General features: G+C 51.8%; 1 protein-coding gene across 1 annotated transcript; it reads left to right on the top strand.

Annotated features, from left to right (window-relative positions):
• The first annotated feature begins 28105 nt into the window (after positions 1–28105).
• On the top strand, positions 28106–106919 carry Tsnare1 (t-SNARE domain containing 1). The gene is given in 15 exon segments (XM_074069313.1): positions 28106–28567; positions 28694–28820; positions 35445–35468; positions 35471–35591; positions 35721–35722; positions 37153–37641; positions 52572–52649; positions 53250–53319; positions 70566–70656; positions 74158–74232; positions 74732–74788; positions 83174–83335; positions 96477–96549; positions 98477–98905; positions 105812–106919. Coding segments are annotated over 15 exon segments (2580 nt in total). The 5' UTR covers positions 28106–28372; the 3' UTR covers positions 106399–106919.
• Positions 106920–141494: the final 34575 nt, after the last annotated feature.

Here is a 141494-nt window from a genome sequence, read left to right as displayed (position 1 = left end):
CTGTGGCCCCAGTACAAGAAAATGCATGTAGTAGGTACTCAGTAAACATCTGTTTAGGCACAAGCTGTCGGGAAGAGCAGCATCTTTTCAACCTTTTACCTTTTGACTGCTCAGTGTCTGATGTGCTCCAGGGCACCCCACCCCTCCAAATGGCAAGAGGTGGTAAGGAACAGAGACAGTGACAGCGCTTATGTCACATGGGCAGGTGCTGACCTCAGAGCAGCCCAGAACAAACCCTTACCTCCATCTTGCACAAGGAAGACTGTAGCTTGCAGAGAGGGGACCTGCCCCAGCCTTACTTCGTGGAGACTTCTCTTTGGGACCCTGCTGCTTTCTGTGTACCTTACTGTTCTCAGGATGCAGGTGCAACCTGGACATTGAGCACAGGAGCATTTGACGGGACACAAGCAGGTCGTGCTGGTGGGTGGGATGTGGGAGTGCCACAGCAACCTCAAGGAACATTCCATGGCTCAGAGCTGGTGGTCCCCGTGCCAGGTCAGAGCTGGGCAATGGGAGTTGTTTTCTCTCTGACTGACAGGTGATGTGTTCTCCTGTGGACTCAAAGCAGCTGCATGGTGGAGTCAGGAGCTATTTGGGCTCAGTTTATATTTCCCACACTCTCCTCCCCTGAATTATAGGGTCTGGATAGGGAGTGCTTCAAGGTAAGTGAGTTTGAGTTGCCCCCCAGAACTGTCAAAGCTCTAGTCACCCCTGCTGCTTGCACCAACCCTTTCCATCACCCAGACAGCTCTGATTTGAACCATTTGTCTTTTAGGAAATGTACTTCCATTTGTGATTTTAGGCAGTGTCTGTAATCTTGTAATAGGCCTAGTACCTTTCAAGAACTGTTGCGTCTGAAGGAGGAATTACTCTTGGGCTGGTTCCATCCCATCTTACCAGCCAGAGCTGTCTATCCCAGTGGCCCTGCTGCTTTAGTATGCAGTCAGGTCCTGCTTTCTTGACTTCTGTGCCTCTGCCCACCTGTGCCTGCTTCTGGAAACCTCTGCCTGTGCAGGGGAACACAGATGTGTTGGTGTGTGGTTCCATGGAAGCCTGCAGGGCTCTGTCTCAGTTGGGGCAGGATGCCCCCCACTAAGCAGGTGGTGAGGTCAGGCAGCCTCCAGATGTGTGAGAAGCTGTGACGTGTAACTGCACAAGTTAGATTATGCTTGGTAACAGATAGCCCCCACTTTTCTATACCCTAAAACAAAGGTTAGTGTCTGTTGGTGATTCTCAATCTGTGAGCAACATGAATCACATGGCTCCACCCACCACACCATACTGACTTCATTTCCTGTGGATAAGTGACCCAGGAGTGGGATAGGTGGACCATCCCACAGTAGTGGGGTAGAAAACAGGTAGTGGAATAAAAATAAGTAGTCCTATTTTTGATTTTTTTGAGAACCTGCATACTGTTTTCCAAAATGGCTCTGCCAATTTGCACTACACCAGCAGTGTGTGAAAGCTTCCTCTCCACATCTTCACCAACACTCGCCTTTCTTTTACCTTTTTGATAATGGCCGATGAGTGTGAGAGCTGACATTCATTGTGGTTTTCCTTTGCATTTTTCTGGTGATTAGTGATTTTGAGCATTTTTCATATATTTGTTGGCCATATATACATCTATTGAGAAATGTCTGTTCAGAGCCTTTGCCCATTTTGTGATGTTTTCTTGCTGTAGAGTAGTTGGAATTCCTTATATGCTTTGGATTTTAACAGATCCATGCTTTGCAGATGGTGTCTCCCCGTCACTCTGTGGATTATTTCTTTTACTGTGCAGAAACTTCAGTTTGATGCAATCCCATTTGTCTGTGTTCACTTTTGTTGTCTGTGCTTAGGTCTCAAAGTCCAGACTTGTGCCTGCGAGCTTTCCCTTGTGTCTTGTGGTCATTTCATAGTTTCAGGTCTGATCTTTAAGTCCTTCGTTCATTTTGAGTTGAGGTTTGTCTGTAGTGTGAGATCAAGGTTCAGTTTCTTTTGTACATGCAGCTTTCCCAGCGCCACCCATTGAGAGATTGTCCTTTTCTGTCATGAGTTCTTGGCAGCTTTGTCTAAAATCATATGACCTGAAATGCGTGGGTTTATTTCTGGGCGCTTTATTTTGTTCCACTGGTCTCTGGGTCTGTTTTTATGGCAGTACCATGCTGTTTTGTTTATATAGTTTTATCTGTATGTTTTGAATCAAGTTTTCTTTAGTCTCAGGAATTTATTCTTTTGTTATTATTGTAAGGCAGTTTTCTTTTATTACATTTCTTGTACATTTATTTCATATTTCTGAGTACTGTTGACTTCTTTATGTTGATTTTGTCTCTTGCTACTGTACTGCAGCCTTCTGTTGTTTTGTAGTTGACATCTTGGGTTCTCCAGGTGTCCCACCATTATCTACTGCACATAGTGATGAATAACCCCTTCCCACCTCTTCACTCCAGTTTCCTCTCTCTTCATGAGTGGGGACCTTCACGGTGGTGGCATCTGTACTAGGGCTGTCTCTGGTGTTACCCTACCAAGCAGAAGGTGGCTTTGGATTGAAGTTGAAACGCTAAAGGAGAGTCTGTGCTGGCTATTTTACACAAGTTTCCTTTTCCTTTAAGAAAACAACTCAGAAATGATTGAATTTTGATAGTTGTTTTACTCATCTGTTGATGGTCATACTGTTTTTCTTGGCTATGTTAACTGCATGAATTGTGGAGTGGCAGACAGTGAAGCCTTCTTGAGTCCTGAGTGTCCTCGCGTGTGGCACTGCCCATGCTTTGTCTGTCCTTTGCAGCTGCTGTTGATGACTAGCTTATTCTGAAGTTTTCTTTTCTTGTGTGCACCTTTCTTATCCCTGCTTCATAAGAATAATGCAAGTTTTATTTCTCATGCCAGTCTCTGGGTAATTCAGCGGTATTGAATCACCTGCGAAACCACTGGGGCCTGATGCTGTTTTGTCTGTTGTGTTTGTTCTGAGGCGGAGCGTTATTATTTCCCCTGTGGAAATTGTTCCATTTAGATCTTTCTTTTCTGGGATCAGTTTTAAAGTTTGTGTTTTTGTAGAAAATTATCAGTTTCATGCACTTGACTAAATTCATTCATGAAGGCTTGTGTAAAGTGATCTCTTAGGATTCTTTAACTGTACTCATTTGCTTCCTTTTCTTGGCTGGCTTAGCTAATAGCTTCCGTTTTGTCACTTTAAGTTTTTGGGCATTTAAAAATGAATTGTCCTGCTTCTCTGCTTTTTAATGGACAGCCTCTTGCTAATAACTACTAATTCTTCTACTTTTCTCTAGTTTACCTTACATCCTTTTTGTGAATGTTTGCTCTGGTTGCTTGGTACATTTTCACATCTTTTCAGAAGCATTTAGTATTTAGGGCTGATATGTGAGGTCCAGCAGAACATGCTTTCCTTATCACTGTTGGAAGATTTTGATCTCTTCCTTTTCTTGGTTTAGTCACACCTTGGCTCCAAATGTTGGCCATTCTCTTTTGCATGTTTGGAACTCGGGAGGTTTCCTGGTGGCCCAGTGTGAACTCCATTTTCCTCACTGTTCTATGGCTTGAGAAGAAGATCGAGTTTCTGTTTTGGGTTTACAGAGGGTGCTATGCACAAAGCCATGCAGTTTCATACCTTAGCTGTAATTCTGGCTGCGTGTCTCCACTCAGCTTCTTACATGTGGCTCTGTTGAGGACCGGAGGAGGGATGGCCTCTGCCTCTGTCTTTCTCCTTGGGCTCCTGTGAATGTGCTGGGTTACCTGGCACACAGCTCTTTGTAACAATTGCATTTTTATCCTGAAGGACACCCTCAGCATTGCGCTATGAGGTCACAACTGTTGACTCCTGGATTTTTCTGTTTGGCTTACCTGTCTGTTCTTTCATTCCTAACCCTAAGTGTGTCTTGTAGCTGTCATACAAAGTTATGTTTTGCTTTGCCATTCAGTGTGTGAATCTCTTTTTCTCTTAAGTGAAACTAATTTGTGTTTATTGATAGTTCAGATATACTTGATCTTTGATCTATTCTGGGTGTGTGTCTGTGTATGTGTGTGCACTTTTTTTTTGTGCTCTTGTTCTGGGGTTCGAACTCAGGGCCTTGAGCTTGCTAGGTAGGCACTCTAGCACTTTAGCCATGTCCCCAGTCCTGTTTGTATGTTTTTATGACTTTTCTTCTGTGGTCTGTTTTTTTTGCATTTTTTCTTAGTTTATGTAATTCTTCTGATACTTAGGAGAGTATACCTTTGTCCACATGAAATTTCATAGTATTGTCTAACGTGCCCATAGTGCTATGTCTGTAGGAACTGCTCATTAGGAATCTTCTCTGATGGGCAGAATAGCGTCCTCCCTCCTCTCTGTTAGTCACTCTAATCTGAGATATCTGAGAGCATGTCATGTGACATGGCAGATGTGATGAAGTTTGTGGACTTAAGGTAGATGGACTGTCCTAGATCACTGGGTAAGCTCAGTACTGTTCCCTGGGCTCTGAGCTCAGAACTCTCTCTGGTGACAAGGGGGAGCCTTAGGAAGGCCAGCAGGGAGTTCCCAGGAGTGAGACACAGGACTGCAGAGGGCTTTGGGCTACTCCCTGAGACCCTCCAGGAGGAGCACACAGTGCTGTGGTCCAGGAGATCTGTGTGCTTCAGGCTACAAAGTCTGTGATTTGATATGGCAGCACTAGGAAACTAACACACCTTCTATGAGTAATTATAAAATTAGCCTGTTTTCAGTCTTTCCTCCCATCACCCAGTTTTAGTCAACAATAGTGCCTTTGTCAGTGCTTGCCTTTACACTGGAAAGTCTGCTCTGCTGTTACCGAAATGTCAGCTTTAAATAAGCCCTTCTCCAGTTCTCACTGCCGAGGCCATGAGCTGCTTACTCTTCCTTTCCGCCTTCACGCACGTCCCTCGCTGTCGTACGCTTTGAGTCACGACTGCCTGGTCAGGGCGCTGCATCGTCGGCACCTGCTCCGTCTCGCACCCCTGCCGGCGTACTATCTTCGGCAATGTCTAGTGCACCTTGACAGCCCTGGACAAGGTTTCTCACAATGGCTGATGGGAGGGAGTCATGGTCCCTACGTGCTGTGGGCTCCCAAAGGTGGTGGGGATGCAGGACAGCTGGACGTGGTGGAGTCATCTTTGTCTCGTAGATGTCATGCCAGCGTCTTATGACTTTGAATGTTGCTTTGGAGATTTGAGAAGTCTGCAGAAGTCTGCCTGGTTTTCTTCCATGTGTGAGTGATTTGATTTCTGTCTGCCCTCATATTGCTCACTTTACTAGTCACCATCACTTGTGATACTTTAAAAACAGGGTTGTTTTTGGTCGAGCTTTTAAATAAATATATGTGTATGTATATGTTCTGGATCGTGAGCTCTCAACAGATGCATAATTTGCAAATGTGTTCTTCTGTTTTGTGAGTTGCCTTTTCACTGTTCATCGTGTACTTCGATACACAAAAGCTCTCAGGTTGGTGAAGCCGTTTGTCTGTTTTTCTTTGGTTGTCTGTGCTTTTGGTCTCATAGCTGAGGAGTCATTTCCAAATTCAGTGTCATGAGGTTTCCTCCTGTGTTTCTTACTATTTTAGCTTTTACATTTAATTCTTTGTATGTTTTGTTTCTGTATCTGGCTTAAGGTCAAGGTGCAGTGACTGTCACTGTCATTCTTTTGCACGTGGTTGTCTTATTTTTCCAGCACCATGTGTTGAAAAGCTGTTTCTTTCCCTGTGAATGGAGTTGGCACCTGGTTGAAGATCACTTGGTCATGTACATGAGAGTTCTTTTCTGGGCTCTGTTGTAGTCTCTTGGTCTGCATGTCTGTCCTTAGGCCACTACCATACTGTTTTGATGACTGTAGCTTTGCAGCAAGTTTTGAAATCAGGAAGGCTGTGACCTACAGCTCTGTTCTTTTTCAAGATAGTTTTGGCTACCAGAGTTTATTGCTTATTTGGAAAGAACTGGTGTTTTAATGGGTCAACTGTTTGTGAGAATCCTCTGTCCCCTCTAGAGTGGTGGTGGTAGGGACATGGGCTGGGCAGCTCTGCTCTAGGTAGTAACCTTCACTTGATTTTGGGGCCTACAGATTGTTTTCTTGTTTTCTGTAAATATGAAATTGGTTGTTAAGCTTTTTCCGTCTTTGTTAGTCTGGGATGTGTCCTTGTTTTAGTGTGATTTCTAGAAGGACATGGGACAAGATAGGTTCATGTATATAGCCAATTTACACTTGTAGGCAATGTCTTCCTCCCTTTAATGATGTCTTAGAACAGTGAACATTAGAAAAGAGCAGTTTGTTCAAATGTCTGTCCTGGTGCCTGCATAGAGGAAGGTCTTAGCAGAGACTAACACCACCCTTGTTCCCTCTGCCACCATCCCTGGCAGGGCTGAATTAGAGGCTGGAGATGGAGGTGGAGCCAGTGAGGCTCTGAGGGAGACTTTGGGCCAGGCTTGCACACCACTCGGGGCTTGATGCTCTCAGCACCTTGGTCAGCACCTGCCTAGCTCCTGGAATCTCTGACTTTCCCAGCAGGAAGGTGCTTCCATCTTCAGCCTGTCTAGTTCACCTGACCCAGCCTACCTATAGGCCTCTGAGTGAGTGGTGGGAGGCATGGGGCTGCCCTGGTGTCCCAGCTGCTGGTTCAACGTCCTGGCTGCTGGCCTGGCCTGCCGGCTACTACCAGCTGGTGGGGCATATGTCAGGCAGGCTGTGGGGTGGGAAAAAGTTTTGGAGAAGAGTTGTTGATGAGGCCCCAGGAAAAGAGAATAGAGGAGGGAAGTGGAGGGAAAGGTTGAGAGGAACAGCTGTCTTTTCCAGTGATAAAGCAAGCTTGCCAGTGTCACCTTGTCTGGAGGTAGAGGCAGAACAGGCTTGTAGTTCCCATATCATGGAAGGGAACACTAAGGCTCCGGGATGCTGAGGGGTTGGTGCGGGCCCTTGCAAGTGGAAGGTGGATTTCTTGACCCTTCCACTGATAGGTGTGCTTCTTGGGGTTAGTCTTGCTGATGCTGAGCCTGATACACAGGACCATGCTGCCCAAGCGTTTGCCCTGTGGATGAACTGGCCATTCTGTCTTTGTATTGCCATCTCTTGCCTCCACCCCAACATGAGGGAGGAATGGAATCTCCTCCATTTATTTGGGAGCTTTTGAAACTCGTGAAATACGGGCATTCCTTCTACTCTCTTTGATTGAACTCTTAGTGGAGGAGCATGGCTTCAGGGCCCCAGGTGCTGGCTGGGGCCTTTCCTCCTACCTCTACTGCATTGGCTTTGCTATGGACCTCCCCTGGGCTGCCAGGCTGGTTGCCTGTCCTGGCATCTCCCAGTGTCTCCTGGTGTCTCCCTCTAGGAGCTGGCTGAGTCTGCTGAGAAGGTTCTGGCTTTGAGCCACTGTCACCATGGGCTGTAAGGCCTTGGTGGGGGCTTGCCCAGCTCTGTCCAGTCTGCCCTAGCATCCTGGCACCTGGCTGGGGACTTCTCAGACCCTTGTGTGGGTGACAGGCTGCCTCTCTTGGGAGTTCTCTTCTGGTCCTCTGGGAGCTGCTTTGGGCAGTGAGATGGTCCCACTGGGCCACCATCTTATCTGATTGAGCTTGTGCCTGTCCTTGCTGACCTCCTGGAGAGCTAGGCTATGAAGACCCAAGCATTTGCTCTAGCCTCACATGCTCCCAGCCTTATGGCCATGACTGTTCCTAGTGGTGGCTACTCTGAGTGGTGGCTGCTGTGAGAGGAAGCCAAGCCTGGTGGGTAGGGCCAGCACAACTTTGGTGGGAGGGGACCTGGTCCTCTGACCAGCTGTATGGCTGATCAAGATCTGGGGCAAGTTCTGTTCTCTCCGAGCCTTAGCTTCCTGGCGGGAAATGGTGAAGCTGCATCCCCGAGGGCCTGGGAGTTCCATGAAGTGCTGGCTATAGACTCAGAGTTGAGGCCTGCTGATACCCTTCTCTCATGGAAAACCTGGCTGTCTGGTAAAGGGGAATGAGTAGGAGGGAATGAAGCTGTGCTCCCCTCTTCCCCTGCTCCTCTTCCATCTTCACCCTACCCCCACAGCCAGGCCTCCTTGCCCGCCTGGAGATCTCAGCCTGAGGGCCCAGCATGACTTCTGGATGTGTGCAGCTGTGCAGGTGGGGGTTCCCCACCCTCTGCGCTCATGACTCAAGCACCATCCTCTTCTTCCTTTGCTGGTGCCGTCCTGATTAACAGTGCTGGCAGCTGGGCTGTGGGCAGAGCTGGGGCCAGATGACTGGCCTCTGTGGTTCTCCTCAGGAAGGAGAGGGGCTGGGATGAAGTCTGTCCTGGCAGGTGGAGGGGGAGGAGTATGTACTGCTGGCATTCTGACTGCCCTTTTGTGCTGGAAGTGATTGTGCTTCTCTGTTGCTGATTTTGGCGTCATTTTGTGAGGTGCCTGGGGGTGCCTGGCTGCATTCTGTTTGACATGGAGTTGAAGTTGCTATAACAACACTGATTCATGTAATTGCAGCTCCCCCCAGCCAGGTCCTTTTCCTCTGGCTTTCTGTTGTTTGCATTGACATACATGCTTGCTTGTACGTGCACAAACACACATACACGGAGGTCGCAGAGGGCTGGGAGCTGGGCAGGGGTTTGTAGGCATGGCTAGGCCTCCTCCACCATGATACTGTGTCTCTAAGCATGTAGCCTCAGTTTGTGTGATGTCAGGTACGAGTTAGAGGAGTGGGCAGCAGTCTGTTCCCTGCAGGGGAGACTCTGCTTGTGAGAGGGGGGTGCAGGCGTGAGCTGTGCTCTGTGACTCAGCATCTCCCATGTGCACATGAGCAGTGGGCACCAGGGCACCAACTGCTTCTGGGACCAGGCAGGCAGGTCTTGTCTGCTCACCACTGTGGCCAGGTGCTTATTCTGGCACCAGGAAGAGGGGGTGTGAGCCTGGGGCTGGCCAAGTCCCACTAGAGGAGACAGGAAACTGCTATCTGCCTCCTCCTTGTTCCATGTGCTGGGCTCTGTGGGGTGCTCTCCTTCCACCCATACCCCTAGCTTTCTTTTTCCTTTCCTTGAGGCAGGCCAAAGTCCCCCAGCTAGGGCCGAGTGGGCTCCAGGACCCCAACCTGCTTTGGCCACTAGCTCTGAGTCCTTCCAGCCCTTCCCTCTCTGCATCAACCACCAGCTTTAAATGCCTCCAAGGAACCAGGGAACTATTTTTTTTTTTTTCATGGCACTGGGGTTTGAACTTAGGACCTCACATTCTTACTGCTTGAGACACTCAGCCAGCTTGACTGCTTTTTAAAAGAAGAAGCTGCACTGGATGCTAGAAGGGGATGACCTGGTCTCTGGTGTCCTCAGCACTGATTGGAGGGGCTCGAGCGGTTCACTCTCCCCTGGGCACCCTGTGCTTAGCTGTGGAGGGATCTAGTCATTCGTCCTGGGAACATGTGTTGACTGGGCAGGTGCTGGTGAGTCAGAGGTGGCTGTGATATGGCTTTGGGCTGCTCACGCCCTTATTAGGCTGGGCTGATAGGTGCTTGCAGAGGCTGATGTTTCCCCAGCATCCAGTAGTTGGGGGCAGGAGGTATCTTCTAATGAGGATTTTGAAGATGTCTGGAGCCCAGCACCTGGACTGGGAAGGCACTTGAAACCCTTCTTGGATGAGGCCTTGTGGGTCTGCAGTTCTGGGGTGTGAGGTAGAGCCAGGTCCTACTGCAGATGATGCTGAGAGGCTGCAGGTTGACTGCACAAGTGTGTGCACACCCCTGTGCATGTGCAAGCGTGTGCAGTGTGCCTGCTGGGGCTGGTGAGGGAAGTGCACTGGAGGGGTGTGAGGCATTTTTCACCCTTTGTTTCTTAAAAAAGGACTTTATCTTACTTCCCAAAAAGTAGAACTCATTTCTTATAGAACACCCATATGCAGATGAAGGAAATAAATCCCCATTCCTTGGTGGTAATTGCTCAAATTCTTCTCTAGAACTTTCTAGTCTTTTTCCTGTTGCGGATTTTTCACAGAATTATAGCCCCACGGTGCAGTGTACTTGTTTGCACACTTCCTATTCCAATTGAGAGACTTCGGCTGGGTGGGTGGCAGGCTGAACGAGGGCCACAGTTTAGAGGGAGCTCCTGAAGTGGCTGCTACAAGATAGGGCTACCAGGCTGAATGGGTGGGGTGTGTGGATCAGAGTATTTCCTTGTGTTTGTATGAAGACACCGCCATAGGGAAGTGTCCACTTAAGGTCCTGTCCTCTGTGACTGTCAGTGCAGTTTCAGCCAGTGGGGGGTTTCGTGACCCTTGTCAGGCCCATGGTGCTACTGAGAGACCCAGCTGCTCCCTCCCTGCTTTGTGCCTGTGTACCTGGGACCCATAGCTTCTCTTGTTTCTCTGCCTTAGAACCAGGCCTGGCCTCACTGATAATGTGCTGTGGTTTTGGGCTCATCATTTCATCTCTGTGTGTGTTTTGTCAGCTTGCACGTTTTTGAGTGTGGGCATGAGTTAATGTATCTGAAATGCTCAGGACAGCACCTGGCACCAGGTGAGTGTGCAGCAAAGGTCTAATGGTTATGTGAATGCCCCCATCATTTTAATTTTGTTCTTTCTCCTTGTAGCCTGGAAGCTTCCAGGGCAGGGTGGGTAGGGGTAGGTCCTCAGGGCCATGGTTGGCGTAAATCACTGTAGGGGCTCCCTTTCCCTATAGGTCTGGTTGGGGTTGGAGGGTGACTTCAGGCACTAGTCTTCCCTTGGAGCTGGGGACATGGGACATATGGGAACGTGGTATTGGGAGGCATTGCCTCTGCATGGCTGAGGCCCCTCTTCTCTCTGGTGTGGCCTCCTGGCCTCCTGAGTGTCTGTTGGCAACCCCTGGGGGTAGGGAGAGAGGGTTTGGAAGTATCTCACACTGGTCTTGAGGGTGCAAGGATGAACGGGCCTTCCTGCCACCCGTCCCAGTATTCCTGCTGGAAGAGTGGTGGCTGTGTTTATTTTGGAAGCTGTGAAACCGTTTTCCCTTTCCTCAGACAGGCGCCTCTCTGAACTCCATGTAAACACTAGCTAATTAATCCACGTGCTACTTGTCACCCTGTTCAGTGCTTGAGCACACCACGTGTAGGATGCTGTGCTATGCATTGCCAAGGGGTATGGTATTTGAGGCTGAGGTTTGGGTCAAGAGGTTGGAGGGGGGGTGTTGGCTAGGGTGCAGGGACTTGCGGCACTGCAGCCCTGGTGATGCTTGTGCCAGGTATGGTGCTGGCTTTGAAGTGTGATGTTCCATCCTTGCTACAGTGGCCCTCTGAGGCAGGATGACTGAGCCTACTGCACAGAAGAAGAGACTGAGGCTCTTGGGGTGAAATTTCCTGCCCAAGGTGCCATTGTAGGGCAGCACAGTGTCCCCCTTCTCTGGGGGTTCCCTGCTGCAAAGGACACTGCTTGTGGTCACAAGGCTGATGGTGGAGGTAGATGTGTTCAGGGAGTTGTTGATGCCCTGCTAGCTTAAGGATGCCTCTGTGGCTGTCATGGCAACTGAAGCTTGATGGACAGATAGCCCTATCTACTCAATGCCGAGAGCAGCTCACACTTAGAGACTGGCCTGGAACTGACCCGATGGGAAGTGGCCTGGAGCTGTGGAGCTCCTTGTCACAGCACCAACTCTGGGAATTAGCTCACAAACTTCCTCTCGTCATTCCTAGAATTAGGTACTGGGGCTGGCTTCTTGTCGTAAACATAGGGAAGCAGGAGCTCAAGGTAATGGGGCTTGGGAGTCCACGAGCCAGGATTTCCTGGAGTGCAGGCTGGTCTCTGACCAGCCCAGTTTGTGACCATGTCAGGGGCCAGCCCTGGGTGCTCTGGGTTTGGCCAGCTGGCTGGGAGTGAGTGGGAGCTTTTCTGTAGGCGAAGCCCCGAGGGGCCTGTATAGGCTCTCTTAGCCTTGACCCTGAAGAGTGGAAGTGAACAAATGATCTGAAACAAATGTGGAGTGCCCATTTGCTGAGGTACGCAGGAAAGGAGGCTGGGGAGTGGGCACTGGACATGTTAGCCACTCCTGGATGTTCGCCTTCCAGATGTGGGCTGCCCCAGGTGTTTGTCACTGTGGGGTTGGGCACCTGATGGCATGTGTGCAGGGTTGGGTTGACTTGGGTCCGTCAGCCAATAAATGTGCACTGAGCACTTGCTATGTGCCATTATTCCATCCAGGGACACAGCAGTGACCTGGCTTGGCAGAGTCCGCCTTTGGTCTCCCCTGCTTTTACAAACTCGGTCTTGTGTTCTAGTTCGTTCCATTGCACAGCCCAGGGGTGCTAATAGGTTTGCTGCTATTCACCTTTATTTTTCCTGCTTGTAGCCAGTGATGCCTGTGCCGGGCAGAGGTTTGGCAGACCCAGTGGCAACGTTTCCAGTACCTCCTGAGTGCAGGGTCCAAGTCCTCCCCAACCTGCTACCTCGCCACAACCACACTGAGTGGTTGTCACAGCTTTGAGCTCCCATTTACACATGAGGCAGCCCCCCACTTGGTGTACACTTCAGGTTTTTAGTGCGCTAAGATGTGTAACAATCACCACTGTGTTGACTCCAGAGAAAAGCCCTGTGCTCATTAGCACTCTCTCCTTGTTCCCACCTCTCACCTGCCAGAAGCCCCAGTCTGCTCTCTGGCCTGTGGATTTGCTGAGTTTGAGCATTTCTTATAGATGGAATCTGACAACATGGGGCCATCTGCGACTGGCTTCTTACACTCAGCTCGGCATGTTAAGATTTGTCCTGTTGCAGTACCTGTCAGAGTGCCAGTGTTGGCTTTGGAACGACTGCCTTCCAGTCCTCTTGAGCAGTGCAGTTTTTTTTTTTTATTATTTCTTTTATTCATATGTGCATACAATGTTTGGGTCATTTCTCCTTTCTCCTTCCTTCCCCCCGCCCCCTCCCTTTCCCCTGCCCCCTTCCTTTCTCCCTCACCCCCTGCTACCAGGCAGAAACTATTTTGCCCTTATCTCTAATTTTGTTGAAAAGAGAGTATAAGCAGTAATAGGAAGGACCAAGGGTTTTTGCCAGTTGAGATAAGGATAGCTATACAGGGAGTTTACTCACATTAATTTCCTGTGCATGTGTGTTACCTTCTAAATTAATTCTTCTCGAACTAACCTTTTCTCTAGCTCCTGGTCCCCTTCTCCCGTTGGCCTCTGTTGCTCTAAAGTTTCAAGCAGTACAGTTTGGATGGTGATCTAGTCAGCACACAGTAAGGCGCAAAGGCCTCACACGCTCAGCATGGTGAGCTTTGACTACTCACTTTGTAAGTCCTCCACAAATGCCACCTGGAACATATCCCTTTGAACCAGCCAGCCCAGTCCTATTACACCCCTTCTGAATTCTGTCACCACATGGGAGTTTGGCCTATCTCGGAATTTCCTGTAAGTCATGTCACACAGAGGTCCATTCACAGACACAATTGCTTCATATAGTCCTGTAAGCAGAGTGCATAGAGCTCACATGGCCTGAGCCCTTTGGTTTGGCTTCTGCTGCTTGACTGTGAGTGTGTGGTTGTGGCATGAGCAGGGCCTTTTTTCAATCTTCCCTTCTATGGTAGTTTTAGATGGATGGTCACGACAAGGCTTCTTTGACTGTAGAGGTGGAGCTTTTGGGGATACCTGTTTCCAGCAGTCTTGTTAAGTGCCTGGGGTGGATGACTGGACCAATGTAAGATGCATCTTTTTCAGAAACTGCCAAGGGTTCCCTGGCTTCATCGTGTACCCCACAGGCTGGATACAAGTTCCCTGTGTTTGTGCTTCTCCTCGTGGTGGCACTGTGACAAGTTCTGTGGCCTATGTTTTCACTTTAGCATTGTCCTCTGTGTAAGCTACAAGATGTAAAGTGCTACATTTTATGTAGACGTGTGGCAGGGTGTAACTTCATTATTGATCCTTGTTTCTAGTCTCATTGTTTGTTTTGCAGGACTTTCAGCTTCTTGGGGTGTGGGGTGTGTGTGTGTCCTTCCGCCTACCATTCGCAGGTCTTATGCTGCTTTGTACCTCCATTGCACTGCCCTCCCCACCATGTCTGCAGCCACCCCAAGGGCAAGGTACTAGCGACTCTATTGGAACTGGCCTTCCTGTGACTTCTTATGGACTGTTTCTCCAGTGCCAAGGATGCTTGTCTGGTCTGCTCTCTTCCTTGCTTCAATATATACCAGGTTTGGGTATGCTTCAGAACAAGTTTTAGCAGTGTAGAATTAGGGAAATTAAGGATAGTTTGTCATATTGTTGTAAATATGTTTTCAGTTTATCCTTTGCCTTTTAGTTTTTCTTAGATTACATTTTGATTTGCAGAACCTTTTTAAAAAAATGTCACCGTGCGTGTGTGTGTGTGTGTGTGTGTGTGTGTGTGTGTGTGTTTTGGGGCAACACATGGAGACCTTCCAGGACATCTCATTGAAGCCCTTGTGCCTAAGGCCCCAGGCAACAGAGTCTCCCCTCTGTCCTGCCCCCACTGCCTCACTGGTTCCTGGCTCCTTCTGGCCCCTCTGTCCCCATCTCAAACTGTCTGGATTTGAGGGTCTCTCCAGGGTCCTGTAATTCTTGGATTTCCCACTTCTGAAGTTGTTTGCTTGGAAGCAAGGCCCTCGTGAATGAACCTTAGCATTTGTTTTTTTCCAAGTTTGATATTAACAGCTCTTGCAGATCTCCTTTGTTTCATTCAGTGGCACACACTGGAGACCCAGACACTTTCTTTTTATTTTTCATTTTATGGGTGTGTTCCCTGGCTCTGTTAGGTCCTTCCTCCTCAGGTCTTGCTCTCCTGCCTCCTTTCCCAGGTGGTAGTCCAGCTGCTGTCTTGGATCTCAGAGGCAGGGTCCCTGACTCTGCTCTGCTCTTGACACCATGTGATCAGGACAGCTCTCACCTCAGCCCAGGACTCCATCTTTCAGCTCCCAGCTCTGCAAGTGTCTGGGTGGTTCTGGAGTGAGTTTTGGTGCTAAGTCCTCTCCTTGGCCTGATGGCCTTCTTCTGCCTAGCTTGCAGGCATATTTTGGGGTGTTGGCAGAAGGGATCTGGCGGTATGGCCATCTCATTGCAGAGGCTAGTGCTCCTTTGCAGTTGGGACAGCATGTGGTAGTCTTGAGAAGCTCCAGATGGTGGGACACAGTTGGGAGGGCACTCGCACCTGCCTCCTGCTTTCAGGTCCGCTGCTATACCAACCTTGACTCATGCATGGCTTGGGAGTAGTGAGGGGCTGAGGGAGTTGGGAGGGCTGTGGTGGACAGCTGGCAGTGAGCCTCTCCTGGCATGCTACCTAGTAGTCTTTGCGGTCCATGTATGGACTTCTTGGGTCCGGAGGGGGTGTGGGGTATTGAGAGTCCAGGTTATCACATACATCACATACACTGTCCTATGTCCTGGGTGTTTTCCCAGCCTCCAATCTGGATGAGACCCAGTAGGTTAGGCTGTAATCTCACAGGGCTTTGAAGGCCAACTCAGCTGTTCTCTGAAGGTGGCTGGACCTGAGCCAGCTCCCGTGGCCTAGCCCAGGTCTGTGCACTCTGGTACCTTCAAAGACTAAATAGTCTTCTTCCCAATGGACCTGTGCCCAGTGTTGGGAGCCTTCCTGCTCCTCTGTCTTCCTAGGGACCCATGGGGACAGTGTGGGGAGACAGTGGAGGAGAGGATCCAGAAGGAAAGTGGGGCTCAGACAGGACAGGAGAGAGAGTGCACAGGAGCATGGCTGAAGGAGCATGGAGACTTGAGGGTGGGAGGCAGGCACAGCAGTGACCAGGGGGTCACAGGTGTCAGGGAGCCTCAGGGCCACTGGGTGCTCCCAGGCCTTTTGTGAGGAGCTCAGTTCTTCCTCCAGCTGTCCGGTGAGCAGACTACTGCTGGGAGGGCACTGAGGCATAGGAGCAGACTGTGGCAGGGGCCACTCAATGAGGTCAGTACTTGGTTTGCAAGAAGAACAGCCTCTTGGGGCCTGTCAGTTGAAAGGAGGCCTGGGTGGGTCAGACAACCCTCCTTTTCCTCTGCTTTCTGTCTGCCCCACTCTGAAGACCCAGTGCTCTATTTCCCCTTGCTCCCAAAACCAGCTGTTAGCATCTTTGTTTCTTATTGTACCTGAGGAAGCTGAGGGCTGTCATCCATGTGTGCCCCAGTGTCTCCCCATTCTCTCTTCCCACTTGTCCAGTGCTGTTTTTCCCGGCCTTTCAACAGTCATGGAGGTGCTCCCTTGCTTGGTGCTAGACCCTGAATCCTAGCTGCTGAGGCCATTTCCTGAGGCCCTGCTGGCCCTTGCGTGTCCTCTGGCTGGACCTCTTCTCTGAGCTTCAGGCCCTTCCTACTGCCCCTGCTGTTTCTAGTGCAGTGACTTCTCAGAGCTCATGTAGAAAGAGCCTTGCGCTGAATCCCTCCCCTCCCACAGCCTTGGTTGGTTGTCTTGATTGAATTTTGGTGGTGGCTCCATTCTTCAACTTGCTTAGGCCGTGGGGTCAGCACACTTTTCCTGGCATGGCCAGATTTTTAACTCTCTTAAGTTTCCAGGCCTCCCCTGACTGTGCCCATGTGGTCCAGAAGTGGCCTTTAGGTGACACATGGATGAGCAAGCATGGCCTGTTCCAGCTGAACTCCCCTGCAGAACAGTGTGCCACCCTCCGCTCAGACTGATCATCTTGTTTCCATGCCAGGAGTTTAAGCAGAAGAGCTAGGCTTTGAGAGCACTGTGTGGCACATTTACATAGACACACTCGCCTATAGCCACTGTGGTAACAGAACGGACACCTCTGGCTCCTCACCAGGCAAGCTCCTCTTGGTCAGTACCTGCTGGCAAGAGGACTGTGACACCAGCGTGTCATCACAGATAAGTTTTTGTGTGATCTTTTTGTGATGCTAGCCTTACTGACAGATAATAAAATCCTCTCTTCTAAGTGTCAGTGAATTGATAATTTAGGGTCAAGATATGGAATATTTTCCTTACCCCACAGTTTTCTCATGTCTGTTGTCATCTGTCCCTGCTTACACTCCTTGTCCCTGGTGGCCCCCAGTCTCATTTCTGGTCCTGTAGGTTCTCCCAGTTGGAAGAGTTTGTGTGGCACCAGCATTACTTCTTTCTGGAGTGTTTGGGGTAGGATTTACTCTGAAGCCTCTGCATTAATCCTGTGCCTGAGGGCTGTGTCCCACCTCTCCATTCTGCCATCTTGGTGAGGATTCAGCTTGCAGCACAGGCTCTCTTTTGTGTTGGAAGGTTCCCTGCTCTCTTCTTGAGTGCACCTTGCCTGTTTCTCTCGTTCTCACTATGGGGCACCTGATGTGTGAGAGCTCCTGGAGGTCTGCTTATCTGTTCACTTCTCTCTCCTCTGTTTCAGTGTTGGGGAATCAGTAGCTCATGCTTCTCAGGCTCTCTGGATTTCCTGGCCGTGTGAATTTGCTGATGACCCCCTCATCAGCACTCTTCATTTTTGCTGTGGTGTTTATTATTTCCAGAATTTCCACTTGACTCTGATAGTATCTGTGTCACTGCTGAAGTCCCCTCCCCCCATTGTTTACACATGTGGTCCATCTTTTCCATTGGTGCCTGTGACCTATCAGTCATAGTCAGTCTAAGTTCCCTGATAGTCCTTAGTTCTGACATGAAAGTCTGGTCTGCTGACCGTTCTATTTTCTCTTTCTCTTGTATGTCTCATACTTTTGGGTTAGTTTGACTTTGACTTCATGCGTGCCTGTTTTTCTGTCTTTTCTTCCTGTTTCCTGCAGGTCTTGTGAGCACTCTGTATGTTAGTGGCAGTGTTAGTCCTTTATCTGTGGCATATGTTGTGAATGTTGCCTTCCAGCATGTCATTGGCTTCTGACTTAGCCATGTGTTTTGTCACATGCTTGCGGTTTCCTTTTTCTGTCATCAAATTGTTGTCCCTCTTGTAGTGTCCAGTTTTTGTATCCTTCCTTAGAAACTTCCCCTCACAGGAATTCTCTTTCTGCCCATACTTTCATCATTTCATCTTTCTCATCAATAGCCACGATCCATTTGCAGTATATATTTTTATTATAGCGGCATGGACCAATTTTTATTTTTTTCTGCATGGCTGACTGTTGTTCAGCACCACATATGAAAAGCTCTTCTTTGATCTGTGGTGTCCCATTTATCACACACTAGCTACATTTCCATAGTAGCAGGGACCTATTTTTATTCTCATCCCCATCCCCTTGGTCTGTTTGTGTTTTCTTACATCATGCTTTAACTGTAGAGGCTTTCTAGCATTTTTAATGACAGTCCTATTGTGATGTCATCCATATCCCTAGAGTTTGTTTCTTTCAAGTGTGCAATTTGGTGGTTTCATTCTGTTCAGGTCGTACATCCATCACCACTGTCAGAAGTCCAGAGTGTTCCCATTCTCTTGTTACTAGTCCGTCCCTGCTCCCTGCTCCAGCTCCTAGCAACCACCTAGCTCCAAGCTGCTTCTTGGATTTGCGTCTTCTGGAGATTTCGTGTCAGTGGAAGCATATGATGTGCTCTTGCACCTGGCTGCTTTCACTGTACATAATGTCTTCAAGATCACCTGTGTGGCAGTGTGTCAGTGCCTTGTGCTTTAGGGTCTTCTCCAGTCTGCGGATTCGAGTCCTTTTTGTTTATTTGGTGTTTTCTGAATGTTCTCAGAGTTCTGTTTTCCCAAATGAACTTCCTTATCAATTTGTCTAGCTCCATAAAAATGTTTGTTGGTATTTTTGGTGGGGTGGGGAATCGATATTTTACAAAATAGAGTTGTTCCATCCAAGAACAAGGATGTCTTTTTACCTGATTAAGTGTTTTAAGCTACCTTCTAGATATTTTTCCACTTACACAGGGCACTTCCTCCCAGGTCCACTGTCATATTTGTTACTCTTGTAAATGGATTTTTCTCTACCATTCTGTCCTCTGGCTGTTTGTGTGTGAAGGCTGATGGTTTCTGCGTATTAATTTCACATCCTGATATGTTACTGAGGCTGTGTCTCTAGAGTTCTGCAGGTACTGTGGTGGGATTTGCAAAGAGACGCACTCGCATTTTGCTCTGCTTCTTTCATTTCTCTCTGATTTCCTTCAGGGCCACTGGCTAGTCCAACTGAAGGTTGCCGTGCCTACTAGATATGATGGCTCATTTGGGGACAGGTCCTTTGTTCCCTCAACTCAATGAGGTGCTCGTTTTAGGATGAAAGGTATTTACCACAGTAAAACAGCTTCGTTTAGTGTGTATATGAGGAATGAGTGTTGGGCTTTGAATATGCTGTTCATAACTTCTGTGAAAGACCTCATAAGCATTTTCCCCTAGGTCCGTCAGTAAGGTCAGTTACATTAATGGCTTTCCTAGTGCTGAACCAGCTTTGCATTCTTAGAAAAAAAAAATCACCAGATGGGGCTCTGAATCCTATTTCTTGGTATTGTACTTAGTATTTTGCACTGATATGTATAGCATTGGTGGGCAGTTTTCTTTTGTCCTATGTTAATCAGGTTTTAGTGTTCTACATTTGTCATAAAAAGAATCAGGAACTTTCTTTTTGCTCTCAGTAATCTGGGACCATTTATGGGACATCGAAAGTGCTGTTGAGTTCCTTGGCAAAGCTATGATCTTGGAGCTGCTTTGTTGGAGTGGAGTTTGATAACCTCTTCTGTCCCTTCTGGGGAAGTTCCTCTCCTGGAGCTTTCTGTCTCTGGTGGGTCACTTTGGATGAGCTTCACTTGCCTGAGACAACTCCCATGTCCTCCAGGTGTCGTGACTCACCTGCGTCCAGGCACCTGGGCCCTCCTGTTCTATAACGGCATGCCTTCCTCCCTTGGAACTTCTTGTGCCCGTACTTGTGCTTCTCCTAGTTTTCTTCATTAACTTGCCCGTTAGCTGTGCTTTTGTTAATGTTTTTTAGAAAACAGCGTTTTGATTTATTAATTAGGTGTAATGTTTTTCTATTTTCTACCTCATTGATTTTTGCCTTTATCTGTATTACTTTCTTCTTTGTGGCTATTTTTGAATTATTTTGTTGTTCTTTTTCTGACCTTTTCACTAAGAATTTAGTTCATTTGTTTTCACCTTTTTCATAAAGATGTTCAGAGTTACAAATTTCCTCTGATTCCTGCTTTAAATGTGTCTTACTGATTGCCATATGTAATGTTTTCATTGTTACTAGTTTTTTAACATTTACTTCTGCCTATATTTTTCCTTTTCCTTCCAGAGTTGTTAAATAGGTCATTTTTAATGGAAGGCCCATCTTGGGTTTTGGCTCTGTATTAGATGCATGTCTATGCTGGTGCCAGTGCCAGTGTTCTAGTGGCTGTGGCTTTACACTCTTGAGCACTTACTCTTTTCATAGAACAGACCTTGTAAACTGGGCAACACCTGTCATTTTGAGCAAAGTGAAACCTTGTGTTGGGTGTTGGCTGCAGGGATCCTGCCTTTTCTAGAGCAGCAGTCTGGCTTGGTCTCAGGTAGTATGATTCTGAGCTCTCTCATGGGCAGACACTGTGGGCCGAGTGCCTTGGAAGTGTTGACTTTTAGTAGTGCTGAGACCTGGGGACACACGGTGCTGCATTGTTTCATTGTTAGTGGTGTTGCCTCATGTCAGAAAGGTGGTCCAGGTTATCCCCCTCCCCTGTTTTGGAGGTGAGGTCTTTCCGTGTAGTTGGAACTCACGATCCTCCTTCCTCCGCCTCCTAAGTGAAGGGATTACAGGTGTGCTCCACCACACCCAGCTGCTTTGCTCAGTTTTGTAAGTATCTTGGGGAAGATACTTTCAGACCATGCGAGTTGTCAGACTTTCTCATGCTGGCTTTAATGGTCACGGGTCAGTTGTACCTGAGTCAGTTATCATTATGATGGTTGATAGCTCTGTCTCCCTCAACAATTGTTCGCTGACCCTTTACTTAAAGGAAGACATCTCCTTTCTTTCCTATTTATGTGGCATCATATTTTATACAAGTCTTTATTTTATTTAAGGAGTTATAATTCTTATTGCCTGTTATGGTTTGAATCTGGAATGTCACCCAAAGGCTCATGTGTAGAAGGCTTGGTCCCCAATGCAGTGGTGTCCAGAGGTGCGGCTTTTGGGGAGCAGTTGGATTATGAGGGCTCTGACCTCATCAATGGAATAATCCACTGGTGGATTCATAATTTGATGACATTGGGAGGTGGTGGAAACTAGGAGGTGGGACCTGGTAGGAGGAAGAGGTCAGTGAGGCATGCTCTGGAAGGGTATATTTTGTCCGTGGACCCTTCCTCCACCTCTTTCTCTCTGGTTCCTGGCCACTGTGAGGTGAGCAGCTTTGCTCCTTCACACTGTTTCTGCTATGATGCTCTGCCTCACCACAGGCCCAGAAAGAAGGAGCCTCTGAAACTCTGAGCCAAAGTAAATCCTTCCTCTTTGAGTTTATTTCTCTCAGGTGTTTTGTCACAGTGACAGAAAGCTGAGTAACACATCACCTATTTTCATAGCTCAAATTGTCCCAGACTTGGCTGTCTCAGCTTCAGGGTGGTGCTGGTGTCCTTCTGAGATATCCCTACTTTATCTCCACACCTCCTCATGCTTTTGTGTAACAGGATGCTCCTGACTTGTCTTTTACTTTATCTGCTGCAGCCCTGGAACTAGCCCGGTCTTCAAGGAGTCTTAGTTCTTTTAATTTGTTTGTAGTGAAAAATAGTATTTAGGAGCTAAGATCTGTGTTTACTGTGCTCATTGCCACGGGAGTGCCCTAGCATCTCTGCCCTGTCGTTGGGCAACTAGGAGGTAGCTGTTAATCATGTACCTACATAGCTACATAAATGAGTGTGCAGATTGCATGTGTGTGTGGATGCTCAGTCCAGGCACCATCCAGAGAAATCCAAACAGGCTGGATGCAGTGTGCTGCCAGGGGCTGCAGCATGGACCTGTGGAGGCTGAGTGAGGGAAGGGAGAATGGTGGGTTTCCTCCTCCAGCCCAGAGGCACCCAGAGCTGTGGCCTGACTGGGTTCTAACGCCATCTTCTGTCTGGAAGGGATGAACCCCATTCCCTGACTGTTCCCCATCATGTAGTTGTCTGTTTTCACTTGCAGGGGATATGGGGTCATGGGAAATAGTGGTGGTGACAGGTGGAGGGCTGCCAGTGGAGGCAACAGGGGCCCACACAGCCAAGCCCTTTAGCCTGTGGGCACCCCAGGTTCCATCAACAACATTGAATTTCTCTTTAACTTTGTGATTTCATTTTTCCCTAGAACGATGGAGTTCTCAGAATCTCTGTCAACTTTGTCCTCCCCCATCTGGCATGTCCAGTTGTGGCAGCTCATCTTTCCTCATCCGAGTGTCACGTGTCCCGCCGCTTCTCTGTCCCCTACTGTGTGTAAGGTCCCATGAAGGGCAGGCCAGGCTTGTCTGGCTCTGCTGTGTCTCCACCTTGGCCTAAGTTGGGGTGCTCTGAAGTAGGTGCCCACAGGTGAATGGATCAGCTCCTCACTCTAGTCCCAGGAGGGAGGAGCTGCCATACATTTGACAGATGAGAAAACCTAGACTAGAGATGTGATGTCCTCTGTGTTGGCCAACCACCATGAAGGACCTGCTCCCCATGCCAGGGGACCCCTCATGGTGGGACTTTTCTGGGGAGCCTCATTCTAGGGAGCACAGTCCCTTGTCTGCTGCTGAGAAGAGCGGCTCTGCCTGGGGCTCCCACCTGAGTGGCACCCAGCCATAACCTGCGAGGCCCGTAGGCCAGTGGATGGAAGTTGCAGCCAGAGGTCAGGGTCTTGCTGGGAGGCTGTCTTTGAAGTTTGGCTGAGAGGCTGGGGGCCCAGGTGCTGGAACCCCAGTTTAGTGCTGTGGCTGGGAGTGCTGGCATGCAGTCCTGTGGTGGTCTACTGACTGGTGTCCCCCGCCCCTGCTCCCCTTTGTTCTGGGAGCAAGGCTGAGCTGCCCGGGTGGCAGCAGGCCTGAGATAGGCGTTCCCTGGCACCCCCACTTCCTCTGGCACCCTGTGAACAGGATCTGAGCAGTGCAAGGACAGATGGCTCCCTTCAGGCTGATGGGGGGTTGTGGTCCCAAGGAAGAGCGGCGCCAGCCTGAGGGGCACGAAGCCGGAGGGCTAGTGGCTGGCCTTGGCGGTGGTCATGGAAGCCGCATGGTAGGAGGCCTCCTTGGGAGCAAGTAGACATTGTCTTAGTGGCCTGTCTTCAGCCTCACTGAAGTAGCCCTGGGGCTTGGGCATTCTTGGGCACAACAGCCTGGCAGCTTCCACCCACCCCTCCGGCCTGGCCCGGTTGCCAGCTTCCGCCTGCCTGGGCTGTGAATGGCTTCTGCAGCCTTTGTTCAGCCTTTCCCTCTCTCCTCGTCTGGCTCAATATCGCTCACTCTGCCCTTCATGCCCCACTGAGAGGCCCCCAGATCCCCCCTTGCATCTTTCCACCACCCCCCTGCCCTGTCCCTTCCTGGCTGTGCCTCTTGCTGCTCAGCTCCTGTCTGCTCTGCCTCTGGCTCTTGCTGGGTCCCCTACCCATGCTATTTGTTCTCTGTCCCAGCCTGCCTCCTCCTGGGAGCTGCCTGTGCATTGCAGTGTCCTGTACTCTTAGCACCTGAGCCCCACCAGTTGAATGACAGTACTTTGGGAAGAGAGATGGGTCAGAGGGCTGATCCAATGCCAGCTCCTACAACTAGCTCTCTCACCCCACCTCACTCCACTGTGCCCTGTCCCCTCATAACTGCTCCTTAAGTGCCTGCTGCCTTCCTGGTGCCTGCATCAATGGTGCTTCCTTGCACCCAGTTCAGTTCTGGGAGCCACTTGTGTCTCTGGTAAAGTCCCACTTGAACTTGCAAGTATGGACGGTGCTGACCTACCTGGCGGCTGCAGTGACCATGATGGACAGCAAGCTCTTGCTGAGACAGAAGCTGCATGCTGCAGTCAGAGAGTGACCACCTTCTGGCCTGTCCTAAGCTCTGCACTGCCTCGTCTGCTGACCATGAGCAAGCTGAGTCTTGGTTTCCTCTTGTTTAAATATGTCTTGCTATTGGAAGTGTGAGGATTAAAATCACTCACATGGACAAGACACTTGGTCAGGGCTGCTGAACAGATGCTGGTGAGGTGGGCAGCCTCTGTTTCATCCATTAGCTCTTACCTGTAAGATCAGGACCAGATTTGTTATCTCTTGAGCCTTTTGGGCAGTAACCTCACGGAGTCATGGGGGCCCTCAGTGATGCAAGCCATGCCCAGCTCCTGATGCTGCTTCTCTGTTTGTGGTGAGAGCTGATCATCCTGTTCTTCATCCTTCCCTTAGTAAAGGGCCTGGGATGACCCTGGGGGTGTCCATGATCTGGGAGAAGGAGGCAGGGTTCCTAGTCCCTTGGCCGACTGGGACAGGTCTGATGGCCACAACAGGGTGGTAGATGAGGCACTGGGCTAGGGCTGTCCCAGGGCAAGATGGTGCTGGGCTTCTCCCAGCATCGCTGACATGCATTTTATAGAGCACAGAGATGCCATGGCTTGCTGAGGAATGGGCGTGGGGTTCTGAGGTTAGGTGCTGTCTGGCTGGCCTGGTGGGAGGTTGATGAACAGAGGCAGTGAAGAGGAAGCTGAGGACAAAGCCTGGGCCCAGGCATGGGATTGGGATGCAGTCTGGGCACTGGCAGTGGAATCCTTAGAAAGCAAGGTAGCAGGTGCAGCAAGAGCTAAGGCTGGAGCAGGCCGATCTCCCCGAGGCTAGCAAGGGCACTGGCACTGCTGACTTCAGCAGTGAGGGGTACTGGGCTCTGGGCCAATCAAGCGTTGGCCCCGGGAAGGATTGCAGGCAGTGGAGGGGTCACGCTGGGTGCCAGCGACACGGGGTGCCTAGGCCCTTGCTGTCTTTCAGAGATGGAGCATGCACCCACGGGAGTCCAGGTTCCACCTGGGACCCAGAGTGGCTGGTCAGAGATAGAGGACATGTGATGGCATTTCCTGCTCCAAGACCAGCCTCCTCTGGCCACCATGACCCCTCTGCTCCTGTCAGCTGCCAGCCTTCATCTCAGTCCACTGAGCAAATACAGAGGTGCTACCTATTCCATCACACTGTAAAATGAAATTGCAAGTCAGATTACGTGGCTAGACTGGGAATCTTCACTTCCACCTCTCTCAGCCTGTAAATTTGCATCAGCCTCTGCCTGCCAGGACAGCAGGCAAGGGAGCCTGCTTTTGCTTTTCCAGGTCCTAAGGCTGGGCCTGCTCAGTCCCTTTCCAGCTAGCCCACCTGTGAGTGGCTTTGGTATAGCTAGGCCTGTCTCAGGTCTAATCTCTTCCACCTTCCTGTAGGGGTCACCCACTTCTCATGAACCCTTGTCAGCTTCCTGTCCCTCACTTCATGAAACTCAGCAGACCAGAGCCCTCTGCCCTTGGTAGCAATTAATAGTGACTGCTCCCTTCACCATGGGCTTCCTGGCCTCACCTTCCTCTCCATGTCCCCCTTGCTGGGCTCTTCCCTCTGCACTGTGGCTTCTCTCCTGGGTGAACTCTACTGTCCCTATGTAGCAGTATCCCATTTTGTATCCAGCCTGGCCATAGCTTTAGCTACCTTTCACTTATGGAACTCCTCAGGGTGCCTCTCTCTACACTCAGCTGTTTCTTCTTTGCCTTAGGGAAGTCGTAGCACTGCCCCTGCTTTCTGAGCCAGAGCGTGGGACTTGGCCTCCACTCTTTGCCTCCAGTTGGTCTCCCTGGGTTCCGCCAGCCTCTGTCTAGCTCTGTGACGCCACCTTTCCCTGGTTGGCTCCTGCAGCAGGCCCGAGTCTTGCCTCCCCATCAATCAGGACTCAGAGCAGCAGCAGAGGGGAGCCTCTCAACACAGGTCCTCATGCCAGTCACTGCTGGCCACCATCAGTACATCCCCGTTAGTCTTAGTGCCCAAATGCCCTCGTAGGGTAAGCGAGCTCTGTGTTTGGGTCCCTCTTTAATGTACCATGGGGAGTTGCTGGACCCACCCCATGTGGGGCTCCAGCCCCCACCAAATTCCCTGGAAGCCCATGGTGGAGTTCTTGCTCAGGATGGTCCAGACTGACTCTCCACTGAATATTCATGCCCCAAGGCTAGAGCAGGCTGTCTTGTGTGTATTGTCACAGTGCCTAATGCATACTGGGTACACAGGACAAGTCTGGGACTGGTATGTATGGCCACCCAGGGCAAAGCTAGGTGGCTCTCTATGTCCACTTCCCAAGGATTTGACACCACTGGGTTCTCACCTGGCATCTCTACTCAGGGCACCCCCCCTTCGTTTCCAGACAGATCTGTCTGCATGATGTCTCATTCATTGGAACCTTGCAAATTAAGTCTTCAAATCTTCAAAATGAACAGTTTTAATACTTTAAAGTTATACATACTTACAGTTTAGAGAGTAAATGAATTCTACAAGATTAAGAAAAACAGTAATTCTGGGTGCCCCTCCTCTGCCTCCTTAGAGTCAGCTACTTCTAATTTGTATGGTGTATTCTTTTGATATTTATCTTTTTCTAAATCACATGCGTATTGCTTGTTGGGTTTTTTCTTTTTCTTTTTGCCATTAGACATCATTTATTGACTTGCAAGGTGAGGACTGAAGTCTCATCATGAGTGTGTGCTCTTTCACAGGCATGCACACATCAACATAGGCACACGTGTCACACATGCATGTTTGCACAGGCAGAACATACACGGGTGCACGTGTAACATGCATGGCCTACATTGGCCTACATGCACACATTGTCCTCATCTGCCTAATTGCTTGTTTTCCCTGGAGTTCATAATGGCCTTCGTGTGCTTAGTGTTCTGAGTCCTCCTAGGGACTCAGCCTGAATCCCTCTTCTCTTCTCTTGGTCTAATGGTCCTTTATGTCAGTGATCCATCATTCTGTCTTCCCAAAGAAGTTTTTCCTGGTCACCAGGAGCCCACCTTGCCAGGACCCAACTTTAACCCTGGTTCCTCTTTCACCTTCCTTTGGGTTCAGGCAGTCTGAGCCGACTTCTTTCCTTAGGTTGCTGCTGAGTCTGATGACCATGTTATCGAGTTTCCATGTGCTAGAGAGCTTTGTTATCCAGGCTTATTCTTAAGGGGTCATATAGTAGGGCTGGGCACTGGAGCCAGGCTCCCTGGACCTGGACCCTTTCTCTGCCACTTACCAGCTGTGTTACCATAGGCAAGGCATCCCACCTCTCTATTTCTACCCCTGTCAGGCCAAGGTAACCCTGCTGTTCACTGGGCTGTGAGTCCAAGCCCATGAAGTGGTAGATTCAGACAAGCACCTGCGTGTGTGATAGGTCTGTGAGTGCTGGCTGTTACTTGGTGGGAGGTTTGCCAAGTGCATTAAAATACTTTTGTCCTCACTGAGAGGTTTTGTTTTGGAAAATGTAGTTATTTTCCATAAAAATATGTTTGTGATTCACAGTAATAGGTTTACCATTGTTACTTCAAAATGAATTAATAAACAGTTGAAAAAAGTCTGTTTTAGTTTCTAGTGGAGTAAATGTAGATACAATTTATATAAGCTAAAGCTCTGAGGGCCGCTGATTCTCAGCAGAATCCTGGGGTCCTGAGACCGAAATGCTTGGAGCCCCACTGCTGCCCTGCTCTGTTGGGCGATGGCACTGGCTGGGGTCTTGCTGGGGTGACGTTGGGTCCTGCCAGCTTCCCCCTGCCCCCACTACTTAGGCCTGCTTCTCCTCTCCGCAGCCCTGTCTGCTCCCCATTCCACCTTTTCTGCTGCAGATCTGTGGGTAGGGGGAGTGGAGTAGTTGCTTTAGGGTCTTTTTAAAGTTTAATTAAATAGTTTTTAGTTATCATATGATTGCTGTGTTGGGCACATTGTGACATTTAAAAAGTTCTTACAGTATATCAGAGTTGAATTCACCCCTGCATCATTCTCCTTTATTTCCCCCTTTCCCACTCCTGGAATAGTTTCAGCAGGGTGCTGTAGAGTCTTCCCTGAGCCTGGCCCAGATGGCAGGTGCTGTGAAGGATGACAGTGGTCTAGGAAGACCCACAGACTGCTGGGGGGGGACATGCAGGGAAGGGAGCCTGCAGGCAGGGCTCTGGAGGTGTCCAGGCTGGAGGCCACACTGCTGCCCAGTCCCTTGCTCTCTAGGTCCCTGAGATGTGCTTCCCAGGAAGAGCAGTTTAGGGTGGGCAGGATGCTGCCCATCCCCCTATGGCTTGTGGCATCCTAGGGAGTTTTGTAGTGAGCACTTACTGTCTGTCAGTACTATTCTGAGCACCTAATGTGTATATCCATTTATTTCTCATTACAAACCTAAGAGGTAGGCAAGTCCTTTTATTCCCCTTACTTTGTAGGTGAGAACACTGAGTCCAGGCATGTCCAGTAGCTCCTAGCAAGCTCCATAGGGAACACATGGCTGGGGAGATTCCCCCAGACAGCCTGGCCCCAGCTGTGCCACCGGTCAGGTGTGACTGAGGAAGACGTTGCTAGGGACAGAGATTTGGCAGTCAGTGTGAGTTCCCTGTGTAGCAGCTGGCCCATACTGTGTGGTAGATACTTGCGGATGGGGGTGGGAACATGAAGAGTCCCACAGTGGGACTCCAGTCTTTAGGAGGTGGCCAGAGAGCTCCCCTCCCTGGGTCCCTGCAGGGAGTGGGCAGGGTATGCCTTCCTCATGGCCATGTGCTCCTGTCTTTACACAGGGAAGGAAGAATGAAGGACCACCTAGAAGGAGATTGGGGGGCTGACTGTGTTGGGGCTGTTGAGAACACTGTGAGTGGCCTTGGAGATGGGTGCGGTAGAACCAGGTGCATGAGGCCTGGGTGGGCTTAGGCCCTGTGCACCCTGAGTCTGTGCTTTATCCTGTTCTTCCTTGTCTTGGTTTTGTGTTTCTTCCAGCTCATCGAGGGTGCTGCCTGCCTCGCCCACTGTAAGAAGATGTCTTATGGACCTGTTGCCAGCGGAGGTGGCCTAGGGAGCTGTGGCTCTTTTGGGACACCCTCCAGACAAGGCTCTCAGCCCCTAGGTAATGGCACAGCTGGCACCTGGTGGGGTCGGGGGATGCCAGTGGGCAGTCTTTGAGTATCATACTTCTCTGAGAAGCATTGCCTGTGATCAGTACCACAGTGACTACTGAGCCCAGGCTGGGTGTGATTCAGGCTCCAGGAGAGGAAGGATGGCGGCTGTCTGCAAGGAGGCAGGCAAGGTGTCAGTGTTGTCGTGGGGCCTGGCTGAGTGATGGGTGGTATCGGTTGGGCTTCTTGATGGTGCTATGGAGCAGGTGGTGCTTTGCATAGTGCACAGGTGGAAGTGGTTCCCTAGGGCTGTGCAGCCGTGCAGGGCAGAGTAGGATCGGCTTTTTGATGTTTCTGATGTGCTGAGCTCTGTTGCCTTTCCTGTGTAGGCTGGACCCCCTTTAGGCCTCACAGCTATCCCAACCTCCCTGCATAGTCAGCTTGAGCAGTGGGTCTGGCCTGGAAGGTAACCTGCTCTGGCAGGCCCCTGGCCACAGTCTCCTGGCCCGGCCTGTCAGGACAGGCTCTGTGAGCTGCTGTCGGAATGGGGAAGGGGTTGAATATAGGGTCCCTGGGCTCTCTGCTTGCCTTTCCTTGCCCTGTGTTAGCCTTGGACTCAGCCTAGCAGCTGCTGTAAACTAAAAACCCTTCCTGTGTGTTGGGCTTGGCGCCACTGAGCTCGGGGCTCTTCTGGATTGAGGGCTCCTTTGAGGCTGGGCCCACACCTTCCCTTCAGCTCTCTCAGGCTCTTGGCTGGTTTTCAGTTCCCCAGGCTGCCTGTTCAGAGGATGGGGCTGTAGGGCTGGATGAGAGTGGTACCTGGATTTACCATCTACCTCCTACCCTTTTGCCTCTCTAGCAAAGCGAGGCTGGTGCCTCCTTGTCTGTGCTGGGATGTGGACAGCAAGACAGACATGGGGCCAGATGTCATGAGAATTAGTCATCTTAAACTCCCTCCTCACAGTACACTGCCATGTAAGGCTTCCCTAGGCCCAGGCTCAATTCTCTGTCCAGGCACTGCCCACTTCTGGCCTTCCCATGAGCACGCTAGCTGCTTGGGCTGCTCTCACTTTGGTCTCCTTCCCTTTATCTTTGCCAGGCTGTGCTCTAGGTGTCAGTAGCATAGGGCAGAGGAAGCAGGTGAGCCTGTGCCTTTGGGGCTGTGTGCTTTCCAGAGGGTTTCTGAGATCGTCTCACAAACACTGTGAACTACAGAAGGCAACAAAGGCTGGGCCAGCCAACCAGGCAGGACCTTGGGGAGGGGATGCTCTGTGGAGTTGGGCAGGAGCCTGGGAGGGAGCATCCATGGAGAGATCTGGGAGGACAGGCAGCAGGGCCAGTGTCCTGCCACATGCCTCCTTCCACATGGCAAGCCACTTTGTCGACATTAGGTTACAGTGCATTCTCTGGGGTGTCTAGTAGTTCACATGTGCAGAGCTCATATGTCATTGGTTAAAGATTGGTGACAACAGGGGTCACCCTGCTGTCACCCACCCTTTCCTGGCCCTGTATAGTGTGTCTGTTGCTTCTTGCTTGTCACAGCTTTACTTCTGTGTGTATGTCCTTGAACGGTGCCTTGCTGAGTATGGCGTGGTTTTGGGCTTTACTGAGTGGATCAGCCTGTTGTGTTGTTGAGTGGATTTGCTTTGGTTTTGTTCCTGAGAGTCTGAGGTATGGCCCATGGCTGTCAGGCTTTCACTGGCCTTGCTGCTCTGTGTTTAGTGCTATGGATTCACCGTTGCCTGTCTGCTTTTCCACGTCCAAGGGACATTTAGATTGCTTCCCCTTCCTTGCCTTCACAGCTGTGCTGCTGAGTTCCAGGGATGGTGCCTGGAATCTCCTGGACATACAGGACAGTCACAGTCCTGGGATGGTGCACCTCCAAGCTCTTCCACCTGCTTGCCCCCACTTCCATGCTCTTCCTCCTTCACACTCCCCCTTCTCGCATTGCTTCTCCTCCCCCTCCTACTCCTTCTCCACACCCCATCCTCCTATTCCTCTGCTCCTCTGTACTCTCTCCTCCTCCTCTGTGTTCCTCCTCCCTCATTCCCTGCACTCTTCCTCCTCCACTTCTTCCATGCTCTTCCATGCTCCCCGTCCCCCCCCCCCACCGCCTGGGCTCTGCCTTCTCCACTCCATGTCCTTGTTGGTACCAAATGGTGTCAGGTTGGCAAAGCCAAGAACTGCCTCCCTCATGGGTGTGAAACGGTCTCTGATTTTTATCTGTATTTCTCTGGCAACTAATGGGGATGGTCATCTTTCATGTGTGTTGGGGATTTGGGTCTTCCCATCAGTTAACTCTTTTGGCTTATTGTCCCAGGAGGTTGCCTTGTGCTATGGATCTGTATTCTGGAAAGGAAAGCTGGCTGTGCCACATTTGTGGGCCCACAAATGTGCAGGAGTTCAAACACACCCACACCCTGGGTTTATCCAGGAGGTGCAGCATGGCTGGCACTTTTCTGTCATCACAGGATGGCAGTGATAGCATCCTTTGTTTTTCTCTCTGAGTATATCATAGATGTTCTTCATGTTTAGTCTGTAATCATCGGGAACTGATTTTTTGCTGGTGGTGGTATGAGGTGAGGGGGAAGGGAAATGCTAACGTCACCTTTCTTTATTAAATCGTGAGTTGTTGAGGACCAGTTACTCTGCCTAGAGACCTAGTATGGCTCTGTGAGAGAGCAAGCTTCCATGGGGTCCCCTGTGTCTGAATCCATCTTGATTTCTGTAGCTTTATGGTCATTCTCAGGATTTTCAGGGATGGTTACCCCTCTTATTTTTCTAAGAAATCTTGGGTATTTTCAGTTTTTTGTTATTGAATGTAAGTTCTGTCAGACCATTGGCGTTCTGATTGGAATTGTTTTGTGTCCTCCGGATTAACGTGGTGAGAACCGTCTTCTAGTCTGGACATGGATGTTGCTGGGTCTTTTAATAAAGTTTTATACTTTTCTCCATAAAGATCTTACTTACCTTTTCTTAAATTTGTTTCGACAGAATAAAAACATACTTTTGCTGCTATTGTCAGTGGTACCATTCTGAATATTATATTTTTCCAAATGTTTGTTGTTGGTGTACACACACAATTGTGTTTTTGAAAAGCAGAGTTTGGAGATTTTGTTTAATTTTTTAACTTTATAAATATGGAAACTTTCAAGCACACAAAAGACATGCAGTGAGGTAGTGACCCCTGGTGCATCCCCCATGTTGTCTGTCACCACTCTGTGCTCATTTCCGGTGGGTCTCATCTGTAGCCTCTTGCTCCCTTTCCGTGGCGTCATTGGATCCTGTCACCTGCTAATGTCTCCATGTGTCTCTGTAAGATGGACTCCTCCCATCATGACCAAAGTCCCAAGATGGAACTGCATTTCAGCCATCCAGATGCTGCTTGCCTGGTTCTCACAGAGCTCTCTCGGCTACTGTGGGAGGTGGGCCCGCCAGGGCAGGTCCACACACTTGTGTGCCTTCTAAGGCCTGCATTTCCAGAGTGCCCTCCATCTTGTTTTCTTTTGCCCTCAAAGTTTACTTATGGAAGGAGCCACGCCTTTCCTAGGGAGTGCAGTTGGTTTTGTTCTCTGATCTTATATCCAGCCATGTTGGTAAATTTCGTTTTATTAATTGCAATCATTTATCTGTGGGAAATTTTGAGCACCCCATACAGACGGCGTCATTTGTGAACAATGGCAGTTTTTTTTCTCTTCTAGTGATTTCACTCTTTATGTGTTTCTCTCCCTTCCTGAGCTAGATGGGACCTTTGTCAGGATGTTGGATGGAAATGGGGACTGCAGATGTCCTTGCCTTACGATGGGGCTGTGTCCCCAATAGTCTTCATCACCTCGTGGGCATCACAGCCTAGCCCAGACCCCTGACAGTGCATAGAACCCGTGCAGTTGGACAAGGGCTTCAACACAGAACTTCCCTTACAGTAAAGTGCTGACCATCCTGTGCATACGCAGGTGACTATTTTGTAGACAGGATGGGATGCAGAACTACAAGACACAGTGTCAAGGATCCTGGAGTTTTCCCTTGTGACCACGTGGCTGACTGGAAGCTGTCAGCATTGAAGTTAAGGATGCAGTGACATTGCCAGCCAGGGGAGAAAGCATGGTCCAAAGCCCCAAATCCAGTTTCCACTGACTGTGGATCACCTTCTTGCTACTATGGTAAAGATCATCAGCCAGACCTTTGTAAGTCAGGGACCATGTTTGTGCTGTCAGTCTGGAAGAATGCAGTTTTGTTTGCTGTGGAACTATCTTTGTTTACAAAAAGATTTCTGACTCCAGTTAATTTCCCCAGTTGTAGAAAGCTGTTTGTGGGTCAGTTTTGTGATGTGGCATTTTTCTGAAAATGTGTTGTTTTGACTACATGTTCCAGTTTATTGAAATAAAAGTATGCACATAGCCTCACCTCACCTCTCCTCCCTGGGCAACACCAAGTGGATGAGAGCACAGACTTGCAAGCAGCCTGCTCCAGCCCCAGCACACCTGCCATGCCACTGAGGCGTGACCTCCTTGGAAGGTACCACCAGAATACCACCCATGTCCCAGTCGTGAGGAGGTGGAGTGAGTTGCCCTACGGGAAGCTAAGCCTGCCACAGCAGCCAGGGGTCGGAATCATATCCCTTTCCTCCCAGTACTAGGTGTTAGACCTTTCTGTTTGCTTCTTTATAATCCATATTGACTGGAACTTGGCAATTTTACAAGTTTCTGTGAAGATGTAACTTCTGGCTCTCTTGATCTTTCTCACACACGCTAATTTTAAAATTGGTGTTCATTTCTGCTTACAGTCTTGTTATTTTTCTCCTGTCTTGATTTTTTTTTTTATGTTTTCTGACTCTCAGATTGGATGTTTACCTCATTCAAACCCAATACTTGGTTTTTATTCTTTTCTAATAAAGTATTTAAAATTATAAAATTTCAAAGTACCACTGCTTTAGTTGAGTATCACAGATTTTAAAACATGTAGTACTTTTAATTTTTGTTCATGTCTAAATATTTTCTAATTTTTCTTACGATTTCTTCTTTGGCCTAGGAATTATTTTATTAAGAAGTGGATTTCATCATTTCCAAACATACATTGTCTTTTAAAAATGATTTCTAGAGTAATTGCATTTCTGTCAGAAAAGAATTGGTGTTGTCCAGAGGTAGGACAGTCTGGAGCTGGGGCTTGGCTGGGGCACTGGGTGGGGTCCTGTTAACCTTCTTTTTGCTCCATTCGTGCTGGGGTAGTCTGTGAAGGTGTTGTGGGTGCTGGCCTTGCAGGCCAGGGGGCCAGTGGGGAGGGGCAGATGTGTTCATTAAAGTCACACTGTCGAAGGGTCTTGAGCTCCCTATTTTCAGGAGCAAAAACCTATGTGTAATATTTTACATAAAATACCCCCACCCAGGTCTTTATTTCATTTGTAGCTGTCAACATTTTTTTCTGTAATTTATGTTATGGTTGTTAAAAACTCCAATAAATGTTCCTTACCCTAAGTTTAAGGCTTCTGTGATTCAGGCGGGCAGAGTAGATGAGGCCCCCGAGGTGTCTGAGGAAACCGTGTAGTGTAATGTGCAGGCTGTGGCAGGGCCTGGACTTGGGGTGGGCAGACACCCATGTGGTGAGGTGTCATTAGACAGTGCTGCCAGATAGGCCTTTGCTCTCACAGGATCTGGGCAGAGCACTATGGTACCCTGTCCCTGACCTGGGCAGCCCTTCCCTCTCTGTCATACTGACGGCAGTGTCCCCTTGGATGCAGAGTCTGGGTTGACCAGGACATCACTTCACTCTTCTTCTCTTGGGGGGAAGAGTTTATGCAAAGACCTTTTCCAAGCGCTCCAGAGTGACCGAACCCTCCTAGGTATTTCAGGAAGCTGTTGATGGAAGAACAGTTCAGAAAGAACTCCCAGGCCAGCCACACCATCTGTACCTGCTGGGCATGGCTTCTTAGAAAAAAAAAAAGAACCCATATGGAGTGTCCTGACAGAGAAGGCCTCAGACAGACACACAGGCTCTCCATTTGGCGTCTTGGCCTGACACACATTGCCATCATTGGCTCTGGGGGACCAAAAGGCACATCTTGTGCAGAGATGACAGCAAGGGTACATCCACAAGTTTCAGGGAAAGTGTTCTGGAATGTTTTGAATAAATGAAAATTATCAGAGAAAATTAAGACACATTCTGTATGGTGCCCAAACCTGTGCCTAGGCCTGCTAGGCACTGAGGTGGAGGCAGCCATGGGCTCTTTCTCAGGCCTTAGCCCGTGCGGGGATGGAACATGTTTTTATAAAACACAACGAATGACCCCATGTGGGGGTGTCATGGCAATGTGGCCGGCACATGTGGCGGAAAGCTTTTGCTTTTGGGCTCTGTTTGTTGCCGTGTGGGAATGACTGTCCAAGGCCTTGTGGGCTGCAGCAGAGGGCCCAAGTTTGCGGTCATCTTTCAGAAGAACTGCTTCAGAGAAAATTTCAGAACACCTAGAGTTCTGAACTTGATTTTGGCATTCAGTGAAAGGAGGCGTTTGTGAGGAGGTGGGCTTGTATGGTGCTTCTTGGGCTCAGGGTACCCTTGCATGGGGTCTGGTACCTTTAGCAGTGCACCGAGCCACCTGTGCAGACAGGCCGGGAGTAATTGTGACTGTCCTTTGCTGTCCATAGAGTGTGCTAGATGTTGGACCAAGTTTGACTCCCCCATTTCCCCTGCCCTGTCGCCAGAGAGCAGCTCACAGAAGGCCTGCGTGGGAAAGACAGGGAAGGTGATCTGGGGCCAGTGGGTGTGCCCAGAGGCTTGAGGGCCAGGAAGAGGTACCTCTACTCAGACATTAGGTCTGGGGAGTCCTGGGAAGGCCACCAGAGATGCTGAGTGTGGAGGAGGTTGGGTCCAGCTGGCTGGGCGAGGGTGCCAGGCAGCATTAGTTGTGGGAAAGGAGGCAGGGGTAGGGCCCTTCCCCCACCTCCTAGTAGCAGATGGCATTGCTGCAGTAGACTGGAAGGCTCGGTGATGGCCAGCGCTGTCAGACCTTGGAGGCTCCAGAAGAGTCCCTACTCAGCAGGACCATGTAAGGGGTGTTCATGTCTGGAGGTCTGGACTGGCTGGTGTGGTCCTTTTGCCCCAGAGCCTGGACTGTCCCTGCAGATGGCGAAGGGAATACCCTGTGTGTAATGATGGGGAGGCACAGGTGTGGTGGTGGTGACCTGGGTGGGCTTCCCTCCTGCCATTGAAGCTGTTCTGGTGCTTCCGGGGAGGTGCCCAGAGGGAGGAAGATGGAGCTGCTATTCTTTTTTTTTTTTTTTTTTTCATTTTTCTTTTATTATTCATATGTGCATACAAGGCTTGGTTCATTTCTCCCCCCTGCCCCCACCCCCTCCCTTACCACCCACTCCGCCCCCTCCCGCTCCCCCCCTCAATACCCAGCAGAAACTATTTTGCCCTTATCTCTAATTTTGTTGTAGAGAGAGTATAAGCAATAATAGGAAGGAACAAGGGGTTTTGCTGGTTGAGATAAGGATAGCTATACAGGGCATTGACTCACATTGATTTCCTGTGCATGTGTGTTACCTTCTAGGTTAATTCTTTTTGATCTAACCTTTTCTCTAGTTCCTGGTCCCCTTTTCCTATTGGCCTCAGTTGCTTTAAGGCTGGAGCTGCTATTCTTGAGTGCTTTTCCCTGGAAGGGCTCAGAGCTGTTCCTCCTGTCCTCAGGGTGTCTTCCAGATTTGGGGCTTTGTCCCTGCCTTTGGGACACTCATTCTCCATCCTATAGAGCCCTGGCAGCGGACTTATCCCCTGTCTCCAGGAAGCCACAGTCTAGTTGGGGACAAAGGTCATGTGTGGGGAGAGATGTGGCATTTGGGGGCCTAGCTTGGAGTTCCTGTGAGCTGGGAGGCCATGAAGCACTGAGTGGCAGTGGAGCCAGGCTGTAGACGAGACTATCTTCTGAGCTGCCCGCTCTCTGCCCAAACATGGGTGGAGAAGCCAAGACTCATGCCCACCAGGCTCGAGAGGCCATGCAGTTGGCAGGCAGGCAGGTGTACATGGTGTTCTGGCATGTCAGCTGGCTGAGGCTATTGTCAGCCAAGTGCTGTCCTAGTAACAGCTCTGGAGGACACAGGGCTGAATGCCCTGGTCTTGCCATCCTGAAGTGACTGTAGAAGGCAGGCAGGGCCAGTAGCATGGGGCACCATGCCTTAGAATCCAGTGCCTTGCTGGATGCCAGCAAGGCAGAGCTGGGGTTCTTGGGCCCATGTCTGTACACACCCAGCCATAACTGGGAGCTGGCAGCTATGGACTGAAATGGAAGTCAGAGGTGGCCCAGGTGCTTGGCAGAGCCAAGGCATTAAACACCCACCTTTTGGTGTTTTCCAGGGCCAGGCGTATCTGAAGGCAGCCGGATGTTGGAACCAACCTCGCTACCTACCACTGGCCCAAGGAAGGACTCAGCTGCTGGACCCCATGGCCGGAAGGCAGCCACCCGTGCCAAGAAGAGGAAGCCCAACTTTTGTCCACAGGAGACCGAGGTGCTGGTGTCTAAGGTCAGCAAGCACCACCAGCTGCTGTTTGGCACAGGGCTGCTGAAGGCCGAGCCCACCTGCCGATACCGAGTATGGAACCGCATCCTGCAAGCGGTCAATGCGCTGGGCTACTGCCGCTGCGATGTCGTGGACCTGAAGCACAAGTGGCGAGACCTACGTGCAGTCATACGGCGCAAGCTGAGTGAGCTTTGCAAGGTGGCCCTTGGCCCCAACTCCAGCATGCCACAGGCCCTGGTTCTCACGCCGGTGGAGCAGGCAGTGGCCAAGACCTTCTCCTACCAGGCCTTGCCCCACGAGGACATCAGTCTGGAGCTGCCCAGAGGTGAGTTCCTGGGTAGCTTGCCCTCCAGGCTACTGTTCTGGCACCAGGAAGTACCTTCCTCCAGTGCAGCCTTCTCTCCTGCTCTTCCTTCTCATCACAACTGTCATCATGTGCAGTGTTCTTGCTCATTCGCTCTCTGCTCCACTCACTCATGCGTCTATCCATCTGTTCATGGTTCACAAGCGTTTTATGCACCAGGACTCTTCTGAAGTCAGTTGTGGCTTCCTGCCCAGCTCTTACCTCTCTGTGTCCGAGAGCTGAGCTGAGTCTGCAGGGGGAGGTACTTCTCTTCTCACAGCTGTCCAGTCTCCTGGACCACATCGTAGTAAGTGCATTTGCAGTTGCAGCCCAGTGTGGGCACTTCACACAGTGCTCGCTCAAACATGCAACTCCTGTGTGCTGACGTTTTTCTGTGCTGTCCTGTCCTGTCTTGTGCTACCTTATTCATAAAAAATGCTCTTTACCTCTTGCTGAGTTGGTTTCCTGACCTGGTTTCAAAGCTGCGGTGGGAAACACTGCTGTGCAACTGATTTTACTTATTTTTCCAAGATGGAGTTTCATGTTGTCCAGGTTAGCCTCAAACTCCTGGGCTCAAACTATCCTGCCTCTGCCTTCGGAGTAATTGGGTCTACAGACAGGTGTGCACCATTGCACCTGACTCTGTGACTTTTTCACACCCAACAGAGAGCTCTGTCCAGGCAAATTCATCCCTGCAGAGTCAGATGGGCTGGTGAGATCCAGGAGGGAGGTTTGTGCGGGGTCTCCCTGGGTCTTTTGTGGAGCACCCTGTGGCTCTGGCAGACCCCTTTCCCCAGAGCGTGTGGCTCCTAACAGAGGTCAACACAGACCCAGTGTCCAGGAGCCGAGCTTGCAGCCCAGGCACACTGGGGAGCAGAGATGATGCAGGTGGGAGTGGTCCCTGGATCGGGGCAGCTGCAGATGAGTTAGGCTGTTCTCAGGATGCCTCAGGTCTGCTCCCATGCCCACACGAGTGCTCAGTGAGCTCTGAGATGGCCTGTGCCACCATGTATGGCAATATTGGCCTTGCCTGGAAAAGGTCTGGGCAGGTGCTGAGGCCTCAGGGCCAGAGGGTGGGGCTTGCAGGCTTTGACACACACAGAGCTTGGAACATACAAAAGCCAGCATTGTCTGACTAGCAGCCTCACATGCTCTGAGCCCTTCACTGATGCCTGCTCTTGTCATGTACAGGAGTCTGACACCTGTGGCACTGTAAGTGGGATATGGTGTCGGGCCTTCCCTGAGAGCTGATGAGTCAGAGGCCCTGGAACCTATGAGGCCAAGGACTAGAAGGGTTGGTTCCTTCAGGTCCAGATGAGGAGGACCTCTCTTGCATTGTACAGAAATTGAAGTTGAGGGGACCTGACTTATTTGAGCCACAAAGCCAGAGTCACTCCAGGCCTAACCCTACCATTCCCAGTAATGGGCCTTTGGTTATTGCCATAGATTTTATTTTATTTCTTTATTAGATAATAGTTAGATATCAAAAGTTACTACTTCACCCTTTTTTTTCAATACTGGGGATCAAACCCGGGGACATGCTCATGCCAAGCAAATTCTCTACCACTGAGTGACATGCCAGCCCCTTTGCTCTTTCCAAAGTGTGTTTCAATGATTTTTAGTATATTCTCAGTGTTGTGTGTCTGTCACCCTATATAACTCCAGAGCATCTCTGTAACCCCACAGGCAATTCATGCCCTTTGGCAGCCAGTGGCAGCTTCTTCCTCTACCCCCAGCGCCTGGCAGTCGGTCTGCTTTCTGCCTCTGGCTTTACCTGTTCTGGCCATCTCCATAAATGTACAGAAAGGTACTTTAGCCATGTACCTTTGTGTCTAGTCTATAATTTGGAGCCTTAGCCTTCTTTTTTACAAGAGGCGTGTATACCCTGTAGTCTGTTGTGGACATTAGGAAACACGTGACGTACCACATCTGTGCCTGTGCACGTCGTGGGCCCATGGCCAGTCTTTCCTCCCTGACTTGGTTCCCGTTGACTGTGAGACTCCTTTTGCACAGTGCTGTTGCCACACCCCCGCCTCCCTGGCCACATCCTCCCCGACGGCTGTCTGCCTTCCTGGTGAGTGCCTTGCTCTGAGCCTGAGCCTGACCTGCCGTGGAATGAATGAGCTGCTTCATTCCCCCGCTCCTAATCCCATTGCCAGCTCTTGCTGGGGAAGCTGCTTTGGCTGTCTTTGGTCCTTAGCCCAGTGGCTTTGAGGTCTGAGGACTCCAAGGTGTGTGGTCCCATCTGCCAGGGACACAGTGCTCAGTAGTAATGGGTTGTGGGCTGGTCATGGGAAGGAGCCATGATCTGTAAGGGCAGGGAAGTGATGGGTTTTGGTTAGCAACTGCCAGACTCCCTGGGGGCCTGTGCCTGTGGCATGCCTGTTTACAGCGAGCTCTGCTGGCTTACCTGGCTTCTGCCCAGACACATCCTCTCTGTGAAGCCTTCAAAGGTCACTCACCCCTCCCCAAGACTTATGTTTCGGGTGTTACTTAGTGCCTGTGAAAGGGTCTGTAAGCACAGTGCTGCCCGAGGGCTGCCACCTGCCAGGCGTGTGTGCAGGAGGCTTCTCAGAGCTGTCTCGTATGTTGTGCCCCCTCAGCAGGTCCCAGACTGGAAGGCTGGCCTTGGCCTTCTTGCTGAGCACCATGAAGCACTTTGTCCAGAGCACTGGGGTTGCTTCTGAGGAGGGAGGGGATGCTCCTGCATGGTTGTCTGTGTGCCACTCCTTGTCGTGGCACATACTGCTAGCCATCATACACATATAGTCATCAGACAGCTGCAGCGGCATTAGCCTGCCCTTGACAGCCACTGTCAGGCCAGGGCACCCTCCAGGCAGGGGCCTTTTGCCTCCCAACACCACCCTGACTGCTGTGTTTTATCCCTGGGCAGCCGTGCCCATCTCCCAAACCTAGCCCCTTCCCTGGTTACTCATGCAATGCTCACAACTGGGCCTGAGATCCTGCAGGCCACCCGCTCTGCCCTGTGGCATTCACAGTTGCCCGCTTTGTGCAGAGGTCAGCCCTTAATGCTGGGCCTTAGCCATGTAACTCTTGCTTTCCTCTTCTGCCTTCTCCCAGCGTGGTTGGTGTCCTTTGAATCTCCTTGCCCTGTGTCCCTCCCTGGGCAGGGACAGAAATCCATCTCTGTAGTCCCTGAGCAAATAAGCCTGACTGTGGGACTTCATTTCTTCATGTTCTTTGAGAGTCAGACACACCATTGAGAGGTCTGGATTGTCCATTTCTTCAGTGCAGCCTGCCTGGGGCACCAATAGGAGCCTCTTAGATGCTCAGACTTTAGATTTGTCTCTGGGACCTGATCAAACGATGCTATGTGAGACAGTGGTTGGGGGCACAGACCCCCATAGTCCTGCACGGTTGCCATGTGGCATTAGAGGTCTTCCTCTCTCTCCCTGCTGTAGCTGGGTCATGTTATATGCTGCTTTGAGATGGGGGCCAGGGATACAGGGCAAGACATACCTTCTTCCTTCTAGGGTTCAGGGTGTCCCATCGTCTCTATCACAGCAGAAGTGAGATGGGGAGGAGGAGAGGAAAGCCCTGAGATAGCTGCCAGGTTTCCCCTCTTTCTTGCTCTTGCCTCTCCCCTTTCCTTTTGTTCCCAGTACAGCAACCAGTGCTCAGGTATATAAAGATGGAATCCCAGAGTTCTCTGGGGTGGGGGACAAGGTGTGGGGCAGGGTAGAGCCATGGAATGGTTCCACTGTGGGTTTGCAAAGGCCAGGCTATGACCATAGGGTTGTCCTCCTAGGACCTGCAGTGTCGCCCTCCAGCTTGTCATGGTTTGCAGCTGAACATGTGCTCCCTGAAGCCAGGCTGTGCCTCATCTTTCTTTGACGTCGTGCGAGAATCCGCCAGGGGGATGGGATGTAAGGACGCAGATGCTCGTGCTGGGCTTTGCCACGGGAGTGGTGGAAGTGTGGGGGATCACGTGACCAGTGTCCCAGGGGCCTTTGTGGTCTGCTTGGTAACAGGACAGTGTTTGCTGTGGGTTCCCTTGCCTGTGAGTTTATATCATCTTCAACAGTGTTTCTGGAACACGCAGTTTTGCCTGATTCCAGCCTAGAAACTTGAAGGTCGGAGATGGGCAGGAAGAGTCCCTTGTCTGTGGGCGGTGAGGTGTGGAGGGCAGAGCTCTGCCAGAAGGTGCTATTGCTCCTTGCTTGGCCTCAGGCTAGTTAAACCTGGGGCTGAACAGCTGACCACCAGGAAACCGTGGCTGGCTGGTAGTGGGGCTGCGCGGTTGGGCTCTAGGTGTGGTGTTCAGGTGTGCTGTTTCTTACCCCTCCCATTGTCAGTTCAATGAGGTCTGCGAAGGCACACACTTGTGCAAATGCCCTGGATGAAGGGAAAGGGTGCTCCCTGATGGCAGATGTTCCTCTGTTGCTCGCTGGTCAGTCATCCCCTCTCTTCCAGCCCAAGCCTGAGACCTTCCTGCCTTGCCTTTGCAAAGCACCATGGTTAGTTAGGTCTCTAGCTCCTCACTAGTGGATCTGACTTACTCTTATATCCCACTTGCCCCTGTCAGCCGTCCTTTCTGTTCTCACTAGGATGTGCCCTTTTGGATTGACTTCATTTGGTGTTTCTGTCCTCTGGTTCCTGGGTCTGTCATTGTTTCCAGCCATTGGGAAGTTTTCCTCCTCCTGTTTTCTGAAAGAGTTTGTGCAGAATTGGTATTATCCTTTCTGTAAGTATTTGTTGGAACTTACCAGTGAAGTGTTCTGAGCCTGGAGCTTTGCTCATGAGAGATTTTGAACTACAAGTTCATTTTCTTTATGTTACAGTGCTGTCCACACTGTCTGCTGCTTCTCAAGTGAGCTGTGCGGTGTTTGGTTTCTCCAGGAGCGCATCATTTTGTGTGAGTTGTCAAATTAATGGTCGGAATTTGCTCATAGTTCTCTTTGCATCCTGCGTTTTTCTATAGGATCTGCAGTAGTGTCTCTTTTTTTGTTTCTGGCAATGTAATCTGTATTTGTTCTTCTGTTCTTGATTAGCCTGTTTAATTTTATTGTCATAGAATAAATGTTATTCTGAGACAATAGAATCAATGCAACTGATGTAAACTTACTGATTTTATTGATTGTCTCAAAGAACCAGATTGGATTGCCCTGATTTTTCTCTATCCAATGTCGATTGAGTTGATATTTACTCATCTTTATTACTTTCTTTTTTCTGCTTGCCTGGGGTTTAAGTCGTTTTTGTTAGATTTTTGACTGAGGGCCTTTCTTCTGCAAATGTTTATTGCTACAGACTTCCTCTATGCACTGCTTTACTTTATACATTTTTAAATACATCATGTTTTCATTTCATTCAGACACGTTTTTTAATTTTCCTTGTGATTCCTTACTCTACTTCTGTTGATTTCAAAATGTGCTGTTTAATTTCATGTAGTTCTGTATATTCGCAGGTTTCTTCTTGTTTCTGATGTCTGCTGTAACTATTGTGTTCAGACAGTGGACAATGTATAGAGTCAGCTGTCACATATGTGTGGAGACCTGCTTCATGGTCTGAAATACAGTGCATCTTAGTGACTTCCACGTGCACTGACGGGAACTTGTGCTCTGCCCTTGCTGGGAGGGGGTGCACATGGCTGCCCCAGCTGCCCACTCTGCCCTCTGCTGGGGCAGGGGGTCTCCGTGGCTGAGTGCCCATGGTTCTGAGTGCTCATAGCTCTGGTCTCCACGGCTCTGAGTGTCCACGGTTCTTTCTTTCTTTTTTTTTTTTTTGACTTAAAACAACACAGATTTATTTCTTGTTTCTCCAATGGGGTCAGCAAGGGTCAGTAATGGCTCTGCTCATCTTTGTCACTCAGGAACTGGCTGGTGGAGTAGCCACCATCTTGGATTTACTAAGATGGGCAGAGGCTTGAGAATTCTGGAGGCTGCATTGACAGTTAGGTGCTCTGGCCGGAAGGGACCACACTCCTTGTGTTTGCAGTCATTGGCCAGAACTGGTCATGTGCCTCCATTCCAACTGCAGGAAGGGTGAGAACTGGAAATATGTAGTGAATGACGCTAATCATACACACCTTCAGTTATCCACGTGGGACCATGTGACCAGGAGCCCCACTGTGTCCCCCAGCCTAGGACAGCCCTTCTCCTCCCCTTTTTAATCCAGTCCCAACCTCTGCAGCTCCAGCTCTGAGGCTCAGTCTCCTCACCTCTCCCTCCCCTCCACTTAGGCCCACCTTCTCCTCCTCCTCATGCTCCAATCCAGGAGCCACGGTTCTTTCTGAGTGCTCACGGCTCTGGTGTCCATGGCTTTGACTCCTGCCATGGATTTGTGGTTTCTCTTCCCAGCTCTGTCAGTAGTGCTTTGTATACTTTCCAGTTGTGCAGTGAGAGTTGTCATTACAGGGTCCTCCTTTTATCCCTGGTTGTGTGTGTTCTGAGCGGCTCTGTCTGGTGTTACTACAGCTCCGGAGCTTCTGTATGGCTGGGTTTCCATTATGTGTTTTCCTACTTCCTTTGCTATCAGCCATTTCTAATTTTATGTCTATAAGTAGTGATTTTAAAGTTTTTAATTTATTTATTTTTAGTGGTACTAGGGTTTGAAATCAGGGCCTCATGCTTGCCTAACCACACTCCAGACCTTTTTGCTTTAGTTATTTTTTAGACAGTCTTGGTCTTGCACTTTTTACTTGGATCTAGCCTCAGACCTCCTACCTCTGCCTCCTGTACATCAGGGATTACAGGTGTGTATCACTACCTCTGGCTTGTTTTTTGAGATAGGGTCTTGCCCCAGGTGACCTCCAACCATGATTCTCCTATCTCTGCCTCCCAAGAACCTGGCTTACAGGTGAAACCCACCATGCCTGGCCCACGAGTAGAGTTTTTGAATACACTGCAGAGAATCTTGGGGTTTCTCTAATTGGAGAATCTTTTTAACTGTAACAGTTGAAACTGTGCTGTCTGATAGAACCTTTACTGATGATGGAAAGCTCCGTGCTGTGCACTCTGGTACGGCAGCCACTTTCCAGATGTGGTAAAGAGTACTCAGACTTATAATTTTATTTAATTACAATTTGCATTTAAATTGCTCCAGGCAGCTGGTGGCTACTATATCGGTCAACTCGAGTTTAGACCTTTTATTTAAACACTAGGATGTTTCTAATGAAATTTGCCATCTTGATCTCTATGTTCTCTCCTCCTTCCCTTACCTCCTCTGTTGCTCACCAGTGATCCTTGTTACTTCTCTAGCTGCTGCTCTAGAGTGTGCAGTACACACTTTTAACTTCCCACAGCCTGCCTTCAAGTGACATGAAGTCATGTCACATGCCACATGTGTCCTGCTGGCCACCTTTTTTGTGAACGTTTTCATGGTTCAGCACCACGCCTGCGAGCCCTGCATTGTTAGTGATAGCTCAGTGTTGCGGGCTTTGCTCTAATAGTCAGCTGTCTCTGAGTCTGTAGTGGTGAGAAAGGCGTGGTTTCCAGTTTTTCTTGAGCTCTGGCTTCATTCGTTCTTTATTTAGACCCAGGTTTCCTTTTATTGGTACTTCCAACCTGAATAGCTTACTTCAACACATCTTGTGGTGCACATCTGGCTGGAACAGATTCTCTTAGCTTTTATTTGTAGAAAATAAGTCTTTACCCTGCCCTGTTTTTGAAAGATATTTCCACTGGGTATAGGAATCCAGTTGGCAGTTTTTCCTTCAGCTTTTAAAGGTGCCACTTAACGTCTTCAGCCTCCTTGGCTCCTGACGAAGCTCTGTAGATCACTGTCCTGAGGCTGTCGGTGTCCCCTGTCCCCTCTGAAGGGTTCTTCCTTTCTCATGTTTTCTGCAGCTCCACTATACTGCGCCTTGGCTTTTGTTTGTTTTTAACATTCTCCTGGTTGAAATTCTTAGGTCTAAGGGTTTATAGTTCCATAAAACGTGGATGACATTGGTCATTATTTCTTGAGATTCTTTTTGATGGAGTGCTTGTGTACCCCTCTCCCAGCAGTTGTGGCAGACTGTTTGCTGTGGCCCAGGGCTCTGGGTTTCTATCCACTTTTCTTAGCCTTTCCTGTTTCATTTTCTTTTGTTGGGGTTTTTAAGTTCCTTGGTGCTTTGTTCTTTTCCTTTTAATCCCAAGCAGTTGAGTGAGCACTTCTAATGCTTCCCTTTTCCCTCCCTCCTTCCTCCCTCCCTCCCTCCCTTCCTTTTTCTCATACTGAGGGTTGAACTCAGGACCTTGCACATGTTAGCTAGGTAAGCTTTCTCTGCCACTCAGTTAAATCTCCTTTTATTGTTTATTTTGAGACAGGGTCTCACTAAGTTGTCCAGGCCCGCCCAAACTGGAGATCCCCTGAGTAGCAGGGATTACAGCTGGGCCTCCCCCATACCTGGCTCCACACTTCCTTTCTCATCTTTAGACTCACACTCCTGATTACTTGGTGTATTTCCCTCTCCATCCTAGAGCACATTGTAACTCCAGGTCAGCATGTTTACAGCGCTGCTTGATGCTCTTCTCTGCTAATTCCACTACCTTTGTCACCTTGGGACCTGTTCCTACTGCTCATTTTTCTCATGGTCATGGGTCACATTGTTCTTTATTCATCTAGCAATTTTTTTTTTTTTTGTGGTATTGGGGTTTGAGCTCTTGAGCCACTCCACCAGCCCTTTTTTGTGATGGGTTTTTTCCAAGATATGGTCTCTCGAACTACTTGCCTGAGCTGGCTTTGAACCACGATCCTTCTGCTCTCTGCCTCCTGAGTAGCTAGAACTGCAGGCGTGAGCCTGCAATTGCATGGTACCTGACATCGTCTAGCAGTTTTAGCTGTGGATTTTGTATGCTCTCATGCTAAATAAAGTTATTTCCCTTTGAAGAGGATTGGACTTGGGTATGGGGCAGTTAAGTTATTTGCGGCTCTCTTTGATCTTTTCAAGGATGGGCCTCCCTGGAGTAGTCTTTACTCCAGCACTAACTTAGCCTCATTTCCAAGGTGTGTCCATCCTGTGGCCACTGCTGACTGCCCCAGGATAATCTCAGCGATGTCTTCCTTCCCCACAGGGAACTCGGTGGTGCCCAGCCCCTGTGAGCTGCACTCTATTTGGCTGACAGCACCCTGGGAGTGATTTCTTCAGGGCTGCTCCTCCTTCTGCCACCTGGGGTGGCAGCGGGGTTTGTATTTGGCTGCAGCCCAGGGCCCATGCAGATCTCTGGAGCCTGCTGTCTGCCTCATTCCCGCATCTCTGTCACCTGCCCCCCTGCTTGTAGATGCTGTGCCTCCCCATATTCCAGGGCCAATTGACTTCCTAAACCCCTGGAGGCTGCTGGGCCCTCTTCTGGCCCCTCCTTACTTAGCCCTTTGGAGCTGCTTACAGCACAAGCTGGGGTGGTTTCTCTCATTCTCTCAGAGTTATAACCTCACTGAATGTTGACCATTGCCAGAAAATAGTTTCCAGTACTTCCTCCAGATTTAGCAGCCTTTAGAGGAGGGGTTTCTGGACCCCAGATCTCTAGGCAAATGTAACTTTCATTTGGTGCCCTGTTGTTTCATGAGAATGGGGCTTCTTTTTGTTTATTTTACTTGTTTTTTAATTTTACTTCTATTTTTTTGAGACAGGGTCTCTCTATGAGACCCAGGCTACCTGGAACTCAATATGTAGCCCAGATGGCTTTGAACTTGTCAGTCTCCTGCCTCGACCTCCCCAGTTGCTGGGATTACAGGTATGTACCACCACACCTAGCTCTTGGGCTTGTTTTTGATCTTCATTCTTACATACTATTGGCCCCACAGTTCCTGTTTCTAGCACGTCTCTTCCCTGAAAATCAGACCATGTAATGTGGTCAGCTATGAACTCTGCCTCTTTTCTCTGCTGACCTGAGGCAACTCCCTACCTCCCTGAACCTTTTTCTTTCTCATCTCCTGACATGGTGAACGACAACCCCAGCTCCTCCTTGATCTGGAGCCAGGCACCTCAGCCTTCAAGTCCTGACTGCAGTGGCTCAGGTAGGTCCTGTGTGGTACCTGTTGTCGCTGTCATTCTTGCCTTGTCAGGGGGTGACCTAGCGAGTGCCAGCATGCCCACACAGAGGGAGCATGTGTGTCCCAGCTGCATTGGCAGCTCTGTTCCGCAGGGCCATTTGGGGACCCACAAATGCCATCGTCATTGCATGTTTGAAGCAGAGTCTTACCCTGCAGCCTGGAGAGTGGAGAAGAGGCAGTCACAGGGTGGCCGTTTCCTTCTAAGTGGTTTCTGGAGGGGAAGGGGGCAGGTGGTTTTGGGGATGGGAGCAGAGGGAAGCAGTCTGTCCCAGGCTGTGGTGATGAGGACCCACCCCAGGACTTGCACTATGGAAGGCAGGGCCTCCTCCAGCTCCCCAAAGAGAAGCCCTTCCAGAGTCCTGTCTTCCTGAAGATAGGGTTGGCCTCCCAAGGCGGCTTACGGGCTTTGGCCTGAGGTGAGGTGGGGGTGTGCCAGAGAAGATGTGAGCAGAAGGGGACAGTCCATGGACACATTGCAGGTGTCTCAGCTGGAAATGTGGAGGCTGCTGGGTAGTTTCTGTGCCCCTGTAGTGGGAGGATGTTGGAGGGCTGCGGACCACTCACCCTGCTGTGGAAAATCTGCTGGGAGCGGTCGAGCCCTGTTGCCATGGTAGGTGGGAAGCCAGGCTCAGCTCAGGAAAGGTGGCTGCCCCCTGGCTAATGTCCTGGCTGTGGCTCTGCCCCATCTGCTTCTCACTTGCACTGTCAACTGGACTCCTGCTTTAGGTGCAGCCTCTTTGTCAGAGCACTGTCATCTTGGTCACTGTTGTTTTTTTAAGGTGTTTTTTTCCCTGGTACTGGGGTTTGAACTCAGGCCTCACTCTTGCTAGGAAGGCATTCCACTACTTGAGCCACTCTACCATGGTCACTATTGTTCTAGCAAATATCTGCTGCTTGCCTGAAAGACCCATCCAGGACTTGGAGGCAGTAGTGTGTGGAGGATAGGGCAGGGGTGGTGAGCTCACAGCACTGGGCAGAAGCAGGCAGGCAGTGTGCAGGCATCCGGGAGGCCCCTGGCTCAGGCAGCCTTGGTGACACTCGTATCCACTCTCTGGTCCCTGGTGATTCCTCAGCAGTGAGCTAGCACCCTGTGGGGTCTGACCTCCTGCAGGTGACTGAGGGATGGTTGTGAGGGAGGTACTCTGCACACATGGGGTCTTGCCTTCTCTCCGGAGGCTGTTCTTGTGTGGCAGCTCTGGCACTTCTTCTTTAGCCCTGAGTACTTGTGAGAGCATTATATGAGTTGCCTCACCTGCCCGGTCAGCATGGGCCTTGGAGCCTGTCTGCCCTACTGGCTGTGGCAACTGGTCACAGCACTCATGGCAGCTGCAAGGTCTCACTGGATAGAATGCTTCAGATACTTCTTCCAGAGGTAAGAGCTTAGACTTCACCCCTTTCTGGTGGTGTGACCTTGTGCAGGTTGAATGTCCTTGGGTGGGTCACCTGCCCTCTGCCCCCAGCTTCTTCATCTTAAATGAGGAGAGTAGCACTGGGCCTTTGGGCAGGTTCTATGTGTGGCTGCTGGAGCCCTCACCCTGTGAGCATGGCTTATTGCTTGTCATCATACTTGTCACTGATGCCCTGGCTGTGACCATCCTGATGGCAAGCTGCAGTGACATCATACTGGAGCCCACTGAAGACAGTGGGGTAGTGGGTGGGTGGCTGCCCTTCCAAGGCCAGGGGCACGAGCTGAGCTGACCTTTGTACTGGGAACAGCACAGGTGGCCACCCTTCCAGATATTTCTCTGAATGTAGCAGCTGGCCCTGGAGATCTGGGGTAGGGCCATGGGGCCTGTGAATCTCTGAGCCTGTCAGGGGAGAAGGATGGCAGGTCCTTGGTCTCAGCAAAGAAAGAATTCCAGGGTGAACATGCAGAGGAGTTTTTTAAAAAATTATTATTATTATTAGCATATTATAGTTGCACAGGGGTACACTGTGATGTTTCTGTAAATACTGACAATATCTCTTAATTAGATTCACCCCCTCCATCTTTCTCCTTTCTCTCCCTAACCCCCTTAGGACAATTTCAATAGTTCTCATTGTTCTGTTTTCATATATGAATACAAAGTACTTCCACCATATTTGCCCTCCTTTGCCCTTCCCTTATTCCCTCCCCCCTCTCACTGGTACCTATACCCGACAGAACCTGTTTTACCTTCCTGTACTTCATTTATTAAAAAGGAACATTTTTCTTAGTTTATGGTAGTTATACAGGGGGTTTCCTTGTAACATTTCTATATATACAAGTATTATAACCTGAATTGGTTCATCCCCTCCATTATTCTCCCTCCTACCCAACTCCCCTTCTTATGGTTTCAGTGTTCCATATTCATACTTGTATAGAAAGTACATCAACCCTTTTTTCTCTCTTCTTTATCCTCCACCTCCCACTAATGCCCTCCCCTTAACATGACCTGTTTTACTTTCCTGTCTGTCATTGTCTTCGTTTTTCAGTGGGATTTTCGCCTTGGCATTTACCCGTAAATATATTGTGCCTAAGTCAGTCGAACCCCCTCCATTACTCTTCCCCACCCGTCCCCCCATCCTGGGCTGTTCAGCAGTTTTCAGTGTGTTTGTGGTTCCTGCACAGATGTGGTGTATCTCATTATTATTCACTTTCTATCATTCTTTCCTTCTTTCCTCCTCTCTTTGCTTCCAGAGGAGTCTTTAACAGAGCACACATATTAGAGCAGCAGTGATCATGAGGTGCTGTACCCCCGCCCCCCAACAGGAAACTGAGGGCAGGCAGCATGACCAAGCATTTAAGTGCCCTGGGCCCAGTCTTAGGTGCTCTTATGGATAGGGCTTAAGGACTGTGCCAAGGGTATGCACGTAACTGTGGCGTTGCCAAGAATCAGGATTAGGAAATGATTTACCTGAGAGGGTGTCCTCAGAGGCAAGATGAGGATTTGAAGGAACGTGTGTGCGTGAAACCACAACTATAATGAGATGTGGGTGAGACCTCAGGCTAACCTCTCAAGTTGGCAAAGTCTGTGTTAGGGTCATTGCTGGGGCCATTGGCTGCTGAACTAAGAAGTAGACTCAGCCATACCCAGCTGATAACCCAGGACAATGGTGGAGCAGGCTGGCAAAATGTACCCAGATACAGTGCTGCTACTGTTCTCTGGCTCCTTTGTGTTACTCTTGTTCCTTTTCTACCCACCTATCTTGTATCAAGCCTGGGGTGCTCCAGAGCACCAGTAGCAGGGGTCTGTCTGCTCCCAGACAGGGAGTCAGCCCTGCTGTTGCTCAGCCAGCCGTATGATGTCAAGCAGAACTAGGCTTGAGGCCTGTGTTCTGGTGAGAAACCCGATGGCAAGTCCAGGCAGCTGACACTTTGCTCTGCTCTGGGACACCTCAGCCGGCTTAGAATGAACCCTCAGAGGATCCTTCAGCACCCCAGTATCTGTTCCACCATAGCCCTTTTGCAGTCCTCACGTAATTTTTACATTTTATTATGGAAAATTTAAGCACAGAGAAAAAGTTGAACCAACTGCATGGTGCACTTATTCCTGGATTTCACCCTGCCCTTTCACCAACTGCTTGGGTCACACATCTGGCTGCCCCCCACCACCATGATCTGTGCTTTACAGTCTGCTGAAGCTCTTGCATACTTCCTTCATGAACTGTTTCCTGCCATACCTTTCCTTTTAAGGTCAATTTGTCCTCAGTGAGTTGCCCAGATCTCAAGTGTGCTGTCTGAACATTTTAACAAATGCCTGTGTCACCCAGCCTTGTCCAGGTGCAAGCATGGCCCTCACCCTGGGATGTCCCTCTGCCCTGCCTAGCCCAGAGGCACCACAGACTGCCTTCATCTGTTGGAGAACACTGGGCTGAGTGCTCTAGTGTCTAGTGTCATGTCTGAGGTAAACTGTGCTGCACATGAGGGGCTCCATCACACACAGCGTTCTTGGGCCTTTGCGTCCTTGTGTGTGACCTGCACCTGCAGTCTTTTCATGTCTCAGCTCCAGTAACAAAGCTGCCAGAAGGTTCTTGCACAAGCTTCTTAGGGACTGTCTTGTCCCTCTGTGTGAGAACCCAGGGTGGAACTGCTGGCTGGGGGGCAGGTGTGCAGTGGTGTGTGGCCTGCAGATCTTCCCTGCAGTGGCCTTGGCATGTGATGCTTGCCCCAGCAGTGTGCGTCCTGGGTACCATGTCCTTACCAGAGCTTGGGGTGTCCCCATGATGTTTTCTGTGGTTTTGGTAAATCGAGATAAAATTTGGTTGACATGAAAGCCATTAACTTTGTCATCCCAAAAGCATTCTTGTGTTTTTAGTGTATTTGCTGTTGTGCATCCATCACCACCTTCCATCTCCAGGACATTCCCATCAACCCAGAGTGAAACCTGTACCCTCTAGCAGTCACCCCTGGCCCCACCTCTGACCTGCCTGGCAGCCCTACCTGCTGTCTGTGTGGACTTGTCTGGGTGTTCTGTAAGTGGAGTCATACAGCTGCTGGCTTATTGTAGAGCAGGGTGCATCATGGCATGCATTGGTGCCTCTTCCTTTTCCTGCTGGGCAGTGCTCTGCTGTGTGGCTGGGTCCTGTTTTGATATTGTTCTTAGTTGCTGGGCATGTGGTGCCTCCACCTCCTCACCCTGAGGAACAGCCCAGCTTTGAGCATCCTGCACATTTTGTGTGGATGGACGTCCTCAGTCCTCTTGGCACATGTGCACAGGAGTGAGATTGCAGGGCGGTGCTTGAGTGCCCTCTTTGTGAGGACCTGCTCCCCCTCCAGCTTGAGTACTGGGAGGACAGATGTGGGTGTTCCTTCCTATCCTGTGCCTGACCCTTCAGAGGCTGAGCTAGAAGGTGGGGGTGAGGTACAGGGCAGTGTGCCTCTCCTCTGGGAGTGGCTGAAGCAGTTGGTGATGCTAGTCCACCAGCGAGAGTCCTCCCCTTATGCTTTCTTCCTCTAGCCATCCCGGACGATGCTCGTGATGTCCAGGAGCTGTGCCAAGAGATGTCGGGCAACATCTTCAGCATCAACTCCCATGGTGAGTCCTGGGACTGTCCTCCCCTGTCTCCCCACTGTCCTGGAGTCCTGTAGTCCAGTCCCAGGTTCTCAGGCTGGGTCAGGGCCACCTTTCAGCGTAGGAGGCTCAGTCTTGGGCAGGGTGGGCCACCCTGCTCCCCAGCAGCAGCTCACTTTCAGCTCTCTCTCCATCCGCTCTGCATTGCAGGCTTCTCTCACACCTGTTGGGACTGGACAAGGTCCTGTGAAGGAGGAGTGTGTTCCAGGTTCTTCATATTGGCAGGGTTGGCAGAGCAGGTCCTTGAGGTTGGGGCAGGGGATGAGAGCCACGTCCCACATGCCCAGGGGAGGGGAGAAGCCTTCCCCAGGCCTGGGTGAGGCCTGAGGGAGGTGGCTCTTGAGTACATAGGCCTGGGCCTGTCTTCGGACAGCTGAGGAGAAGGTCCAGGTGGGCAGGTCTCTGCTGGGGAAGGCGAGCTAAGCTTGGTGTCCAGATCATGTAGGTAGTCTACATTGTCTAGGCCTAGGCTCCAGGCTGTCTGCTGAGGTGGCCACACACTGGGGTGAGGAAGCGGCAGGGAGGGTACTGCTCCTGATGCTTGTTTCCTCTTCTCTCGGGCAGTAACCTCCTTGGAGCAGAGCCTCCGGTCCCTGGGGACACTAAGTGACACACAGGAGCTTCGAGACAGCCTGTGAGTGTGCAGCTGCGGTATCTCTGTGCCTATGTGGGGTGCCACGTGTGTACTCACACACCTGGTGTGTCCACTTAGGCACATGCACACGTGTGAGTAAGACTGGCTTGAACTTGGGACCTGAGACTGGGTGCTCAGCCATGAGGCTCATGTCTCCATGACACAGGTGCGCCCTCCCCACCCCCTGCAGAAGCCCACGTGCATCAGTGGATACCCACAGACACTTGTGCACACAACTGGCAGGGTGCACACCAGCTTGCATGCCTTGTCTCACCAACATGTTCACACGTGCTTCTGCCATACCCCAGGCTCACTGGCAGGCCCATAAGTATGCATGCACCTGTGAACATCAGATGGGGTTGAGCAGGACTTTTGGGCTTTGGCTCTGCCCATATGGGGTGCTGAACCTTTATGGTAGTCCCACTGTATTTCCTTGAGGGCCCAGCAGCCTGCTTTGGGCTGTTCTGGTCTGGGATGAACTCTTAAGTCCTGAGGGAGAGAGCTCTCTGGTGCTGTTTGCTATGCCAGGCCCTGTGTGCCAGGAGGAGAAAGACATCTCCTATGGGGAGCAAGCACCTGCGCTGGCATGGTGGTCAGGTGGTGGGCATGCAGGGTCTGAGGGCTATTGGAGGTAGGGTGCAGTTGCTCTCCCACAGACTGCTCTGTAGGCCTGACCTGGTCCCCAGCCCAGCCTGTTCTGGGCTTTGTGACCCGGGACAGTCAGCCCTGAGGATCCACCAGCTGGTAGAGTTCTCACTGGGCTGCTGTTGGGGTGTCTAATCCTCAGTCCATTCTCAGTGCTTGCCCTGCATTCTCCACACACAGCTGTGAAGCCTGGCATCCATGGGCAAGACTTGGGGGCACTTGTCCTCACACCAGTTGAATTCTAAGTGAGCAAGTTGGCCTCCACATCAGGGCCCAGGTTCCATGCAGAAGGACTTTTGTAGATGTTACCTGTAATTCTGTGTTTAGATTTCTGTTTAGTTTTTTTTTCAAATAAAATTTATTTTCTGATTGTGAGAGTAATGTACACCTATTCTAGGGCATACAGGATGTCAGAGGAACCATTGTTGACGTGTGGTATTCCTGGTTGCCCTCTCAAATCCATTGCATTCTGCAGAATCAAATTTAAGTGAGTCATCTTCTAGAACCTGCCCTTCACATTCAGGCTGTGTGGTGTGGCATGCCCTTATCAAGGCAGAGAACACTGTTGGACAGGCATGGTTGATGTAGCAGACTGGGCTGGCTCTGTCGACTTTGCATTTTTAGTGTTATGAGCAGTTCCCAGAAAGGTGTTGTGGTTTTTTTGTTTGTTTGTTTTGTGGTACTGGGTTTGAACTCAGGGCCTACACCTTGAGCCACTCCACCAGCCCTTTTTTGTGATGGTTTTTTTTGAGATAGGTTCTTGCAAACTGTTTGCCCAGGCTAGCTTCAAACTGTGATCTTCCTGATCTCTGCTTCGTGAGTAGCTAGGATTACAGGTGTGAGCCACCGGTGCCCAGCTAAGGTGGGTGTTAATCTTTGTGTCACTGCCTGTTTCCTAGGCTTGGTCACTAAAAGCCAGGCGGGTGGGCATTTTCAGTACTCTGGCCCTTACATATGTGTCCTGAGCCACATGTCTGGTTAACTGAAGGACAACATCCCCAATGTGGGCCTGGGAGAAGGGAGGGCTCCCCACACAGAGTGGGGAGACCTTCTGGACACAGGACTTGGCCTGTTGTACCTGCAGCCCGCAACCCTGGTCTGAGGACTAGGGATCTGGCAGAGGCTTGTCCCCACCCAGCAGCCACAGTATTCAGGTGAAAAGTCTCACCTTTGTGCCTCTTGCTTCTTCCTGTTGGCTGCTGCTAACAGACTGCAGACCTCGTCTGTCCGTTCTGGCCTTAGGAGCCTTTGTGACCCCATTCTATGCATGTCACACTAAACTAGTTTAGTTATATCTAAACACTAGTGTATCATATGCCACTAGTGTTTAGATATAACTTTACAGATTAGCAGGTAGCTGCAGAGTCTGTGTGTTTTCCACATTGACAGAGCTGTTGGTTTTTTCGTTAGGCCAAGTGAGTACAGAAAGAAGAGCAGAGCTGTCCATTGTGTGACCTATAAAGGGAGGGGCTTCTGGCCTTGCAATGGTAGGAGGGATCCAGTCTGGAAAGAGAACAGATTTAGCTTCACACAGGCCTTACAACACAAGCTTGCCCTTCTCACCCTGTGTGAGGCAGGTGTATTTTTGTCATTGCCAGCCACTCCATCCTGGCCCCAGATGAGAGCATGGTGGCCATGTAGGTACCTTGTGGCTGACTGGCGGTAGGGACAGTACTTGTCTGGCTCTGGGGGCCCAGTGTCAGCTGAGGGTGCTGCTGGAGCCTAGGCATTGGACTGATGGATGGGCAGTGATCCTGTGGCTTGAGCAGCTGTGCCCTGGGCAGCACTGCTGAGTACTGTGGGTACTCACTCAGTATGGCACGGCTGCCTGTGACAGAGTCACAGCTGGATCCACCCTTGGCTGTTGACTGGCCTGGCTCAGCTAAGACAGGGAGCCAGTGGTAAATGACAGAGAGGACCCCCTGCCCTGGGCTCACAGCCCAACCCTGATTCTCTGGGAGGTCCTAACACTTCTGAGCGTTGAGGGGCTCCTGTGCAGGGCCAGACTGAGTAGGACCTGACCTCTCCTGGACACGTTCTGTCCCTCACAACACTCTCAGGTCCCTGGTGACAGGCAGCACAGCTTACTTGGGCAGTGTTAGGGTTGACCCAGCTACCGTGCCCCTGCTTCAGCCTTTGCTGCCCTGGTAGAACCCAGTCCTGCCACCTGTGTCACCAGGGGGTCTCTGGGTCTCTGTTGCTATGGAAACAGCAGCAGCAGAGCTGAGATACTCGGGTTCTCCAGGGCCGAGGGCAAATTATTGATGTGGGTGACTGGTAGAGGGTAGGCTCTCTGGAGTTCCACCCCTCCTCCATCCCCCATCCCCCAGATCTCCCTCCTCACCTTTCTTTCCCTTCTACATACATAGTCTTCTGCCTCCTAGTGGAACTCAGCCTTCTGCCCAGGCCCTTCCTTCCTCCCATGCCTCCATTCTTGCCACTACCGTTTGGCAACCTTTCAGAGGTCACCAGCTTGCTTCCTGATGCTGCCTAGTGGGGACAAGTCCACTCAGGCCCAGGTGTGGGGCCCAGACTGAGCTTTGTGGGGAGGCACACACTCTGCTGTCAGTGGTCCCTTCCACCCTGAGAGAAACCACATCTGTGGAGGGCAGGTGGGGTGTGATGGGAGAGTCCCTCCTGGTGTGTGGCAGGAAAGCTCTGCATCCCTTGCCGAGGGAGGGAGTAGCGATGCTTCCTGCTTACCTCCCCTGCTGGGTGATGTGTTGAAAGACCTAGGGGGAAAGGACTACTGAGGGTGTGCCCAGTCCACAGCACAGTGGGCAGTGGTGGGCTCTTCAGCCCAGGATTTGCATGTCATGGGCACCAGAGGGATCAAGAAGCCCTGGATCAAGAGAATCCCTCGCCGTGGGGCCTGTGTGCAGTAATTCTTTGAGGAACTTATCCTCATAGCCCAGTGTGCTGTGGCTGAAGCTCACACCGAGCAGGACTACTGAGCCTCAGCTTGCAGAACTGCACTCCTGCACACAGAGACCCGCAGAGTGTGCTGAGGCCCAGGAAAGAGAAGGGCACTTCAGCTTGTTCCTCTGTCTGGAAGGGACCAGGTGGATGTAGCCTGCTTACCCAGTGTGCTGCTGTCTTGGAAAGGTGCTGACTCACTTCTAGCGCCACTTTGGGGCCCAGAGGCTCATAAATATAGGCAGGGCCCTCATAGCACATGGGGAGGCTGAAGCCCCGAGGGAGAGCTGTCCACTTCTCTTCTGTAGGATAGGGTGTTTGTGTGGCCCCTTGGGCTTGGGAGAGGCTATGCAGGTTTGGACCTGGAGTGTCCTGGGTTGAGGAAGCTGTCCAACAACCCCAGGACTGGACCTGACTCAGGACCTTGTGGATGTCAAGTCAAAAGGCCCATGGGGGTTGTAGGTGAGGAACTCAGCAAGTACAGTGGGGAGACCTGTGTTGGTACCATGTCTTGGCTGCACCTGGGATTATTCATAACCGAGAGGTTCTGGACAGTGGGGACAGGGTCACCTGGAAGCTTCTTTGTGCACGTCATCAGCACCTGTGATAAGTCAGGTAAGGAGCTCTGCTGGGCTGTCACCTGGAATAGTGTACAGTCTCTCCAAGGAGCTGGGCTTCCTGATAGTATGGCCACTGCATGGCTGCCTCTCCCCAGAGGCTCAGGGCCACTGTGAGCGCTCTGGTAAACAAGGCAGATGCCACATTGTCTCTTATGGTCCAGCTCAGAAGTCACACAGTGTTAGTCTATTGTCTTTGTCAAAGCCTGTCCAGGTTCAAGGAGAAGGGCATGGACCCTACATCTTAGAGAGGGAGGTGTCAGAGTATTTTGCAACCAGTTTTCAAACTGCCACAGACCCCAAGGCCACAGCAGATTCAGTGTGTTTGAGGAAGGAAAGAAGGGAACTGTTGCTCGATGAGGGTCCTGGCGGGGGCAGGAAGGAGACTGTGCTCATGAGCTGAGTCTGTTGCACACACTGAAAGGCAAGGCAGGCTGACTCAAGGAGTGAAGCCCGGGAACCCCTCCTGGTGTGCCTGCACACACCATGTGGCAGCCCTGCTCCACGGTGCCTGCACCACCCAGCTTAGGTGGAGAATGAGCTTGCATATCCTGCCTGGTGGGGTCACTGAAACATGCCTTCAGGGTCCCTGTCTTAATCTGCCCCAGTATTGGAACCACCCTGGACACTGAGGCCCTCCATCTGTGCTTTAACATGCCACTTAGAGGGCTGGCAGAGTGGTTCAAGTGGTAAGAGCGCGCCTGCCTAGCAAGCATGAAGCCTTGAGTTCAAACCCCAGTACTACCAAAAAAAAAAAAGGCAGTTTATATATAGCTGGGCTTCAGTGGCTCGCACTTGTAATCCTAGCTACTCAGGAGGCAGAGATCAGGAGGATCATGGTTTAAAACCAGGCTAGGCAAATAGTTCATAGACCCTATCTCAAAAAACCCTTCACAAAAAAGGGCTGGTGGAGTGGCTCAAGGTATAGAACCTGCGTTCAAACCTCAGTACTGGAAAAAGAAAAAAGTCACTTAGAGGCACCAGAATGTGCTAGGTATTTGTTTTGCACCTTCTCATGGGCTCCGTTTTACAGACCAGGACATGGGTTTCAAGTAATGAAGGACCTGCAGGCACAAGCTGGACAGCTGGAGTGGGCAGAGATGGGACTGGGACAGCCCTGAGCTCTCTTCACCTCCCACTGCTGCTCTAAGACCACATCTTCCCCCTTGTAGGCAGCAGCCGACTTTCCTTTCCAGACCCCAAGGTCCACTTGCACCTTCAACTCCTTTGCCCTGACCCTCAGCGTCTGCAGTGCCTGCTGGTTCCGTGTGGAGAAAGCCCAGGCTGGGCTTCTGTTGCCTCCTAGTACCTATCCTGACCATGACAGACTGATCGTGGCTGGACTAGGCGCTGCCCTTGGGAATTGTTTGTGTAGCCCAAGGCTGGCCCCACAATGAGACACAAACCATTGGGGTAAGTATAGCCAGCCCCAGAAGCTGCACACAGTGGGGCCGGAGGGCCAAGGAGAGTGAGCAGTGAGATGAAGGAGCTGACTAAGAGACTTAGAAGCAGGGGAGGCAGAGAAAAGAGCAGTAAAAAGCCTGAGGCTGTGGCTGGGAGGGGTGTGGTGGGCAGGAGATGGGGCTGCAAGGCAGGCACTGGAGGCTCTGTGCAGACACTGCTGGGGTCTTTTTAAAGGTCACCTTGACCTCTGCACAGACAATCAACCATCACGGGCAAGGTGGGAGGTGGTACCGCAGGGGTCCAGGGAAAGTGTGTGGAGGCCCCGACCAGATGCTCACAGAGGAGGGGTGAGAGTGGCCAGGGACAGGACATCTAGAGAGGAGAGAGCATGGACCAGATGATGGCAGGGCTGGGGCATAGGATGGCATCCTGGAGGCCCCTTCCTCGACCTGTGTCCATGAGGACTGAGGCCTCTGACTGACTGAGACGCTGGGGTACAGCTGGCCTGCGGACAGATCAGCCCGAAATGCTTCTCAGTCACCCAGGAGAGGAGAGGGCAGGACTGGAGGGCTGGGTGAGGGAGTGGAGGCCTGAGGAGGGATTCCAACTGTGGGACAGGCATGACCATCAAAGGGAAGGAAGCTGGAGACAGGGCAGGAGGAAAGAGGAGCAGCCTCCTCAAAGATGAGGAGTGAGCACCAGGTCAAGCAGAAGCCCAGGAGAGCATGGGCCATGGAACCAAGAGGAACCTTCTAGAAGGAGAGAGCCAACTCAGCAATAAAAAGACCAATAAGAACACAGGCAAAGGATCTGGGCAGACAATATTTTCAGATAAGAGACAACAGAAACAGCACATGAAGGTGCTCGCCATCCCGTGCCGTCAGGGAAATACAGATCAAGTCACCCCAAATGCCACCGCCCACTCACTGGGATGGCAGAACCCAAAGTCAGACAATGACAATTGTTGTCAAGGAGGAGGAGAAACTGGAACCTGGACACTGCTGGCAGGAATGTTGAAATGGTGCGTGTGGTCACTATGGAAGTCTAGCAGCTACTCAAAGGGATAAATGTGGAACTGCCAAATGACCAGAGAACCCCTCCTGGACATAGCCAGAAGAGAGGAAACCTGTGTCCACATGGAAACCCCACAGATGTCCACAGCAGCAGCATTCATGATGACTACAAAGAAGCCAGCTACAGGCCCAGCAGAGGACAAATGGGGCAGATTAAGGCAGGGATCCTGCAGGCATGTCTTAGTGACCCCACCAGGCAGGATTTGCAGGTTCATTCCCCACCTGACTGATGTGGCACACCACCCCGCTGGGCAGTGCAGGAGCTGTGGAGCAGGGCTGCCACATGGTACGTGCAGGAGCACCAGGAGGGGCTCCTGGGCCCCATTCCTTGGTTGAGTCAGCCTTTCAGTGTGTAACAGACCCACACAGAGCTGGCTGCATGAGGGTCTGTCTTTTGTAAATGAAGCCTGGTGGTCATAAGGCTTCAGGTGCAGCTTGATCAAGATTGTAGTTTACTTGGATTCTCTTGGCTCTGCCCTTGTTTTGGATTCACCCTTAGGCCAGCATCTCTCATCTCTTGTAGACACAAAATGGATGTTGCATGATATTCCTCATGTGAATGTGGAATGACGGGGCTGGCTTCCTTACTGCAGAACTTGTTTTGCTTCATCGACTCATGGCTAGAGCAGCCCAGAGGCTAGCAAGGGTCACAGGTTCACTGGTGTGGCCCTTGCTGTGGTGCTTGGATCAAAAAGGTGTGGTGTGTTGGAGAGCTGCTCCCTTCCACTCCTGAGTGCCGTGGGCACTGCTGTGAAGCACTGATGGAAAGTGTGAGTGGTGGGGACACCCTGTTGTTATGCCTCATTAACTAATTAACTAATGTTGCCAAGAATCTGGTGCTTTATGGAGACGAGAACTCCCCAGCTGTGGCATCGAGGGCTCCGGGCGTCCCTGAAGTAAGTGTGTCGTTGCTGTGCTCATCCTGGGCTCTGTCACTGGCCAGCTGGGCACCACAGTGCGGTCTTGCCTCCCTTCACACCCTGCCTCAGATAGGAGCCACCATTGCTTGTAAGGGACAACTCCTACACTGCCTGCCTGCCCTGATCCCCATGGGCGCCATGCCCTCTGTCTTTCCCCTCACCCTGTGGATGCTTCTTGGACCACCTCCTACGGCTCACTTTCTACTGTGAAGACTCAGAAGGTAGCCATGAGCTGTCCCCCACTTTCACCCCCATGACCCCAAGGTGCCACTTACATGTGTTTCCTCTCCTCTTCTGTCCCCTGGCATCCCACTGGCTCCATCTCCCCTGGGCCACAAGCAGCTACACTCAGTCCACAGTCTTCCTTTGCATTCCAGCTGCCCTGTCACTGCCAGGTGCAGCATCCTTGAAAAGCTCCTGGCCAGACCTCCTCACTCTGTTCAGTGACAGACTCCCTGTGCAGCACCTGCTGCCCATTGCCTGCCCAGCTCAAACTTGACTGTCCCTCCCCTAGCCTAGCTAGCCCCCCTGCCCTGTCCATTCTCTGCCAGGTGTCTACCCCCAGCTCTGCTATTTTCCTCCCTCACTACCGTGTAGCATGGTGGGACCAGAGCAGTGCCAACCCAGAGCTGGAAGATCAGCATCTGTCCTTCAGAACTCCAGGTGGTGTTCCATGGGCCTGGACAGGCAGTGTTGTCAGGACCTGCATGGCCTTGGCTGGTGTGGTGACCTGAGTCTGAGTTATTCATCTATGGAATGGGGATTGGATGGGGTCAAGTGGTAAAGTTCCTAGCCACTCTTCAATAAATATGTCCCCAGTGTCCTCTTCCCATCCTGCCTTACTCAGTGACCGGCACAGCTTGTGCTGTCTGTATCTCAATGTGCTGCCTGGAAAATTAAGAGCTCCCTGCTGGAGCATGCTGGGGGCATGAAGCCTTTGTCTCTTGACAGGGATGGGGGCAGCCAGAAGCAGGTCAGAAGCTATAGAGCCTGAGGACACGAGGCCTTGCCGGTTGAGCAGACATTAAGATGGCTGCAGAGCAGCCTGGTCTGGGCAGGGCCAGCAGACTGGCGGGTGGAAAACCTTTGCCACCTCCCACCCACCACAGGGCCTATGTGTCAGATTTCTAAGTGCACACCCTTTACTAAGGGATAGTAATGAGGCTTCATTTAAAAAAATTAAGTCCATATGTAACCAAGCATGCAGTAAAAATAAATAAAGCAAACAGCAAAACACAACTAAACAACTTCCTTGTTTCATAGGTGGTTGGTAGTTGGGCTTGCAGTTCATGCTCTTGTTCACAGACTTGTACCTCAGGTACATGTGGTTGGGGGACCAGATTTTGGTGCTGGGCCAGATGGCAAGGTGGGGCCAGCGCTAACATAGTTCCTGAGTACGTCATGTGCAGAGTCCCTGGGGACCGCCATGTCCCCAAGGACGAGGGCCTGTTGTAGTCCTGTGCTGTGTGCAGATGAGGGGTGAGTCACGGCTGGCCTTAGATCATACTTTGAGTGGATTCGCATGCGTTCAGTCCTGGGCTGACTCCCCCGGGTCATGACTCAGTGCCCTGTATGCATTGCTGAGCTCAGCGTGTGACACCTTGTGAGGATCTTTGTGCCACGCTCATGGCACATTTGTTGTGACTTCCCTCTCTTGGGAGATCTCAGTTGTGGCTGCAGGGCTCCTAGCCTCACATGGCGAATTGGAAAGTTTTCTCACTTCTGCCCTGATCGGGTGATTGTTTAGGGTAGGTTTGATTTCTAACTTCAGTGGCCAGCAGAGTTTATTAGCAGTTCTGGCCCTGGGGCTCCTTTGTTGGAAGCTTAGAAGCTATGAATTTAGCCTGTTTTAAGTTTTAATTTACTTAGTAAATACAGAGTAGTTTAGGTGGCCCTCCTTGCTTCTTTTAAGGGGTTTGTGTGGTTGTCTGTGCATATTATTATTTCTTAGGAAAATAATATTTTTTTCAGTTAATCATGGGCTCATTTCACATAGAACTACCTGTCGTCACTTGTGGGATGAGACCCTCATCTAATGCACCAGCCTCTCCCACCTGATCTGCCAGTGCCTCTTCTTCACGTTGCTGAGCATCCTGGCTGCTGCTTCCACTTTAAACACGCGGTCATCTTTTGGGGTGGATAAATTAAGGCAAACATTTCTATTATTTTTCTTAATTTTGACTTTCTCATTTGTGTATGGGGGAGCGGAGCTTCATCTCTGGTTGATTGAAGAACTAGCATCTCTTTCAGGAAGACCTGCTGGCAGCAGTCCTCTCTGACTGTGTCTAGGAAGTCTCACAACACTTTCATTTCACGGTAGGTTTTGTTTTGGGTTGCCAGTCATTCTCTGAGCACGTGAAGGATGCCTCTCCACTTTCTCCTGGATCCTATAGCTCTGGTGGGAAGTGTGCTATGGTTCTTTGTCTTTGCTCCCAGACCTACAGTGTGTTTTCCTGTAGCTGCCCCCAGCAGTTTCCTTCATCTTTGATTTTGGACCATTCTAACATGAGGCGTAGAGTGTGTCTGCTTCTTATTTGTGGGTGATTCTCACCTGCTCCTTTTGTCCCACTGCAATGCCAGCTGTGAGCATGCAAGACTGTTTACTGTTGTGCCGTGGTGCGGGAGCACTGGGTGTGCTTCTCGCTTCCTAACTTAGCTCTTTGACTTTCAGTTTGAGTCACCTTGACTTAGCTTCTCTTTGTCACTGCAGTTCCAATGCACTTAGATGTGCTTTCCTTTGTGTTTATCTAAGTTTAGGTTGTGTTGAATGACTTGGTTCTGTAGGTTTATGCTTTGCATCAAATTTGGAAAATTTTCAGCTATCATTTCTTTAAATATCTTTTCTACCTCCTCTGTGCCCCTGTTTTTCTGAGTTGTTAATTACATTTATTTTGGCCACAGAATTCCATTTCCCAGGCCACTGAGCTCAACTGCCTTCCCTTCCCTGCTTTCTCTCCAAGTGTCAGTTGGAGTGCTTTTTGTTGAGATGTCTTCAGGTTCACTGGTCTCTTCTCTCTCAGTGTCTATTCTCCTGCTAAGCCCTTCTAGAGAGATTTTTTTCTTAGGTGCTAGGATATTGAACCCAGACCCTCACACTAGGCAAATGCTGCTCTGCCTCCTGAGCAACACCCCTAGCTCTTTTGTTTTTATTTTTGTTCTTGAAATAAGAACCTTAGTAACTATGTCTGGGTTGGCCTTGAACTTGTGATTCTCCTGCCTCCACCCTGCCTGGCTGAGAATCTATTACTTTATAAATTTATTGCATTACTCATTCCTCAAAGTTGCATTTGCTTCTGTTGTACCTCTTCCATTGTCCTGGTTCACGTGAATATGCAGCATATTAGCTGCGTTTATGATTGTCACTTTAAAGTCTGTCTGCAGATCCCTCATCTTTGTTGTCACAATGGACCTGTTTCCTGTGACTCTTTTCTTTCTGCTATTGATTGTGCTTCCTGCTTCTTGCCACGTCCATTAACGACTGACTGGCTGATGGGCATTATGGAGTCATGTTGTTAAGTGTCTGGGCACTTTCAGGAGTGCTGGAGTTTTGTTCTAATGGCATCTGTGGACCAGCCAGGGCCTTTCAACATCTGCAGGTGGACTTGTTGCAGCATTGATTCCAGGCCTGGCCCTCAGCTCTGGTCCACTCCCACTGGGACTCCACATCACACCTGGATGTGACTAACTGTTGTCTTCTCCAGCCCTAGACAGTTCGGCCTTCCCTCCTGGAGCTGTCCCAGTACCCATTTCTGTGGTGATTGATGCTGTGCACCGTGGTCACGTGGATTCCTTCTTTTGGAACGTCTGTTCAACTCTGTGCCTCCCGTCTGCTGGGTTGCTTGTCTTCTGCATGTGGAATTGTGGGAGTTCCCTGTCTGCTCTCAGTGCAAGTCCTTTGTCAGATACTGAGGAGAAAGCATCTCTCTCCTGTTAGGTCTGGCCTTTTCATTGTGAAGAGGAGCTTCTAAGAGCTGAAGTTTTTAATGCTAGTGAGTTCTGAAGTGTTTTTATTCATTGCTATGGTTTAGCTAAGGTTTGTCCTCCAACCCCATGGAGGAGTTTAATGCCCCACTCTTACATTAATGGGATCAAAAAAGTGGGCATTTAATCCAGCTCTGGTGTTTATCAAGGTCTTTGGAAGGTGATTAGATTAGATTAAGTCACTAGGGAGAAGCCCCCATGATTTATTTCTAGTGACTTTGTGAAGACAGGTACCACATAGGCACAGAAGTACATGTGTGCTCCTGCCATGATGGGATATAGCCCTGGAGCTCTTGCGAAGACTGTGCCATGCTGCTTAGGTTTCCAGCCCCAAAACTGTGAGCCAAACGAACCCCCTTATAAGATACCCTGCCCTGGGTATTTTGTTTAACATACCCATGGTTCATGCTTTATGGATTTTTGTAGATTTTTATAGTTTTAGCTCTCATGTTTAGGCCTGTGACACACTTGGAATTTATTTTTGTATGTGAAGTAAGGTAAGGGTTGAGGCTTTAAAAAATACAACTATCCAGTTCTTCCAGTGCTGTTTGTTGAAAGACCCATCTTTCCTGGACCACTGGCTATGTCAGCATCTTTTTGAGAAGCATCCTGAGTGTGTTGTGGAGATGCCGTCTGGTTTGGGTGGTCTGCTAGTCTGCTCATCATCCCTGCATCGGGGCTGCATTGTCCCTTTGCTGAGGCCTCATGGTGAGTTGTAAAGTCAGGCAAAGATCCTTTAGCTCATTCTTCTTTTTGAAATTGTTTTGGATATCCAGGCTCTTTGTGTTTCTACATAAATCTTAGAATCAGCTCATTGATTTCTGTTTTTAAAAAACTTGGCTGTAAAGATGCCCCACCACTGACGAATGGATCAAGAAAATGTGGTATCTATACACAATGGAATTTTATGCAGCCATGAAGAAGAACGAAATGTTATCATTCGCTGGCAAATGGATGGAATTGGAGAACATCATTCTGAGTGAGGTTAGCCTGGCCCAAAAGACCAAAAATCGTATGTTCTCCCTCATATGCGGACATTAGATCAATGGCAAACACAACAATGGGATTAGACTATGAGCACATGATAAAAGCGAGAGCACACAAGGGAGGGGTGAGGATAGGTAAGACACCTAAAAAATTAGCTAGCATTTGTTGCCCTTAACGCAGAGAAACTAAAGCAGATACCTTAAAAGCAACTGAGGCCAATAGGAGAAGGGGACCAGGAACTAGAGAAAAGGTGAGATCAAAAAGAATTAACCTAGAAGGTAACACCCACGCACAGGAAATTAATGTGAGTCAATGCTCTGTATAGCTATCCTTATCTCAACCAGCAAAAACCCTTGTTCCTTCCTGTTATTGCTTATACTCTCTCTACAACAAAATTAGAAATAAGGGCAAAATAGTTTCTGCTGGGTATTGAGGGGGTCGGGGGGAGAGGGAGAGGGTGGAGTGGGTGGTAAGGGAGGGGGTGGGGGCAGGGTGGAGAAATGAACCAAGCCTTGTTTGCACATATGAATAATAAAAGAAAAAGAAAAAAAAAACTTGGCTGTAATTTTTATTGCAATTATGTTGAGCCTATAGATCACTTTGAGAATTGACATCTCACAGTCCAGGCATGGTGGTTCATACCTGTAATCCCAGCCACTTGGGAGACAGAGGTAGGAGGACTGCAAGAGCAAAAGTATAAAACCTCTACCTGAAAAATAAGCTAAAAGCAAGGAACTGGGGTGTGTGTGGCTCTAGTGAGGCCCTGAGTTCAATCCCCAGCCCTGAAAAAAAAGAATTGACATCTCAGTATTAAAGTTTTCCATTTCACAAGTGCAGTCGTTCTTTCTTTTATTCAGCAATGCCTGCTCTCAGTGTACACATGGTTTTTATACTGTGACAAAGGCACTATTGTTCACATTTCATTTTCCAGTTGTTGGCTACAGCTTGCAAATGTGGCTGGGTTTTGCGTACCTCCTCGCACCCTGGGCCCATCTTAGGTTCACGTGTAGGTTTCAGGAGCTTTGCTGGGGTGTCCTCGGATCATCTGTGGTGCTCCCTTAGCTCTCGTCCCCTCAGTACTGTGCTGTTACAGTGTGGGATGACATGGGAACACAGTGCAAGTGGAGGGGAGGACCATGTCCCCAGCCTAGGGGAAGCTTTTCACTGTGAGGAAGCTGGATTTGGTTCTTTTGCTCTGCCTCACAGGCCCTCTTTCCCCTGGGTTCCTTAGAGTCCGAGTCACCATCAAGTGTTGAATGCTGTTGAGGCTTTCCCCCATAGCCTCCTGAGGGATGGTCTCCTTTTTTAAACTTTTCTGCTCACCTGAGAATTACATGCCTGATTTTTGAATGTTGTGCCAACCCTGCATCCCTTGGACAAACTCTTCTTGGCCATGGCATAGCAGCTCCTTCACGTGTTGTAGAATTCAGTTCCTACTGTTTTGTTGAAGGTTTTTGCTCCTGTATTCCTGAAGGATAGCTATTCTTTCTCAGATTCCTTGCTTAGGTTTCTGTGTTGAGGCAAAGCTGCTGTTATGCACTGTGACCATCCCTTCTCCTGTATTCCTAGAGCAACTGCATAGCACTGGTGCTGCCTCCTCTCTGTCAGTGAAACTGTGCCTGTGTTTGTGGCAATGCTTTTTGGTAGAAATTTAATCTTGTCACACTCTGAGATCTTGGGGTTCTGTCCCTTTTTTTTGTTTTGGGTTTTGGGCAGTATCGAGGTTTGCACTCAGGCCTTGCACTTGTGAGGCAGGCGCTCTACCACTTGAGTCACATCTCCAGCGCTTTTTGCTTTAGTTACTGTTTAGGAAGGGTCTTACACTTTTGCCTGGGCAGGCCTCGGATCATGATCCCCTTACCTAGCCTCGCAAGTAGCTGGGATCACAGATACATGCTACTATGCCCAGCTTGTTGAAATGGGGCACAATAACTTTTTGCCCTGACTGGCCTCAAACTGTGATTGTCCCAATCTTCACCTCCCCAGTAGCTGGAATTACAGGTGTGAGCCACCACTCCCAGCTCTTGCTTAGCTCTTGAATGAGTTCTGATGATTCTTGTCTTCCAGGGAGAGTTCCTGTTGCATCTTAGGTGTCAAATTTATTGGCATGGCATTCTCACCATCCTTTCCATGTTGCCTCTGCAGCCATGGCCCCGCTTCTCCAGATTGGTAATTTGGGTGGTTTCCTTCTGGACTCCTCTAGCTACCAATGTGAAAGCTTTTGATCTTCTAAAGAATTGGTTGTTTCTGTCATTGGTCTCCTTCCTGGTCCCTATCATCTTTACAGTCTCTCATCCTCTACTTCCTGTGTGCGCAGTTTGCTGGCCCTTAGGGGGACTTCCAGGACTTGAGTCATGCCCCCAGCCCGATTATATCCTCTCTTTTTGATGCCAGAGCTTGAGTGGTGACTTCTGGTATGCACTGCCTGCAGGTCTCACTGCCTCATCCTCAACTTCCTGCTCACCACCTCCCAGCGTGGGGGTGATCTGGTACCAGAGCTGCACGTGGAGGTTTCTGCGTTGGGCTCACTGCAGTGGACAGATGTGGAGGATCTCCAAATGCTCTGCCATGCTGGCTGCCTTTCTTGGTGGCAGACACTCCTTTCTTACTCCCTTTATGGCTGCTTTTAGGCCTCTGGCTGTCAACTAGGGCTGTGGCACAGAGGGCTGATGCCATGTTGGGTAAGGGGGGTTTGCTTGCTTTCATATAATATGATAGCCACAGTTCGTGAGGGCCGGAGAGGGGATGCCTCCTAGAAGAGGCCCTGCTGTCTCAACCTGGACCAGACTGCTCCATGAGAATGTAGGCAGCACCGGGGCTCCTCCCTGCTCTGTTTGGGACAGAGTCTGGAGCACAGTGGAGAGGTCAGTATGCTGCAGAGGCAAGTGTGGGCCGTGGAGCCAGCCAGGGCTTGTGCTGGGAGCGTTGCCAGCTAACAGCTGGGTTCCTGTCTCCGTCTGTCCAGGAGCTGCAGGGTTATAGAAGAGCATAGCCCCAAGGCAGGGGTTGTCTGACTTGCTTGCTCACAGCAGAGTCTTCTGCAGCTGGAGTGGAAGCAGCTGGCAAGGCGGTGCTGTTAGGAGGTGGAGCCAGAGACTTAGGGCTGTCTCTGCAGGGAGGGCCTGCAACACCTCACACTTAGGCTTGGGTAGGGATGAAGTGAGGAATCACAGTGAGCGCTGAGGCTGGAGTTCTGTGAATGGCCTTCCTCTCCGCCTGACTGGAGCTGCTGTGCATCATGGCACCACATGTGGAGGCAGTAGGTTGTCCGAGAGATCCCAGGGGGATGGGGCAGGTGCCACTCTGGCATGTGTCTCCCATAGTCACGTCAGTTGTTGATGGTGTGAGCTGGGGTGAGGATGGTGGACAGATGGATAAGAGGACTCCTGGGCCTCTGCTGCAGGGACTAGAAGAACAGAATGGCCGAGGCAGAGAGGGAAAGAGGCAGGGTTGGTCCAGACACTTGAATTTGCTCTGCCGGAGCACCTGGGCAGAGCTGCCAAGGGACTATTCTGTAGGTCATTTTGGAGTTCAGGTTCAGATGGGGACAGGACCATGGGATGGTGGCATTTAGATGGGTGTCAGGCAGCAAAGGCTGGGTGAGCTCACTGAAGAGGTCCTCACGGGGAGTGGATGGGGAGATGGTGGATGGGGAGATGGTGGATGGGGAGATGATTGTGCGGGAGCTCTGGGCTTGGTGCTTGGTCAGTATAGTGAAATAGCCCCTGGGCTGGGAGGGCCACAGGAGGGAGGAAGACCAGGAGAGGAGACCAACTGGTCAGGAGTCATGTAATGAGTCTCAGGGCCAGGGCCTGCCCCCCACATCAGCCTTTCTGTGGCCCAAGGGTACGGGTCCTCAGCTCACACTTGTCCTTGACCCCCCTACCCCGGCATGTTTGGTTGCCTTCCCACACGGACTGTCACTCCACTTCTCTGTGTGTAGATGCTCTGCCATCCAGGGGCTGTGTCAGGGAGGCAGCAGCAGGTCCCACCTGCAGACTGTCCTGTGCCTGACCTGTGGTGCTGGGCAGGGCTTCCCTGGCCTCCTGGTGTCCATCTTATCATGTGGTACAGGCCTGGTTAGTGGTCTTTAAGGACAGGGCCTACACAGTGTCCACCCTGAAAGTTGCCATAAGGAGTCAAGTTATCTTTGTGGGTCTCGCTCGGAATTGAAGCTGGGTCTGGCATTGAAGAGGCCTGGGCTCCCATTCTTAGTGGGAACAGGCTCACCTGGGGTCCGGCAGAGGCCCCACATTCTGTCTGGCTTTGAGGGCCTTCACGGGGCAGTGAATGCAGGCACTGTCCAGGGCCAGAGGGCTCAAGCCATGTGTCTCTGGAGCATTTGGGGTCATCCTGGCAGTGGCAGATTGGTGGTCCTCTGGGGTTGTTCCAGAGCTTACTTATTGTTTCTCTCCCTGTCTGTTTACCCCATGCCCACTCCACCTTCTGCCATCTCCGGCATCTTCCTGCGCTTTCTGCCTGTCCCTCTGTGCCCCTACCCTGGCCCTTCTCTCCCTCCACCATTTTTCTGGGTTGGAGTCTTTGCCACGCTCACCTGTTGTATCGCTTGTCTCCCTGTGCCTTTGCCTGTTTGCTGCTCTTCCCTCTTATCTTTGCCCATTCTACCTCCACTCTGCCTCTCCCTGCTCTTCTGACCTCACTACTGCACCCTTCCCCCAACTGCTCCCTCCTCCTCTGCCCAGGCACACAGTGCAACAGGAGACCAACAGAACCGTCACGGCCAGTGCCAGTGCCACGAAGCGGATGTCAGAGCTCTTGCAGGGCTCCTGCCCGGTATGTTTCCCTGGGGGCCTGGGACTTGGCCATGGCAGGGCCCTGGTTCCTGTGGTGGGGTAGGGACATGGCCGAGTGAGACACAGGGAGGTGGGCGTGTGCAGACGTGGCTCCATGAGCAGAACCCCGTACTCTCAGGCGGTCAGGCAGCTGCTGTCTACTGAGCGAGCCTGCTCTTCTGGGGCTCAAAGGTGCCCGAGTCTTCTGAACGCAGATGGTGATCCTGCCTATGCTTCCTCTCCTACTCTTCCTCCTGCCCTCTTCCCTCACCACTCTTACTGCACCTTCCCTGCCACCCGTCACTGCCTGTACTCACTAGCAGCATGGCAGTCACCACTGTAGTTCTGCCGTGCCACCCACCCACTCCAGGCCAGCATACTCCATCTCCATTGTCCACACCCTGCCTGAGCCCTGGAGACTGCAGGGTGTGTGTGACAAAGGATCACCTGCTCATGAGCCCAGCCTCACTGGTCTTGTGCTCACTGTCCACTGCTGCTTTTCTGCCTCAGAGGACACTCGATTGTCACAGCAGATTGTCCACCTGGGGTGATGGGAATGTGCCAAAATGGGATTGTGGCATTGTTTTGCAAGTGCACAGAGCTGAAGTGACACTTCACACAAGTGGATTCTGTGATACCTAAATTATACTTCAGTAAAACCGCTCCTAAAAGATTAGCCCAGTCCCTAAAGTTGAGTTACACTAAAAAGTGCCATAGAGGTGGTGGGTGGTTGTCCAGTGACAGGGAGAGAGTATTCCAAAGGTCAAACTATGTAAGCACTCACACCTTTGCTCAGGTGGCCCAGCAGGTGCTCTCATGTGATCTTGCAGTCACACCCTCAGTTCCTCTTGGGAGAGATGGGTACTCCTCTGGTTCTGAGTCCTTGGAGACATCCACGATGTGACGATCTGTGTTTCCAGTGGCTTTGTCACATTGCTGTCTGCACCTGGCCTTTTTGCGGTATCGTTGTTCTGTATTCTGTGCCTGTGCGTGCTTTCCTCTGTTTGCTCCTTTACTTCTTCATCAGAAATACTCACTGGGTGCCTCTCATGGGTGCATGTGTTAGGCCCCAGGTAATGCCACACTGCTCCACGGAAGGTGTTTTTGTGGAACGAGTGAGTGTAGTCCCAATGATTGATTCCTGGTGAGGCTAGCAACTCATTCAGTCCAGCTGAATGGATATTTAGCCAGTGCCTACTGTGTCTTTGATTGTGTGAGACATACCAACTTTGTGGGTTACTCATGCTCGGACAAGCAGCAGTACTTTAAGCCGTGGCACTGGCCAAGGCCATGATGCCTCTAAGCCCTGGCTCCTGGGGTCTTCCCCTCAGATTCTGAGGCTGCTGGGTATCTCACCCCCTCTCAGCAGGGAAGAGGATCCTCCCCAAGGCAGGGCAGCCAGGGAGGAGCCCCAGGCAGATGGCTGAATGTGAACTCTGGTCTTTCTGGGTCCAGCTCTCATCTCAGCTACAACACAGAGCCTGAGCCCTTGAGCATGAGAAGGACACTCAAAAGTCAACCTTTGGTGTCCACAGGGAATTGGGTCCAGAACCCCTCTCGGATACCAAAATCCTCAGATTGTATATATTCTGTATGTAAAATGGGGCAGTGTTTGCACATAAACTATGCAGTCCTCCCATACACTTTAGTCATCTCTAGGTTATGTGTAATATCTGACGCAGTGTAGAGGCTGTATAAGAAGCTGTCACACTGTGTTATTTAGGGAACAATGACAAAACCATTAGTACAGATACAACTTTGTCTTTGAATTTTCCATTCTTGGTTGAATCTGCAAGTGTGGAAGCTGTGGATACGCAGGACTGATTGTACAGCCTCCCTCTCTTCTTCCAGCCTCTCCCACTCCCTCCCATGTAAAAAATGCACTTAGCAGATGCAGGGAGGAGGGAACAAAGGAGACAGGATTCCCTCCCTTGAAGAAATCAGTGCTGGGTGTGTGTGGGGGGTATTAGTGCAGAGTGTGATGGGGGCCAGTGATGGGGCTGAGATGCTGCATGGTTGTGGCTTCCTGGGAAGGGGACACTATTCTGGGCAGTGTGCACATGGGGTCCACAGGGGTGGGAAAGCTTCTGCCTAGAGTGGGAGGTGCCAAGTGGAAAAGAGAGGCCACATTAGGCCAAGTGTGTGTGTAGGCGCACAGCTGCTGGCATGGGGAGTTTAGCTCAGTCTCTGGGACTGAGGAAAAGCCTAGGTCCCTTCACCTATTCAGCAGGCATCTGTCATGAAGTATGCTCCAGACTCACAGTAGGGGGCAGCTCCCTCATCCTGCTCCATCTTTGGGGAGTGACAGCGGTGACAAGGGCCACCTGAGCCATTGTTGCCACTGCCATCGCTGCCACTGCCATCACTGAGCATGAGCCACGGGCAGCCTAGCTGGGCTTCTGTGCAGTTTTCACTGCTTCCTCATGAAATTGGCATTGGAGCCCTTACTCTCAGGACTCTGGAGTCCAGAACAGCCAGGCAGCGTGGTTAGGCCCCCCACTCTTCTCCTGAGTGGGTCTGGTCTAACCTGGGATGTCAGTGCAGGTCCTGGCAGTGCAGGCCTCCATCCCATGCAGTGTGGTAGATTGCACCGTAGGTAGTATTTTGTCTTTTGATTCCTTGATCTATAAAGGGCTCACATGTGGGGCCTGTGACCAGAGGATCCACTGACACCAAATCAGGCTCCACAGAGCCGGTGTGCAGACGTCGATCGATAGGCCCAGGGATAGTGGTGTGCACTATCAGTCAGAGAGCCTGTCTTTTGGCACGGCAGCAGCCCACCCACCCACCTACCTACCTGCATGCAACTCCTTGTCATGAGTGGGGGGCTGGGAGGGGTGGGGGTACACAGGTGTGGAGGGGCCTGTTTAACTGGAACTGTACAGAAGTGCCCCAGGCTGAGTGGGCATGCTCTCTGCCCCACCTGACCCAAGGTGCTGGGAGCTGGCCTGCTTTTCATGGTACTGATTCCGCCTGGCCAGAGGTGGGAAGGTGGGTCCTGCTAGTCCATCATGCTTACTGCAAACCAGAAAGGGAGGTGCTGAATTCCAAGGCTTGCTTGTTCAGCCATTGCTGGACACTCTGGGAGCCTTTATCACAGAGCACTAGCTCTGCGACTGCATCTTTTTGGGTAGCTGGAACAAGCCAGTCAGGACTTGGGCCATGGTCTCCTGAACTGTGACATGGAATTGTAATACTCATGAATTAGGTGGCCATCGTGGGTCAAGTCCACATGCCATCTGATGCTATAGTAACTTCTGGCTCCCATGGGCTGTGCTGACAATACCTGAGTGGTACTGGTGTCCTCAGCAATGCCAGCTGAGGACATAGATGGCAATGAGCCCAGTGCTCAGGGTAGACGGTGTGGCAATGGATGGAAAAGGTGGGAGGTGCGGCCCTGTCGGGGTGGAAGGGTGCAATGAGGTCTGGGGACCCAAGCCCCAGAGTTGGAGCTGGGTGCAAGGGGAGAACAGTGCCCTGTAAGCCACCCTCTTGTCTGCAGCAGGAGCGCCTACAGCTAGACCGATTGAAAACCCAGCTCTCAGATGCTGTTCAGTGCTATGGAGTGGTACAAAAGGTGAGATGTGAAGGGAGGTGTGGGCTGGTGGCCGGGCCAGGGCAGGGGGAAGGCATGGGGCCTGGTCCCTTGAGCACCCACACTGGCTGTCTTGTCCCCAGTTGGCCTGGTATAGCCACCCCCAGAGCAGAGGAAGAGGCCCTCATTGGGGACATTGTGCAGGTGGCCAGGATCCGGTGGCATACCCTCAGAACAAATATCACAAAAGCTTTTACCTTCAGAAGTGCTGCCCAGAGGTGGCCTTGTGGCACCTCCTGGGAGGTAGGAACAACAGGTCTCACCTTGTTGTGAAAAGTGGGGAAACTGAGGCCCAGCAAGCACATGTGCATTGGCAAAGACCACCTAGGAAAGTCCCTGCAGAGCCTGACTAAGGATCTTGTTTTCCAGGGAGCAGAAGCTCACTGTGTTGGGCCATTGTCCAGTACCCACTATCTGACTTTTCTCTCTTCCCCACCTTTTTTTTTTTAATTTCTACCTTCTCTTTTACTTTTCCCTACAGAAAATTTCAGAAAAAGCCAGAGCACTGCTTCCGGTGGTGCAGAGGGGCGGCAAGCAGGTGGGTGCTGAGTGTTGATTATGGTTAGGGGCCTTAGGGGACAGTACAGAACCCACCACCATCTGTGCTCTGGGGAAGAGCAGAGAGGACCAAGGGCAGGGGCTCCATTAGGGTGTCTGCTTTGACAAATAGCTCTTAAAACTTTGGTGGTTTTCCCTTCAAGTTCTACACAGTGCTTGATGTGGGTGAAGCTCCCAAATACTGACCAATGAGACGTCTGTATGCTGTGCAGGAGTACTTGTATTCAGACTGTCTTATCCTGCTTCCTGTTGCTGTAACAAAACACCTGAGGCTGGGTACCTCATAAAATGATTTATTTAACTTGTAGATTTAGGGGCTGAAAGTCAAGGTTATGCAGCCCCATCCATTTGTCCTTTAGTGAGGGTCTCATGGCAGATAGCATCACAGTGGGGGGAATGCCTGCAAGGGTAAAACAGAATGCCAGAGAGTGACTCAGGGGTGAGAGTCCTTTATAACACCCCACTCTTGAGGGAACTATCCAGGGCTCACCGGAACTGCCTTCTAAAGGCAGTGTCCCAGTGACCTGACAGCCTCCCACTATGCTCCAGCTCTTAAAGCTTCCACCACTTCTTAGCATCACCACCCTGGGGCTCAAGTTTCTAACACATGCATCCCTGGGGACATATTCCAACCACATCTGAGCCATGGTGCCAGCCACCCTCCCTGTGTGAGCCATTGTAAAAGCAGAATTAAGACACATGCACCCACAGAGACAGAGATGCACACACTTGTGCAGCTACAGTGTGGAGGCATCAGAGCAGTCAAGAAGCCAGGACTTAAAGGCAAAGATTCCAGTACAATCAATTTGTCTCCACTTCCTTCTATGTCCTGGAGCATTTATCAGCTGGGCCTGGCTTGCTGAGCAGGGCGTGGCCTGTAGCTGCAGTGGCCTCAGAGGTCGGGAAGACAAGCATGGGAGTTCAGGGCTCTCCAGGCAGCAGAGGCCCCGGGTCTGCACCCTGGAGAATGAGCTTCATGGCAGCAGTGCTGTTCCCTCGAGAGGCAACCACTCTGCTGGCAGGCATGTTGCAGCTGAAAGAGTGCATGGAAACTGAGGCACTCTGAGGCCTGAGGCAGAAAGTAGAGGCTCAGGCCCACAGGAGGCAGCCACTCCTGCCCTTCCCTCCAGGAAGGTGAAATGAAAACATTTTTTGAAAAACAAATACAGAGAGCTTGTGAGTGACAGAACCATCCTGGTGGGGGAGGAGGACCATGATTCCAGATGGGAGCCCTGTCATGATGAGGACAAGGTGCTCAGGGCAGTGGTGAGGACTGCCACACAGAGGCTGACACAGGTTTGCAGACTGTGGTTAGAAGTTACAAGAACAGAGACCAGCAGAATAGAAGACATAGGCATGGTGAGCAGAAGAACAAAAAAGCCAGAAGAGCCTGTTCTGCTGAGGGTTAATAGGGCATTGCACCCTCTCAATATGAGTCCAGATGCAGAGGAAATCCAGGCTCTGACATTGGGATGAAAATGGGTCATGATTAGAGATTTTGCAAGCTAAAAAGAGTTATACAAAGGTATTATGAACAACTTTTTGCCAGTACATTAGATAATTTACATGAGATATAGACTCCTTTAGGAAACTCACTTGCCAAGATGTACAGAGAATCTGGAAAGCTCAACAGCTATTAAAGTAAATCTATAATTAATAACTGTCCCACAAAGGAAGTGCCAGTCCTAGATGACTCTACAGGAGAATTCCTCCAAACAGTCCAGTAAATAACAGTTCACACAAACCATTGCAGAGCTTGTATGAAGAGGAAGAGGAAGCTCTGCTGTGCTTTGCACAGCCTGCGGTGCTGGGCTCCAGGTTCTGATAGGACACCGCTGTGGGAAGCAGTGTGCCAGCCTTGCTCGTGAACCTGAAAGCGAAGGTCCCAACCGGTTAGACCTAGCACTGTGCGAGAAGGCAACCCATCATTGCAAAGTGGGATTTGCTCCAGGAATGCAAGGCTGGTTTGTGCTCAGAAACAGTGTAGTTGTCGAGTGTGAGCGAAAACCTATCAGGTCATCCCAATTGATACAGACAAGCACTTGGAGGCCAGAACACTCAGCAAAGTAAGCGTCCTTAGAGTGCCCTGACCTGACCAGATGAGTCTCCAGAATCCTGTAGCTGACGCTACAGGTGCAGGGGAGACATGTCTTCTGAGATCAAGGACAACACAAAGGTCCAGTTCCATCCCCTTCTTTGCCATCTCATGGGGCTTTGTAGTGTAGCAGCTGTGAAGAGGTAACCAAGGGTGAGGACCAGGTATGGTGAAGTGACTGTCAGGCATGGCCATTGTACCCCAGCACTGAGTGCATCTGTGAGGACATTAGAACTGATAAATACCTGTAATAAGGTCACTCTTCCCAGGTCAGTATCCAAGAGGACTCTTTCAACTTGGAAACGACTTTTAGAAGGTGATACCACTCTAGCCAGGCATGGTGGTATACACCTGTGGTCCTTAGCTACTCGGGAGGCTGAGGCAAGAGGATTGCTTGAGCTTAGAATTGAGAGCAGCCTGGGCCATACAGTCAGACCTGTTTCAAAAACAAACAAAATGACACCATTTCAATTGCATCAAAAGTAGGATGAAATCTGAGTGACTGTTTAAGGCCTCTGTGTGGAGAACTAACAAAGCACTACTGAGAGAGATAGGGACGATGTAAAGAATGGAGGGAATGCCATGTTTACAGAGAATTTGGTTCTTACCAGCTGGTCTGCCGATCCTGCATGATCCAGTTGGAAATCTGCGGGTGGTAGCATGCGCTTAGGCTGATTCTGAGGTGTGGGTGGAAATACAGAAGACCCAGAATAGTGGAGATGATTCTGAAGATGAATGGAGGGCTTCTACCACAACATCAAACATGGTGTGAACCTGATATAGGTCCGGGTGAGGTGGGCTGGATGTTGACCCGACATGCTGCTGGCTGGGTTAGTGTCTTTGAGGTGGGTGCCCCACAGTGGGGCTGCATGCTTTATACAGGACTTGATGCTGGATCACCTCAATATCTGAACTAGAGGAAAAGAGCTTTTACAAAGTCAAGCTCACCTGTGCACAGGGGCCATAGACTTCATGAGGAAGATGAGACAGTAACCCTCTTGGAACACACCAGAGGAGGCACAGACACAGAAGTGCTGACTTCAAAAATAAGATTGGCAAATTAGACTTGCAAAATTAATCACCGTTAAGAGAGTGAAAAGGCAGCTCACAGAGTGAGAGGGTGGCTGCACAACATAGATCTGAAAAAATTTCTATCCACAACATGTAAGGATTCCTTACAAGTCAATAAGAAAAAAAGAAGTCAACTCCAAGTCTTAGAAGGGCACATTCTAAAAGAGGGTTTATTTCCAAATTGTCAAGGATGTGAACATGTACTCAACCACATCAGTTACTAGAAAAATGGAATGTAAACCCACGATGATAGATTGTTGCACACTACCTCACACCTAAAAATAATGAAAGAACATGAGTAAAGACACCTGGTGATGCCCGATGTTAGCCGGATGAGAGGCAGCTGGGGCTGTTGGGCTCTGCTGATGGTGGTGTAGACTTGTATGTTTCTCTGATTTGGAACACAGTGATTCTGAGGCCTAGCATTTTCTTACCTGTAATCCTATAGTTTTCACTAAAGGAAAAGCACACGTGTTGAACAAAAGTCACATGTGAGAGTGCTGACACACAGCACTCAAACCCAGCCTGCAGTGGAGCAGAGTCATTGGTGCTGAATTCATGCAAGAAGAGACTGTACTGCAGCCAAAAGAATGAGCTGTGCCTGCCGAGGTCCACCAGTGGAACTATGGCCGTCATGCTGAGTCAAGAAAGCTAAACATTCTGCCCTGGGCAGTTCCAGTTCTGTAGGGTTCGCAGTCAGGCCAAGCAGAGGGGAGGCCAAAGAAGCCAGGGACATGGTGAGGACAGATGGGCTGGAGAGGCCACTGTGCACTGTGGTGTGGCGGGAAGTGTCTCCATTGGATGCTTTTAGACTGACACTTAGTACCTGTGTGCTGGCCTGTAGGTTGATCCTTCAGTACTGTTTTTTAACAAGGAGGAGATGATCAGCTATGCTTTTGAGAAATTACCAAAGCTTAGTTTGTTTCTGGGAAATTTGCAAACTATAAATGATGAGACAATATTTGACCTAGTTCAACAAAAGCCTTGTTGGTAAGTTGGCATTGCAGACTTAGGGCTGCTGTTTGCACCTGAGCCATCCTGGCAGGAGTGAGGGGTACCTGCTGCCACCTGCTGTCCCTTGAGCTGAGAGCTGGGCATGGGTGTGAGCAGCTCTCAGCCTGTGTGGAGTCGGCAATCAGGCCATGGTGGGAGGCACTTCCAGCTGGGTCCAGGGTCTCAACCTGGCTGGGCTTAGCTGATGAGCAGCACCTCAGTGCTCTGGGCAATCCTGACCCAGGTAGAGCTGTGACTGGTGAGTGTGAGTGACAAGCCACAGCAGTATGTTATGCTCTCTGTCCTTGGCAACTCAACACTGATTCTCACCAGAACTTCATTGTCCCCCAGCCACAGGAGTCAGATGTGCTCCTTTCTGCAGGCTGACCAGAAGTCCTTCCTCACACTTCTGTGTCTGGGGTACAGGGCAGAGTTGCCCCATGTCTCTTGGCCCCAGTTCCCTTTTATTTACTATGGGGCTAGGGAAAGGGTTGCAACAGCTTTGACAGAGACTTCCATCAGCTAATAAATGCTGAGTGCCATTTGGAGAAACCGATGCTCAGCTGTGGGGTGCTTTTCCCAAGCAAGTGAGTGTCTTGCATTCTGACCCTGTTCTCCACCAGGGTTGGAGTGCATGAGAAAGTCCCTGTTTCCCAGAGCCCTCGTCACTTCCCCTGGACAGAGGTGGGCAGGGTCGGCCTGAGCTGACCTTATCTCCAAACTTAAACCCAAACAAATGCTTATCCCAGCTTTGTCTCTTCTCATGGGAAACCAAACCTTGCACAGCCCCTTCTCCAGTGGTCTCTACAGTTCACATTTCTTCCTACCCTGACCAAGGAGGAGAAAGCTGCCTTTATCACCCTTTTTCCTCTAAAGCTGGAAAGCCATCACAGGCTTTTGCTCTGCCCCAGCACCTGGCCAGCTAATCCTTAATCCAGGCTTCAGAGCTAAAGAGCCAAATTGGGCCTTTGTGGGCAGAATAAAGGAGGCTTTGTCAGCCTCTCTCAGGAAGGTTGGGAGGGACCCATGCTGAACCCTTTTCTCCTCCCTGCCTTTTGTTCTGTGCTTCTGGCAAGGGTGGGGCCTGTGGAGATGAGGGTGCCCCCAGCTGTGCTGCCATGTGCACAGGACAGACTGAGCACCCATCTGTCCTGTGCCCTCTCCTGTCCTGTCCTCCCAGCTTCTCCTTCCCCATCAACAGGACAAAGGGTCCATCGCTAGTTCCTTGCAGTCAGTATGGGTGGCCTTGCACTCTCTGGTCTCAGCTAGTGGAGGGCTGCCTGGACTCCACAGAAAGTTACAGAGCATGCCATGACCCTGTCTTCACCCAGCATGGCCATGCTGACTGGGTGGAGAATGCACACTTTCTTCCAGCTCTCTCCTGTCCCAGAACAGTGCTGCGGTGAGGCCCATGTGTGCCCCAGGTCGGGACTCAGAGCAGGCAGACAGGCTTCAGCTGGCTGTTTTCAGGCCTGCTGCTCCAGAGGTTTGCCCCACTGGTGGCTCACAGCATGGTTCTTCCTGATCTCCCAACTCCCAGGGGAGGGTTACAAGTGACATCTGAGCATTACCTGTCTTCACTGTGCTCTCGCCTTTGTTTGCTGTACCTTGTTCTCTTTCCAAGATTTCTCTGGGATGTGGGGTGGTAACAGTTCTGTGTCATAGAAGTGGAAACTGAGGCTCAGACAAGTTAAGGAACTTGTCCTGGACCTCACAGTGGGGCAGCCTCACCTTAGGAGATCCAGACACCTGGGTGGGCTGGAATAGCATGCCCTCCAAGTGCTCAGCAGACAGGAAGGGTTAGACAGCGCCAGTGCATGGTGATCGCAGGTCACAGGCCTTGGGATATCTTCATGGGCATCACCCTTCCCATGTATGAGGTCACTAAGGCCCAGTGACTGTGGTGGCTTGTCTGGGCCTCACACTGACAGCCAGTGCTGGGGCCCAGGAAGTTCAGTAGAGCTGTAGTGCAGGAGGCACCATGGAGCTGGGACCTGGCGTGGGGCCAGCACCTCCCTCCCTACCCACCAGGCCCTGCTCACTTCCTCCCACCCACATGGGAGGGAAGGGAGGCGATAATTAGCGCCTTGGACGAGTAGCTCTTGACAACAGATTTTTTAGATCTTTTACATTATATTCATCTATCTGCATGTTTATTTAAAGGCCTCCGTTGACTTCCCCACATTTGCCTGATGTGTGGGAAGGAGAACCAGGTGAGGGCGGCTTCACAGTCCCTCACCTTGTGGGTCCTGAGGAACAGCACCTGCCTTACACCTCCCTCCGAAGGCTTTGTCATTACCAGTGGCCTCAGGCAGAGTGGTGGGAGGCAGCCGCAGGGCCACACAGCTGCCATAGCCCTTGGGCTCTCACCTGTCCACCCATTTCAGCTACAAGGCCCCACACAGGGTGCCCTGGGTACCCTCCTCCCCCAAAGTGTGCCAGAAACAAACACAAGACCGGTGGAAGGTTCTGGAACCTTCCAGCTCTGAGTCCTGCCCCACTCTGCAGATGGAGGGGCCTCCTTTGGGGCTCAGGATACCAGGGCATCCTGCAGACTGTGTGGCAGGCCCTGTGTTTTCCTGACTCTGCCTTCTGCACCCTGGAGATGCACGTGACCCTGAGCAACATCTCTGGGGAGGCCTGCTGGGCGTGGCCACTATGTAGGCACTTCCTGTGGCATGGGATAGGCCAGAGCCCTGCAGTGGCTACCCTGACCTTTACAGGGGTGTGAGGTGGCTTTTGTTTCAGGCAGACAGTGGGTCCTGTAATGAGAGAAAGGCAGAATAAATGAACTGCAGTTTCTGTAGTCCCTTTGCTGATGACTGGGGAAGGTCCTGGAGTGTTCCGCAGCAGAAGGACAGCAAGTGCAGGTTCCTGGCTGGGTCCCAACCCTGCTTGCAGCCCCCCCATCTCCAACTGCCCACACTCACAGGGCCCAGCAAGAGGTGGGGGACCTGGAGTACATGAGTTAGCTGTAACCCCAATTGACTGTCCAGGGAGAGTGCTAACTCTGGATGGAGGTTAACGGGTTCCAGCATGAAGTGAAGGAGGGCAGAGAGGCCACCTTCTATACCCCAGGCCCAGCCAAGGTGTCCAAACACAGAATGATGTCCCAGGGTTTGGGACCAGCCATCTCTAGCTGGATCCAGGAAACTAGGCACACTTGGGCTACAATACTGCCTTGGGGCTCTGCTGTGAAGGCAGAGGTACCAACCTGGCTGTGCCCATGATCTGATGGGGACTATTTCCCAGAACTGGAGAGAAGACCTCGACCTGCCCGCCATTGAGGGTTGGGGAGACTGAGTTCAGGGACCTTGGTGATCAGGTGGGACATGCAGGGTTGGGAGCTGTGTCTCAGTTGCAAGCTCTGGTGTTGGGATCTGAGCCCCATCCTGAGAATCTTTTTCTACCTGACCTGTGCACAGGGATGGACTATTCCTTCTGCCCCACCGTCACAGAAGGCCCCATCATGACTGACACCCCCGAGAGCAAACAGGGTTCATTGAGGGGAAAAAACACATCATTGTATTGAATATAAAAGTGAATGAAATCAATGAACAAAAACAAGTGGAAAGATCCCTCAAGCCCTGGCCCCAGTGCAGATAGCAGAGTGGGTCCCTTGGGTATGTCTGTGCCCTACTGTGCCTCCCTGAGTCTGTTTCCACTGCCCCTGCCTTATAGCTGCACCTGGGTTTGTGCCTGGCTCTTTGTTGGGGCCTGTGGTAGGTCCATAGCCCCCAAACAAGAAGGTGGACTTCATGTGCACAGAGCCTGTTCCTGGGGCTTTACAGACAGGTTGAAACCATAGAGCACGTGTGTTTAGGGCTGAGACTGTCCTGGTACTGCAAGTTGGCCCAGGGCGTGGCAGCCCAGGCCTTGGAACTAGACCCTGCTGAAGCTCTCCCTCCAGTCAGACCTGGGATGGGGCGCATGCCACAGGGCAGGGGTCCAGCATCCATGTCCCTGATCCCCTAGTCTGCCACATATGGCAGCCCTGGGATATGGCCTACTTTCAGCCTTACGGGATGGCCAAGAGCTCAGAGGCCTAGTTGTCTGGAGCCTCATCTGCTATCCAGCAAAGGTGACCTGCTCAGGGCTGAGGAAGAAGATTGACCCAGACCTGTATGTGTGGTAGTAATGGTGTGTGTGTCATGTCTGACCCTGACCGGGGTGTAGGGTAGTAACTGGGCCTAAATCTGTCATCAGCAGAGTCCCCGGGCTCCTTTCACGGAGCTGGCTGATGACGAGAAGATCTTTAACGGTGGTGATAACATGTGGCAGGACCAGGAGCAGGAGCTGCTTCCAGACATCACAGAAGAAGACTTGGAGGCCATCCGGCTGCGTGAAGAAACCATCCTACAGATGGAGGTGAGGCCTGTGAGGACAGGTGTGGTGTATGCACTCACTGTGGGGTTTCTACCCTGGGGGCCGGCTGTACCCCTGGACCAGCCTGCTGTGGTGTGCTCACCCCTGGCCCTGGGCTGGAGCTGGACCCTAGCCTTTCTTCCTGTCTCAATTGCCCTGCCTGGGAATCTGATGCAGTGGGTGGAGAGGCTAAAGTCCAGGAGCCCTGTCTACCTCCTCCTGGACATTCCTGATAAGGCAGAGTATTCTGGTCAAGAGTCAGGGCCATGGCAAGGAGTCATCTCTCAGCTACTGGTTATTTCCCTTGTTGCCCATTTGGATTTCCAGCAAGTATTTAACTTTGAGGAAAGTGACTGAGCATCTGGCACAGTTCCCGGAATTGGATGGCTTTCTGGTGGTTGAGAAAAATGCTCAGAACTGAACCTGCAATTTGGTGATACTGCCAGCAGGTGGCTGGGTGAGCTGTCAGGGCCAGCCATAGGTACAGGGATTGGATTCTGCCTCTTCTTGGGTTTTCAATGTTTGCACACACACCTGCTGGCAAAATTAGCTGTAGCCTGTGGACAGTTTGTGCAGCTGTAAATATGTGTGATCTCTTGAGAGATCACACGAGTGCCCCCTTGATGAAATCTATGTAGAACACAGTAGTTGGGCAGCATAGCAAGACACTGCTCTATGGTCGTAGGGCCTGAGCCTAGTGCATAACCAGAGACATACCCTTCCTTCTCTCTGGGCCTCTTCATCTACAGGGGCATTAGGGCCTGCCTGCCCTGAAGCATCCCAGGGCTGGACTTCTGGAACAATTGGCCCATTGGAGCAGATCCTTGTAGAAAATGGGATGTGAACAAGTTAGTAAACCAAGTCACTGGCTTAGGACCTATTGCACCTCCACCTCCCAGATGATCAGCAGGCTTTCCTCCCTGGGAGGAGGTGGGCACACACAGGGAGCTGGGGCTCAGCCTCCTCTCCCTCACCCTCTTACTTCAGAGCCACTCTTACCCTGCCTCTGTCATATCCCCCCAACCTCAGTCTGGCAGAGGAGTACTTAGTTCTCAGGACCTCTGCTCAGTGCCCCTTGCCTCTGGGAGCTGTCTTTCCTCCCAGTCCTTCAGCTTCTGGGAGGAGTGCTGCCTGGATCCCAGCCTTACCCTGGCAGGAGGCTGCCGAAGGTTATGTCTGTGCTTGGGTGGAGATTTTCCAGAGAACAACTGAACACATACAGGTGTTTCTGTCCCTCTGCTAGCAGTGGAGCCCCTTCCCCCAGAGAAGCAAATGTGGGTCCAGGTTCTGGGAGAGGCAGCAGGACATGCTCCCCTGTAGCTCCCAAACTAGACCTCCCAGGACTGCTGGAGAGCAGCACCAGCTTGGCCTATCCCTGGGGGGCAGATGGGAGGGCTCACACAGAGCTATGGGAGGAAGACACGCTTGCTGGAAGGTCCAGGGAGGGCAGTAGGAACAGAAGCATGTGCTGCCGAATGGACCATACTTGCTTGTGAGGAGGAGAGATGGCAAGAGGAGGTGGTATGCAGGCTAGGGTGAGCTGAGCGGCAGGACCTGCCACTTCTGGATCCCTGATGGCTGACTTAACAGGGCCAACAGGATGGTTATGGGGTTTGCTGTTGTACGTTTGGGGGAGGGGTTTCCTCATCCTGAGCCTGAGAGTCCTGCTCCCAGGGCATTGCCAAGGCTGCCTGGTGTTGCTTGCAGGCTGCTGTACTGCTCAGGATGGATGGTGCCAGAAACATACCTCATGGTGCTGGAGCAGCCCCAGGATGAGGTTCTATAGTTTGAGGCCTAGGCAACCTGCACTGCCAGGTCCTCTTGGTGGAAGAAGTTGCTCATGCTTTGGGTCTGCATAGTGAATATGGATAGAGTAGGAGGCTTTCCCAGGGGCAAGGGTTCCCTGAGCAGAGGCTGCTGCAGTTATCCCAATACAGGATGGAGCTGTCCTGGGGTCCTAGGCCAATCTAGAACCCTTGTGAATACAGGGCTGAACTGAATTCATTTGAGGGGCTGGACCTGCTTATAGACCAGAAGGCCATCAGAACATGCCTGAGCTTGTCTGAGCTCAGTCTTCTCGTAGTTCTACTGTGCTGGGTCTTGGTGGGCGCCTTGGGATGATATAAGCAGCCCCACCTTTGCCGCCTTGGCTTCCTCCTCTGCATGGGGGCCATGCAGGAGACAGGGAACCTCCTTTGTACCATCACGCAGCTGGTGCCGGGGAAGGGCATTTGGGTGGGAGCGTCAGTCTCGGAAGGCATTTGCCAGGAGTGCTACTCTCCCTGCATCACTTACTACCTTTGGTCTTCGAAACAGGAAAAACAAAATGAAAATTGTCATTTGCCTTTCAAAACCATCTCCCCAGTTTGCAGCAGGCCCTGGTGACAGCAGCTAGCTCTGGGGACGAGGGAGGGAGGGGCCAGTGCGTGGGAATAGAAGTGACCCCTGCGGGTGTCCAGGCAGCCCAGGCCCTGTAGGGCCAGATTGCTCGAGTTGCCTGCCAGAGCAGAGAGGACTCATTGCGTGGACGTGGGGCAGGGAGGGGTGGAGTTGGACAGACGGAGAAACAGGCCCAGGGAGAATGGTTAATGTCACAGCAGCAGGCTGAGTGTGCCTGGTGGCTTCTTGCCATCTTTCTTTGCTGTAAGGTGACTATGTTCCTGAGGGCAGACCACAAAGGGGCTCTTGGGCTCAAGGCTCACCTTGGTTGCTTCTGAATGCAAATTGCAAGGCCCCTAGAGGATGTGGAAGGGTTTGGAGTGGGTGGCTCCCTGTGGAGTCGCACGTGACTGGATCTCCAGAGCCAGCTGTAGTTTGTTGCAGATATTTGTTGAATTGACCCATGAAACCAGCCAGCCTCCCCAGTGGCACCTACCCCTCCACTGGGGTGACTAGTCTCTCTTTGAGAGTGACTAGCATTCCTCCTCTGATAGTGGCCAGCCCCCTCCTCAGGTGACAGTGTGCCTATCCCTGTGGTAGTGGCCTGTCCTGACCCCTGGTTGCTGGCTTCTGGGATGGGCAACAACTCATCTTCTGAACTGCTTCTGTCCATGTGACCCTCTCTTGTTCCTCTGCTCACAGTGCAGCCAGGTCTCCACCTGCTTGCCTGACCTTGGACCCACCTCCTTTCCTGACCTCATGTCCTGGCCTGCCCCAGCCTTGCACTCTGAGCCTGCGCTATAGCCCTGCCTGCTGCCTGTGTGTGTGGCTTGGGGCAGGGCTACCTTCCTTGAGCCCTTACAGGGAGAGTCTCCTGAACCTCTCTTGTCAGAGCTACAAAGTACTAGATGGACTAAAGTGTGGGGCATCTGGAAGAGGTGACCTGTGGAGCCAGGCTGTGGGAGTGCAGCGAGCTATGGAGGAGGCGGGCAGCCCTCTAATACCCCAGTCTGGGCATGGGTGGCTCAGTCAGTCATGCACGTGCCTGTTTCACTTCACTGGTTTGTCTGGGCTTCTCCTTCTTTATTTCCTACATGAGAATGAAGTTGAGAGAAACCCTCATAAACCCTGGACCCAGAGTGAGATGTGAAACCACTCAGTACAGATGAGAGTCAGATGCCCACCCACCCTGCTGTTCTCAGCTGCTTCCTGCCTTTGCAGTGGCTGCGTTTGGCCTGCATGCTGGGCTGAGCTCTCTCCTTGGGACTGTACTCTCCTCTGGTTGGGGCCTTGTCCAGTTGGGTGAACAGGGAGGTTAGAAATCAGAGTGGCTGATGTGAGCAGTAGCTATCTGCTAGCCCAATATGCGAGCTCCCCTCAATGGAAGATGCTGCTTCTCACTTGTCAGTGAGGGACCACGAGCAGCCCAGCAGCCTGATCCCAGTCCAGGTGCTGTCTCGGAAGGGTGTAGCGCCCTGATGCCCTGCTATTGGAAACTTTGGCCAGGGGCAGTCTGCTTTCTCCCAGGCCTGGTGTGGGCACCCAGAGTTGGCCAGGCACATTGTAGGAGCTGAGCCTACTGCAGGTCCATCAGATGGGAGGCGGCTTTGGGAGCCTGAGCCCTGCCCACCTTTTGCCATGTGCCCCTTCTCTGAGGTTCCTCTAACCTGCCCCTGGGTCTGAGGCAGCCTGTTCAGGCCTATCAGCCTGGGGTGCTCCCTGGTGCTGCTTCCAGGACTGTGGACACTGGGTGTCTAGGTGTTGTGGAGGCAGGTGCTGGCTGCTCCTGGCTGGTGGCCCTGTCTAGACTGTAGAGATGGAAAGGCCTTCTGTCTTGTTACTGGGAGTGAGCTTTAATTGTGTTTGGACAAGGCCAGCTGGGTGTGGGCGAGGAGGAAGCAATATCGATGGGCTTCAGTGCCAGGCAGCTGGGCACCCAATTAGGTTGTGTCTTGGAGCCATTGTCCCTCCCCATGGTGGGCAGCTCTTTCCCCCCGGGCTGTCTGCTGGTCCTGGAATTCTGTCTGTTCACCAAGGCCTGTCTGAGAGTTGTGCAGCTATGTAGACCCTGTGTGTGCTGCTGACTAGCCCCACCTCTTCTCACTTAGCTAGGAAGGAGCTGGCCTCCAGGATAGTTGTCTCCACCCTCTGAGGTGCAGCCTGTGGGCCTCGAGAGGAGGGGGTACATGTGGCCACACAGCAAGGCCACCAACAGGCGGGCCCAAGTACCTTCATGCCATTCTTCCCTTGCCTCCCTCCAAGCCCCTGTATACTAGACTTGCTAGGTGGTATGAGTGGGGGGACATGGGAGAGATTATTTGCAGGGCACTTTGCAAGTGAAGACTCCTGTGGGGAGGTGAGGATGTAGCACTGCCCTCTGTGAGGCTTCTGGGCCCTCTGTTGCCCCAGGTGATCCCTGGTCTGTCACCACAACGGTCCATCTCAGCCTTGCTGGGGCTGTCCACACCCTTTGCTGTTGTTCTTCTCTCCTTCGTCATCTTCCCTCAGACTGGCTCTGGATCCTCCAAGGTCCCATGCAGGGCCTCAGCCCACTCCACTCCCTGAGCAGTTCTGCTTTCCGTCTCAGCCCCAGATGGGCTGCCCCATCCCTGTCCCCAAGGCTTAGCCTGGATGACCTTCTCCTAGTGCCAGAACTCAGTTAACATGTCCCTTCCTCTCCTGCTCCCTCGTCCCACACTACCTGCCTGCTAAGGGCTCTCCAGGGACTAAGCTCCTGTGTGTGTGTAGATGCCTAGGGCAGAGTCGACAAGTGGTGTCTGGACACTGGCAGGACCCTGGGTCATGGCCTGCACCACCAGAGCCCGCGGTTGGAGAGCACAGTCTTCGTTCCAGGCCCTGGACCAGGCTCTCAGGGAGCTTTTGTCCCTAGGGAGGACTGGCAGGCCTTGGGCATCTCCTAACTGTGAAGGGGAAGTAGGAATCTGGTTCAGGTCCCAGGCCCAGTTACACCTCTGTTGTCCATATGACCTTGAGCTGCAGAAGGCCCCAGTGGAGGGGGGGGTTCACCCACAGCCCACACCTCCAGTTGAAAACAAGCATGTGCTCTGCACTCATTGGGCCAGGGTGGGCTGGGATGGGATGGGGGCTCTGCAGGCCCTTGGTGGGTCCCACGCTGCCAGGGTAAGGAACTGATGCTCAGGTTGCAGGGTTTTGTGGTGGCAGGGACTCCACATGGTGGATGGGGCCCTTTGGTGTTTCTTGTCTGCTCTCTTTTCACCCCTCAGCATTTTCCCCACAGTGATCTTGACCTTGACTTTGCATGTGTGCACCTGTCCTGCAGTTTCACCTTGAACAGTTCTTGGCTTCCACCAGCACTCTGGCCTGCTCCATGATGCGTTTTTCTCTTCGTCCCCCCCCTCACTCCCTCACTTTCTCCCTCTTTCCCATTCCTGTCCTCTGTAGGTAGGTCAGTCACTCCTGTCCTAGCTTTCAAACGACACCACCATGCCCTTAGCTAGGGTGTGCTTCTCAGAGCTTCCCTCCTACACTCCTCCCTTCCCTGCAAGCATTCTTCACAGGGCCACCCCAAGCTGCCATGGGATCCTTATCCCTTGTCCCTCCTCCTCTTGTTCCTTGTCCCTGTTGTGTCACCAGCCTTTGGTGATGCTGCTTGTCCTTTCTCCACTAGGACTCCCCTCCTGCCTAACTGAGGCCCCTTCCTTGGTAGTCTTGTCATTTCATATCCTTAAATACCTGTGAGTATTTAAATACCCAAGGGTCACCTGTAGCCTGACCTCTCCTGAACTCTAGACATGGGCATCTAGTGCCCATGCACAGCTCAAAAGGACGTCTCCCAGTCGGCAGGATTGAGCTCTTGCCACCCTTGATATTCCTCCCCTAATTCACCATGGCTTCCCTCTTGGCTCAGACTTAGACCCTTGAGTGCCCTTCTCTCTTCTTCCTCACACCCATATCCCATCTATCAGCAGGTGTCCCTGGAGTGTAGCTGACTGCACCTGCAGTCATCCCTGTCCCTCTCCTCTGGCTGCTGCATTAGCCTCTACTTGATGTGACTGTCTCCTCTTCCACTAGCCTCAGCCCTGGCCCACAGTGGTTCTGGGAGGTAACTGTGCTTAGAACTCCCCACATACACGCACTGAGAAGCAGCCAGAGCTTTTGAGGACGTTTCATGTTCCCTCATGGTGCGGACAAAACCAGCCCAAAACTTAGTGCACTAGACAACACCATGGACTTCCACATCAGGAGTTTTGAAAGGGCTCCGTGGGGGTGGCTGGCATTTGCTCTGGTGTCTGGGGCCTGCAGTGGAAAGACTTGAGTGGCTGAGGGTGACTTGGACAGCTGGAGACTGGAGCATCTCAAGACTCATTCACTCTGCATTTGGTGCCTGGGCTGGAGGACTTAGGGGCCATGCTCGGCTAAGACCATCCATTGAGTTGTCTCCACCTGGCCACTTCCCATAGCTTGGGCTTCCCCACAACATGGCTGCCGCATATGGTCAGACTTCCTAGATGACTGCTTAGGGCTCTGAGGGAGCTGCATTGTTGCATGTGTGTAGCTTTGGAAGGCACACAACATAACTCCCTTGTGCTGTCCTATGGCAGTCAAAACCTGCCTGGTTCACGGCGAAGGGCCTTGGATTCCAGCAGTAATGGCCAGAGTGTCAAAGAATCCAAGGACATTCATTAAGCTGTGTGATGATCTTGGGTGATCTGAGGCCTGTGCTGGCTGCCATGCTTACTTTGAAGTTCGGGGTGGAGGCCAGTTGTGCTCATGGCCTCATGGGTCAGGAATTGAAGCCAGCTGAGCTGAGCCCATCTACTTCCTCTGCCCCAGGAAGCCTGGAGAGCCAAGGCTGGAACCTGTGAAGGCTGTTCCCCTCTGGAATCTTAGTCAATGCTGGCTGTTGGCTGAGACAGAGCTGGGGTTCTTAGCCAGAATCCTATGCGTGCCTCCCTGCATGACCTGGTTTCCCAAAGCTAGGTACCAACAAGGGAGGCAGCAGTTTGTGGTCTGGCCTCATAGCCCATGCAGCATCTCTGCCAGGTTACTTCAGTCCTTGCCTGGAGGGTGTCTATGTCACTCTGCAGAAAGAGCATGCAGTAGATTGGTGTGACTTCCCTGGGAGGTGCAGCCTGCTGTGCCCCTTTCCTCTAGCAGCCTTCTCATAGCTCATTGTACCCACCTGCCCTTTGCACTTGTCTCTTGGGCTGGAACCTTGTTCCTCCCACAGTGGAACAGGTACTTCCTCTACTTACAGGCCTATGCTCAAGTTTCAGTCCCTGCTGAACGTATCTGACCTACTCTTGGATCACCTTCTTTCTGTTCTTCTCCCTCCCTTAGAATGGAAGCCCTGTGAAGGCAGTGGTTTGGTCTGTTCTAGCCGTTGCTGTATTTCCAGTACTGCAGAGGATGCTGGACACCCGGCAGACTGTCAAGTGACCAAGTGGGTGGGTGGAGGAGTGGAGGGGCAGGTGGGCAGATGAGCTTATGTATTGCTATTTTAGCAAGGGGCTCTGCTGCTGCTGTTTATACATGTCTTCTTAGCCCACACAGAAGCCCTGTGTGAGTAAGTGCTCAGGTGTTGTGATTTTCTCAAAGATAAATGCTCAGAGAATCCCATCACCTGGCCTAGGTTACACAGCTCATGTGTGGTGGGGCTGAGATTCGAGCCCGGGCAGCCTGCCTCTGGAACTGGGCTGTCGCATTAGCTGCCATTCTGTTAGCCCGTCTCAGATGAGGATGATGTGACTGAGCCGCCCCGAAGCGGAGCCAGCCCAGGAAGCCAGCTGCCCAGGATCAGCCTCTTAGCCTTGATTGAGGTGTGCTGCTCCTGGGGGGGGGTGAGGGAGGGGGCGGGTGCCAACTTGTTCCTGAACTGAGGCTGAATGAGATGGGTGTGCCTGCCAGGCCCAGGGGCACTGTCCAGCCATCTGAGCTGGAACCAGATCTTTGCTCTGCCCACTGCTGGGGAGCAGCGTGCCCTGGGCTCCCCATGCCAGCCAAGCCCATCTCACCTGCTGGAGCTCCCCAGCAGTTGTGTCACCTGACCCAGGTGCAGGCTCTGAGTGTACCAGCTGCTCTGTTGCTATGACTACCTGGTGGGCTTGGGAGAGCCGAGGACCCAGTGAGGGGATGCGGGGGTGGGGGGCAGGGCTGGAAGCCCCTCAGAGCCCCAGCCGTCCTCCCTGCACTTGGCTCCTAGCCCCATTCAGGGTGAGATTGAGCCAGCCTATGCTAGCCATAAATAAAGGGAGAAAAACAAATACATAAATAAATACGAGCTGGCTGTTCCACTAGCTGGAACAGTTGCCTTTGTAGGTAGGTGGCTGCCAAGATCCTGATTATAAGAACAGAAAAATGCAGTGGTAGTGTTTTTCCTTCTTATTCTTAAGGTGGAGGGGACACGCTGCACATATGCGCACCCTCCCCGAGGTTTTACTGTGTCTGTGTGAGGTGGTTCCTCGGTGCCAGAGAAAGAAGAGAAAGAAATTCTGTGAGAGCTTTTAATGAGTTCTAGTTTTAGAAGCAATCAGAAAAATAATTGCATGATTTAAACACTTACTAAGTTAAGGTGTTTCTCAGTCTCCTGCTCTTGATGCCTACACCAGGGCACACCGCTTCAGTGCCTGCACCCTTGAGCACGATGACTGGGGTGCTTAACCCGGCCATCCAGATATCCAGGCAGAGGGCGCCTGAACTGAAGTCTCCTCCTCCCAGTCCTAGTCTTGACCTCTTTTTCACCCCAGGACTGAGGTCAGACCTCTGTCTGGAATTGGCCGCCAGCCTGGTTCTAGGTAGGGTCTGGATCTTTCTTTGGTGCCTTTCCCAGGTATGCCTGGGAGCTGGGCCCCATCAGAGCTGAGGTGTGCCCAGTGCCCACATGATGACCGGAGAGACACCAGGCCATGCTAGCTGCTTGCTCCAGATCCCCCTCTGTACTGTCAGGGTCTGCCTCCCACTGTCCTTGTCCAGCCCAGCACCAGGTCCCAGTCTGGAGGCACTTGCCCAGTTCTGCTGCTGCTATAGGGTCACACCCAGTCTTTATCCTCCATCCATTCTGTAACCAGGCGTGGGTGCCAGGATGAATTAGACAACCCGGGGGAACCCCAGTCTATGAGTGATGTTGGAGACAGGGTGCAAAAGCATGAAATGCCTCAGCCTCCCGGCTCCTGCAGAGAACATGGAGGCTGCTGGCATGACTGGTCTTTCCCTTGGTACTCAGAACCAGGAGGGCTGTCTTCAGGACAAGGGTGAGCCCAGCTCTGAACTCCTAGCAGCTACACTGCCTAGCTGACATGGCTGGTGTGGCTGTACTGCTCTACTCTCATCAGTGCTGTGAGGTCCTGTGATGCCATGTGATGTCATGGGACAGGAATGGACTCTGGCCTCAGGCAAACGTGAGAAGGGGCCGTTGCCCAAGCTCACAATGCCCTGCCCACAGCCCTGCCCTTGGTACTGGAGTGGCCAGGCCAGCCCTGCCCAGGGCTCCATAGTGAGCCCTTCCCCACAACTTCCTTGAACACAGGGTCAGGAGGTTCTTTTGTTCTAGCCGTGGCTCCCCTTTGTCCAAGATGGTTATAGTCATTGATCAGTGAGCCCTGCAGGTGATCTTGAGTCTGAGTGGGAAAGCCCTCAGAGAGGTCCAGTTAATGTGGGGTTGGCATTGCTCTGGCACCTGGACGTGACCCACATGCTGCTGAGTGATGCTTCAGGGTCAGTTTTTAGAGCTGGGCATTGTGAAGAGAGGGATGCCCAAGAAAGAAAAGAGACGTCTCCACATCAAAACTGGTGTTAAATTCTGAGTCAGCTCAGGAGGCAGAGATCGGGAGGATTGCAGTTCAAAGCCAGCTCAGACAAAAAGTTAGACCCCCATTTCAACAAACAAGCTGGGCATAGTGGCTCTTGTCTATAATCCCAGACCTGGGAGGCATAGGTAGGACGATCACAGTCTGAGTCTGGCCTGGGGAAAAATGTGAGACCCTTACTGAAAAATAATTAAAGCAAAAAGGGCTGGGGTCATAACTCAAGTGGTAGAGCACCTAAAACGTGCAAGGCCCTGAGTTCAAACCCCCATTACCTCCAAAAAAAATTCCAAGACCAGGGAATGGAAGTCTCCATGGGTCTGGCTTTGGTGGCTGGGAGTCAGAGCTCTCGCTGTGTGCTCTTAGTCTCCTCCCATCTAAGGTACTGTCCATAATAATCTCAGCGCCGAGGCCCGGAGAGCCTCTGGGTCCCCTCACTAGCCTGGCACAAATTCACTTCTGTGTGCATGAGCCCTTCCCGTGGGATGGCTATCACTGTTGCCTATCGTCTTTGCTGCTGAGTCCGGCATGAGTAGACAGTCCTAGCAGTGACCCAGCTCAGAGGACATACCAGCCCAGCCCCTCTATTCCTTGTGGACTGATCGCCTGAAGTCCCCACAGATGCCACAGCTGTGTTGACTGGGATGAGGTTGCAGGGAGCAAGTGGGACACCCACTGCCCATGATGGTCAGCAGGCAGCTGTCATCAGCCACAGCCGGGGAGAGAAAGCCATCCGTCTGCCCTCTGCATCCACCACCTTTCGGCTTCCCCAAGTCTAGAGCAAAAGCTGTCATGCCCTGTAGTGCAGCAGAGATCTTGACTTGGGGAAACCCTGTCTCGTCCTAGCTGAGGGAGACCCTGAGTGTTGTCTAGGGGTCCTGTGTCTATCTGAGTGAGTCCCTAGGTGAGCTGGGGCATAGTTAATGTACACTTGGGCTTTGGTGCCAGCTGCCCTTGCTTAAGCCCTACTCTGGAGCTGCCTCCCTGTCTGCCCACCTGGAGGGTGTGATGGTAGCAAGGGAACTGACATGCTGGGGGGTAGTGAGCTGCTGCCTGTGCAGCCTTAGAAAGGTCCTCTCAGTCCCTGAACCTAAGAGCAGCCAAAGCCAGGCTCAGAGCTCCCTGGGCTTGGACTGGTCAGTGGCCAGGCCCATGGCTGGTGAGTGGTGGGGTCAACACCTGGTCACTGACTGGGTTGGGTCAGTAACCAGGAAGTCTGTGGATATGGGATCAGTATGTCTGAGGCCTGACTGAGCCAGGAGCCCTCAGATGACCTTGGCATGCCCACATTAGGGTGGATCCTAAGCTTGGGACCCATTCCCAGCACAGGTAAAGTGACCAGGAGCCTAGAAATTAGCCAGGCCTTTGAATAGCCATCCTCCCGTCTGCTGCTGCCCCGCTGTGCTGCCACAGACTGGAGCTGAGCTGAGACCCCAGGCCCCACACTCCTCGTCACCTTCCCCACCACGGCCGATTCGCCCAGAGCCACCCTCCCCTGCACCATATTTAAGCCCAGTAATTGAATTGCAATTGATAGTACATGTCGGTTTAAGATCATGCTAATTGCTTCATTTCCCAGAACACTCCTAAAAAGAAAATGAATTTCCCTGTACTATCTTGCAGTGGGGTGAAATGACCCTTGTGGAAATCAATCCCACTCTGTGGTGTGCTGCGAGTGGGTGGGCGTCCTGGGGCAGGGGCCATGGCACCCCTCCTTACCCACCTCGGCAGTCATGAGGAGCTTCTCTGGCCTGGGCTTGAACCCAGCCACAGCCAAGTGATGTGCAGGGCTCAGCATGACTGGTGCGGGGTGAGTGAGCAGGTCTGGCTCCAGGGGACTCTCTTGCCCAACACCTCACAGGGGTCTGGCAGAGGAGCCAAATTCTGTGAGTGGCAGTCACTAGAGGTGGGGTGTCCAGGAGGCAGACAGGTGCTGGGCCTACTCCTTCCTGAGAATCCAGGTAGGTCTCAGGACCTCCAGAGTCCTGAATCCTCCCCTGTTCAGGGGACGCTGGGACTTTCATCAGATGTGAAGGTGGCAGTGTGACCCTGGCCCTCCGCATAGCCCAGTGTGTGGTTCTCAAGTAGTATGTCCACTTCCCTCAAGATCAGTTTGGCCACTTTGCTAAGCAAAAGAGTTAGGATAAAGTTGGACTGTATGGAGTTGGTGAGAGGCCAGTGTGACAAGTTGGCATGGAGGGACTGGAGTCCGTGTGGCCCAGGGTTTTGCTCCTTATGTTGTTCTCTGCCTTCATGGGCCTACTCACTGCTTGGATAGCAGGTGCTACCACCTACCCACCCACCCGCTCATCCCCTTCCCACCTGTCCACTCAACCCTATTCACTTTACCCACTCATTCCCCACTCACCATCTACCTCCCTCACCCACCCACCCATTTCCTGTCTATCCATACACCTACCTGCCCACTTATCACCCGTCTACCCACTCATCTCCCCATACATCCCAGTCCTTCTGGATTTGCTGGCAGCATCTGCATGCTGGCCTGTGTTCTCTGCCAGTACAGGGAGGGGAAAGTAGTGCCTGTCAGGAAGCCCCAGGCAAGTGTGGATGGGGTGTCTACAGGAATGGTGGTAACCCTGCAGGCACTGTGGACAGAGTGCTGTCTTCTGGGTAGTCTCTGGCTCCCTGTCAGTCCCTACCTCAGTGTTAGGATGCTCTGACCTGCCCCAGACCACCAGTACCCAAATTAGGCCCTGGTCCTCCGCATATATATGAAGAGCTCCTGGCCCCTGGAGTGTTGGAGTGTCTGGGGCTTGACCTAGGAGTGGGGAACTGAACCCTCAGACCCTTCCCTGCCTCTGGTGGGGGCTGCCTTGGCCAAGCTTGCTCCTCTAACAGGAAGGGGCAGAATAGCTGGCTTCTAGAGGCCATTTGGCTCTCGATTCACTCTGCACTCTCTTGACACCAGTGTCTGCACCTGCAGCCTCTGCTCCTGACTTGGCTCCATCCTGTTTCCACAGAGTAGCTTGCTGGATGTGAACCAGGTCATCAAGGACTTGACCTCCATGGTGCCAGAACAAGGGAATAACATTGGTGCGTATTTGCTCCGCCATGAGAGCTGCCTGGGAGGAGCCACCCTGAGATAATTGAGCCCCAGGGTGGTGTGGGGCTGAGCACCTTCTTTACCTTCTCCTCTTTTATGGTCTCTGCACAGCCCATGCTGGACCTTACACCTGCCAGGGACCCCAGAAAGAAAGAGGACCAGCTGCCCTGAGTGGGGGAGCAGTGTTGGCTGCAGCCAGTGCTGGGGGTGTGGAGTCCATGGAGCCTGGGCTCCTTGGAGTCAGGCTCTGCCACCGTGGCTCTAGCCCTTGAGCCTCTCTTGCTTCTGACAAACAAGTGTGCCCAGGGGGGTGGGGACAGGGGACGAGGGCCTGCAGCCTGGCTAGGGCAGTGTCCTGAAAACTCCCCTTAGAAAAACTGGGCCAGCTTGCCCACTAGGACTCCTGGACCACCTCAAAGGCCTTGTCCCCTTGGCTTGCTTTACTCTTGAGGAGGGGGTGAGATAGCAGAGGTCTGGGTCAGTCCATTCTTCAGTGTGGGACCCAGTGATAGGAAGAACCAGTGGGGCCCTGGGCATGGGTGGCACAGGGTCACAGAGAAGCTCACTCTTTTCCATCAGGGGTGCAGGGCCAGGCCCTGGCTGGTGGTAGTATGGATCAAGGAAGATTGGAGGCGCACATCATAGTGTCCTTGCCTACTGCAAGAGATGGTCTTTCCCTGGAAGATGGGATACAGGCTAGAGCAGCCAGGTGACCCCTGCTTAGGCCTGCCAGTTCTCCAGCCTGCAGCCTGACTTACTGCCAAGTTTGGGGAAAATGGGTGGTCCTGGCCTGCTGTTGCCTCTCTGTGGCCTCTCACTTCACTACAAGGTCTAAAAGCTCTGGCCTCAGGAGCTGTGACCTGTACTTGGAAAATGAGGACCTAGCCAGTGAGGCCCAGGGCACTTAGAGAATGAAGCAGGGTCCCTGAGTGTTCTAACCATTGCCTGTGACACCACAAGCTCGGCCTTCTCGCTCACTCCAGCAGGCAGCTCCAGTGATACTGGTGTCCTCTACCCAGCGGGGATGCACAGAGGCCATTTGTGCCGTTCCCCACTTGCCATGGGCTGTGGTGTGCAGGTGGGCCTTTGAAGGGCTTACTGACTTGGGGCCATCCCTACTGCCCCACAGGGTGCCAGCCCCACTCAGCTCAGCCTGCTCCGTATCTGCAGTACAAGCCTGAGCTGGCTGGCAAGACCCCATGGCTCTCTGGCTGGAACCCTGGTCTCCTTGGCTGCCTACTAGGGCCAGGGCCTCCACTCACGCACCAGCTTCCCATCTCTGGCTGGCTGGTGCCTCATTTGGACCTGTGTGGGGCTGACCTCTTAATCTCTAGCTTAGAGCGGAGGACCCTGAGCTTGGGCGGGGCGGCCAGTACCCCCAGCTCTGCTGTTCCCCAGATGGGTGGAGCCTGGGCCGGGAGCCTGAGCAGCCTGAGAAAGTGCTCTCTGGGCATAAGGCTGGCCTGCTCCATGACCCTGGATGGCACCATCTGCATGGCCTCTTCTCCCCGAGACATACTCTGTCTCATTGTTCTGCTCCTTGCTTGCTGTTCATTTTCAAGGTGGCAACTGTAGCTATTGCCACTTTGGGCTGGTTGTCAGGTGGGACACGCAGTACATGCACAATGGCTTGTCCACCCTAGATACTGCCCAGTTCTCATGATGAACTGATGGAAGGGGCCACCTCCCAATGGGGAGAGTGTCCACGCCGTAACTCAGGGAGGAGAAAGGCTGTGGGAAGAAGGAGAAGCCAGGGCTGATCTGCCACAGAGGTGGACAGGGAGGTACCTGGAGAGCAAGATAAACTTTTAAGAAAGGCCCTGGGCCCCAGCATGGTGGGCTGACATTGCGGGGGAGGGTCCCTGTGGGCGTGCTCCCCACAGCCTTGCCCATTGCTCCATCTCTGGTGTTTTCTAGGGTCCAGCAGCAGGAAGGTCACATATCAGCAGAGCTCTAGTCCTGAACTGGTTGAGGCATCTCTGCTGCCAGGAGTGCATTCTCGTACCAAGACACGCAAGCCCAACTTCAGCCCCCAGGAGACGGAGGTGCTAGTGCAGAGGGTGACGCGCCACTACCCATTGTTGTTCGGGGCGTTGCAAGGCACACCAGCACGGAAGCACCGTGTGTGGAGCAGGATCCTGCAGGCCGTGAATGCACTGGGCTACTGCCGCCGAGACTTGAGTGACCTCAAGCACAAGTGGTGGGATCTGCGAGGGGCTGTGCGCAAGAAGCTGGCCGAGAGCCCGACCTCTAGCCTTGTCTTCACACCCATCGAGCGTGCAGTGGCTAAGACCTTCTCAGCTCCAGCCTCTCAAGGCGAAGGCCAGGCTGCAGAGCCCCTGCCAAGTAAGTGGGTCCCTCCCCACAGCCCAACCTGGCCGGCCAGACCAGGCTTGAGCCTCCTGTGCTGGCTTCTTCCAGTGCATGACCCCCAAGTGAGTCTTAGGGAAGAGCAGGAGACCCACAAAGATGACTGTTACTTTCTTGGACCCTTTGCTTCTACATGAGGAAACAGAGTATATTAGTCAGACTTTTTGTCACTGTGACCAAATACCTGACACAGACAACCAAAGTGAGGAAGGATTATTTTGGCTCATGGTTTCAGTTTGTCAGGGTGGGGAGGGCATGGTGGAGCAGAGCAGCTCACATACTGGCAGCCAGAGAGAGAGACAGAGACAGAGAGACAGAAGGGGAGGGAGAAAGAGTGAATGACTATCATGGTTGGGAGGGCATGGTGGAGCAGAGCAGCTCACATACTGGCAGCCAGAGAGAGAGACAGTGGACAGTGAGATTAGACCTACTGAGGGCTCAGGGCTGCCACTGCAACTGCCAACCTGGGCCATACGCACAGCAGGGTACTAGGATGACTGTCCTCACCCTGGGTATCTGGACTGGACACTGGGGTGCCATGTCCATGTCATCAGAGAGATGAGGACCATGTTGATGAGAGTGTGGCTGGCAGGGCCTATTAGCCTGACCCACACTGCTGGGTGCAATGCAGAAAGGCACAGAGCCCTCTGAGGTCCAGGGACCCTCTCCAGGGCACCCATCTTGGCTTCTGTCATTTCATGTCTGATGAATAATGGCTGGGGAGACCCATTCTGCCATGGCCAAGGTGTGGCTGTCTTATATTTGGTGCCCTTGTAAGTATGCTTATGGTGCAGAGCTCAGGGCATGACTAACATTAAGCCACCAGGTTCTTGAAACCAGCAGAGTGAAGGCCCAATTCTTCATGCAGGGCAGCAGGGCCAGGGTGGCTATGGGGTTTGAATGTGTGATGTTCAAGTGAGGTTTCCCTCCCTCCCTCATACTTCAGACTGGGCACAGCCCTGAAACAGGTGGTGTCCAGGGTGTAGCTGCTGTGGGGAGCAAGACCACAGAGCAGGTGGAACCAGCTTCACAGGCCAGCCCTTGTCATGCCTCAGTGCAGAGATGGCTTATGGGTTGGTCATTACTGCTGTAGAATTTGGGCAGAATCAGGAAGGAGCCCAGGTCAGCGCTTCCCCCTGCCTCCCTGTCTGGCCTGGGAGTGGGAGCAGGGGTGACCACACACTCCTCTGCAGACCCTTCCAGGACTCATTCTTGAGGCTCTTGACTTCCCAAAATGCACTGTCCTCTGAGACCACGTTGCTGGAGGACTGTGTTCTTGGCTAGACCTCTTCGGCACCCACAGTACTTCTGACCCACATGTGATACTGCTCAGACAACTGCCACCTCCTGCACCACTCCTCTCCTCTTGTCCTCACCACCCACCTTGAAGCCATGCCCCCTGGACTTTTCTATCCCTGGAAGCTGCTGGAAGGATGGTGGGATTGAAGCCTGAGGAACAGGACCAGCTCTCTCCTAAAGATCATGAAGGGATGAGAACAAGGCTGAGTGTATACCTAGGATTAGGGTTCACCTGGAATTAGAGCAGGGCTGGGCCAAAGTATGCCCATAACAAAAGGACAAATGGGCCAGCTTCGGACACCCCTGTAGGTGGCCCTGGTGGAACTGGAAGGCCCTGGTGTGTGCAGCTGTCCCTTCTCACCATGGTGGCTACCTCAAGTACACATGGGCACAGAGTAAGCCTAGGCTGGTTGGGAGATATGTGGGTCCAGGACTGGCCTAGGCTGTGGGGCTTGGGCTGTGGGTGTGGGTGTGGGCTGTGGGCGTGGGCGGTGGGTCAAGCAGTGGGCCCAGGCAGTAGGTTTCCAGTGATAGTCCTCCCCTTGGGCTTCACCATGAGCCGGGCAGGTGGGAGGAAGACTTGCAAGTCCTGCCACAAGCCTGGGCAGCTCTGATCACAGCCTTCTCCAGGGTCCTGCAGGGGTTCTATGGGTAGGACAAACCTGGTTTGGATACCTTAGGGAGGGTGGGCACAGTATGGGGACCAAGGAGGGGCTGGAGGTTGGTGGAGCTGCTACGGCCACTGTGGGCAGTCCTCTCCTTGCTTTCTTTGTCATTGTCATTGTAGAGAGATGAGGACCCCAGCTGAGAGAGGCAGCAGTTCTCTGCACTGGTATAAGGCCCAGCCCCGACTTCTGGCAAATCAGCCCCATACCCTGGCCTCTCACAGACCTGGGCTCACCTCCTTCAGGGGAACCCAACTAGCTGGCCCCTGGTGCCACTAAGTTCCACATGGGAGTGGCCTGCACACTGCTGGTAGTCTTTGATGTTGTGGAATGACTGAGTGAGAATGGGAGGAGGGGCAAATGCGCCCTCATGGATGTTGGCTTCAGAGCCCTTCAGTGGGGTGAGGATATCACGACTAAGGAGCTGGCTTACCCATAAATTCTCCATGAGGCTTCTGTGCTGTGAGGCTGCTGAACAGGCCCACTTTTCCTCAGGTACCTCCTGCTTTCTGCATGTGTCTGGGAGGGCGGGGGCCAAGCAGTCCTCTGTGGCTCTGGAGGCCTGGCCCAGGATAGGGGGGACTTCCAGGCAGCACCCTCTGTGTAATCCCTATGTCAAGAGATTGGGAGCGCCCAGGGCTGTGGCTCTGCAGGGCTGAACTTGCAGGCCTGGATTCTTCCCAAGGTCAGGAAACTGGCCAAGCTGATGAGCTGTTAGTGTTGCCTGCTCATGTACCCACACAGCTTCAGGGGACCCTACATCTCTGAGCACACCTGGGACTGCCCCAGGGCTGAGGAGGGGGCTACTCACCACAATGCTGGGTATCTGGCTGGCTGATGTCCCCAGGGAAGATTGTCTGCACTTGGCCCCCAGTCTATGTGCAGAGCCCTAGAGCACCAGCTTTCTGTTGAGTGTGGCCCTTGGGCACGGGTATTGCACACCTCCAGGGAATATGTGAGAGTTGGGCCAAATGCCCCCAGGATTAGGGCGTGGAGTAGACCAGGACCAGGCTTTGTCCAAGTCCAAGGGTAGTGTCCAGGCCCCAGTCTAGGCTGTGTGGGTCACAAGACAGTGAAAGGACCTAGCTAGGGGGGTGGCCTCCTCTTTGGCCTTCCTGTGTGGCACATGCTCTCAGTTATCTACATCCCCCTTTCTTCGTGACAGGAACAGGGCAGGGTCACTGCCACAGGGTTTGCGGGGCCACAGTGGCAGGGGTAGACCTGGTTGGTACCCCTTCCCCACAGGACCTTCACACCTCCTCTGGCTGTCCTCAGTGTGAGAGGGCACTAATAGCTGCACTCCGCCGGGTGGCTACAGTCTACCACTCCCTCGTCTTCCCCATGGGTGCGCCTATGAGGAACCCGGTCCTTCCTCCCTGGCCATGCACGAGCTTCCAGTTGGGCCACTGGGGTATGTCCATGAGGCCTGTGGCCACACTAGCCTTGGCTGGCTGGGGTGGGGTGGGGCAAAGCTGGTGACTAGGGTTAATGGGTTTGTGTGAGTCTTGGAAACTTCCAGAAGGCAAGGCTCATGGCTGCAGAGCTGAGGCCACATTGCCCTGATCAGAGCAGAGGTCCCCGTGAGGACCTTGCTACCTCATAGCAGATGCTGCTGGGCTGGACGTGGTCTTGAGCCTGGAGCAGTGCCCTGGATTAGGAAAGTCACCTCTGAGTCTGCCTACAACTTGGAGGCACAGGTCAGCTGAGGACATGCTCAGGGGAGCCCTGCAGGGAGACGATTTGGGTGTAGTGTTCCTGCCTCCAAAGTCCTCTCCAAGTGCGATTCTGGAGGCATGCCTTCTAACAGTTCCCCCTTCCTGAAAGAATTTGGGTCCTCGTGCTCGTGCAGGACTGGCCTCTGTTGACATCTCAGAGTGTGCCCATGCTAACACTCAGCTCCATGTTCACAGGCCCGCCCTTGGAACAGCACTGCAGGATGTGTGCAGATGGGGCTCTGCCCCTTCACGGGGGTGGGGGGCCACACTGGAGTGGAGGACCATCAGAAGGCAGAGTTGTGACAGCAGGGTTCCACTTCAGCTCTGGCTTCCCCACTGCGACTTCCACCCTTTTTGAGTGGGATGTCCCACTATGCCCAGGGGTGTTGCCAAGAACTCCTCTTCCCCAGAGACCACCTTAGGTCCTCTGTCCTGCTGTTGTGGCTGCCCATATCCCATACCAGGGAGATCCTTCATTGATACCCAAAGACCCATTCCTCCACCTGTCTAGAAGGATCTCAGGGACTCCATAGGAATATCCACACTAGAGCTGGCTTTGGTGGTGTCCTTAGGATCAGAATGGCTAGTCTGTGCCCTGTAATTGCTTTCTGCTGGCTAGATTTGTAGATAGCATTGAAGCAGTATTGAGGCTGCCCCTTGCATGTACATGCAACCAGCAAGAAGCAAGATCATGGAGTGTGACAAGCCCAGCTAGCCTGTCTTCTGTCCCTTTGTCTCTCAACCCATCTGCCAGGGAGACCAGGCCTGCTGACACTTGGAAGGGACATTCCCAGAGGGTCTTCTCTGAGCCAGGCCACCGGCTTAAGCACTGAGGTTGACACTGTGTGTTCTCATCTGGACTCTGCCACCTTCTCCCTCAGGTTCCTCACCTGCTGGGCCTGCAAGGCAGCCATTTGACTGCCACAGTGGAGGTTGGCCAGCAGTGTGGGGACCAGTCTCCCTATAGGCGATTCGATGTGGCTGTGCTTCCCAAGATTAGTTCACTGTGCTCTGTGCTGACTGCGCCACCCTGAGGTAGCTCTGCCAGTCTCTGCCCCATTCCTTGAGGGATTGTCAGGCTCTTCCAGTCTGCCTGCTGCCTCTGGGGCCTAGGGTGCAGCTCTGCGTCCACCCCAGGCTGGGGACTGGGAAGGAACATTGTGCTTGGAGCAGGGATGGCTTTTGAGGAGGATGTCATGCATGAACAGGATTCAGAATAGGCTGAGGGTTACCTGTCCGGCCACCTGTTGGCCGGTGTCCACCATGAGGGGCTTGACTAGGGCAGTGCTGGCTTGGGGTCTTGGTCCAGTGGGAAGGAAGGCCCAGCAAGCTGTCATCCCCTCACCATCTCACTAACTGTGGCCCTTTGCTCTGCAGTGGTCTTGACCAGTCAGTCTTATGTTCCAGAGTCCAGGAAAGGTTGACATTCAGTCTGGTGAGATGAGAGTGGTGGGGGCACAGCGGGAGTTCAGAAGTGGCCAGGGCAAGGAGGTCTTCCCCGAGAGAGTGCATGCTCTGTCAGGCCAGGCAGCTGGGCCAGAGGAGAAGCCACCAGAAAGCTCTGGTGTGGACCATTGTGTTGGTGCTGTGCCAGAGGAGGGAGGGAGGAGTGGTCACCAGGTCCTTGCTCTCCAGGGGCCTTGGAAACTCAGATTGTGCTTTGAGAAGGCCCTAGGTTGCCTTGGGAAGCAGGGGAAAAGGACTAGCCTAAGAAGGGTGGAGATGAGGTGAGGAGAGGACACCTACCAGGCTGTTCCAGGCTAGCACTCAGCCAGAACCTGTGTGAGGGTATGACAAAGGAGGCTGGGTCATGGCTTTCCATCCATGTTTTCTGCCACTGATGGTCAGAATCCAGGCCAGTGTGGCAAAGGACAGCCTGTTATGACAGCTGGCAAATGCCAGGCCAGGGCAGCTTGTCCGAGGTCTTGACTGCCGGATGGGCAGACGCATTCTGGGGGCTGGGACCCAGATGCCCACATAGGGCTACTTCTGGCATGAGGATGGCAGCCAGGCCCCCACCCAGGCCTCTTTCCAAGGCTGGCCAAGGCCTCCCTGGAGTGGAAGATGGATGCTGCCACTATCAAGAGAGGCAACATGTCAGCAGCTCAGGCCCACACAAGTCGGCAGGGGTTGTCCTCCCATGAGCATCAAGGGTCATGTGGTCAGAAAGAATCAGCAGATGCCCAACAGAGAGGAGGAGGAGGAAGAGAGGAGACAACTTAACCAGGCCAGTTCTCTGTGCCCATGGAGTCTCCCTGCTGCATTTCCAGTGGGCTGTGGGCCAAGCTTGCTGGGTGGTGCTGTCGTCAGCCCAGGAAGTACCCTGCCCAAAGTCACCACCACAGTGTCCTCCTATCCCCACCAGGCTGTGGCCTTCCATAGGCGCATCAGGAAGGGACATTTGCTGACCTATCCTCCATATCCAGAGAGGTCCCACACTTAGGCTTTTTTAGGGGTCCTAAAAGCCAGGCCTTTTGTTTGTAAATTAAGAACTGGAGGTGGACGGAGAGAAGGGCTTTTCCTAGGACCACAGAGCTGTGGAGGCCAAGCAGTGCTGTTTGGGAGCCCAGGTCCACAGGATCCCGTGAGTTGGGCTCTTCCTGCTGCCCTAAGGAAGCCCTACCCCTCTTCCTCCTGGCATGTCACTTGGAATGCATGGACAGACAGTGGGTGCTTGGATGGACAGGTGGATGAATGCATGCATGAACGGATAGAAGGAAGGGCAGAAGTACAGATGTAGGTAGGATGGATGGACTCAGGTGTGGATAAATAGAGGGACGAATGGGTGGATGAGTGGAAGGAAGGAAGATGGGTGCATGGAGGCAAGCTGGGTGATTGATGAGTGAATGACACACTGAGGAGTGGAGTGGGTAGATGGATGGACACACAGAATGATAGGTAGATAAATGGACTGTTGAGTGGGTGAACGGGCAGGCACTAGATGGTGACTGGGAGAATCCAAGATGGCATTGTTAGAGTTGGATGGGCTGTGGTCTAGTCCTGGCATCGCTAGAGAAATCGCTTCGCCTTGTGGTATCTTAGCTTCCTCATCTTCTAAATGGATGTCACTCCCACTGCAGAGGGGACTATGCAGTGCTGAGGTCTTCATGCAGGCAGGCAACTGTTCCCTCCCATCCCTGTCCCCACTTGGATTGCCTGGTCATGGCCAGTCCAGTCTGATATCCCCTGTGCCCTTCTCTTAGCTGATGAGGAGGATGAAGCCTCCAGCTGCCAGTGGCTACCACCAAGGACTCTGGACGGACCCAGCCCGCCTGAACCTGACCCCCTGGACTTCCGTGGAGTCTTCCATGCACCTGCCTCACCCTCCCCACCTGCCTCTCCAGCCTTGGCGCCCTCTGCAGCTGCATTCATGGGGACCTGTGGGTCCTCTGGGCCAGCATCTGTAGTGCCCCCACCCTCTGGGAGGACCCCAGTGGCAGCACCCGAGGTGTCTGCATTTGAGCAGCGTCTGCTGGACTCACATGGGCGGCAGGGTGCCTTGCTAGCCTCCTGGTCACAGCAGCAGAGTGCACTGATGGCCCAGCAGAACCTGCTACTGCAGCAGCTGGCTGAGCAGAGCCGATGGCTGGCCAATGGCCTGGAGGCCCTCAACAGGACCCCCCAGCAGCTGGTGGCAGTGCACCCAGCGCATGAAGCCTCATCCTCAGCCCCAGGTGGTGCTCCTGCTGATGGAGCAGCCCAGGGGCCCACCAGAGACTCCCGGGACACCCACCCTGGAGGCCTGGAGGTCTTCTCAGGGATGATCCTGAAGGTGGAAGAGGAGTTATAGGGATGGCCTCCAGGGAGCTGGAAGGTTGAGAGGGCATGCAATGCCTCCCCCTGGTGCTCTTCCTTGCTGGCCTTTCTGTGGGGTGTGGTGACCTGCTTCACAGCACCAGTTTCCAGAGCCATGATCTACTCAGGGATCAAAGAAGGCAGAGGGACAGTCATAGCAAGCTCGTCTCTCACCGCCATGTCTCCCTTTAGCTGCTGGAGCCAGTGACCCTGGAGTTCGCTTCAGGAGCTTTCCCTGTGGGTGGTGGGAGGGAGAAGAGGTACTCAGAGGCCCCTTTGACCTTGGATACTGGAAATGATGGCTCAGCCATCTAGAAGGGTGTAGTGTAGCCCTCCTGAAAGCCTCTATCCCACTGAACCCTGAGGGTCTGGGCTCCTGTGTTTTTGAATCTGGCCTAAGGGAGCCATGTCTGTAGGCCTGGAACAATTTCTCTCCAGTTTTACATCTATTATAAGTGTACGTGTGTATGTACATATGTTACTCATCATTGTACGCAGGTGGAATGCCATTTTATACCTGTTGATTTTTCTTGCAAACACTATTTTTCTTACATTAGCACAAAATAGCAGGAAAGGCAGCAGAGCTGCTGCTGCTGCTTGACAGTAAATGAGCTGGAACTCTGCTCTGGTGGGTCTCGCCTCTGCTTGTGACCCCTCAGTAGGGAGTCCTGAGTGCTTCCCTGGTTTTGTATCCTTCCCATGCATTGCCTCTGTGAGCTTCTGCCATTGTACATCTGCCCTTGTCAGGCAACACGCAGCCTACAGCCACACAGGTGGGTGGCCTTTGGGAGACAGGCCTGGCCACCAGAGGCCTTGACTTTCCTTAAACCTCTAACCTGACCCCTGTAGAAGAAAGCAGGAGGCTGAAATACTGCCTTGAGTGGGATGGCATGTTGGTCCCTGTAGCGGCTAGGGAAGTCCCAGTCCAACGACTAAGACCACAGAGTCCCCTAGACAAGTGGGAGGGACTTCCCTTGTTTTGCATTGCACATGGTACAGGCAGTGCCAGTGATTTTGATTATGAAAGAAACCAAACTTTATAGCCAGGCATGCAGCTGCCTTCTGCATCAGGGCCTGCCACTCCGGCCTCGTCATCTTGGTGCAGATGCCATGGTCCCTGCTTCCCTCACAGAAAGGCCAACCTTTCTGCAAAAGTCAAGTCCAGACCAGTACCACCACCTCCAAGAAGCCTTGGTGAATCTTCATTACAGGTTCTTGTCCACTAAAAATACCAGCATTGTCATTTGCCTCTCTGTGGCAGTGAACACTTCCTTGTGTTGTGAGCTTACTCTGGACCTAGCCCTACTGTAGTCCAGGTTGAGCCCCAATCCTGGTCACACACTGAGCCTTGATCCTTGTCATGAAGCCCCAACCCTGGCCCCATACTGAACGCCAACCCTGGTCGCACACTGAACCCTGACCCTGGCTGATCCTATGGTGTCTTTGGGAGCACCCTTTGGGCTGGGTCCTGTAGTAGGTGCTAAGAAGTGACCAAGGCAGACGACAAGCCTTCTCCCAGAGCTCACTGTGTGTGTTGCAAAGAATGCATACCAAGCAAACACTTGGCAAAAGTTATTCTGCGTATCCGTTAAAATTCAGCTTCACTGCATTTGAAAGAAAACCTAGACTAGTTTGTCTCAGAGAAGGCAGGCTGAGTTCCAGCTGTCATGTGAAGGAAACCGAGAGGTTGACAGTAAGAGCTGACAGGGTGGCTCTGTAGAGTCTGAGCTTCAGGTGCCTTTAGCTCCTTCCTCCACTTTGGGTCTCATGGTCCAAGATGGCTTCAGGACTCACCATTGCACCCACATTCCAGGTAGCAGGAGGTGGGGAAAGAAGAGGAAGGGCATTCCCACTCCCTTGAAAGAGTGCATCTTGATCCAATTGGCTGGAAGCTAGCCAGATACCCATGCTTAGTTGCAGTAGAAGTGGGAAATACTTTTATAATTTTAGCACTGGTTGTGGATTTTGTTACAAATAGGGAAGGAGACTGATGCTGGGGAAGGTACCCAATGGCCAGGAGTTGGCAGAGCTGGGACCCACGTGGGGGACAGGGAAGGGTTTGGGACAACTCCCTCAAGAAGTGAGGTCTCAGCAGAGGGCCTAACCGCAGTCTGGCAGAAGTCAGCGAAGCCTGCACTCAGGTAGGGAAAGAGGAGCCAGAAGTACCCTGGGCAGACAACAGCAAGGGTGAAGCCGGGGAGAACGGCTCCACTGCATGTCTGCTCTGTGCTGGGGAGCAAAGTTCTGAGTGTAGAGGACAATGGGGGGTTCAGGTCTGTGCCCTCAGCCCTCTGTGCCCTTTGTCCTCTAGGCCAGGGCTCCTGCCAACAGATCCAGAGAGGCTGGGCAGGAGCAAAGTTGGACAGTGGTGGGCACCACCAGGGAAAATGTGACAGCATTGCCTCCAGCATGGGTGACATTGGTGGGCACAGGAGTGGTGCCCTCAGACCTGGGGCTGGATGCTTCTCTCTCCTGGGAGAGGGCAGTGCTGGCCTAAGACTTGTGGTGAAGGAGGGTGTGTCTGGACTAACAAAAGCCATCAGAATCTGAGCTCTTGAAGTGTCCTCTGTGAGCTCATGCCATGGGGGCAGCCAGAAAGAGCTGGCATAGCTGCCCAGGTAAGCATCCACCCCTAGATAAGAGGGTCTGCAGCAGCACGGTGCTTCCTAATGGACTCTTTCAGGGACTGGACAGAGGACATGGGCAGAACTACTAGGACCTCCCATGTGGGAGCACAGAGTCAGCAAAGGAGAGATGTGGAGTGGCCTGAGGGGAGAAGGGGTGGTCTGAGACTTCCTGTAGGAGCTGAGGAGGGATTCAGGAGCAGGGAGTGGCTGGCAGCATCAGGTCCCCAGAAGGGTCCAGCAGGGCAAAGATGGAGAGGGTCCTGATCTGGGGCCTCTAGATGCATCGGTGACCATGGCAGGAGGTGCCTGTGTGGCATTCTGTGCAGCACCTGACCACGGGACCTTCTGCAGCTCTTTGTCAGAGCTCAGCTCACCACTGTCCCATTTGACAGTAAGACAGAGCCCCAGGGTCGGGGGAAAGCTATAGGCCCCTGGGTTCCAAGTTTGCGCCCTTTCCCCCCACTTCATGCTGCCCTGCTGAGTTAGTGGGGATATTGTAAATGTACTTTGTTCATCTGACTCCAAATGAGCCAGACCAGTAAGGTCTGCAGGAAAGGCGATTGGCAGATCTGCACTCTTGGATGTCGTGTTATATCTGAATGGTTGAGCATGAAGAAGAAAAAAAAAATGCCTTCAAGTGTTTTGCTGACCATGGCAGCCAAGTCTTGTCCCTTACTTCTTCCCCCCTCTCTGCAAGGGCTAGGTGGGAAGCAAAGGAAAGGAGGCGTCCTGACAGGAAATGCTGCAGGTCTGCAGGGGACCCTGTGGGACACCGCAGAGAGAACGTAGTGAACCCCACCAGAAATCACTGCCTGTAAGGAGCAACACCATTGAGTGAGAATCAGAAGGAACTAACAGTAGCAAACAAATAAACAAAAAACCCTGCAGTTACTTAAGTCCCAAAGGACTTTATTAGCCCTTGGAATTAATTGGAAATGGTGTAATTCCATGAACTCTTTTTAAAAGTAAAGAGATGAAATCACAAAAGTGAGCAGTAAAGATACTCAGAAGTGATCAGGAATATCTGAGGAAGATGCAGTGTGGCTTTTAGAGAGGAAGAACTTGGTTGGTGGGTGTTTAGCCAACTTTCCATTACTGTAACAAAATGCCTGAAGCAACTGACTAAAAGAGAAAAGGCCTTGGAGGCTGCAGTCCATGATCGAGCCGCCCGTGATGTCAGGCCTGTGTTGAGGCCACACGTCATGGCAGGAACACATGCAGAAGCAGAAGGAAGAGGAAGAGACTGGGGTCTCACAATCCTCTTGGAGGGCACACCACTGGTGTCCTAAGGGCCTCCCACTCGTTCCTACTTCCTAAAGGTTTCACAGCCTCTCAATGTCCCCATCCTGGGAACCAAGACTTTAACACCTGGGCCTTTGCATTCAAACCTGACCAGGTGGGTTGAGCAGCATTGGAACATAAGGAAGTGAGAAGTGGCTCCTGGGAAGATGTCTAAGGAAAGGGAAATAGTGCAGAGACAAGAAAAACTGTAGTGGTGAAGCGGTGTGGGTTGAAAATCATGACCCCAGTGCACGCCCGATGGGTGGAGGAAGGCAGGTGTGCAGCGGGCAAGCCAGGACTGCACAGACTCACAGAGCACAAGTCAGGCCAAGTGTTGGGAGGAGGCAAAGGAGAGGAGGGCCATTTTGCTGATGGCTCACTTTGCACCAGCAGCAGTGCAGGCCAGGAAACGGCAATCCCACAACAGCATTGATGGGGGTCACCAGTGACTTAATTCTGCACCTGCCTTCAAACACACAAACCTGCCTTCAAGAACACATGCAAGCAGACATCCACGGAAGTGAGAAGGGAGGACTCACATCGAAAGGATATTGCTAAGGACCTTCTGAAGTCTGGGCCCCAGCGCAGGTCTCCTGTGGTGCCAGAAGAGAGAATGGGGGATTTGTGAGTAAATCCAGATGCCTGTTGAACTTCAAGAAGTCTGCAATGACTAGAACTCTAGTCTAAATTGTGGGACTCAATTTTTAGGAAGGACAGAACAATAATGGATGATGGCAGGATATTGATAGGAAGAATCGTTAAAGGACTCTGAGCTCCTTGTATTATTTGCAAGACTGTTAAGTATTGATTTTAGCTTCTCACTAATAACTATATATGGTAAAGTATATATATATGAAGACAACTCATGGGTTCCTTCTTCAAACTGAAAACTTCTGCTTTGCAAATGAGTCATTGTTAATAGGATGAAAATGCTTGCAGACCACACATCTGACAAAAGACTCAAATGCAGAATATGTAAGGAGATTTGTACTTAGGAGTGCATTTACACCAAGGTGACTTAACACTGGTTATTTCATTTAATCAATACAAAAGCTTATAAATATAACTCACCACATTAGCAAGGATAATTCAGGAAAAGTACAAGTATTTCCTTAACTGATCAGGATTGTCTACCAAAATCCCACTGTGAATGGTGATGGTGAAATATTTGAAGCAGCCCTTTGAAAAAGGAACAACTGAGGGTCCAAGCTAGCTCAGTGAGGAACAAAATGGCAAAACATGGAAACTGGAAAGCAAAAGACAGAACGTCTTTATTCACAGAATTCCTGGGCAAAGTAGTAGAATTCATAAGCAAGTTTGTTAAGGTGGCTTGTTCTAATATGAAAAGGTGATAATCAAATGTATTCTGTTTATAATCAATAAGCCGTATTTATCATAGCAAAAATAATGTAGAATAGAATAACGAGAAATCTTTATGGAGAAAATTGTAAACTTTAGTAAGAACATTTTAAAAATGTTCTTACCATACTATACGTATGTCATACATAGAGTCAACATTGTAAAGCTGACACGAATCCTCAGATCCGTTTGTAGGTTTAACACAGTGCATTCAGAATTCCAGCAGTGTTTTTCAAGGAGTTTGGCAAGCTGATTATAAAACGTATTGGCGAGTGCAGGCCTGAAGAAGCGCAGAACTCTAGAACAGAAGAGTAAGGTGGAGAACATGACCCCTGATACTGAGAGAGTATAAACCTGGACATGATGACCATCAGCAGGAGGGCTGAGACCCTGCCCTGCAGTCCTGAGCACTGGCAAGGTCACTGCGGTGTTCCTGTGAATGGGCTGACTGGTGAGGGCTGCTGGCCCTAGTACAGCGGGGAGGGGGGGTTGGAGCAGCCAGGAGGAGATGCCCTGCACAGCTGGCCAAGACTCCCTGGGTGTGCACCAGCCTGGAGCAGAAGCATGATCCAGCAGAAGCATGATCGGGACACTTCAGCCAGGGTCTTGGGGCAGATCTCTCTGGGGCAGGTCTGAAGGGTGAGAGGAGAAGCTGCTGAATACATAGAGTGCTGGGTGCTGAGCAGGGGCAGAGTTGAAACCATTGGAGGCCCTGTGAGCTGCCCCTTTGGAGATCATGGTGCTCTAAGAGGAGTCATGACGACCCCTCCCACTTCCTGCTGTGGGCTCATTTCCAGGATGGCCAAGAATGAAGATAGTTAATGAATTTGTGGACCCTTTACTCTGCCTGCCCTGCGCTAGGCTCCTTATATGTGTCTGTGAGGTGGGAATTGTCACTTGTCCTTGGTGACTTGAGAGCAGTGAGTGCCCAGCCTTGGAAAATGATCAGAGGCATTAACCTCTTTCCCTCCCTTTCTCACTTTCTCTCCTGCTCAGCTTTGATCTAATTGTCCTGTGGGCATGACTTGCCTTTGTCCATTGTCTTCTCTGTAAAATTAAGTATGTGGACCAGGCTGAAATTCCACCTTCTTTTGTTACATGCAAGCCAGGTGCTGAGCCCTTGGGTTCAAGAGGCCTGAGGACGGAACTCTCCGTGGGCTCTAGGGAACCAAGGGAGGTTTCCTGGGGGAAGGGACAATCCTGAGTTGCATTTGTGGGGCAAAGACACGGGAAGAAGGAGCCTGTGTGTGGAAGTCAAGCCCGAATGGAGATGTTGTAGAGTGAGGACCTCAGCAGAGAGGGTGCCCAGCCAGGTTCTAAAACAACCTGCAGAGTTTGCTGTGACTCACCCTGCAGTGCCCCCAGAGGAAGGTATGGGACCAACTCTTCCAAGCAGGTCCATATTTTAATCCTGAGAGCCTGGAATGGCAGTATCCCAGGCAGGAACCATGGAGAAAAGCTGGGAGCCAGGTGCAGAGCTGGGAGAGGAGCAGGATCTGCTTTGGGGGATGTGAGCATGTGTTGGGGGCCAAAGAGACTGCCTTTTAATTTGGAGGCCGTGCAGGCTAAATAAACAGCAATTGGATTTTGCTGAGGCCTGAGTTGAGTGTGTTGTTCCTGGGCGCAGAGAACACTGGAGAATCTCATTTTGGTGATCAGATTGTTACAGATTCTCTCCCTAGACTGCTGAGAAATGTAAATGGGGATTGTGTTTGTAGGCACTGTAAAAGACAGCTTGTGAGGATATGGGGACAGGGAGGTGGCCCTGACTGAACACAGCCCTCCTCGTCTGGAGCCTGGGAACTGTGCCCTTTCCTGTCTGCAGAGGTCCCTAGTGGTGCCCACCTGACCTGTCCTCTTCTGGAAGAATGCCGAGCAGAAAAATAACCCCAGGCAAAGATTTAAATCAATCAGCCTGTGTTCAATAAATACCAAGCTTCCAGCAGAGTGCAGGGAGAAGACTGTGCGTGGTGCACCGCTTTCTCGCCCCAGGGTCCCCACTTCAGATCGTGTGTGACAAAGCTCTGCACCTAATCTCTGTCCTTCCCACCTCACCGCCAGTGTTCTTGGCCTCTCAGGCACCCTTTAGACTCGGCAGACCTGGGTTCGAGGCCTGCTGTGCAAAGCTTAGCCTTCCTGTGGCTGGATGATGGTCCAGCCTGAGTGGGGCTGCACCACAGGATTGGAGTGATGTGGGTGTTACTGCTGCCCCTTGGGGATCCTGAGCCGACTTGGTGCCAGGCATACTGAGGCTGCTGCTGGGTGTAACACCTGGTACTCTTCTTGCTGTGCTGCATCAGGCTCTTCCGGCTCTGAGCTGAGTGGACCCAGGTCTCAGAGGGGAGCAGCATAAAGCTGGGAACTTTTGCAGGAGGCTGGGACCCAGGGCTGGATGAGGACAGGTATGGAAAACCATTCACGTCTTATCCCTGCACAGCAGAGGTCTACTAACTGTCTTGACCCCTGAAGGAACTTCTGCTCAGAAGCGGGTACTGCCTGTGCTCTTCCTCTGTGGCAGCCACTCAAGCAAACAGTCATTCCCATGAGCACTAGTGGCCGGGTTATGGGAGGAGCTGGTCGTGATGTCTTGCTGTAGAAACTGAGGTCGGGTGTCCTGAGGCTCACTAGATGCTGCCATACAGAGTGGCTGACGGAAGGCCAGCACTGTGAGTCAGAGAGTGATGATGGATAAGTCAATATGGCCCGGACCAATTTGGAAAGGCCTCCTTGGGGAGGGGAGGCAGGAGCTGATGGCTGAAGATTATCACCTCTCCCTCTCCAAAGCTGGGTGTGCCCAGCCAGAGTGGGCAGCAGGGAGGGTGACTCAGGGAAGCCTGAGGCCACAGGGAAAGTCTGTCTGATCCAGTCAGTAGTTCATGAGTGGCCACCACCTCCTGGAGGGTAGGCGTGAATGCACTCGGCATGGGGAACATATATGCATCTGTGTGCACTTAATGTTTGTGCATGGGCATGTTGCACACATGTTTACATGTGCACTTCGCGTGTGTGAACGTGGTGTCATGTGCATGGGTGTGTCTGTTCTCCCCCAAGGGGAGCACAGAGGTAGGACCAACTGAGAGGGCACGGAGGGTTTTTTCAGGAGGTGGCTGAAAGGGGTGGGCAGGGTGTGGTAGGCAAAGGAAGGGCAGCATGCTCCAAGGTCAGTTCTCCAGCCTCTGAGCCATCCTGGGAGCTGGTCAGACAGGCCTCCTCTGGGGTTCAAATCTTCAGAGGGGACCCAGGAAGTCACACAGGGGAGGCAGCCTTAGCTGCTTCCTAGCCTGACCTTCTGAGTCCTGCATCTGATTGGGGGAGGGGGGGGACACCACTGCCCAGCATCCTGAGCAGGGGACCAGGGGCAGGTAGATAGGAGGGATGGGTTGGGGGTCCTGCAGTGGATGATGACCTAGAGATGGGGAGAGGACTCCCAGAGGCTCCCCAGATTGCATAAGACAGCTGCCCCATAACTTCAAGAGGCAGCACCTGGCCTCCTGCCCAGCCCAGGTGTTCAGGCTATCGAGGGCCAGCTGTCCAGGAGGTCCCAGGCTTGTGAAGAGATCTGCCCACCTTGTATACTCCAGCTAAGAGCTGCTCCAAGCTCGGAGGCTGTGGCTGAGAGGCAGGAGGTTCCCTGTCCAAGGTCACCCCTGAAGTGGGGCCTGAGCTAGGAGAGAGACTGCCTCCTGCAGAGAGGTGATGTAGGGACACCGCCCAGTCAAGGCATCTGGGTGAGGGTAGCTGAGGGATGCGCCATGTGCGTGGGCAGGTCCCTTTCAAGGCAGAAACAATGCACTTTTGAAATGGCGGGGAGTTGTGCTCATTTTCAGCAGCTGTATGCAAATTGAATGCAAATGAATCTATTCCCTTCCGGTACCTGTGGCCCAGAGCATCCTGCTCCCCTTCACCAGGAGAAGCCCCTTCTTCAAAAAGTGTGCTGAGTAGGCACGACTGTTGCTCTGTGTCTGTGACCCTGGACCACAGAACTGGGTTCTCACTCAGCTCTGCTGGTGACTAGCTGTGGGACTTTGAGCACATTGCTTAATCCCCTGCATCTCATTTTCCTCTGCTGTGAAATGTAATACCAACAGTGCCTCAGAGGGCTGAGTGGAAAGCACTGAGCACGGTGACTTCTGCTGTGGCGGTGCTGACGGTGGTGAAAGTGATAGCACTGTCCTGTTGACGGTGGTGGTTACTGGTCTTGGTGGTGATGATTACAATGGTGACAGTGGGAGTAGTGGATGTAGTGGTTATAGTGAAGGTGGTGGTGGTGATGGTGATCATGGTTGTGGTGGTGGTGGTGAGGTACTGATGGTGGTGGTTATGGTGATGATAGTGATTAAAGGTGGTGGTGGTGGTTGTGATAGAGGTGCAGAGGTGATGGTGGTGGTGGCGGCAGTGGTGATGGTGGTGATGTTTTAATGGTGATGGTGGAGGTGATGGTGATTTTAGAGTCCTCCATACTAAGCACTGTACAAGGCACTGTGTGAGTGGAGAAAAATAAGCTGGTTTTGAGGTGCTCGTGTCCTACTCAAAGGCTTCCCAAGGTGGGAGCCATGTCCCAACTTACCTCATTACCTTCCAGCCACAGGAGGCCTCTCCCTATGAGCGCTGCTGTTCTCAGTTATGCGTCAAGTCTGTCCCTCCACCTCTGGCCTGTTTTGCCTCAAGCCCCTTGAGGAGGGCACAGGTCTGCCTCTGAATTAGACAGGGACCCTGCGGAGGCCTTCTCAGAGCTTCCCCTGGGACAAGGTATGGGGCAGAGTGTCAGCTCCAAGGGCTGCGGGAGTGGACCACCCTGCCAGGGACTCTCTTCCTGGCATCCCATTCTCATCCTGGGCAGTGCTGTACAGTGGCTCGTGGTACACCATAATGTGGCTGTGAGAATGGAGGCCAGAGGGTCTAGCTAGTGGCAGGGTCAGAATTTTAATCCAGGTCTCACTGATGGCCACGCCTTTGCCATAGACCTCAGCACTTCTTACAGTCAGGAAGTCAGAAGAGCAAAGGGTGCTTTTCTGAACACTGGTGGGAGGGGAGGAGTCACAGTAAAGGGGAGGAGCCAGAGTGGAGGACATCCAGAGATGATTTAGGATGGCCACCTGCTCCCTAACCCCCTGTGCACAGAGGGGATTAAAAGGCTAGAGCCGTCTAGAAATGCAGGAAGTGTTCTGATGTACGTAGACTACCAGGTGGCCATAGACAACAGGGCAGTGGGCTCGCCGGCTGGCCCAGGCTGCAGCATGAGGCGATGGTGGAGGTCGTGCCATGAAGCACAGTCCAAGCCAGCTGCAGTTTCTAGTACCTGGAAAACAGCAGAGTTCAGCAGGCTCTGTCTGCTGCAAGCAGATACGGATTGGTCTCATTAAAAAGCCTTAGCTCGCTGCCAGACTTCAGCCCCTTGGGGCTCCTGGGCCAGAGCCCACAACTCTCTGGTGCTTTACACCAAGAGAGAAGGTGAAAGGGAAGCACGGAGTTTTATAGCTCTAAATGAAAAGCCGGGAACCTCTGCATGGAATTGATTTCTGTCTTCTGGAAAAGATGTAGCATCCTCCCTTGGCCTGTGATCTACTCCTGGCTTGAGTCTGGAAGTATGGGTGGCAGCAGGAAGGGATAGCCTGAGCACCACCCCCTCCACCCGTCTTCTTACCCACTGTCCTGCACTCTGAAATCCAAGACATGCAGCCCCCATGTGTAGGGCAGGGCCGTGCTTCAGGCCCCTGACAGCAGGCTGACACCATTCCTGATCTTCAGGAGAGTCCTGGGGGAGGCATCTACTGTTGTTGCTTAGAGAGGAAAGGGTGAGGATTCTGGGAGGTCACTTGTGCTCAAGACATTCAGGACAGTCACAATGATGTCACAGAGCTCTCAAGGCATGGAGCAGAGACCACAGAACCCAGGATGGCCACGGGGCCAAGTGATTGCCAGCTCTAGTCTGGTGAGCCACAGCCAGGCACTCACCCATGCCATCCCCGCTCTCAGCATCACTGTGCAGATGGCTGAATAAGGTGCATCCATACTATGTCAACTGTGCAGGGCTCAGGGAGTGGTTGGTCTCCACTGTCCCCACTCTTGTGATCACTGCTGTTGTTCGTATCATTGCTATCATCCCTTCTGCCATATCACAGGAGCTGTCACAACATTCCAGTGATGATGGGGCTGGTGCCCAGCCTGTGAAGCCTCAGAGTCCTTTCCACTCAATACTGAGTCCGTTTCCAGCCCAGTCCCTCCTCAAATGCCAGCCCTGGGGGTGGACTGTGTCTGAAGCCCTTGTCTGTACCAGTGGGTGTGATGCCAGCCTCCAGTGGTGCAAAGGTCAGGGGGAGACTTGTGCCCTGCTCTGGTTATCCCCAGCCCAGGTAGAACTTGATGAAGAAACAGATGTGACTACACCAGGACACACCTGACCTCACATGACTCTGCAAGGGAGGCAGAGCAAGAAGCAAGGTTATTGCACCATTGTACAGATGAAATGGCTGAGGAGATAGGGTATCAGACCCCTACCGAGGCAGGAGGAGCCAGGGTGGGGACTGGTCTAAGATCCCTGCTGTGGTCCAGTGACTCTGCACAGAGGAGTGAGGATAGCAGAGATGGTAAACAGTGAACAGCTCTCCCCCACAGTGTTATCTGGGCCCTCCAAGTGGGATCAGAGCTCAAAGTGCCTTGGTCAGAGTTTGCCTGTGTTATTCTCTTGCTGTGTGACCCTTGGCCATTGGTGAGCCATCTTTTCCCTGTCTGGAAAGCATCCCTTCCCTGAGTTTGGGAGCAAACCTATATGAATGGAACATATAGGTGCCTGTAGAATGCCCAGCACTTCCTCCAATACCATCACCACCAGCACCTCTCAAACCTCAGCAGGGCAGGGTCTCTAGCCCAAATTTACAGATGAGGAAAAGATGCACAGATAATGTTTAGCGATTTGGCCTGGTCGCACAGCCAGGATGAAAATCCCCATGTACTGGTACCCAGCTGACCGGGCCCTTCCTCCTCCCACCTGCTGCTGATGTGTCATTAATCCAGGTCTGCTTGGAAGGTGACACCATTTGTCTGTTTACCTCTTGACAGCAGAAAGGGAAAACAACAAAATTAAACCAAACAAACCGCCCAGACATCAAACAAGCTCTCTCTCAAATTCCGTGCTCTGCAGTTAGAGAGAGGAGCGTGCGTGACTGAGAGTGCAATGCTAGTCCTGCCAGGGGCCCTGGAGGATGCAAGTTTCCTCTGAGAAGCCATGGCTGCCTCCAGGTGGAGTGCCCATGTCCTCACAGGTGCTCTCAGAAGGGAGAAGTGCTCTGCAGTGCTACTCAGGGATGGGCAGATGTGCGCCATGCCCCGTTGGAAGCAGGGTCACTGTTCTGAGCCTCACGGGGCCACCATGCATGGGGACATGGGAGTCTGAGTTCAGGGGTCAGAGTCTAGAGAAGGGGACCTGCCTGAAGGTGAGAGGTTTTAGAAAGGGCCAGATCGGACTCCAGTGTCACTTGTTTCCTGTGGGATTCTAGGACTCAAGAGGCATGTGACCCCAGCCAGGGTCTTTGGGAATGGGCCTGGGATCTGAACTTCAGCACCATAGACAGCTCCTGCCACAGGCTGCTGCCCCTAGGCCAGGCTGATCTCTGGCCTGGGTGAGCAAGGCTTCATCATCATGACCCACAGAGGCTCAGGAAAGGGAGGAAAGCCACTCTGGCTGTCATCCATGTGTGAGGTGCTCGGAGTAGGATCCAAGTCAGTTTCCAGGCACCAGGAGGGCAGGTGCCCCAGCTTTGCATGGGGAAGTGGAGCTGACCCCACTAGGTTTCCTCCCCCAGGCCATGTGTGGGCATCTGGAGACACTTGGCTGCAGGGCCTCCCTCCCACATCTGTGAGTTTCTAGGCGAGTCTTGGTGTCCTCTGATCCCCACACTTATCACCTGCCTCAGCGACCAGCGAGGGCCCACCAGTGCTGTCAGCAGTGCAGGTAAAGAGGTGCTGAGAAAAACAGAGGTGTGGGGGGGGGGCTGCTCCCAAAGGCTTCACCATGGAGTGAGGTCCCCACCCCAGTGAGCCTCATTTTTGGTAGGTGACCTGTCTCCCGGGGATGGCGCACAGGCAGGACACATGTGACACCCGCGTCTGGAACCTTAGTGCCTGAGGAGCTTGGACTTGCTTCTACCCTGGAGGGCCTCACTAGAGCACCATGTCTAGCTGGTGATGACAGCCCCCCCCTTTATGTCCCCCACTTTCACATTTCCCCCAACACTCTCTTTTGCTGGTAGGAGAATGGACGTGGAGGTCAGGGAGGGGTAGCCACTGGGCTGGAGTGGGTGCCTGTGGGTTTTGTTAGCTGAGACCTATCTGCACTAGTGACTTGCCATAGCCCACAGCTGCCAGCCTCAGTGCCACACTCCCTCATGTGCTCACTGCTATCTGGAGCCATGCAGTCCATGGTGAGGGAGTGAGGGGTCCAGAGACCATCTCAGAGGCTTCCAAGGGTCATGGCAGCTCGGGGCTAAACCCAATATCCCTTCTGTTTAGTGGCACTCACCACCTTTCTTTCTGCATGTCAGTCAGGCTTTCTTGTTGCAGTGGTCTCAGGTTTGGGTTACCTGTATCACAAGTTCACAGCAGGTTGACTGTGGCTCTGCCCCTGCCCCTTTTACTCTGGGACCCAGGCTGGCAGGGTAACCGAACTCTTGGCAGAGAAGAGAGTGGTGGAGTAGTCTTGTGTGGCTTCAAACATGGATGCCCGTAAGTTGTAAATGTCATCTCTGCTTCCTGGTGTTGACAAAAGCTGTTCACCAGCCAGTCCTGATGCTGTGGCGTTGCTCTGCCTCATCCTGCGGGGGAAGGGGGAACAAGGGCCCTTGGGAGGGAAGAGGAGGCCTGTGATGGTGTGCGATGCCTTGTTGCTCCACCTTAGCCACAGCATCTCCACTGTCAGTGCCATGCATCCTCCTCCTCTCTAGAGACCTGCTTTCCCTGGGATCTGAGATCTCTCCACTGCCATCCTCCATTCTTCAGACTCAGTTGTGCCATGGGAAGTTGGTCCTCTTTCCATGCCACAGCCTCCCCCAGGTTTAGTGATGGTTCCAGCTCTGCCCTCATGGACGTTGTCTCAGACTTGCACTTTTCACGTTTAGTTGCACCTGCTGTGCCTCAGCTGCTCCTCCATGGATGGCTTCTCTCCCAGCGTGGCCCTTGCAGAACTGGAGCAGCTAGACACCAGGCCATGGCAGAGGGCTGCCGGGCTCACCCCTGCCCCTTCTCCAGAGAGCTGCCCCAGTTGGGAGGAGCCTACAGGTGATGGTGAGAACAGGGGCCAGAGGCCCCTCAAGCTGTACCTCAAGCTGGGGTACAACTCTGGTCCAACTTGTGCAACCCCTGCAGTTCAGAGGCCTTGTGGCTAGGCTAAGGGAAGACGCCATCTGAGCCCACATCCTGCTTCCCAGCCCTGCTATTAAGCCTACCCTCAAGGCTCCCTGAGAATGCTAGCTCCACACACCACAGGTTCCAGATCCCTGGCTCAGGCCTGTTCCTGGGAGGCTGTCCTGAGACACGTGCCTCCTGCATGTCTTGTAAACAGGTCTGCAATGCCATTACCTGACTCTGCTGCTGCTCATGGCTGGGCCCACACGTTGGATCTGGGAACTGCTTCATGCATCTGGGGTGTATTTCCAGCTGGATGCCAGGGAGGAATCAGTGGTCCAAGAGCAATTTCTTTGGGAGAAAGACAGACAGCAAATGAATAAGAACTCCGGAAATCCAAGTGCACCTCGAAGGCCTGGACCATGTTCTGCCCCTTTTGATGGCATCCCCATCCTGGGAGGAAGCCCTCTCCTGACTGTCCATCCTCACTTCCTCCTCCAGCCTTGGGCCTTAGAGGAACCATGCCCCAGGCTTTGCTGACCTTTGACCCAGAACAACCTTTCTGCTTCTGGAGGAAAAGGGTACCGCAGGTACAGGTAGCTGGTCCTGGCACCTGGTGAGCACAACGCATGTGCTGATGGACTGAAGAACCAGGTGGACAAACGAGTGGCTGAGTGCACCTGGGGATGCAGCCTTGTTGAGGCCCACTGCTCATCGCTGTCCCCCACTCCCAGGACGACATGGACACAAGCACGTCTGATGGACGTGCTTGGAAAGAGGAGTGTGTTTGGCCACACGGAAGGTGGGGACTGCGGCTTCAGTCTGCGTGGATGGCTGCCTCTGCACACACTACTCCACATCCCAGGCCTCAGTGGGGCCGGGACCATCCCTGTTCCCAACAAGAGGTCAAGGCCCCCACGGTTCCTACAGTGACGTTCGCAAGTGTCAGAGCCATGAATGCCTGCTTGGCCCTGAGCTGAAAACCCCATCCTCAGTGAGGATGAATGAGGACAGAAGGAAAGGACACGCCAGGCAGCGGATGGCAGAGCTGTCTCCTACTCCTCAGATGGGGACGGGCTGGGTAGAGGACAGGGAATCCCAGGAGCTGGGATTGTCTGTGACCCTGCCCCCGAAGTGGGACCTTGTGTGACCTTGGCCGAGGCCCAGGCTCATCACAGAGCCCAGAGCCTATGCCGGAGGCCCTTCACAGGAAACCCAGTGGCTCTGGGCCCTGGCTTCACAGGGCTCTGCCCTCCGGAGTCTGGCCAGTGGAGACCAGGTGATCTTGGCCTCCGGGACCCTCTGGGTCCCTCTCTTCAGGTGAGTGGAATCGTTGATTAGCCTTTTAGACTCTTAGAGCTGTGAGGTTTTGGAGAGATGGAAACGCTGATGATTGCTTTCACAGTGGTTAAAGGCGATGGACGTCTGGGCTCTGCGTCGTCACTGGCCTTTTTCTCTACACTGTTGGTGCTTTCATGAGGCTGCAATGGCATGTGTTTATGATATGAAGTCGAACGGTGTCGGGACTTCTGTTAACCACAGCCATGAGCAGCCCAGCCCCCCCCCCCATCCCTTTCTTTCCCCCAAACTTGGTGTCTGCTCTGCCCTTGCTTTCATATATTTTCAAATAATTTTGTAATAGTTGATACAGACAGTGGTGGTAAAATGTGTTTACTGCTAAACAATATATTGTTTAGGTTTGCTTATTTTTTAGCTCATAAGAATCTTGCCACAATATTTGCATTTTTCTGAGATTTGCTTTTTAAAATCCAGCTTTGTTTCTGAGACTCAGCCATGTTCTTCTGCATAGCTACGGCTCATATCTTCACTGATGCATAAAATTACGTCCCGTGAATGTATCCTAATTTGGACGTGCAGTGTTTCTGGGTTTGGATGATATGAACAGCACCACCTCCAGCCCTTTGTCTGGATCCTGGAAGGTGCCCCGGGGGTCAGGGCACCTCCAGAGTGGCACTCCAGTTATATCAGTCTCAGGTGTGTGGGTGACTGTGCTGTGGCCGGGGAGACCGGCTGCTTCCCAAGGTGGTCGTGGCTGGGGGAGGGTCTCCCCACAGGGTATTGCACTCCCTTTGATCTACTTGCTGTCTCTCCAATATTCCATATTGTCAGACGCCTTAATTTTTTGCCAATCTGTTGGGTGTAAAATAGTATCTAATTGTGGTCCTAATTTGCATTTCCCTGATTACTAACAAGGCTGGAATTTTTCATATGTTTATATTTGTGTTTCCTTTGCTGTGAAAAGTCTGTTCGTGCCTTTTGCCCATCTTTAAGATAGGGTTGTTTGTGTTTTCCGCCTTAATGGCTAAGGAATGCCTGCACACGTGTGTAGGCCCCGGCTGAGGTCCAAGCCTCACATTGTGAGTCCCTCTCGGTCGCACCTTCCCAGTCCCTTGCCTTAGGGATCTTTGGATGATCAGATGACTGCGGTCTCCCCACATCTGAGGTCTGAAAGCTTCTTTGTTTTCCTCGGCAGACATAGTTCTGCCTCTGACATTTCTCCCCTGGGCTCAGGTGCCTGCCCTGTGTGAGAAGACAGCGCCCGCCTGCCTGCTCCCTGGCCTGCCGCGGCCCCCGACCCCTTTACTCACCTGTATCCACCTGCCTGCAGCCACAGCCCCTTTGCATTGGTGAGGGGACCTAGAGGGTGGACTCCATCCACTGTCCCTGTGGCTCCAGGAGGCTTGGGCACTAAGACCTTTGTTCTTTCACACACCCTTCGGCGTCACCTTGTCAAGCTCCATCAGCAGCCCTCTTAGCACTTTTTCTGGAATTGCAGCAAACCCTCCATCGCCTCAGTGGAGCTGGCATTTACCCTTCCTATCTGAAACTGTAATCTAATCTCCTAATTTATTCATCTTCATCAATGCTTTTAAACATATTTAAACACTGATTTTCCATATACACATTTCGTCTTTTTTAGATCATTTCTAAACATGTGTTTTGTCTGTTTGTATAAATCATGTCTCATCTAAAAAATTGCTTTTTTTTTTTCAGTACTGGACATCAAACCCAGGACCTCCCACATGCTAAGCAAGCCTCTACCACTTCAGCCATGCCCCCAGCTCCCTCCCTTCTTTGTTTGTTTGTTGGTTGGCTTTTTATTTTGTTTTCGGAATAGGGTCTTGCTAACTTTGCCTGGCTTGGCCTTGAATTTGTAATCTACCTGCTTCTGCCTCCCAAGTAGCTAAGACTACAGGCGTGTATCACTGCACCTGCTAGAACTTTCTCATTGTATGTTGCTGGCATGTAGCAATGTGTATGATATTTGTAAATTGAGTGTCTAGTTGGCCACATGTTAGTTTCTCATTATTTCTGATAATTTGCCTAAGAATGATTCAGGTTTCCTTTGGAGATAATTCTGTGGTTACCAATGGTATCGTTTTTCTTTCTTCCAGCTCAGTTCCAACACCTTCACTGTCGCTTTCTTGTCTTGCTGTGTTGGCAAGTCACCACCACCACAAAGCTTAAAAGGAGTGACAGCACACATCCTCGCTTTGCTCCTCATTTTAAAAGGAATGCTTCAGTCAAGAGCATTTATTTTAGGTTAATTGTAGATACTCCTTATCCCACTAGGGAAGTTTGCTCAGGGTTTTAGAAGAGTTTTAAAGAAAATCCTGAATGGCTTCGTACCAGTCCATTTTTTAAATTACTATAACAAAAGATTGAGGCTGGGTAAAGAAAAGAGGTTTACTTAGCTCACAGTTTTTGGAGGCAGAAAGTCCAAGATCAGATGGCCCTAATGTGGACTGTGGTGAGGGCCTAAGGATGCTTGGAGTCATAGTGAGACAGTGTGTGAAACTGCGAGACCACGTCACAGGAAGCCAGAGAGCGAGACAGGGATCAGACCCGGCTTTTCTAACAGGGCTCTCAGGACAGTCCTTCCAGGAGACCAGCCTTTCCTTAGGGGCAGCTCCCCAATGGCCTAAGGACCTCCCACTAGGCCCCACTTCTTAAAGGTCCCGCCACCTCCAGTGTTGTTTTACTTGGGCCCAAGCTTCCAGCACAGAAACCTGAGGTGGGGCAAGGACAAAGAACATTTTAGCCTCCCCCTAACTGTGGCTGGGGTTCGGCTCCTCAGATCCTTAGTTTCATCTGCAGAGCGCATCTCTTAGGTTTCCCAGCGTTAAACCACTGTCACTTCTGGAGTGCAGCCAACTTGGCCAGAACCTGTGTGATGGGAGCTCGCTTCTCCTGGGGACCTAGTTCCATAGCACACCGTGCAGGACTGCCTCTAGATTATCTCCCTACTCTCCTGATCTTGTCTGATCTTTTCATCGAGGTAACATCAGCCTCACAGAGTGGGTTAGGGACTGTGCTTTTCTCTCTTTTTTTAAAGAATATTTACTTTTTTTTTTGCTGGTACTGGGTTTCAACTCAGGGCCTTGCTCCTGCTAAACAAGTGCTTTACCACTTGAGGTTTTTTACTTTAGATATTTTTCAGATACAATTTGTTGCTTGGGCTGGCCTTGGACCATGATCTGCCTACCTATGCCTCCCGAGTAAGCTGGGATCACAGGTGCACACGGCCTTGCTTGATTGATTGGTTGAGATTGGGTCTCACTAACTTTTTTGCCTGGGCTGGCTTCAAACTATTATCTTCCTCTTCTCTGCCTCCCGAGTAGCTGATATCATAACCTTAACATTTACTTTTTAATAGACAAATGCCAAATTATATCTATTTATAGTATACAATGTGATGCTTAATAGATGTACATACTAAGGAATAATTAGACAAATTAACATAGCCATCCCCTCATCTACTTATAATTTTTATGAGAAATTTTTAAAATATACTTTCATCAATTCCCAGCCTAGTATACATTTTATTAAGCATGGTTTCCCGTGCTGCCCAGGGCTTATTCCTGCTGCCCAGGGCTTATTCCTGCTGCCCAGCTAACACCTCCCCATTTCCCCCTCCTCCCCCTCCCTCTTCCCCCTCCCTCCTCACCCCCTCCCCCAAGGCCCCTGGTCACCACCATTCCACGCAGATTCTTCAGATTCCACATGCTGCAAGTGACCAAGGTCGGCTGGGATTGGCCTTTGTGCAAACTGGCTTACTTTTTATGTTAAATAACGTCCAATGACAGGCCTCCTTCTTTCTTAGCTGAATAGTCCTCACCCTGTCAACCCAGTCGACTCACTCTGCTGTTCTCAAGAATGGCTGCACTCATTTATTTACCTTCCACCAACAGTGCATAAGAATTCCCCTTACCCCACACCCTTGCTAGCATTTGTTATTTTTTGTCTTCTTAATAGCCATTCTTTTTTTTGGTGGTGGTGGTTTTGAACTCAGGGCTTCGTGCTTGCTAGGAAGGCGCTCCAACACCAATAACAGACACTCTAACCAAGGCAAGATGGTATCTCTTTGGTTTTCCCCCCAGTTCCAGGGATCAAGCCCAGGGTCTTGCCCACACTAGGAGAGTATTCTGCCACCTGGCTGTACCCCAGCCTCGATTTGATTGGGTTGATGCATTTTTCATAGGCCTGTTGGCCATTTGTAGGTCTTCTTTTGAGAAGTGTCTATTCAGATGATTTGCCCATGGGTTGGGCATGGTGGCTCAAGCCTGTAATCCTAGCGACCCAGGAGGCAGAAATTGGGAGGACTGCAGTTTGAGGCCAGCCCAGGCAAAAAGCTCATGAGACCCCATCTGAACCAATGGCCAGGTGTGGTGTTATCTCAGCTACATGGAAGCTTTAAGTAGGAGGGTTGAGGTGCAGGCTGGCTCAGACATAAAGCAGGACCCTATCTCAAAAATAACCAAAGAAAAATGGATGGAGGAGTGGCTCAAGTGGTAGAGCATCTGCCTAGCAAGCGTGAGGCCCTGAGGTCAAGCCCCAGTGTCACACACACACACACAAAATCAGGTGACTAATTTTTTTCTTTGAATGCAAAGTATTCTCTTCCGTCCTGTCCGCTGTCTTTTCACTCTGCGGACTGCTCGGCTGTGCTAAGCAGTTTAGTGTGATGTGATCCCTTTGTCTAGTTTGCTTTTGTTGCCTGTGCTTTTGAAGTCTTATCTAAAATTCTTTGTCCAGTCCAATTTCCAGAAGCATTTCCCCTGTTTTCTGCTAGCAATTCATAATCTCAGGTTTTACATTAAGTCTTTCATCCATTTTGAGTTGGTTTTTGCGTGTGGTGAGAGCTATGGGTCTGCTCTCATTTTTCTGCATGTGGATATCCAGTTTTCCCAGAACCATTTATTGAAGAGACTGTGATATCTCCATTATGTATTCTTGGCAACTTTGTCAAAGACTAATTTGCTGTAAATGAGTGGATTTATTTCTGGGCTCTCTGTTCTGCTCATGGTCTGTGTGTTTGTTTTATGGTAGTACCATGCTGTCTGGATTATTATAGCTTTGTTCACAGTCTATTTTGGAGTCAGGTAGTGTGAAGCCTCCAGCTTTGGTCTTTTCAATCAAAATTGCTTTGGCTATTTGGGGTCTTTTATGATTCCATAAGAATTTTAAGATCGTTTTTCTATTTCTGTGGAAAATGTCATTGGAATTTAGATACATAGAGGTTGCATTGAATCATCATTTGGGTAGGATGGGCAATTTTATGACAATTCTGCTAATCCATGACACAGGATATCTTTCCACCTTTTTGTACCTTCTTCAATTTCTTTCATTGATGTTTTATATTTTTCATTATACAGATCTTTTGTCCCTTGGTTAAATTAATTCTACTTTTCAATGCTATTACAAATAGAAATGTTTTCTTGATTTTTTGATAGTTTATTGTGACTACAAATGTGACTGATTTTTATATGCTGATTTTGTAACCTATACCTTTACTGAATTTACTTGTTAGTTTTCATGGTGGAGTGTTTAGGGTTTTCTGTATATGAGATCATGGCACCTACACATGGAGACAATCTATAATTTTCCTGTTCATTTGGGTGCCTTTTATTTCTTTGTCTTGCCTAATTGCTTTGGCTAGGATTTCCAGTGCTGTGTTGAATAGAAGTGGTAAAAGTGGACACTCTTGTCTTACTCCTGTTCTTACAGAAAAAGCTTCCAGCTGTAGGCTTTTCATAGATAGTCTTTATTATGTCAAGGTGCATTCCTTATAGACCTAGTTTGTTGAGAGTTTTTTAAATCATGAAAGGATGTTGAGTTTTGTCAAATGCCTTTTCTGCAACTTGAGATGATGATGTGGGCTCTGTCCTTTTGTTGACAGGGCATGTCACATTTATTGATTTGTTTATGTAAAACCATTCTGGAGTCCCAGTGGTAAGTCCCACTCGATCCTGTGAATGGGCCTCTTGATGCACTGTTGAATTTGATTTGCTAGTATCTTACTAAGGTCTTTTGCATCTGCATTCATCAGGGATGTTGGCCTGTAATTTCCTCTTCTTTTATGTCTGTCTGTCTTTGGTATTAAAGAGCAAGCTTGGCAGGAATCCTGCTTCCTTAATTTTCTGAAGATCTTATTATGTATTCTACTGTTACGACAAGTAGAAGACATTCTAATTATTCTTCTTCTTGAGTCAGTTTTGGTAAATTATATTTTTCTAGGAATTTATTCATTTTGTCTGGGTTTTCCAACACAGTGGCCTACAGTTGTGCACAGTATTCTCTTCTTGTCTGTACGATGTTTAATCTCACTATGGTTTTCTACCCTTCATTATTCCCAACACTCTTTATTACTGTTTGTTTGTCCAGTTGTTTTTTTTTCCCTTGGTCAACCTTACCAGTTTGTATATTTTTCTCCCCTGGTAGCACTGGGGTTTGAACTCAGGGCCTCACGCTTGCTAGGCAGGAGCTCTACCACGTGAGCCACTCCGCCTGCCCTGCAGTGTGTCTTCTTTGTTAGTGTGTCTCAGGAACTAAGTTTGGCTTTGTTACGTTTCTTGCGTTTATAATTTTTAAAATTGGTTTCTACGTTTTGTTTCCTCTCTTTCTGTTTTTTTTTAGATGGTTCTGTGTTTCTTCCCCTAATTGCTGAAGTTGGATGCTTAGCCCGTGAGCTGCCAGCTGTTCTAACATGAGCAACTGGATTCTGTAAATTCTCTCTAAAGTTTAGTCTGCTTTTACTGTGTCCTTCACGGTTTGATATGCAATGCTTTTATTATTGCTCAGTGTTAAAAAATTTAGATATGGTTTGACTGTCTTTGACCCATTACTAATTAAGAAGTAAATTATAAAATTTCTAGCTGCGTGGGGCTTTCTGATTCACTCCTTGTTTAGCATTCTTCTAATGGCTGTATTTTGTTCAGAGAATTTCTGTCAAACAATATTGGTTCTTAGAACTTTGTTAAGACTTGCTTTATGACCTAGAACTTTCTGTTTCTGTAAATGTCCCACGTGGTCTTGAGAGGGCTGTGCGCTCTTTCACTGCCGTGTGTTGTGTCCGTTCGGCATGCATTGAGTCCAGCTGCTCACTTTGTCATTCTTCAAGGGTCTTTGCCCTTGTTTGGTCTGCTTGGCCCCCACTGTCCACTGAGAGAAATACGTCAGAGCCTTCCACTACAGTAGTGCATCAGGAAATTTCTCCCTGTAGCTCTATAGGTGTTTGCTTTATATATTCTGTGTGTACTTTTAAAGGTTGCATACCAGTTTAGAATTGGCTTCTCATCTTGGTGAGTTGAAATTCTTGGCATCCTGAAGTGACCTTTCCTCTCAAGCCGTCTTGTCCACTGTTAGTGTGACCATGCTGGCTTCCTCTTAATCTAATGTCTTCCTCTTTCTTCATTTTAGTATTTCTGTGTTTCTCTGCAAATAGCTGAATTTAAAAAATCTGTGTACGATCCCCGCCTTTGCACCGGTGAGTTAAATCCATCACCAGTACAATGTGGCTTGTTTCTCTCATTTTACTTTTTGATCTGCATTGACTTTGATTTCTGAAAACTTGTCTATTGTTTATTCCTAGAGGTTTTTTTTTTTTTAACCTTTTACTTTCAAAAGATTTCAAATGCATTTCAACGTTGCAGAAACAGGATTACACACTGGCAGTCCCTCTGACCAGGAATCCCTGATCCCGCATTGCTGAGACCCTCACGGGGATGCCCCCTACCTGCAATAATTCAGCTGCTGCGATCAGTGCCAGATTCTCTCCACAGTCTCGAAGCAGGAAGGTGACAGCAGTCGAAGTCCCCAGCTCAAGCTGTGCTGATCAGTCCAGCAGTGTTCTTTGTAGGTCCAGTATCTCACCCAGTTTCACTGTCTCTTGAACACATTGAGTTTTTAAAAATTAGCTCACTTTTTTTTCTTGTATTTTTTAAAATCTATCACTTCAATCTTTGTTTCCCTTGACAGTTTGTCAGATCTGTCTAGAAGCCAAGTCTGAATTCAGGCCTTGGAGCGAGCTTTTTCTCTCGCTCCTGGTTATTACTGAACCTAACTGGGCTTAACTGGGGACAACTGGAGATTCAGAAAAGACACAGGATAGACAGATAGACAGAAAGTGGGGTCAGGTATGTTGGGTGCTTGGGTGGAGCTGCCCAACACTCATTGCTTCTTTTCTCTGTCTTTATTCTTTAAGGCCTCACTCCTTTACAGTTCTTTAAAACCGTGCTCTTACAGCCTTTGCCCCCAGACTCACACTGTCTGCTGTTCTGTCTTCAGCTTTCTTAAAGCCTCAGTGCTCAGACTTGCAAACCACAACAGCCACTCCTGGAAACTGCACATGCGTAACTCTCAAAGTCCGGGTCCTTAGATCGCACTGTTCTCTTTGGCTTTTCTTTAGCTCAGCTTTTCCAAAGCTATGTATAAAGTTCTCGGTGCAGACTTTCTATCAACCCCTCTTTAGCAATTCCCCTTTAGCAATTTCCCTTTAGCAATTCTTTTCCCTTCATCAATCCTCCCCTGACCCATTGGGTCCGGTGGAGGCCTGGTCCTGATCCTCCCCTGGTCCATGCCCACGGGGCAAGGAGGCTCCCAGGCATGGGGCAGGGGAGGGCACTGATGTGAGTGGCAGGTGTACAGATTGAGAGGTGGGAAGGACTCTGGGCAGGGGGACAGCCGTGCTGCCATTGATGGCTCTGGTTGGAGGAACAGGCTCCTGGCAGGTGGTAGCTGGAAGTATGCCTGCTGTGTGCTGGCGCTCAGGCCTCCTCCTCCCGCCCAGTCTCTGCCTCTGTCTCAGCATCTGTTTACCAACTGTGCCTCCCGCCTGAACGGGACTCTGCTGGCTGAGGTCAATGGCAGGGCTGCATCCTTTTAGTGTCTCTGGCTCTTGACCCATGGCAGGAGCTCAGCTAATGGGGCAGAAAGGATGCAGTGAGCAGGGGAACATGACTGTCAGGCTTGGGAAGAGGGAGCTGTCAGGAGTCCCCCAGAAGCCATGGTGAAGTGATCTGGTCTAGACTACACGGTCCCGCAGCCTGGGTGAGGTGGGGTCATGAGGCCCAAGTCTTGGTGCCAGGAGACAAAAGGCTTCTTCTCTGAAGAAAAGGCAGACAGACACTAAGGCTTGGAGAGGGTTGGAGAGATTCATTAACAAGGGAAACAGATGCATCTCCCAGGACAGGATGGGAAGGCCACTAAGACCCAGGCAGAGGCTGGAAACCCTGCAAGCATCAGAGCCGCAGGGAGGGGAGCTGGCTGAAGCGGTTGCACAGGGCATGCAGTGCCTCTGTCCCACAGGACCGGGGAGGGGCAAGTCAGCAGAGTGGCCTGAAGGGCCCAGCAGGCCTCCATCGCCGGAGTCCCTGGGCACTTTGGCAACAGGCAGCTGACAAGAAGGGCAGTGTGCTATCCACAGCATGAAGCCACTCACAGAGCACAAGTGCCACCTCCTGAGGCCCTCAGGAGGCTGGGTTGTAGCATTTTATAGCCAGGAACATGGGGAGGGCTGAGCACAGGCAGAGGCATGGAGGTCAGAATCATCTGGGAGTGTGAGGAAGAGGCAGAGGTCTGGGGAGATGGGGCCAAGGTCACCTGTATGGAGGGTGTGGGCTGGGGGAACTTGGTGTCTCTGGGAGAACTTCCTTCCTTCCTTCCTTCCTTCCTTCCTTCCTTCTCCTTCCTTCTCCTTCCTTCCTTCCTTCCTTCTCCTTCCTTCCTTCTCCTTCCTTCCTTCCTTCCTTCTCCTTCCTTCTCCTTCCTTCCTTCCTTCTCCTTCCTTCCTTCCTTCCTTCCTTCCTTCTCCTTCCTTCCTTCCTTTCTTCCTTCCTTCCTTCTCCTTCCTTCCTTTCTTCCTTCCTTCCTTCTCCTTCCTTCCTTCCTTTCTTCCTTCCTTCCTTCCTTTCTTCCTTCCTTCCTTCTCCTTCCTTCCTTTCTTCCTTCCTTCCTTCTCCTTCCTTCCTTCCTTCTCCTTCCTTCCTTCCTTCCTTCCTTCTCCTTCCTTCCTTCCTTTCTTCCTTCCTTCCTTCTCCTTCCTTCCTTCCTTCCTTCCTTCCTTCTCCTTCCTTCCTTCCTTCCTTCCTTCTTCCTTCCTTCCTTCCTTCTCCTTCCTTCCTTCCTTCCTTCTCCTTCCTTCCTTCTCCTTCCTTCCTTCCTTTCTTCCTTCCTTCCTTCTCCTTCCTTCCTTCCTTCCTTCCTTCCTTCCTTCTCCTTCCTTCCTTCTCCTTCCTTTCTTCCTTCCTTTCTTCCTTCCTTCCTTCTCCTTCCTTCCTTCCTTCCTTCCTTCCTTCCTTCCTTCTCCTTCCTTCCTTCCTTTCTTCCTTCCTTCCTTCTCCTTCCTTCCTTCCTTCCTTCTCCTTCCTTCCTTCCTTCCTTCCTTCTTCCTTCCTTCCTTCCTTCCTTCCTTCCTTCTCCTTCCTTCCTTCCTTCCTTCTCCTTCCTTCCTTCTCCTTCCTTCCTTCCTTTCTTCCTTCCTTCCTTCTCCTTCCTTCCTTCCTTCCTTCCTTCCTTCCTTCCTTCTCCTTCCTTCCTTCTCCTTCCTTTCTTCCTTCCTTTCTTCCTTCCTTCCTTCTCCTTCCTTCTCCTTCCTTCCTTCCTTCCTTCCTTCCTTCCTTCCTTCCTTCCTTCCTCCCTCCCTCCCTCCCTCCCTCCCTCCCTCTCTCCCTCTGTTCCAGCCTCCCACGGCTGTCCTTTTTCCTCCAGCATGAGGAGGTCTGGGATATGAGAGTCAGCTCAGGACTTCTCTTGTGGACACGGGGAGGGTGGGGTGTTCGGGGGATTTCTCATGCCCATGAGTCCAGAAGTGCACAGCACACAGGTGTGCCTATGGAAGACACAGCACAAGGGCACAGGACTGGGCTGAGAGGTAACCTGGCCTGCCTGCCTGCCCCTACCTGTCTGCCCCACTATTCACTGCTCTCTCAGCCAGCCCTGTCTGCTTAGGACCTGTGTCCACCTCATTGCTGGCAGAGCAGTGTCTACAGACACTGTACAAGGCTTCAGTGTTTGGATTCTGACTTCATTGTGAAAGCTCATTGTAACAAAACAAAAATCAAACAGAAGGAAAGTCCCCACGATCTCACCTCCAGAAAGCACTGCTAACAATAACAGTGTGACGTGTTTCCAGTGAATAAATTATCACGCTTGCAGGTGCATGTGGGAATCATTTACACAGGAGTTTGGACTCTTCTCTCTGCACCCTGGACCTCTGCAAGCAGCATTCACATCTGCACACTCTTTTTTCTCCCCCAAGTATTTATTTATTTTTGCAGTACTGGGGATTGATCTCAAGGCTCATTCTTGCCAGGCCAGTACTCTATCCCTTGAGACTGGGACAGGGGGTGAGGGCTCGGGCAGCCTGGACTCTGTCCACTGTGAGCCTCTGTTTCCTCATTTGCAGACTGGCAATAATGAGCCAGCCTCATGAGGAAGGGGTGGACCATGAGGGTGAGCTCAGGGATGGAGTGTAAACAGTGCCTGGAAGACAGCAGGAGCTCACTCCATGTGGAGGGACTGGCTGCAGTGACCAACCCAGCACCAGAGTCCAGATGCTGCCCCTTGTCCCAGCCTCCGCTCTGTCTGGGACCTCTGGGAAGAGGTGAGCTGTCTTCCTGGATCTCACAACTCCTTCACCGTCACTCTGTCCCCAGAGGGATACACCACACAGTAATTTCACACAAACCACTTAGAAAGGTGGGAACATAGGCAATAATCCATTCCACACTCATCTATCCAAAACGGCTCCAATCTTGAATAATTCTTTCGAAATGGAGTCTAACTCTATACAAATAGATGTCTCTGAAATGTCACGTAATCTGAATACATAAGCATACGAGCAGCCCCTGAGGAATGGGGCCGTGGGCAAGAGGAGAGGGGCCAGTGGATGAAGAGACCATGTGACATCAAGGAGGGTGCTGGGGTGGTGTCGGGGGCAGGGCCCATGTTCCTGCCCAGCCCCGCCTTAGGGTGCCCTGGAGTCACAGTCCTTCTCTGGGGTGTGGCTGGCTGTGGACCAAGGAGACCGTCTGAGGCCCAGGCAGACCAGGGAGGCTTTGGCTCCTCCCACCCCCCAGCCTGTGCCTGAGCCCAAAATTGGGTTCTGTGGCTGCTGGTGTTGCCTTGGCCCTGCTTTGCCTAATTCTTGGGCTTCTTTTTGGGAAGTTGATGTCTGTACCTGGACTGAAGCTGGTGGCTGTCTAAATCTCTAGTTGTCTGCTGTGTTAGGCCTGGCTCTGGGTGTGTGGGTCACCAGCGAGAGGCTGAGCACTCTGCACAGACTCGCCCGTCCTCACAGCTGGGGACTGTTGACGTCACAGGCTCAGCCTCCTCCCGTGCACTGGGGATCTGCACTTAGGGGATGGGAAGCAGGTGGAAGGTGGTCCTCACTGACCGTGGCCCCACAGGTCAGGTCACCCGTGGGGTGACAGGTGCCTGCCAAGGCCCAAGGCTTTGTCCTAGGCATGGGTGAAGCTGCATCAAGCCCTGGACGGTGGCTTGATGTGGAGCCCTACAGAACCTTCCCAAGGCCAGGATTGATTGCAGCTTCTCTTATCTCTTGATGGTAGTCACGCTGGCCAAACCTCATCCTCGCCTTCCACAGTTCTGCTGGGGACAAAGGAGAGCTGGGAGGGAGGCATGGGGAGCCACCGATTACAAATGCAACCCGGATATCTGGGAAGGCATCCTGTAGGCAGCAGGGCTGGAGGCGGATTTTGCAGAGTGACCTGGAGTTAGGCGGAGGCAAGAGCTTATGCCAAGGCTCTGCAGGGCTGGCACCTCCTGAGCCTGTCCCTCCCTAAACTCATTGCTGCTCACTGTGGGGGCGGTGAACAGACAGGCGGCCACTGCAGCGTCTTTGAGATGGCAGCAGGCAAGGCCATGTCCGTGGATGGTCCTGGAGCTGCCCAGCCAGAGAATTAATTAAACGGTGACTGCACCCAGACCCCTGACCCCACAACTGATGGTAATTGGCCTCAATCAAGAGTGTAATTGAGGCTAATTGGTTCCCTGCTGCCAGCACCCATCGGCCCCCTCACTGTGGGGATGTCATTTAGGGGTAATTAATCACAGTGGCTCCCTAGGGACTGACGGCCCATGGCTGGGTTCCTGGGGCACTGAGGGGAGTGAGGCTGGGGCTGGTGGAGCCCCTCATGGGTGGGGTCAGGGCTGAGGGTGCTCCTGACAACCCTGCTCTGGTCCTGCTGCCTGCACCCTGTTGGGCCCCTCCAGCTTTCGGGAATGACCCCTGATGCCCCCCTCCTTCTGTCATGCACTGCCTTTCCTCGGGAACATGGGCTCCTGGCTAGGGAGCCCTGCTCACTTCTGACTCAGTTCAGTGTACTGCAGCGATCCCTCCCCATGCCCTGCTCTGCTCAGAAACCTGGATGACCCTACACCAGCCTCTCCACCCTTACTTCACCCAGTGTCCACTCCCTGCTGTCCTCTCCATGTCTGTGGGCAGCCTGGGGCCAGGATGGGCAGTCCAACTGCACCCTGTGTGGCTGGGAGCCAGCCGCATGTTGTGAGCCTCCAGGTTTGCATCTCTGAACCAGTCAGGGTCTGGTCAGGCTTTGCAGGGCCTTTGTGAAGGTGGCCGTCAGCTGAGTGGGGAGCCACACTAGGTCCCAGCACAATCTGCCAAGGCCATGGCTATCCGTGTCTCAGCAGAGTCTGTGTGGAGCAGCCTGTGATGGCCCTGTGCAGCTAGACCTGGATGGGTCCTGCGAGACCTTTGAGCTGCCCCATGCTTGAGGTATGCCCGGGACAGGCTCGCTGTTTCTGGTGACATATGTGGCCCGCACTGCTCCCTGCCTGGTCCTTGGAGGCATTGGTGGTGCTCCTCTGTCTGTCCTGATACGTGACAGTGAACAGTGCTCCAGTGCTCTGCCTTTGGGGTCTTTGCCATCCTAGGTGTGGCACCTGGGGGGGTAGAATGGGGCCTTCCATGGGTGTCTAGACAATGAAGCCTGGGGAGGAGCTGGTGGTGACAGAGGTACCTGCTCTCAGGAAGGGACCTGCTGGGACTTATCACCCAGCAAGCTAAACAGCACCTGAGAATTGATTTCTTCAGCTGACTTTGTCAGTGTCTTGGGGCACCTGGTGGCTTTGCCATTTCCCCAAGGTCACTCTGGAGATGAACCTGGCCATGTATATGAGTCAGCTCTGCTGCCGTAACAAATAGCACAGGCGAGGTGGCTGAAAGAACACAAATCGACTCTCCACTTTGGAAACCCAAGTCTGAGATGAAGATGATGGCAGATGGGCCCCTTAGTGTATAGACAGCCACCTTCTCCCTGCGCCCTCACCTTGTCCTGTGTTCAAGTTTCCCAGGTGTGAAGACAGTCACACTAGACGAGGGCCACCCCAGGACCTCATTTTAACTGGACTACCTCTGTGAAGACTATCTCCAAATAAGGAAAGGGGACACTGAGGTTCCATGAGTAGTACCCCAACAGATGAATCTGGGGGCACTGGGTCTCCCAGGTCAGCATCCTTTCATATCCCATAGCACTGGAGCCAGGCAGTAATAGGCCCAACAGACAGGTCTTGGGAGAGTGTGTTGGGGGAGGCAGACTCCCCAGCACGGAAGGGGCTCATGCACGTTTGAGTGGGGGCTATGCCCAGGCCCCCAGTGCCCATCATCCAGCAGCCCCTGTCTGGCTCCAGGGGCCTCTCTCATCCTTAAAACCCCCTTTATGAAGCCCCATAAAAGCTGTGAACTTACCCTCAATACCTGGCATGATCTCCCCTGTGGCCTCCCTCAGACAGGTGGACGTGGTGATATTTCAAAGAATGCACTTCGCCTCCTTGAGCAAGTTTCCTTTTCTCTCTCAGAAGGTCATGGACGTGGACAGTGCATTTTCACCGGGGAGCCAGAAAGGTCAGCCCCATCAGTTGAGGCTGGGTGTCAGGGCCGGTGTGCTCCCATTTGCAGGTGCACAGGGTAGGGCAGCCTGTGCTTCTCCACTGTCTGTCACTGGGCTGAGGTGAGCTCAGGTCAAGTGGCCCTGCAGGAGCTCAGCATACCCTGCACGCACGTCAGCTTCCCCCGCAGTGGTGACTGCAGAGCCCTCATCAAAGGCTGTCTCTGCCTGTGCCATATGTCCCGGCCTAGGCATCTGGCACCCCTGGGCACTGCTGTCACCATTGTACCCGCCTCTTCCCTTGAAGTCGATGGTGAGGTTCCCACCGGTGGTTTGCTGATGGAGATAGAGAGGAGGCTATGGAAGAGGCTGGGTGTGGAGGGGCTGGGCAACCCTTACCTCCCCTTCCTGTCCAGGTGGTCCTCACATTCCTCTTGGGCACATTCTCTGCTCCACTCTTGTCCCTTCTGCTGTTCCTGGGGTCTGGTGCCCCTGATCCCTGGATAGGCGCCCAATTGCCTTGTCTGTTGCACTCCATGGCTAGGAGGGGGGTAGACATAGAGGGACAGGGAGGGACAGGCCTTCCCTTGGATTCCATAAGGCGGTTCTTGCTGGCTAACTTCAGGGTCCCAAGAAGGTGGGCTGTGGCCAGGCTGGGAAGGATGTGGACAGCTGACAAGTGGCATGAGGCCACCCATTGCCTGGCCTCTGGAGTGGGGCATGGAGAGGAGGCCTGGGCAGCAGCTATAGGAATGTCTACCCCAGTCCCTGTGTACCAGCTGCTCCAGTGAGTGCCTTGTCCCCCAAACCCAGGGAGGCCCCCGTCAGAGGCCAGGAAATGCATGTCAGGGTTACAGTCAGTAGCATGTGAGGACCGCCTGGAACCCAGGCTGCTTGAGCTGCTCCCCACCCCTCCATTGAGCACTGTGAGGTTCATGCAGTGATCTCCCAGGCTCTATCTCAGCTTAGGGGACCCAACATGGGGCAAGGCTGTGTAACCCTCTGGGGTGAGTAGCAGTTGGCACAGGTCCTGTTCTGAGTTCCAGTTCTGGTTCCACAGTTCTCAGAATGGTGTCTTTGGCTATATCACTTCTCTGAGCTATCTCCTCGCGTGTACGTGGGGTGTCACAGGACCCACCTCTTGTGTATGGGGAGTGAGTGCTTTGTGGAGAAAAAGCCAGGGAGCCAGCACCATGATCCCTGGAGACAACAGGGACTGTAGCCCCCAGCACCCTGTCCTGGGCACTGTTCGGGGTCCTGAAGTGCTTCCTCACCCAAAGTACCTTGTCCTGGGCCTTGACTGGGAAGGCTGGGGTTCTGGGCGCCCTCCCCACCCCAGCCGTGAGCCCCTCCAGAGCTGTGTCTGATTTGCCCTGGGCCTCCCAGACCCTCCCTGCCTCCTCCAACCCAAAGCTGTCGTGTCTGAACAGTGGCACAGCTTCATGACAACGGCAAGTTTGAGAGTCCTGAGCCTCAGACCTGCTACACTCCGTCTATGACTCCCAGGGCAGGGATCTTTTCTCTCTGAGCCTCAGTGACCAAGCCTAGAGCACAAAGTAGAAAGATGCACCCAAGACTAGGAAGTGGGGCAGGTTTGAAGTTGAGTGACAGGTGCAATGCATCAAGGCATCTTGGGAACACTGCTCTGGGGCTTAGCATGGGTGTCTGTACAACACCCACTAAAGCCCAGACACTACCCCAGAGCAGACTCACTGTGGATGCCCCCAAGTCCTAGTCCAGTTCCACCTCCTTCAGGTACCTTCCCTTCCCCCACTCATTCACCCCCACAGTTTTCCCCACCCCATAGAAAGCTGTTGTATTTCTCTCCCAGCCTTCTCCACAGCCACCTTGAGGTGGCAGATGGATTGCAGGTATGTGGATGGATGGATTAATGGATGGGTGAGTGGGTGGATGGGTGAGTGGGTGTTTGGGTAGGTAGCTTGGTGAATAGATGGATGGATGGTGGGTTGGCAAAGAGATGGGTGGGTGGGTGTATGGATATGTGGTGAATGGATAGGTGGGATGGACAGGTGGATGGGTAGATGGATGGGTGGTGGATGGATGGGTGGATGGGTGGATGGGTGGATGGATGGGTGGTAGATGGATGGGTGGTGGATGGATGGATGGATGGATGGGTTGATGGATGGGTGGATGGATGGGTGGATGGATGGGTGGATGGATGGATGGGTGGATGGGTGGATGGGTGGTGGATGGATGGGTGGATGGGTGGATGGATGGGTGGTAGATGGATGGGTGGATGGGTAGATGGATGGGTTGTGGATGGATGGATGGGTGGTGGATGGATGGGTAGATGGATGGGTGGTGGATGGATGGGTGGATGGATGGGTGGTAGATGGATGGGTGGATGGGTGGATGGATGGGTGGTGGATGGATGGGTGGATGGGTAGATGGATGGGTGGTGGATGGATGGGTGGATGGGTGGATGGATGGGTGGTGGATGGATGGGTGGATGGTTAGATGGATGGGTGGTGGATGGATGGGTGGATGGGTGGATGGATGGGTGGTGGATGGATGGATGGGTGGTAGGTGGATGGGTGGGATGGGTAGATGGATGGGTGGTGGATGGATGGGTGGATGGTTAGATGGATGGGTGGTGGATGGATGGGTGGATGGATGGGTGGTGGATGGATGGGTGGATGGGTGGATGGATGGGTGGTGGATGGATGGGTGGATGGGTGGATGGATGGATGGATGGATGGGTGGATGGATGGATGGGTGGATGGGTGGATGGATGGGTGGTGGATGGATGGGTGGTGGATGGATGGGTGGATGGATGGATGGGTGGTAGATGGATGGGTGGATGGGTAGATGGATGGGTGGTAGATGGATGGGTGGATGGGTGGATGGATGGGTGGATGGGTGGATGGATGGGTGGTGGATGGATGGGTGGATGGGTGGATGGGTGGATGGATGGGTGGATGGATGGGTGGATGGGTGGATGGATGGGTGGTGGATGGATGGGTGGTGGATGGATGAGTAGCTCCAATATCCACCTAATGACCCCCAGGCAAGCTGGAGAGCTCATTGTTGACTTTGTCACTTCATGTCCTCGTGTACCCAGTTATCCAGGTTCTGAGGTCTAACCTGGTTGGACACCATGCCCTCTGATACTCTTTGACCTGCTTTAGTCTCCTATTCCTCACACACACTAGCAGTCTCCCTCCTTCTCATCTCCCTTCCTACCCATCCTCCAATGTGCCTTCCCTGTGGCCTCTTCACTAATGTGCTTGCACCTGTCTCATTCTAAACCCCTCCCTTGCGTCTTGGGGTGCTGAGAGCCCTTCTGTGATCTGCAGGTCTATCCTGCCTAGTACCCCTCCCCTCTCCTGCTCCCTGCCCTGTTCCTTGCTCCAGGTTCTCAGTGACTCCTCAGATGGCTTTAAGCTTGCATTTTGCCCTGGGTGCTCCCTGGGCCCTTTGCAGCTCACCACTGATCTGTCAGGGGGAGTCACCACTCCCCATTCAAGGCCTAGATGAGGCATTCTCTTCTTCATGAGGTTTCCTGACCCCACCCTGACATGGCCACCAGACTAAGCCCAGAGCAAGCAGTCTCGATAGTACCAGAACCCACAGAAAGGATGATGAACTATACTGAGCTGACCTATGTCCCCACCTCTCATCTGTGAGCCTGAGTTCTTTGGCAGCAGGGTCTCTGCAGGTGTAATGAGTTAAGATGATGTCATTCTGTATTAGGGCAGGTCCTAAAGCCAGTGGCTGGTGTCCTTACAAGAAGAGAGACAGAGACACAGAGAGGCCATGTAAGATGGAGTAGAGTCTAAAGCAATACAGTCAAAGCTGAGTTTGGCCAGGAGCCACCAGGAACTGGAAGAGGCCGGGAGAACCCTCTCCAGAAGGAACCTCACAATGGAGCATGGCCCAGTGACACCTTGACCTCAGACTTCTGGTCTCTGGAACTGAGAGAATACACCTCAGCTGTTTCAAGCCCCTCCTGCCACTTGTGGCAGTTCCTTGCAGCTGCCACACATTTGTGTGACAACAGGTTACAAGATGTCATCCTTGTCACAGCCCATGGGAGTGTGTCATCCCCACGACCACCCCATTCTGTAGAGAAGACTTCCTCATGACCAGAGTGGAGTATCGTAGTGCACAAGGAGCCATCGTTGGGCAGGGTGATGGCACACCATGCCCAAGTCTGCAAAAGCAAGGAGGGTCCAGGCACAGAGTGGAAGCAGGGAAGCTATAGGGTTGACTGCCAGGGAGAGGGGAAGAGAGGAGGTTGCAGTCAGTCTGGGGGTGGAGCAGAGATTTCTGCTCAATGGGAGGAGGGCTGAGGG

The sequence above is a fragment of the Castor canadensis genome, chromosome 3 (assembly GCF_047511655.1).
Source record: "Castor canadensis chromosome 3, mCasCan1.hap1v2, whole genome shotgun sequence".
Lineage (NCBI taxonomy): Eukaryota > Metazoa > Chordata > Mammalia > Rodentia > Castoridae > Castor > Castor canadensis.
The sequence above is the reverse complement of the archived record's forward strand: the minus strand, read 5'-3'. Positions and strand labels throughout refer to the sequence as shown.